The sequence below is a fragment of the Somniosus microcephalus genome, chromosome 6 (genome assembly GCF_052327205.1).
Source record: "Somniosus microcephalus isolate GS21.2 chromosome 6, FLI_Smic_1.0, whole genome shotgun sequence".
Classification (NCBI taxonomy): Eukaryota; Metazoa; Chordata; class Chondrichthyes; order Squaliformes; family Somniosidae; genus Somniosus; species Somniosus microcephalus.
Genome location: NC_140992.1, coordinates 7,675,407 through 7,819,585, shown reverse-complemented (window position 1 = coordinate 7,819,585; position 144,179 = coordinate 7,675,407). Strand labels below are relative to the sequence as shown.

The following is a 144,179-nucleotide window of genomic DNA, read 5'->3' as shown; positions in this document are numbered from 1 at the left end:
CCTGGGCCCGCTCCGCTACCCACAGGGCCATGACCGATCCGAACCTAGGCTCATGTCCAAATTCCTGCCCGCTGCCCGTAACCCTTAATTCCCTTTACTTCTAGGAAACTGTCTATTTCTGTTTTAAATTTATGTAATGATGTAGCTTCTACAGCTTTTTGGGGCAGCATATTCCATGGACCTACCACCCTCTGAGTGAAGTAGTTCCTGCTCATCTCAGTTTTGAAAGAGCAGCCCCTTATTCTAAGACTATGCCCCCTAGTTCTAGTTTCACCCATCATCGGGAACATCCTCCCCGCATCCACCCGATCCAACCCCTTCACAATCTTATATGTTTCAATAAGATCGCCTCTCATTCTTCTGAACTCCAATGAGTAGAGTCCCAATCTACTCAAGTTATAATAATTGAATTCAATGCCAAATCATTCACAGAAAGCGAAATAAAGAGGGGAGGAAAAGATGGGATTAAGACAGAGATGAAAGAGACAGAAGAAAAAAGTTTTAAAAATATTATTTAATTTTGTTTATTTTTAAAATTCTCCAACAATAATTCAAAACTGAAGGAATAACACACCACACTTGCAAAAGTTAATTTTCAGTGCCACAGAGGCTGCTTGGCTGTGATTAGGATGTATCAAACCATTTTTAAAAATTACTTATACTAGAATGGACATGCCCAAACTTTTTCTGGTGCGATTAGTGGGTATCTATCATGCAAGTACAGCAACTTGACACATTCCACGTATTACAGTGCATGGTGTCCTGGCAAAATGCTGGAATAGCTAAGCTTCTGGAGGAGCAGGGCAACGCGGACAGCAAATTCCTTTTTTTAACGTTAACTGCGCATGCGCAGTAACCGGAAGTTGCTGTCCAATTTATAATTTACGGTGATATCCTCACCGTTCTTTTACCGCAGAATTTATTTCAGCACATAAGAGAATGAAATTTGGCAGAACTATTAATAGAAGTCTTTATCTCCCACAGTGTTGCTAGCTTACCAATGGAATTCCAAAAAGACCAATTGTCCTTGCCACTGCAATCGACTCCGAGGATCCACCGCCTGTAACAATAGCCGGGACAACGGGAAGACCTTTGCAATCTGTAGCAGAAAAACTGTCTTCCATTCCATTAACAAGCACCAAGGCGGCTTTTGTTGCGGCCGTGGATGAAGAACAGTCATCAAGAATCGTGTAACCTATTGTAATATTTGGAAGCAATGTTTGGCTTCTATTTATTTCTTCTATGGCAAAGATCATAGTCTGCAGAAGGCGGAAAGATCTGAAATCGAAACTGTAGTGTACACAACTGCAAGTTAGTCTCAAATATTAACATCAAATTTTGGCCATTATTACATTACTGGAAATATATTTAACTCTTTTTTCCCTCGAATTAAGCATGAATAAGTGTTTCATTTGACCGTTTTTGCTTTTAATATTCCTAAACTCTGCCGTTATCAAGGTCATATTTTCAGTATTAACTTGAATTCAAAATCCTAGCTAATTTAAGCAGCATGTTCCACGTTTAAATTGTACTTTAATGGGTAACTCAATGCTTAATTCATAAAATAGATAGCCTATATTGCGTTAGTTTACTCTAGCTGATCAGAATTTATAAGAAATCGAAATTTCTTCACTCAGAGGGTGGTGAATGTTTGAAATTCTCTACACCAGATGGCAGTGGCGGCTCAGCCGTTGAGTATACTCAAGACAGAGATCGCTAGATGTTTGAATATTAAGGGAATCAAGGTATATGGAGATAGTGTAGGAAAGTGGAGATGAGGCAGAAGATCAGCTATGATCTTATTGAATGGCGGAGCAGGCTCGAGGGCCAAATGGCCGACTCCTGCTCCTACTTCTTATGTTCTTAATTCAGAGCGTCAATCATATCTGACTGATACACAAAGGAAAACGAAACAGGCCAATTTTGCCTTTGTGGAAGTGTAGCCTACAATTTCAGCCAAGTCACCAATTATCGTTTCTCCCTATAACATTAAATCCTGATCTATTTTTTAAAATTTGAATTCTGGCCTTTTCCCCTGCCTGCCCAAATCACAATTGATTCTCAATGTTAGATTACCTTTAAAATAACCTCTGTCTTAAAATTGTTATGTTATAGCAGCACTTCTCCGTTTCTCGCTTTTTCGATGCAAAGATTCAATTGCCAGTTGCTGATAGCAGCCCTTGTCTATGTGCATTTTCTGTTTGCTAGTCCCTAGTTGCTAATCTTTGATTCCAATCCACTTTCATTCCCTATCCCAACCCCCTTCCACTCTTATTTTAGTTTAGTATTTATTTTCTCAATTGCACGCTGTATATCGACCTACAACTAAGAGCTTATTATTTACATTCCAACATATAGCTATTCAATGTTTAAAGGTCATCACATCAGTGCTGGCGCGATCTCATAAATGTTCCCTGCAAAATTAAATTGTGCCATTCTTTACGTTCCATTAAAACATGAAACACACAGTTGCTCATTGAGGCTAGTTTCTCTTCATTTAAGGGATTAATTCCTCCCTGTGCTGGCGGTATCTGATTTTCGAATTCCGTTGTACTTCGCGATCTGTTAAAATGCTTAGTTCTCAGATCTAAACAGCCCGCTGCCGAAAATGTAGAACTGATTTTTTCTCTCCACAGACCATCACTGACGTGTGATAGATAGGCACATAGGCACACACGCACACACACATATATAGACACGCAGCTATAAGTGTTGATATTGTTTAATGCGGATTGGATGCTATAAAGCTCTGTGATTATCCCTCACTTACCCGGACTTGCTTCGAGTGAACTATAGCTCACTAAAATGCGTTCGTGCTGAGATCAGCAAAGTTAGCACAAAGGGGGAACCCAACCTGGATTGCACTAGATCTGAATCTTCTGCAGTGTGGTCACAAAATCAAGACAAGTAAACCCTAACAAATAACTACTTTGATCTCAGAGGTTCATAAAATAAATGGTACTAAACATACCAAAAGCAGCCGCCCCCAACTCGAACCGGCTCTGAAAGGCTGTGCTTTCTCGCAGCGCCGTTAACTTGCAACTGGTTGTGACATGTCAGAAAAGGCGGTGGTTTACAAAAGAGTTCAACTAACCTTTTGCATTTTGTTTGCTCTGGCGAATGTTTAAAGTGATGATTACTCTCAAATCTCTGGGAGTGAACGTTAAACATTCCGCCAAGGATGATGTCTCCGGCTTTACTTATAGTTGGTAATTTAAACTTTCCTTGAAGCTGACAGATGGGTTCATCGATCGCTGTTACAGCGGCAGTAAATATACACCAAAGTAAAACGTGATGCATTGCAATAGTTATTAGCTGCCAATTGCCGTTAAATTCTTGGCCACAAGAAACTATTTTTCAATTTGAGAATGTAGCTGCGCATTTATAAGGTGGCAAGGTTACAGCTAAGAATGCTGGGTAATGACGCCTTAGGTGAAACGGAAGAAATATAAAAAAATACGTCTATTAAATCCCAACAGGAAACCAATTGTGAAAATATTATTTTCCCTTCTGCCTAAGGAAATCTAAATAACACTTCCTGTCACTAGAATAGGCTCAATACTCTCCTTTGCACAGAGACATCCAATATCCCCAAGGCCTGAGTTTCGTTGAGTACAATGGAAACATTCAATCTGAACATATAATTAGAGTTTTTTTCTTTCCAGGTGCACATGTCATCATCCTTTATGAATTAGTGTGTCCTCCAAAGAATTTAATACCAATTAAAGCGTGGAACATCGTTGCAATCTTTACATTATTAAGTGGACACAATTTATACATAAATTATCATGCTGATAAGATTCAAAGTACGGAGATGCAGAAACAATAAATATGTATTTAAAGATATTTAGTTTTCTACACAAAATTATCTGGAGTAGGTGAACGTGCACCTGAATAATTAAGATACATTTATTTTCAAAATTTTACCGAAATTCCGCCATCTTTCTAATCAAACATGAGCGTTTTCCTCAGTGATACAGAAAGAGAGATAGAACGAGAGACTGACAGACAGGGAGAGTTCGTTAATTCGAATTAGAAGTGCCCATTGATTTAGATTAGAACGGAAAAGGCGACAGCACATTTGTTTAGAATGATTTGCAGTACAACTATTTGTTTTGGGTTTATTTGTGTAGACTTCCAATCCACAATCGACCCTGCAAATCCTCCTCACTAACATCTGGAGACTTGTGCCAAAATTGGGAGATGTCCCACAGACTAGTCAAGAAAAAGTCTGACATGGTCATACTCACAGAATCATGCCTTTCAGCCAATGTTCCAGACAACTCCATCACATCCCAGAGTATGTCCTGTCCCACCGGCAGGACAGACCAATCAGGGGTGGCGGCACAGTGGTACACAGTCTGGAGGGAGTGGCCCTGGGAGTCATCAACATTGACTCCGGACCCCGTGAAGTCTCATGACTTCAGGCCAAGCGTGGGCGAGGAAACAGCCTGCTGATTACCACCTACTGTCCTTCCTCAGCTGCTGAATCACTACTCCTCCATGTTGAACACAACTTGGAAGAAACAATGAGGGAAGCAAGGGCACAGAATGTACTCTGGGTGGGGGACTTCAATGTCCATCACCAAGAGTGGCTCGGTAGCACCACTATTGACCAAGTTGGCCGAGTCCTGAAGGATATTGCTGCCAGACTACGACTGTGGCAGGTGGTGAGAGAACCAACACGAGGGAAAAACGTACTCTACCTCGTCCTCACCAATCTAGCTGTCGCAGATGCATCTGTCCTTGACAGCATTGGTAGCAGTGACCACCACACAATCCTTGTGGAGACGAAATCCCATCTTCACACTGAGGACACCCTCCATTGTGTGGTGTGGCAGTACCACCGTGCTAAGTAGTATAGATTCAGAACAGATCTTGTAGCTCAAAACCGGGCATCCATGAGGCACTGTTGACCATCAACAGAAGCATGTGTTGCACGACAATCTGTAACCCCATGGCTCGCCATATCCCTCACTCTACCATTACCACCAAGCCAGGGGACCAAACCTGGTTCAACGAGGAGTGCAGAAGAGCATGCCATGCGCAGCAGCAGGTGTACCTAAAAATGAGGTGGCAGCCAGGGAAAGCTGCAGCACAGGACTTCGTGCATGGTAAACAGCGGAAGCAGCAGGCTATAGATACAGCTAAGTAATCCCACAATCAACGGATAAAATCAAAGCTCTGCCACATCCAGTCGTGAATGGTGGTGGACAATTCAACAATTAACAGGAGGAGCAGGCGGCTCCATGAATATTCCCACTCTCAATGATGACGGAGCCCAGCAGGTGAGAGCAAAAGACAAGGCTGAAGCATTTGCAACCATCTTCAGCCAGAACTGCCGAGTGGATGATCCACATCGGTCTCCCCCTGAGGTCCCCACCATCACAGAAGCCAGTCTTCAGCCAATTTGATTCACTCCACGTGATATCAAGAAATGGCTGAGCGAACTGGTTACAGCAAAGTCTATGCACCCTGACAACATCCCGGCTGCGATGCTGAAGACTTGTGCTCCAGAACCAGCTGCGCCTCTAGCCAAGCTGTTCCATTACAGCTACAACACTGGCATCTGTCTGACAATGTGGAGAACGGACATGAAGTCAATGGGAAACATGGGGAAAAATCTCCACTGGCTGGAGTCATACCTAGCCCAAAGGACAATGGTTGTAGTTGTTGGAATTCAATTACCTCAGCCTCAGGACATATCTGCAGGCGTTCCTCAAGGCAGCATCCTAGGCCCAGCCATCTACAGCTGCGACATCAATGACCTTCCCTCCATCATAAGGTCAGAAATGGGGATGTTCGCTGATGACTTCAATGTGTTCAGTGCCATTCGAATCTTCTCAGTCAATAAAGCAGTACATGCCCGCATACAGCAAGACCTGGCGACATCCAGTCTTGGGCTGAAAAGTGGCAAGTAACATTCGCACCAAAAAACTGCAGGCAATGTCTGTCTCCAACAATGGTGTGGAGATGCCGGTGTTGGACTGGGGTGGACAAATGTAAGAAGTCACACAACACCAGGTTATAGTCCAACAGTTTTATTTGAAATCACAAGCTTTCGGAGCGCTTCTCCTTCGTCAGGTGAAGTGGAGAGATGCATAAAGACACAGCTTATATAGTCAGAGAATAATGCCAGATGATTACAGGTAATCTTTCTAACTGCCATTTACCACACCTCGGCAGAGAGATAATCACAGCAATCAAAGGTGTGGATGGTGTCCAAACAGGTCAGTCAGGAAAACATTACATCAAAGAACAATGAGGTGGGGTCACAAGGGGTCAAATGTGGCAGATGCTGGGGTCTGTATGAAAAACAAAAAACAGACAAAAAAACATTTTTTTTGCTGGAAATCACAGCAGGTCCGGCTGCATCTGTGTAGCGACAACCGCCAACGATGACTCCAGTCTGGATGACCCTACATCAGGTGGGGTTACATGTAGCATGATATGTACCCAAGATCCCGGTTAAGGCCGTCCTCATGAGTGCAGAACTTGGCTATCAGTTTCTGCTCTATGATTTTGCATTGTCGTGTGTCTCAAAGGCCGCCTTGGACAATGCTTACCCGAAAATCGGAGGCTGAATGTCCTTGACTGCTGAAGTGTTCCTCAACTGGAAGGGAACTCTCCTGCCTGGTGATTGTTGCATGGTGTCCGTTCATCCGTTGTCACAGTGTCTGCATGGTCTCGCCGATGTACCATGCTCCAGGGCATCCTTTCCTGCAAGATATGAGGTAGACAACGTTGGCCGAGTCAAATGCTTAAGATAAAAAATCACGGGATTGGGGGTAATATACTGGCATGGATAGAGGATTGGCTATCTAACAGAAAGCAGAGATTTGGGATAAATGGTTCATTCTCGGACTGGCAATCAGTAACTAGTGGTGTTCCACAGGGGTCAGTGCTGGGTCCCCAACTCTTTACAATCTATATTAACGATTTGGAGGAGGGGACCGGGTGTAACATATCAAAGTTTGCAGCTGATACTAAGATGGGAGGGAAAGTAGTGAGTGAGGAGGACATAAAAAACCTGCAAGGGGACATAGACAGGCTAAGTAAGTGGGCAGAGATTTGGCAGATGGAATACAATACTGGAAAGTGTGAGGTTATGCACTTTGGCAGGAAAAATCGTAGAGCAAGTTATTATCTTAATGGCAAGAAACTGGAAAGTACTGAAGTACAAAGGGATCTGGGGGTCCTGGTGCACGAAACTCAAAAGGTTAGTATGCAGGTGCAGCAAGTGATTAAGAAGGCCAATGGAATGTTGGCTTTCATTGCCAGGGGGATAGAATATAAAAATAGGGAGGTGTTGCTTCAGTTGTACAAGGTATTGGTGAGACCACACCTGGAATACTGCACACAGTTTTGGTGTCCATACTTAAGAAAAGACATACTTGCTCTCGAGTCAGTACAAAGAAGGTTCACTCGGTTAATCCCGGGGATGAGGGGATGGACATATGAGGAGAGGTTGAGTAGATTGGGACTCTACTCATTGGAGTTCAGAAGAATGAGAGGCGATCTTATTGAAACATATAAGATTGTGAAGGGGTTGGATCGGGTGGATGCGGGGAGGATGTTCTCGATGATGGGTGAAACTAGAACTCGGGGGCATAGTCTTAGAATAAGGGGCTGCTCTTTCAAAACTGAAATGAGGAGGAACTACTTCACTCAGAGGGTGGTAGGTCCATGGAATATGTTGCCCCAAAAAGCTGTAGAAGCTACATCATTACATAAATTTAAAGCAGAAATAGACAGTTTCCTAGAAGTAAAGGGAATAAAGGGTTATGGGGAACGGGCAGGAATTTGGACATGAGTCTAGGTTCGGATCGGTCATGGCCCTGTGGGTAGCAGAGCGGGCCCAGGGGCCATGTAGCCTGATCCTGCTCCTATTTCGTGTGTCTAATTCTGTTAGATTCAGGAGATGGTTCAGTGATAGTAGATTGGCAGTTAGGATCAGATCAGCCATGATCTTATTGAATGGCGGAGCAGGCTCGAGGGGCCGATTGGCCTACTCCTGCTCCTATTTCTTATTTTCTTATGTTCTTAAATGAGTATGTACCATGTACCTGGTGGGTGGTGTCGTTGTGTGTGACGATGGTATCTGTGTTGATGATCTGGCATGTCTTGCAGAGTTTGCCGTGGCAGGGTTTTGTGGTGTTCTGGTCGCTGTTCTCCTGAAAGCTGGGTAATTTGCTATGAACGATGGTCTGTTTGAGGTTAGGCGGCTGTTTGAAGGTGAGTAGTGGAGCCGTGGGGATGGCCTTAATGAGGTGTTCGTCATCATCGATGACATGTTGAAGGCTGCGAAGAACATGGCATGGTTTCTCCGCTCCGGGGAAGTACAGGATGACGAAGGGTACTCTGTTGGTTGTGTCCCGTGTTTGTCTTCTGAGGAGGTCTATGCGAATTTTTGCTGTGGCCCATCGGAACTGTCGATTGATGATTCGAGCATCATATCCTGTTCTTACGAGGGCATCTTTCAACATCTGTAGGTGTCCATCGCGTTCCTCCTCGTCTGAGCAGATCCTGTGTATTCGCAGGGCTTGTCCATAGGGGATGGCTTCTTTTACGTGGTTAGGGTGGAAGCTGGAGAAGTGGAGCATCCTGAGGTTGTCCGTGGGCTTGGGGTAGAGTGAAGTGCTGAGGTGTCCGTCTTTGATGGAGATTCGTGTGTCCAAGAATGAAACTGATTCTGAGGAGTAGTCCATGGTGAGTTTGATGGTGGGATGGAACATGTTGATGTTATCGTGTAGTCTTTTCAGTGATTCTTCACCGTGGGTCCATAGGAAGAAAATGTTGTCGATGTATCTGGTGTATAGCATTGGTTGGACGTCCTGTGCAGTGAAGAAGTCTTGCTCGAACTTGTGCATGAAGATGTTGGCGTACTGGGATGCAAATTTATTCCCCATGGCAGTTCCATGTGTTTGGGTAAAGAACTGGTTGTCGAAGGTGAAGACATTGAGGTCAAGGATGAAGCAGATGAGTTGTAGGATGGCGTCTGGAGATTGGCTGTTGTTGCTGTTGGGTACTGAGGCTGTTGCAGCAATGCCATCATCGTGGGGGATACTGGTGTAGAGTGCCGAGACGTCCATCGTGGCGAGGAGTGTTCCTGGTTCAACTGGTCCGTGGGTGCTGAGTTTCTGGACGAAGTCTGTAGTGTCGCAACAGAAGCTGGGGGTTCCCTGTACGATGGGTTTCAGGATGCCCTCGACGTGTCCAAAGAGGTTCTCACACAGGGTTCCATTGCCTGATACGATAGGAAGTCCGGGTGTGTTGGCTTTGTGTATCTTTGGGAGGCAGTAGAAGTCTCCCACGCGGGGAGTACCTGGGATGAGAGCACGTAGGATGCTTTGAAGGTCTGGATTGAAGGTCTTGTTCAGTCTGTTGAGTTGGCGGGTGTGTTCTTTGGTCAGATCTGCGGGTAACTGTCTGTAGTGTTCCTGGTTGTCCAGTTGTCGGTATGCTTCTTTGCAATAGTCCGTTCTGTTCTGTATGATGATGGCTCCTCCTTTGTCTGCTGGTTTGATGATGATGTTGCGGTTGGTCTTGAGAGCGTGGATGGCGTTGCGTTGTGCTCGGGTGACATTCTGGACTGTCTTGTGAGTGCGGCTGATTAATCTGGCGTTGATGCATCTCCTGACAGCTTGAGCATACATGTCAAGCTTAGGGTAGCGACCCTCCGGAGGGGTCCAGTTTGACTCTTTCTTCTTCGGCTGCTGCATTGCGGATCCCTCTGTCTGCTGTTCCGGATCATTGGTTGTCTCATTGGGTTCGCTGCTGACATCTTGGGATTTGTGGAAGAATTCCCAGAGCCTTATTCTCCTGATGAATTCCTCTGTGTCTGCTGCGAGACCGATGGGGTTCATTTTGGTGGTGGGACAGAAATTGAGCCCTCGGCGGCGAACTTCAATTTCATCTGGTTGAAGGGTGTGTTCGGACAAGTTGATGATGGACTTCCCTGTGGTTTCAACCGTGGTACCAAGGGAGGCTTGGTTGCTGCTGGTGGTGATGCCGAGTTTCTCAAGCTTCCTTTTCTTGGTGTGCATGTAGGCAGTGTAGTTCCGTTGCCTCATCTGTTTGACAGTGTCTCGTAGCTGGTCTGCTGTGTCCTGAGCACAGGCTGAGAACATGGACTCTATCGCGGTTTTGAGGTTGTGGCGTCTGCTGTAGAGCTGGTGTACCAGATGGTTGAGGAGTGTGTGAGAGCTACGACGGCAGAGTCTCTCAGCGTAGTCTGTGTTGTAGGTCGACTTGAGTGGGTGCGTGATCTGTAGTCCTTTCAGGATCTTGGCTGCTCTCTTGCATCTCTGTAGAAACGTCATGTCTATGTCGATATGCGCGATCTTCTTGGGGATCCTCTCCACTTTGAGCCAGCAGTTTGTGGTGTCGATAGTAGCCATGGTGTCGAGATGCCGGTGTTGGAATGGGGTGGACAAATGTAAGAAGTCGCACAACACCAGGTTATAGTCCAACAGTTTTATTTGAAATCACAAGCTTTCGGAGCGCTGCTCCTTCATCAGGTGAAGTGGAGAGATGCCTATAGACACAGATTATATAGTCAGAGAATAATGCCAGATGATCACAGGTAATCTTTCTAACTGCCATTTATCACACCTTGGCAGAGAGATAATCACAGCAATCAAAGGTGTGGATGGTGTCCAAACAGGTCAGTCAGGAAAACATTACATCAAAGAACAATGAGGTGGGGTCACAAGGGGGCAAATGTTGCAGATGCTGGGGTCTGTATGAAAAACAAAAAACAGACAAAAAACATTTTTTTTGCTGGAAATCACAGCAGGTCTGGCCGCATCTGTGTAGAGACAACCAGCCAATGACGACTCGAGTCTGGATGACCCTACATCAGGCGGGGTTACATGTAGCGTGACATGAACCCAAGATCCCGGTTGAGGCCGTCCTCATGAGTGCGGAACTTGGCTATCAGTTTCTACTCTACGATTTTGCGTTGTTGTGTGTCTTGAAGGCCGCCTTGGAGAATGCTTACCCGAAGATCGGAGGCTGAATGTCCTTCGCTGCTGAAGTGTTCCCCGACTGGGAGGGAACACTCCTGCCTGGCGATTGTTGCACGGTGTCCGTTCATCCATTGTCGCAGTGTCTGCATGGTCTCGCCGATGTACCATGCTCCAGGGCATCCTTTCCTGCAAAGAGTCAAAGACGGACACCTCAGCACTTCACTCTACCGCAAGCCCACGGACAACCTCAGGATGCTCCACGTCTCCAGCTTCCACTCTAACCACGTTAAAGAACCCATCCCTTATGGAAAATCCCTGCGAATACACAGGATCTGCTCAGACGAGGAGGAATGCGATGGACACCTACAGACGCTGAAAGACACCCTCATAAGAACAGGATATGACACCCGACTCGTTGATCGACAGTTCCGATGGGCCACAGCAAAAAATCGCACAGACCTCCTCAGAAGACAAACACGGGACACAACCAACCGAGTACCCTTCGTCATCCAGTACTTCCCCGGAGATGAGAAACTATGCCATGTTCTTCACAGCCTTCAACAAGTCATCGATGACGATGAACACCTCACTAAGGCCTTTCCCACGCCTCCACTACTTGCCTTCAAACAGCCGCCTAACCTCAAACAAACCATCGTTCGCAGCAAATTACCCAGCTTTCCAGAGAACAGCGACCACGACACCACAAAACCCTGCCACGGCAACCTCTGCAAGACATGCCAGGTCATCAATACAGATACCATCATCACACATGAGGACACCACCCACCAGGTACATGGTACATACTCATGTGACTCGGCCAACGTTGTCTACCTCATACGTTGCAGGAAAGGATGCCCCGGAGCATGGTACATCGGCGAGACCATGCAGACACTGCAACAACGGATGAACGGACACTGCACAACAATCGCCAGGCAGGAGTGTTCCCTCCCAGTCGGGGAACACTTCAGCAGTCAAGGACATTCAGCCTCCGATCTTCGGGTAAGCATTCTCCAAGGCGGCCTTCGAGACACACGACAATGCAAAATCGTAGAGCAGCAACTGATAGCCAAGTTCCGCACTCATGTGGACGACCTCAACCGAGCTTGGTTTCATGTCATGCTACATGTAACCCCACCTGACGTAGGGTCATCCAGACTCGAGTCGTCGTTGGCTGGTTGTCTCTACACAGATGCGGCCGGACCTGCTGTGATTTCCAGCAAAAAAAATGCTTTTTTTGTCTGTTTTTTGTTTTTCATAAAGACCCCAGCATCTGCAACTTTTGCCCCCTTGTGACCCCACCTCATTGTTCTTTGATGTAATGTTTTCCTGACTGACCTGTTTGGACACCATCCACACCTTTGATTGCTGTGATTATCTCTCTGCCGAGGTGTGATAAATAGCAGTTAGAAAGATTACCTGTAATCGCCTGGCATTATTCGCTGACTATATAAGCTGTGTCTTTATGCATCTCTCCGCTTCACCTGACGAAGGAGCAGCGCTCCGAAAGCTTGTGATTTCAAATAAAACTGCTGGACTATAACCTGGTGTTGTGTGACTTCTTACATTTGTCTCCAAAACGCAAGATTCTAACCATTGCCCCTTGACATTCACCGACATTACCATCACTGAATCCCCTACCATCAAAATTCTGGGGGCGACCATTACCCAGAAACTTAACTGGAGCATCCACATAAATAATGTGGCTACAAGAGCAGGTCAGACGCTGGGTAATCTGCTGCGATTGTCTCACCTCCTGACTTCCCAAAGCCTTTCCACCATCTACAAGGCACAAGTCAGGAGTGTGACGGAATAGACTCCACTTGCCTGGATGAGTGCAGCTCCAAAAACATTTAAGAAGCTTGACACCAACCAGGGCAAAGCAGCCCGCTTGATTGGCACCCCATCCACCACCTAAAACATTCACTCCTTCCACCAGCTGCGTACCGTGGCTGCAGTGTGTACCATCTACAAGATGCGCTGCAGCAACTCACCAAGGCTTCTTCGGCAGCACCTCCCAAACCCGCGACCTCTTCCATCTAGGAGGGCAAGGGCAGCAGGTGCATGGGAACATTATCACCAGCATGTTCTTCTCCAAGTTACACATCATCCTGAGTTGAAATATATCGCTGTTCCTTCATCATCACTTGGTCAAATTCCTGAATCTCCCTCCCTAACAGCACTGTGGAAGTACCTTCACCACATGGGCTGCAGCGCTTTAAGAAGGCAGGTCACCACCACCTTCTCTGGGGCAATTAGGGATGGGCAATAAATGCTGGCTTGTCAGCGATGCTCAAATCCCAGGAATGATTAAAAAAAATCATCACAAATGTTGCATAGAGGCTACACACAATACCTGTAGTAAGGTGTTAGAACATAAGAACATAAGAACATAAGAAATAAGAGCAGGAGTAGGCAATACAGCGCCTCGAGCCTGCTCCGCCATTCAATAAGATCATGGCTGATAATCGACCTCAACTCCACTTTCCCGCCTGATCCCCATATCCCTTGATTCCCCTAGAGTCCAAAAATCTATCAATCTCAGCCTTGAATATACTCAAAGACGCAGCATCCACAGCCCTCTGGGACAGATAATTCCAAAGCTTTACAACCCTCTGAGTGAAGAAATTCCACCTCATCTCGGTCTTAAATGGCCTACCCCTTATTCTGAGATAATGCCTTCTATTCTAGACATTTCAGCCAGGGGGAACAACCTCTCAGCATATACCATATCAATCCCCTTCAGAATCTTGTCTGGTTCAATGACATCACCTCTCATTCTTCTAAATTCCAGAGAGTATAGGCCCATTTTACACAATCTCTCATCATAGGGCAGCCCTCTTTCCCAGGAATCAATCTGGTGAAGCTTCGGTGCACTGCCTCCAGGGCAGGTATACCCTCCCTTAGATAAGGAGACCAAAACTGTGCACAGTACTCCAGGTGTGGTCTCACCAAGGCCCTGTACAATTGTAGCAAGACTTCCTTACTCTTATACTCCAACCCCCTTACAATAAAGGCCAACATGCCATTTGCCTTCCTAATTGCTTTCTGTACCTGCATGCTAGCTTTCTGTGTTTCTTGCACGAGGACACCAAAATCTCTCTGAACACCAACATTTGAAAGTTTCTCACCATTTTAAAATATATTCTGTTTTTCTATTCCTCCTACCAAAGTGAATAACCTCACATTTCCCTACATTATACTCCATCTGCCAACTTACTGCCCACTCACTCAGTCTATCTATATCCCTTTGCAGACTCTTTGTGTTCTCCTCACAACTTACAGTCCCACCTAGCTTTGTATCCTCAGCAAACTTGGATACATTACACTCGGTCCCTTGATCTAGGTCATTAATTTAGATTTTAAATAGCTGAGGCCCAGCACTGATCCTTGCGGCACCCCACTACTTACAGCCTGCCAACTGGAAAATGACCTGTTTATCCCTACTCTCTGTTTTCTGTCCGTTAACCAATCCTCTATCCATGCTACTATCTTACACCAACCCCATGAGCCCTAATCTTGTGTAATAACCTTTTATGTGCCACCTTATCGAATGCCTTTATGAAATCCAGATAGACTACATCCACTGGTTCCCCTTTATCTACCCTGTTAGTTACATCCTCAAAAAGCTCTAATAATTTGTCAAACACGATTTCCCTTTCATAAAACCATGTCAACTCAGCAAAATCAAGTTATGATTTTCTAAGTGCCCTGATACCACTTCCTTTTCATTCTGTTTAGCCTCATTGTTTGCCAATAATCTTTTTAATTGCCTTTTTATTACCTCGTCGTGTTCCCACGTGCTTTCTATATCTATTCTGTTTACTCCTGTTCACCTTGCCGTGGCTTCTATTCCTTGCCATCCTGTCAGCTCTCGCTTTCATTGCGATTTAAACTGATTCTTTTTAAGTTCCCCATCTTCCACAGCCCTTGGTTCCTGTTTTCTATTCTTTACTTACACATCCTTTACTAATTATCGTACCATTTTGTCGATTAAATATGAATAACTCCCTTCACAGAATCCAGTTAATGTAGATTCAAGCTCCTGTTTAACACAACCAGTACGATTTCAAAACGCACATCGTTATATTATACATTTCCAGATGCAATTACTCCTGGTCCATTAACATTTGAATTATTTTGCTGTATCGAATAGGTAGAGTTGTTTTTGTGACGTGGGATATCATTTTGCTGGTCCCACATACGTTTAGTGTTATGATGATCAACATCAGCGTTTGTACTTGGCAAACCAATAGTTAACATTACTTACCAACCTAAGACATTTCTTACTTTAAAATAACCTGCTCTCATTACCTTTTAAGTTTCTATTGAAGTCTTTTACAATGTTCTTGAATCACTTTGTGTCCCACTGTGACAATAACTCTTCAACTCAACCCTATTAATTCCGTGACCAATTTAGTGCTTGGGGCCAGGGTGTTATCCATCCCATCTGGTTCAGGGGCGTCTTCCTCGTCTCATGCATACGGGACTCCCAATCTTCCCAAGGAGCCTGCTTTGGGGTTCTTTCTCTATTACCACTGATATTATGCTTTTGAGAGGCTACATCTCGGTTTATCACTGATTCCAAACCTAACCCGTTTGAGCTCCTCTGCTTCCTCGTGGAAGTCCTGCGCGCACGCGTTGGACCTCTGAAACCCTTGGAGGAAATGCCGGTTTCCCGCGCATGCGCTGTGCATGCTGAAATCCAGCACTTCCAATGGGCCCACGCGTGAGTACCCCGTCCGTACTCACGCGTTGGGACTGGAATTACTGGGCCATTATTTCTAACGTTTCTAATAATTTCTTATCTCTGGTCCTCTCAACATTGTTTGAGTCCGTCACCCTTAATTCTGTCGCCTTTTGATACGAGTCCACGTTTGTACTGCTTGAAAACGATACTGATTTCTTATCTGTGGTTCTTTCTCACTTGGATTTGGCCCCTATTTGAGGTGACCTGTCTCCCCTATGTTTTCCTTCCATTGTTCCCTGCAATGGGTTATGACCTCAAATTCCCAGCATCTATGTGATATTCCATGGTCACGAGCCAAGAATCATTCACACACACTGTCAAAAACTTGTTCCCTTTTTAAAAAGAACCGAAACATGCCGAAGACACTTATCCTATTATTCCCTCACAGCAATCCTATTTCTTTAACTTTGGTTGTGGGCGTTTTAGTTTCTTTCCCCTTTTCCTAACCCCTTTTGTTACACATCATGTGTTCAACCCAAGGTTTTTATTAGCTGCTTTTTACGCCAAAGACTTCTTAGGCAATGCCACACCTGGAGGTAAGGCAGCCTGCAGCAGTACAAAAGCACCCTCGTCTGTCAAGGCCACTGCCTGCTGTAGCAATCGAACTTTACTTCATAACTGAGTTGGGTCTTCTATTCCTCATGTTTTGGCAATTGGCCGAGTTGGCACAATTCTGAAAGGGGTCAGATCCTGATTTGCTTCTTTATCTTTGTATTCATATAATACTTGACTCTCCCTGTTTGTCGTCCCTCCTGTGTGCAAGTGTTTGGTAAATATGGGGGCCATCTTAACAGGTCTGTGTACCCCCGTACTATCTCCTGTTTTAGATTGGGTTTAATTGTCGACACTCCCTACATTTCTACTGATACAGAAGTATCTCCCTGCTCGGCATTAGAGACCTCCCCCTTCAGTGGTCTTCTGGTCTGTGGGGGCGCTGTTGGGAGGACTGGATCATCTTCATCATCATCACTGCTGGACTTCTCCTAAATGCCGACAGACAAGGCTGCCACACTAGCTTTTAATTATTTAATCTTTCTCTTGTCCTCTGCTCCTCTCAGTCTCTCCTCTCTCCATTACCTTACTATCTCTTTATGCTTGCTTTCCTGCGACAAATTCCATAGTTTTCGATATGCTATTTTGGTATTCTTCAGTTTTCCCTGCATCTTAGCTATTGTTTCTGAAGAACTCTTTCAGCTGGAAACATAAATCGTGCATCTGGAACTGTTGGTTGGCGGCTAATGTCCATTCTGCCTGTACAGCACCCAATTCGTTTTTCAATCTCTCTACTTCTGCCTGTAGAGTCTGGGCCTGGAGTTTGGTTAGCAGAGAGCTTAGGTTACCATTTCTGGGTTCCAGCTGCTGGTGTCCTTTTTCCCTCTCCCTTTCATCTCTCTGATAGTTGTTAACCCTTATGTCGCCACGTTGTGTGCAAACACGAGCTGCATAGTGAAACAACTGTCTGCTTTTATAATATTCTGACCGCACCCTCCATGAGGGTACTCCGTTATTATCATTTTTAAAGTTGTACTCTGTTTGGCCCTCTCCTTCTTGGACTCGGCCTTTATCACACTTCATCGTAAGGTCACTGTAGCGGCCACTGCTGCTGTCCTCAAAAGGTCCTTCCCAAGTGTACTTTTGGACATAAACTTCTGCCCACAACATCCACGATAATATTCCTTTTTAATCGTCTATTTGTGCAGCTGTTCCTTCTTCTACCCTCTCCTTCTTGGACACGGCCTTTATTGGAGGTGATCAGTGTCCAATTTCCTTACAACAACCCCCCCCCCCTTTCTATGATGCCTATACGAGATTGAGGACTATATGCTTAGTACAGTGGTCCTTCAGCCACTGTCACGTAAAAACACCATGTAACTTTTTATCTGCTATACCCCACTATCAAATTGAATATTACTCACACGTATTCATTCTTTTACCCTCAGTCCTGCTGTGCCGCATTGGTTTGTTGTTGGTGAAAGTTATCTACCAACTGCCCCAGAGCACATTCACGATTGAATTCTTAATGGTTGAGGTTCGACTTCAGTCCCCTCTCGGCGCCCCCGGTTTTCAAACAGCAACAGGAGTAGGTCCTTCACTCGGCTCGCCAATGTTGTCTTAAAACAAACTTCTGCTTCTTCACTTGAGAAGTAACGAGTTCAGCCTTCTGGCTATAAACATTTTATTCTTTAATTTCAACATGAAAAACAACTTACAAGTCACTGGTAGACCGCACAAACCGAGGATTTGGTCTTCCTGTGCTTCTTGAACAAAGTAAAAAGCTTACATTTATACATTGTTATCTTATCAAGCTGGAACTGGCATTGTCTAATATGGTAGTCTTTGGCGACTGCATAGTCCAGAGGCAATTAAAATCATTAGTGGCTTGTTTACAGCCACTTAACAATGCTTTTTTCCCAGCTTTTTGATTTTGACAGGTCGCCCACTGGTTTCCCACCGTGCCTAGTCCTCGTCGGTAATGAGGCGTGAGTTCACTTTCCATCGTTTCAGCTGATGAGTTGACAGCTTCAAATGTCAAGTCAAAGCTCCCAGCTGATTCAGATATCTTCCCTTAAACACTAGCTTCTCTAAACTGCATTTCCACTACTGATTCAGAATGCTGCAAGTCTTTATACAAGTCTCCATCCAGTCTGACCTCATTACATCTCTCACTATTGACAGATTGCTTCTGTCATCTCTACTTCACCTGTCATCTATTCCATGAGCAATGGTGCCCTTTATACTCTCTCACCTTAGTCCTGGTACTGGGCCTTCTGCATAGTGATAGCATCCCCGCCACTGGGCCAGAAGACGTAGGGTTTCGAACCCCACTCCAGACAGTCCTGGCAAGTGGAGTCGGAGCTCCAGCTCTAAATTCTGGGTTGACATCCAGCGGGATACTTGCGTCCATGGGTGTGGGTGCCCCCCCCCCTCGTATGGGTTGTGGGAGCCCGTAAAACCCTCCCGCCATAGGACTAACCACCCTAATGGCTGGTACGAAGATGGTTATGGTCACAGAAGGAGCGTTAATCGTGGCCAGAAATCCTTCCACCACTTCATACAGTTCCCCAAAGGGAACAGTGTGAAGACACGTACGACGATGACCTTAGTCCTCAGAATCCCACCGCAATCAGCCCGGACACCAGCATCACCAGGCACACCAGCAGCAGCAACAAGAGCACTAACCTTCTCTGCAAACAACCGATGCTACACAGGACACAGAGCAACAGCAACCAAGTACACCGCTGCCGCAAATTCCGGGACAATGGGTTTTGAGAAAGATTTTAGAGAAACGTTTAGGAGTGCAGCTTCAGGAAGCAGGCCTAACTCTCTGTCACTAATAGTGGGAGAAGCAATGAGGGATGCACAGGAGATCAGAGCTCAAGATTGAATGCAGAGAGAGGGAAATATTTCTGAAAGAGGTGCAAAGATAGGGGCTTCCCGACTCCACCTCCATCAATTCTTCAGTGTATCTGGGGCAGGTGGAGGTGTAAAGCAAATGCACGAATAACTGATCCCTGACTCCCAGCGGATTGGCACCAAGCCATTTCAGCAGCAGAAACTCCGCCTTACATTAGCCATGCAAATAGGAGAAACTTGCCATCCTGCTTCCCGTCATTTACACTGCATGGAAGCTAGATGCTAGGGCCACATGGTAGGCCCCAGCATTCAGCAGTCAGAGTGGAGGGAATACCAGAATAATACTGAATGTGGTGGGGAGCACTGTTTAAGGGAACACTTCCATTCATTGTCCCACAATTAAACTTGAAACTCAGACTTTTGAAACTTGCACAGGCAACAGACTCGCTGAATTTTCGCTGGCTTGTCAGCGGTGATTTCCCCGAATCTGGCGTCTTTCACTGCACGATGTTCTCTACAGTGGACCTGTGACATCTGTGAGAAGGGAAAGCAAAAGTGAGGCTCTTCAAGCAATCAGAGTAAAGTATCCACATTGAGATATGCAGAGTCCAAACCAGGAAGTATAAAGCAGGAAATATAAATTAGATTTAAATGATGTACAGAAAGCGAAATAAAGATTGGGAAATACAGTTGGGATTAAATACAAATTAAATGAAAAAATAATTTAAAGCAAACCTCCAACACTAATTTTCTTCTGAGAGAATAAGATTTCACACTTGTAACATTATTTTTTAAGGGCCAGAGAGGTTTTTCAACTGTAATTATCAAGTATCACGCCGTTAGAAACTCACCTCCTCCTGACTGCACCAGCCCTAACTTTTTCAGCCGTTTTTACTGCGGGATTAGTGGGTTCACATCGTTGCAGCAATTACACTTCAAAAATACTTAATTGTCCGTAAAGCGCTTTGGGACGCCCGGAGGTCATGAAGAGCGCTATAGAAATGCAAGTCTTTCAAGTCTTTCTTTCAATGCTGAGACCATTGGCGAGGACTGCAACAGCACGTCCTCTGGAGGAGCAGTTTATATCTGACAACAACTTCTGGATTTCCATGTTTACCTGCAAGTGTGCGGACTTCAGAAGTTGATTTCAGATTTCCTCCATTATAACATAGGATTACTTAAAATATACAGCACAGAAACAGGCCATTCGGCCCGAACAGTCAATGCTGGCATGTATGCTCCACTCGTGCCTCCTCCCAACCTTCCTTATCTAACTCTATCAGCATAACCCTCTTTTCCCTTCAGCCTCATATGCTTATCTAGCCTCCCGTTAAATGGGTCTATACTATTCACCTCAACTACTCCCTGTGATAACGAGTTCCACCAACTCACCACTCTCTGGGTAAATAAGTTTATACTGGATTTTAAAGACCTCTATTAGGTCACCCCCTCGGTCAGCACTTTTCATAGAAACATAGAAGAAGATAGGAGCAGGAGTAGGCCATTTGGTCCCTCGAGCCTGCTCCGCCATTCAATGAGATCATGGCTGATCATTCAAATTCAGTACCCTGTTCCTGCCTTCTCTCCATATCCCTTGATCCCTTTAGCCTTAAGAAATATATCCAACTCCTTCTTGAATATATTTAATGAATTGGCCTCAACTGCCTTCTTTGGTAGAGAATTCCACAGGTTCACCACTCTCTGGGTGAAGAAATTCTTCCTCATCTCTATCGTAAATGGCTTTCCCCTTATCCTTAGACTGTGACCCCTGGTTCTGGACTCCCCGACCATCGGGAACATCCTTCCAGCATCTAGCCTGACTAGTCCTGTCAGAATTTTGTAAGTTTCGACGAGATCCCTCTCATTTTTCTAAACTCCAGCGAGTACAAGCCCAATCGACCCAATCTCTCCTCATACGTCATTCCTGCCATCCCAGGTATCAGCCTAGTGAATCTTCGCTGCACTCCTTCCATGGAAAGAACATCCTTCCTCAGAAAAGGCGACCAAAACTGCTCACAATACTCAAGATGTGGCCTCACGAAGGCCCTGTGCAACTGCAGCAAGACAGCCTTGTTCCTGTACTCGAATCCTCTCGCTACGAAGGCCAACATAACATTTGCCTTCTTAACCGCCTGCTGCACCTGCATGCTTACCTTCAGCGACTGGTGCACAACGATGCCCAGGTCTCGTTGCACTTCCCCTTCTCCCAATCTATTGCCATTTAGATAAAAATCTGCCTTCCAGTTTTTGAAAGCAAAGTGGATAACCTCGCATTATCCACGTTATATTGCATCTACCATGCTTTTGCCCAATCACCCAACCTGTCCGAATCATACTGGAGTTTCTCGGCATCCTCCTCACAGCACACACGCCCACCCAGCTTTGTGTCGTCTGCAAACTTGGAGATATTACATCTAGTTCCCTCGTCCAAATCATTAATATATATTGTGAATAGCTGGGGTCCAAGGACCGATCCCTGCGGTACGCCACTAGTCACTGCCTGCCACTCGGAAAAAGCCATTTATTCCAACTCTTTGCTTTCTGTCTGCCAACCAGTTCTCTATCCAAGTCAGTACCTTGCCCCCAATCCCATGTGCCTTAACTTTACACGCTAATCTCTTATGCGGGAACTTATCGAGAGCCTTTTGAAAATCCAAATACACCACATTCACTGGTTCTTCCTTATCTATTTTACCAGTTACATCCTCAAAAAATTCCAGTAGATTAGTCAAGCAGAATTTACCTTTTGTAAAGCCATGTTGACTTTGTCCTATCCGGTCACTTTTTTCCAACTGCTCTGCTATTACATCTTTTATAATGGACTCTAGCATTTTCCCCACTACCGATGTCAGGCTTACTGGTCTGTAATTCCCCGTTTTTTCTCTACCACCCTTTTTGAACCGTGGGGTAACATAAGCTACCCGCCAATCCATGGCTACTCTTCCAGAGTCTATCGAATTTTGGAAGATGACCAGCAATGCATTTACTATTTCTAGGGCCACTTCCTTAAGTACCCTAGGATGTAGATTAGCAGGCCCTGGGGATTTATCGGCCCTCAATCCCATCAATTTCCCTTACACCATTTCCCTACAAATACTGATTTCTATCAGTTCCTCCCTCTCAGTATACCCTATGGTCCCCGATATCTTTGGGAGGTTATTTGTGTCCTCCTTAGTGAAGACAGAACCAAAGTATGTATTTAATTGGTCTGCCATTTCTTTGTTCCCCATTATAAATTCCCCTGATTCTGACTGCAAGGACCCTACGCTTGACTTCACCAATCTTTTACTCTTCACATATCTATAAAAGTTTTTACAGTCAGTTTTTATGTTCCCTGCAAGCTTACTCTAATACTCTATTTTCCCCTTCTTAATTAATCCCTTTGTCCTCCTTTGTTGGATCCTAAACTGCTCCCAATCCTCAGGTTTACTGCTTTTTATGGCCAATTTATATGTCCTCTCCTTTGATCTTATGCTATCCCTAATTTCCCTTGTTAGCCACGGTTGAGTCACCTTTTTTGTTTTATTTTTATGCCAAACTGGGATGAACAAATTCTGTAGTTCATCCATGCGATCTTTGAATGTTTGCCATTGCCCATCCACCGTCAACCCTTTGAGTTTTTTTTTATTAATTGATGGGATGTGGGCGTCGCTGGCTGGCTAGGCCTGCATTTAGTGCCCTTCCCTAATTGCCCTTGAGAAGATGGTGGTGAGCCGCCTTCTTGAACCGCTGCCGTCCATATGGTGTAGGTACACCCACAATGCTGTTAGGCTTATTGTTTTTCGTAGCGGTTGTTTACAACTGAGTGGCTTGCTAGGCCATTTCTGAGGGCATTAACAGTCAACCACATTGCTGTGGGTCTGGAGTCACATGTAGGCCAGACCAGGTAAGGACGGCAGATTTCCTTCCACTAAAGGACATTAGTGAACCAGATGGGTTTTTGCAACAATCAACAATGGTATCATGGTTGCCATTACTAAGACTAGCATTTAATTCCAGAATTAAATTGAATTGAATTTAAATTCCACCAGCTGCCGTGGTGGGATTTGAACCCATATACCTCAGAGCATTTGACTGAGCTCTCTGGCCTTATCTAGTCTAGTGACATAACCACTGCGCCACCATGACATTCCCCAATCAATCCTACCCAAGTCGCACCTCATACCATCGTAGTCTCCTTTATTTAAATTCAGGACCCTTGTCTCTGAGTCAACTATTTCACTCTCCATCTTAATGAAGAATTCTATCATATTATGATCGCTCTGACCCAAGGGGCCTTGCACAACAAGATTGCTAATTAATCCTTTCTCATTACATAATAACCAGTCTAAGATGGCCTGATCTCTAGTTAGTTCCTTGACATATTGATCCAGGAAACCATCCCGTATACACTCCAGGAATTCCTCCTCCACAGTATTGTTACTAATTTGGCTAGCCCAATCTATATGTAGACTAAAGTCACCCATGATAACTGCTGTGCCCTTATTGCACGCTTCTCTAATTTCCCATTTAATGCCATCCCCGACCTCTGCATTACTTTTTGGAGGTCTATATACCACTCCCACTAACGTTTTCTGCCCCTTGGTATTTCTCAGTTCTACCCATACAGATTCCACATCATCAGAGATAATATCCTTCCTTTCAATTGTGTTAATCCCCTCTTTAACCAGCAATGCTACCCCACCTCCTTTCCCTTTCTGCCTATCTTTCCTGAATATTGAATACCCCTGGAAGTTGAGTTCCCAGCCTTGGCCACCCTGGAGCCATGTTTCTGTAATCCCAATCATTTCGTAATTGTTTACCTGTATTTGCGCAGCTAATTCATCCACCTTATTACGAATGTTCCTCGCATGAAGAAACAAAGCCTTCAGGCTTGTTTTTTTAATGCTCTTAGATCTTTTAGAATTATAATTTACTGTGGCCATGTTTGATTTAACCCTTGATATCTCTGCCTGTCACTTTTGTTTTTCGACTTCCTGTCTTTTGCTGTTATCCTTGTTTCCCTTTCCTCTGTTTCCCTGCTCAGGTTCCCAACCCCCTGCCAGTTTTAGTTTAAACCCTCCCCCAGAACACTAGCAAACACTCCCCCTAGGACATCAGTCCTGGCCCTGCCCAGGTACAAGCCATCCAGTTTGAACTGGTCCCATCTCCCCCAGAACCGGTTCCAATGTCCCAGGAATTTGAATCCCTCCCCCTGGCACCATTCCTCTAGCCACGTATTCACCTGAAATATCCTTCTATTTCTGCTCTGACTAGCACGTGGCACTGGTAGCAATCCTGAGATTACTACCTTTGAGGTCCTGTTTTTTAATTTACCTCCTAACTCCCTATATTCCACTGTTAGGACCTCATCCCGCTTTTTACCTGTATCGTTTGTACCTATATGCACCACGACAACTGGCTGTTCACCCTACCCCTTCAGAATGCCCTGCAGCCGCTCTGAGACATCCTTGACCCTTGCACCAGAGAGGCAAGATACCATCCTGGAGTCTCGTTTGCGGCCACAGAAACGCTTATCTATTCCCCTTACAATAGAATCCCCTATTACTATAGCTCTCGCCCTCTTTTTCCTCCCGTCCTGTGCAGCAGGAAGTTGGCTGCTGCTGCCTTCCCCTGGTAAGCCATCCCCCCATCAGTATCCAAAGTGGTATAACTGTTTGTGAGGGGTATGGCCACCGGGGACCCCTGCACTACCTGCCTGTGCCTAGTACTCTGCCTGTTGGTCACCTGTTCCCTTTCTGCCTGTGCCACCTTTATTTGCGTTGTGGCCAACTGATTAAATGTGCTATTCACGACGTCCTCAGCATCGCGAATGGTCCAGTATGTATCCAATCACTGCTCCAGCACCGCAATACGGTCTGCCAGTGGCTGCAGCTGGACACACTTCCTGCACACGTAGTTGTCAGGGACACAGGAAGTGTCCCTGAGTTCCCACATAGCGCAGGAGGAGCATACCATGGCATCGGGCTGTCCTGCTATGACTTACCCTTTAATTAATTGAAATTAAATTAAATCAAATCAATCCCACCAATCCCAACAAGAGAAAGAAGACCCGGACTGTTCATCCATTTTTGTAGGTATACCCTTGCATTTCAGGTATCAACCTCGTAAATTTATCTGCACCCTCGCCCGTGCCTCTTAATGCTTTTAAAATATGGCGACTAGGACTGTATAAAGTACTCCAAGTGAGGTCTAAAGAAGGTTCAAAACAGGTTTAGCAGAACTTCAGTATTTTTCAATTCTATCCCCCTAGAAATAAACCCTATTGCTCGGTTTGCGTTTTTATGACCTTATTAACCTGTGTCGCTACGTTTAATGATTTGCGTATTTGTACTCCCAACTCCCTTTGCTCCTCTACCCCATTTACATTCTTACTTCCCCACTGATAATGGTGAGCACTGATAGCCTCACCATTATTCTCATCGCAAATTCCGGGCTCATATGTTTTTTGTGTCTTTGCAAGCCTTACACGCCAGAAGCAGAAATGAGCAAAATGTAAGGGCATCAGCCATGCGTTTTCAAATTAAAAGAGGGCAAACCAAGCACAGTGCGCAACGATGAGCATTTCTCTCCAACGAAGAGAGCATAATCAGAATGGTCATTCTCGCAAATTATAATGGAAAAGTGCACAGCATATTGGGCTGTATCCATGCAAGTCATTCGCTATTTATTCATCCATACAAAGCTGAAAATTGGACCCAGTTTTTACTTTTCAAATAACTAGTCCACAAGTAGAGAAAATATATAAGGCAGAGACTGTATAAATCAAACCACATAGTAAGTAGACACATAGGAGGTGAGGTGCTGGGAGCCCAAGATGTAAAGGTCAGAAGCTGATTGCTTGTCGTTATGGAGCTTCACGCTTTCTTGTTTTCTTCCTCCTTTTCCTAAAGACACAAGCATACCAATGACACCTGCCATTCTTTCCCTCATCACGGTTTCACTTTTCAAGTGTGGGCCCAGACAATATTGGGCTGATTCCGTGACCAGATGCTTTCAGTGTGGTAGGGTGCTGGCTGGGAAATTGCGCCTGCAATGCCGGATATTCCATTCAGTTAAATTAATAGGAGGTGAATCAAGCATGTGCTTTCATGGTCAGTGCTCCCTTCCGTGACCCATCCAGCAAATTCCAATCAGGTTTTATGGTCCTAAAACAGTCGGACCGTTGTACTGAAATAGGTGCGGCACAGCAGGCGCCATTGGTCTCCGCTCATAGTACGGGTGAGGTCAGATAATTTACATTTACTTGGTGGGTGCCTACGCCAGTGTGGATGTAACACAGGCATTCGCTGAGGGGGAAGGCAAGGATGAGGCGCCAAATAGCCATTTAATGGGTTCGCTAGCACCCCGCTCAGAGATGCAGGTAAACAAACGTTTAGCCTCCTTTGTAGGAGGAAATTCTAGGCTATATATTCCAGCAGATTCCCCTGGTAAGCAATTAACGGAAAGTACAACTCGTTTTCTACCCTCGACTCCAGGACATATGACGGTAATTTTAGCATACCCCATGCGACCTGGCTGACTTCAGATCATTTCAAACGTCCTCCGGATTAACCCATAAACCTTCCTTATCTGTCTGGCAATCATTCCACACGAGTGAATGTGCCTGACGTCTGAGCTACGGGGTATGCGTGACAACCTGTTTCAGGTTACATAGAAACATAGAAGATAGGAGCAAGATTAGGCCATTCGGCCCTTCGAGCCTGCTCCGCCATTCAACGAGATCATGGCTGATCATTCAAATTCAGTACCCTGTCCCTGCCTTCTCCCCATATCCCTTGATCCCTTTAGCCTTAAGAAACATATCCAACTCCTTCTTGAATATATTTAATGAACTGGCCTCCACCGCCCTCTGTGGCAGAAAGTTCTACAGGTTCACCTTTCTCTGGCTGAAGAAATTCCTCCTCATTTCAGCCCTAAATGGCTTACCCCTTATCCTTAGACTTTTACCCCTGGTCCTGGACTCCCCGCCCATCAGAAACATCCTTCCTGCATCTAGTCTGTCCAGGCCTGACAGAATTTTATAGGTTTCGATGAGATCCCCTCTCAATCTTCTAAACTCCAGTGAGTATAAGCCCAATCGACACAATCTCTCATCATACATCATTCCTGCCATCCCAGGTATCAGCCTGGTGAATCTTTGCTGCACTCCCTCCATGGCAAGAACGTCCTTCCTCAGATAAGGCGACCAAAACTGCACACAATACTCAAGGTGCGATATCACCAAGGCCCTGTACAACTTATTTTTTTTATTATTCATTGATGGGATGTGGGCGTCGCTGGCTAGGCCTGCATTTAGTGCCCATCCCTAACTGCCCTTGAGAAGATGGTGGTGAGCCGCCTTCTTGAACCGCTGCAGTCCATATGGTGTAGTTACACCCACAAAGCTGTTAGGTAGGGAGTTCCAGGATTTTGGTCCAGCGACAGTGAAGGAACGGCGATACAGGTCCAAGTCAGAATGGTGTGTGGCTTGGAGGGGAACTTGTAGGTGGTGATGTTCCCATGCGTCTGCTGCCCTTGTCCTTCTAAGTGGTAGAGGTCGCGGGTTTGGAAGGTGCTGTTGAAGAAGCTTTGGCGAGTTGCTGCAGTGCATCTTGTAGATGGTACACACTGCAGCCACAGTGCGCCGGTGGTGGAGGGAGTGAATGTTGAAGGTGGTGGATGGAGTGCCAATCAAGCGGGCTGCTTTATCCTGAATGGTGTCGAGCTTCTTGAGTGTTGTTGGAGCTGCAGCAAGACATCCTTGTTCCTGTACTTGAACCCTCTTGCTATGAAGGCCAACATACCATTTGCCTTCTTAACCACCTGCTGCACCTGCATGCTTACCTTCAGCGACTGGTGCACAAGAACACTCAGGTCTCTTTGCACTTCCCCTTCTCCCAATCTATTGCCATTGAAAAAATAACCTGCCTTCCTGTTTTTGACACCAAAGTGGATAACCTCACATTTATCCACATTATAGTGCATTTGCCATGTTTCTGCCCAATCACCCAACCTGTCCAAATCGTACTGGAGTTTGACGACATCCTCCTCACAGCATACCCTCCCACCCAGCTTTGTGTCGTCTGCAAATTTGGAGATACTACATCCAATTCCCTCGTCCAGATCATTAATGTATATTGTGAGCAGCTGGGGTCCTAGGACCGATCCTTGCGGTACCCCACTAATCATTGCCTGCCACACGGAAAAAGAGCCGTTTATTCCAACTCTTTGCTTTCTGTCCGCCAACCAGTTCTCTATCCGAGTCAATACCTTGCCCCCAATCCCATGTGCCTTAATTTTACACGCTAATCTCTTATGTGGGACCTTATTGAAAGTCTTCTGAAAGTCCAAATACGCCACATCCACTAGTTCTCCCTTAACTATTTTACCAGTTACTTCCTCAAAAAACTCCAATAGATTAGTCAAGCATGATTTACCTTTTGTAAATCCATGTTGACTTTGTCCGATCCTGTCACTGCTTTCCAAGTGCTCTGCTATTACATCTTTTACAATGGACTCCATCATTCTCCCCACTACCAATGTCAGGCTTACCGGCCTATCATTTCCCACTTTTTCTCTACCACCTTTTTTGAATAGTGGGGTAACATTAGCTACCCTCCAATCCATGGGTACTGTTCCAGAGTCTATCGAGTTCTGGAAGATGACCAGCAATGCATCTACTATTACTAGGGCCACTTCCTTAAGTACCCTAGGATGTAGATTATCAGGCCCTGGGGATTTATCGGCCTTCCGTCCCATCAATTTTCCAAACACCATTTCCCTACAAATACTGATTTCTTTCAGTTCCACCCTTTCATCAGACCCTATGTTCCCCAGCATCTCTGGGAGGTTATTTGTGTCCTCCTTTGTGAAGACAGAACCAAAATATGTATTTAGTTGGTCCGCCATTTCTTTGTTCCCCATTATAAATGGGGAACCCATGGAATGAGAGTACATCTATAATTGCAATCACGATTGTATGAATAAAGGTAGAGGATTGTAATGAGCAGTATATTGTAGGGGTTTAAAACGTGCAGGTAACACCTGGACTGAGGGAGATAATGGCCCTGAAATTAGGATCGGGAGCTTGCCGCGCGTGCAAGCCTTCGATGTGCACTCACCCTGCGTGCTGGTATCTGAAGTCCGGGCCTGCTTGCATTTCCTGTCACTGGCCCGGTTCAGATGTTGGCACGATGTGCTTACCTGATCCAGTGGCGTAGTTAGTGTGATGTGCCGGCTGGGATCAGGTGAGCACTTTGCAGCCAATCAGGGTATGGGAAACTCATTCATGAGTTTGAGAGTAAGAACTGTCAAACTCATGAAAAGTATGGGCTGTGAAAACACTACTTAAACTTTAAATAAAATTTTAAAAGACATCCCACTGATTATATTAACTATAAATAAGTTTTAAAAAATGTTTTAAACAATTAATCAAATTTTTGAAAAAAATAATTTTTTAAAAAATAGGGTCAAAAACTAAACTTACCTTACTGTAGATTCTTTAAAAATAATAAACCTGTGAAAAAAAAATTTCTAAATTGTACTAAAAGCCCACTTACCTGTAAAACTAAGGACTTACGTCTGGTTTTTCCAGGCGTAAAAACCGGAGGCCTTTACATTCGGGCAACTCTGAAAAAAAAAAGGAATTTCACTGCGCACGCGCTGCCTGTGCAGTCGCACGCGTTCTGCCTCTTAACCCCTTGGGTCAGAGGACAGGAAATGCCGGTTTTCAGCGCATGCGCTGTGCATGCTGAAAACCGGCAATTCCTCCGGGCACACGCGTGAGTACCCGGTCTGTACTCACCCGTTGGGACAGGAATTACTGGGCCAATGAGTAACTATAACAGTGATCAAAATGGAGCAATTAACATGGATTCGTAGAGGACAGAATAGATACTAAAACCAAAGAAAACTTGTTCATAATTGTTTTCATCTAGGTTCTTTGATGTCTCTGTTGTTAAGCGCACTTTCGAGCACAACTGAGACATATAGACAGAAAAGATTAGGGGGGAGAAATTCATTATAGCCCAGGAATGGGTGCAAACTTTAGTAAAGTTTGAGAATAAGCACCAGGCATTAATGATTCAGACTGCACGCAAAATTCAGTCTCATTGCCCAAAGTTTGGAGTGCTAAATCAAGCATTAATGGCCTAGCTCAGTGGAAGTTAAATTCGAAGCACTGACCATTATCAGGTGCAGTCTAATCACAAGTCATCATCACCACAGGCACTTTCCAGTTCTTAAAGGGGAGCTTCATTGATGCTGCACAAACTCATTCTCAGCTGCCTCAGCAAGGATAGGCAGGCCATGTAGAAGGAGCCAGATGACTCAAGAAGCTTCACTGATGGCACATCCATGCCCCGGGGAGAGAGCCCGCAGATTCAGCAATGAGGCATTCGAGCCATTGGTCTTCGCTGTGGAAAGACAGAGGGCGGTGCTGTACCCAGCAAGTGGCAGGACGTCCACACTGCAAGTTTTCAGCACCATGTGGATGGAGTTGGCGCAGCACATCTCGGGCAGCTCTGTGGTCCCCAGGACCCACACAAAGTGCAGGAAGAAATTTAACGACCTCACTCGGGTGGTCAGGGTGAGTCAATGCCTCAACAAATGTTACATACGCACCCACCAACAATCTCTACCTACCAACACTTACAGCCACATCTCACATCTTGCACATAATGACAGCTATTCAGCTATGGCAGGCAAATCACCCAAACACGTTGCTCCACACTCACTCACACACTTTCCTTTCTCATGCAGACCAAGGTGCTGCAGAACAGGAGGAAGCAGGAGCGCACAGTCGGGGGACAAACTGACACCCAACCACTGTCTGAGCGAGAGACTCGAGTGCTGCTGACTTTTGGACGCCAGGAGGTGGGTGCCTTGGCCACCAGCGAAGTTGACCCCCTTGGGGACAACGGTATCTTCACCTCTACTCCTTCTTCTCACATCCTACTTTCCCCTTTCCAGCTAATCATGCTGTCTCCATGCATTTCTCCCTTCCTGCCCCCCTGCCTTCACCTTAACCCGTCTCTTGTGCCTTTTTGCTTTCAGATAATCAGAAAGCAACTGAGGTGCCTGTCCCTGGGGGCACTGTTGAGAGCTAGGCGGGAGAAGAGGAGGAGGAAGAAGACACCGCATCACTGCATGTCTCACCTGCAGGCACCTGCTTAGATACTGGCACTATGCATTCTTTAGAGGCTAGTATAGTAGCGGGATCTGAAGACTCCCAGAGAGACCGTGGCTCCCCTGACCCGATGCTGTGTGTGATAGGAGATCTGGCAGCTTCCATTGCAGCACCGGCTGAAGTAAAATTCCCCTCCTTTCTGCCTCCAATGGGAGGCACTAATGGGGCGCAAAGGCCTTTTTGCCCGGCCGCGGCACTGACCTGCTCCCGGAGATCATGACGTCATCGCCGGGAGCATCGCCCCAATAGCGCCCCGGCAGAAAAATCCCCCATCGCCCCCTGCAGCAGCGCTAGGCGATGGCAGCGAGCATGGCGGCCGGCCGCTAGCGGGGCGGAAGATAAAGATGAGGTGGCCTGCCGCCTTGAAAAAAATGTCAGATTTTTAAAAAACATTTTTTTGTGCCTTCGGAAGTGGGGTCCATGGCACGATCGGTCAGCCCGGCATTCTGCTTCCCGTTGGTACAGGTACGTTAAAAAAAAACTGTAGAGTTTGCAGCGTGTGTTTGTTCCCTTTAATTCAGGGAAGAGCCCCTGCCTGCAGCATCATTATGCGTCCCCAGTGCGTGGCGCTGCTGAGCCGTGCACTCTGGTTCATGAACTTGCCCCCTCCTGCACGCCAAGAAGGAAGTGGAGCTTGATTTAACGCTCCACTTCCCTCTTGGAGCAAAAAATGGGAATTTCAGAGAGGCTAGAAAAGGTTAGCGCCAACTTTTCTGATTTAGCGCCCCAAACGGGGCTCGAGGGGAATTTCTAGCTCTGCGCAAATGCTTTAGTCCATCCAGGTAGTCTGGGACGTTGCAACAACAAAAGAGAACATTTATTATAACGTTAGCTATATCTCAGTTTAGCACATGAGTTGCGAACTAATTATGTCCTACAATAGAAAAGGCAGACAAGCTTGCTGCTGTTTTTCTGTTATGTTGCTGTTCAATAAAGTTATTTGGCAGTTGAAGCCGAAGATAAATTTCAGTGTAGTGTTATTTTGTCAACTTACAAAGACAAGAAAGTGCCCGTGAAGACAATGTATGGAACCCATTGCTGGAATGATCCCACAGCCGCTACCGGGCCTGCAGTGCAGTCTTGGTTAGATGTCAAGGAATGTAAAAACACTTTCTGAGACACAGTGGCTTTGGGATCACCTATGCGAGCAGATTACATAAGAACATAAGAACATAAGAAGTAGGAGTAGGCCATACGGCCCCTCGGGCCTGCTCCGCCATTCAATAGGATCATGGCTGATCCGAATCTAGACTCACGTCCACTTCCCTGCCCTCTCCCCGTAACCCCTAATTCCCTTATCTGCTAGGAAACTGTCTATCTCCATTTTAAATTTATTTAATGTTGCAGCTTCCACAGCTCTCTGGGGTAGCAAATTCCATAAATTTACTACCCTCTGAGTGAAGAAGTTTCTCCTCATCTCAGTTTTGAAAGAGCAGCCCCTTTTTCTAAGATTATGCCCCCTAGTTCTAGTTTCACCCATCAGTGGAAACATCCTCACCGCATCCACCCGATCAAGCCCCCTCACAATCTTATATGTTTCGATAAGATCGCCTCTCATTCTTCTGAACTCCAATGAGTAAAGTCCCAAACTACTCAACCTTTCCTCATACGGCAACCCCGCCATCTCTGGAATCAACCGAGTGAACCTTCTCTGGACCGCCTCGAGAGCAAGTATATCTTTTCTTAAATGTGGAAACCAAAACTGCACGCAATATTCCAGGTGTGGCCTCACCAATACCCTGTATAACTGCAGCAAGACTTCCCTGTTTTTATACTCCATCCCCCTTGCAATAAAAGCCAAGATTCCATTGGCCTTCCTGATCACCTGCTGCACCTGCATACTAACTTTTTGTGTTTCTTGCACCAGGACCCCCAGATCCCTTTGTACTGTACCAATCAAACTAAACAATTTCTGGAGTGAAAATGTTCAGTAAGTCCCAAAAGCCGTTGTCCTGAGGACAGAAGATATAGTCCATTGAAGAATGCGATTAAATGAAAATGCCAAAGTGTGGACCCATCAAATGTAGGAGGTGATAGTTCTTTTTCAGGCATTTGTTAATATAGAAAAATGCCCGATGGAGGTAGAAGATTTGAAGAATGCTGACTTGCACTGGGCTACCGACTGCCAGTGCTAAAAGATCTACCATCTGGACCGTTTAAATGAGTTGACCCAAATTACAAACGTAAAATTTATTAATCTGCATATTATTTAATAATTAGCATGTTTGATTTCGCAGATGAAGCATACATGTAACATATCCCAACTGATAGTCATTGTACATTGTTCATGAATTGTATTTACCATTTTTAGTAATTATTTCCGTCCTAAAGGAATATGAGTAAATACTGTTAACCTTAATTGCATAATAACCAACTATGTCAAGTTTAAACAGCTGCTAAGATTACACTATTCATGCAAAGCGCATGGTATTTAATAAACAAACGTTTATTTGGTAGCTCAATAGTAAAAAATAATGTCAGTGCTTAAAGAATCTGTCCTCATCTATTTTGCTTCTTTAATAACAATACCTATATTAGTATAACGAGTGCTATACTCTAAACTTGAACCGTTTATAATTTAATCAGAATGATTATTTTCAGCTTTCACAAACACATACTGAAAACCCACCCACACCACCGCTAACAGTGAACTTGGCTACAGTCTCTTTGAAGCTTCTTTCCCCATCAAAAATTTCTTTGTGTTATTTTCTGGTTTCAGCAATAGCACGTAACACTTTGGAACAAAAATACAAAGGAGCAATCCAAAGTTAGAAATCAAAATAGCAAAAACTTCTGAGGCGACCGTGTATTTTCCCGGAGAGCTGACATAAGCCGGGATAAAAGCTGTCCAAACTGCACAAAATGTAAGCATGCTAAATGTTATAAATTTCGCTTCATTGAAATTGTCAGGCAGTTTTCTCGCTAAAAACGCAAGCATAAAGCAGATACAAGAAAGAGTGCCAATATAAACAGCAACTAAATAAAATGCTGTTACAGACCCCACATCACATTCTAAAATAATCCTCTCTTTATAGTATTTGGTGTTTTTCATGGGAAATGGGGGTGAAATAATCAGCCACAGAGCACTTATCAACCCTTGAATGAATGTGAGGACAAAAACGCTTAAACGCTGCTGTGTGGCACCAAACCATTTCATCATGCCGTGGTTTGGAACGCTTGTCTTGAACACCATCAGCACAATGATTGTTTTGACCAAAATACAGGAAATACAGAGAACAAAGGAAATACCAAATGTGGTGCGGCGCAGCATGCATGACCACGGCGATGGCTCCCCGATAAATGTAAGGGAACACAAAAAGCAAAGTGCTATTGCAAAAAGCAGGAGGAAGCTTAGTCCAGAATTGTTTGCCTTCACGATAGGAGTGTCTTTATATTGGAAGAAAACGATTGCTATTGCTATAGCTGTGCAAACTCCAACCAACGCAAATGTCGCTAATACAGTTCCCAAGATTTCGGTATAAGACAGAAACTCAATTCCTTTTGGTATGCATGTATCTCTGGACGGATTGGACCAGTATTCCACGGAACATTTGATGCAGTCAATCGAATCTACGAGAAACCAATTCAAATGCTAAGTTGAAAATGGAATGATTTGAAATATATGCAACAAAGTATCCTTTATGATCAAACGCACCTGTGGTATTACTAACTTCCCCATCAGAACACGGCGTACAATCAAAACAACAAATCGGCTGGCCTTTCCGAACAATCTTTCTTGTACCAAGTGGACAACTTTCAGCACAAACTGCACGAGGAACCTGGCAATTAGGGAAGTAAAAACAACATGTTATAGCGTTGATATATTTAAAGAAAATTGTATTCGGATCTTGCATTTAATTATATATAGGAAAATGTTGATATAAACTAAACACACTGTTATGTAAGAGCCTGGATCCTGTTTAACATTTACAGCCGGACGAAAAAAAGACTAACTAGAATACAAGTGGGTAGAAGTTATGCTGCAGCTATACAAAACCCTGGTTAGACCACACCTGGGGTACTGTGAGCAGCTCTGGGCACCGCACCTTCGGACGGATATATTGGCCTTGGAGGGAGGGCAGTGCAGGTTGACCAGGCTCATACCTGGACTACAAGGGTTAAGGTACGAGGAGAGATTACACAAACTAGGGTTGTATTCCCTAGAATTTAGAAGGTTAAGGGGTGATCTGATCGAAGTTTTCCGGATGTTAAGGGGAACAGATAGGGTAGATAGAGAGACACTATTTCCGCTGGTTGGGGATTCTAGGACTAGAGGCATAGTCTAAATATTTGAGCCAGACCTTTCAGGAGTGAAATTAGGAAACACTTCCACACACAAAGGGTGGTAGGCGTTTGTAACTCTCTTCCTCAAATGGCAATTGATGCTAGATCAGTTGTTAATTTTAAATCTGAGATTGATAGCTCTTTGTTAACCAAAGTTATTGAGGGATAAGAGCCAAAGGTGGATATATGGAATTAGGTCACAGATCAGTCATGATCTCATTGAATGGTGGAACACGCTCTAGGGGTCGAATGGCCTCCTCGTGCCCCTATGTTCCTAGACAATAGCAGATTAACCGCAAATTTTACATTGAACGGAATAGAAAAGCAAATCAGGCATGATGGCCGATCGTATCCGTTTTACACTATCGCTGAAAGTTAAAATTACCCAGTGCCAGTTACGAAGGCCCGGTTGAGTTTTGACTGAAACCATCTCTCTCAGCATGGGGGAGGGAACCAAACATCAACAACAACAACTTGCATTTATATATCACCTTTAACATAGTAAACCGTTCCAAGCGGCTTCACAGGAGCGATTATCAAACAAAATTTGACACCGAGCCACATAAGGTGATATTAGGACAGGTGACCAACAGCTTGGACAAAGAGGTAGGTTTCAAGGAACGTCTTAAAGGAGGAAAGAGAGGTAGATAGGCGGAGAGGTTGTGATAGGGAATTGCAGAGCTTAGGGCCTAAGCAGCTGAAGGCACGGCCGCCATTGGTTCATGCACAAGAGGCCAGAATTGGGGGAGCACAGGAGATCTCGGAGGGTTGTAGTGCTGGAGGAGCTTACGTTTTTCGGAAGGGACGAGACCATGGAGGGATTTGAAACTTAGAGTGAGAATTTTAAAACTGAGGCATTACCAAACCAGGAGCCAAAGTAGGCCAGCAAGCACAGGGGTGATGTGTGAATGGGACTTGGTACGAGCTAAGATATGGGCAGCAGTCCTTTAGGTGATCTCAAGTTTATGGAGGGTGGAAGATGTAAGGCTGGCCAGGAGAGCATTAGAATAGTCAAGACTAGAGGTAATAAAGGCATGAATGAGGGTTTCAGCAGCAGATGAGTTGAGACAGAGGCCATGTCGGCCGATAATATGGAGGTCGAAGTATGCGGTCTTGGTGTTGGAGCACATATGTGGTCGGCAGCTCATCTCGGGATCAAAAATGACAACAAGGTTGGGAAAAGTAGGGTTCAATCTATGACGTTTCTGAACTCTCTGGCTCGATTTATTTACAGCTGAGCCTGGGCTTTCTGGAGAGCAGTGCTTTGTTCAAAATTGGAAAGTTGAAAAAGACCATTATCTATATTATTTGCCCAGCATCATGGAGTAATCGTGAAAATACAGCAGCTTTATATTCTCTTCAAAACATATTTCTATATTTCAACAGAATTACAGAAGCAAAACGAAAACATCACTTACATATTAGATCATTACAACGGAGCTAATGATGATGGGTGATAATCTCTTTACAAAACAATTTAGAAGGACAACTGTTCTCAAATTAGGATCTACATAGCACCAACTATCTATGCTTTTTTGGAATACTGACTAGTAAATTGTTTTAATTCTTGTCAGCTTTATTCTGTAATGTTTTACTGGAAGATACAAACATTGTAATAGATATAATACAATGCATGATTAGCGACGATAAAGGTACTCATCTTTTTTCTGGTATCATTAAAGACTATTAATCATTAGTGAAGATCTGGATTATATATATCAGTGTTGCAATAATTTAAGTTATTCCATACATTTATGAAAGCATTGCTAAGTAGCTACCTTGTACCCTGTTCCAGGCTTTCCAATGTTTGCATTCTATTGGCTTTGGGGGATTTTCCAAGAAGGGTAGATCATGGCTTTGAAACATAAATATGTTCCAAGGGAGTTTATATTTTCGGTAGAAATAACGACCAGGCAAAATCTTCATGAGCTTATTTATGATCATTTTATACATAGTAATTTCCACCCATCACCCCACATCCACCCCCACCAGAGATGAAAATGTAACAGGATAAAGACAATAAGTCCATTGGCCTGATATTGCTGTAATGCTACGATTGTAATATTAAATTATAGACACAAGTTGAGATGCACTTTCAGTAATTAACGGGAGGGCTATAATGGAGATGTTGTTAAAATTAGAAGGTTTTGAAAGGGAAAGTAGTTAATGGCCCAGAAATTCGCGTCCCAACGCGTGGGTACGCATGGGGTACTCACGCGTAGGCCCAAGGAAAGTGACAGTTTCGTGCAGGCACTGTACTTGCGCGGGAAATCGGCACTTCCGTTCCCCTGAAAGAAGGGGTTGACAGATGGAACGCGTGCACTGGAGAGGCAGCGCGTGCGCATTGAACTTACATTTTTTTTGCAGGTTTTTCCGGGAGGCTAAGTTACACTTTTAAAAAGAAGGCGCAAGGCCTGCTTTTAATAAAGTAATAAGTGAATTAATTAAAATTAAAACATTTTTTCCACAGGTTTATTATTTTTAAATACTTTAAAGAAAGGTAAGTTTATTTTTAGCCCAGTTAGAAAATGTAATGAATTTTTTCAAAAATTGAAATTATTGTTTAAAATTCATGTAATTTATAGTTTATTTTAAAAATGTGATTTAAAAAAAAAAATATTTGTAGTTTTAGTGATGTTTTGGGGCTTATAGTATTTATAGGTTTGACAGCTCTTCCTGTCAAACTTATGAATGAAGTATTCCCTGCTACCATTGGCTCTCCATGGCCCACGTGATCCCAGGGAACGCATCGAACTAACTGCGCCCCTGGGATACGCAGGCACTGCGCGCCGGCAGTGGGAGGAGGCCCCGGATCGGAATCCCACGCGGGCCCACAACTCAACGGCCGGCACGCTAGGTAAGTGCAGGTCAGGGGTTTGCACCCGCGGGAAGCCCCCGACCCGAATTTCTTTGCCAATATTTCCACTGATTATCGAATCAGTAACAAAGAGGAGAAACTGAGAGGAAGGAGGGTGAAGTTAGAAGAGATTTATTTTCACACAGGTAGTATTTGGAACATGGATACTCTGCTGCAAATGACTATTCAGACCCAAGTATAGCAACATTTAAAAAGCTACTGTACCAGTGTTTGGAAAGGACGATTATGACAGGATCACAGGGGACAGGGATATAGGACAGATTAACCGGACGAAGGGGCTCCTGTATGGTAAATTTCTATAAAATTCCACAAGTAGCTCTGGACCTTTTCAGAAACAAACGGCAAAACAAATGCAGTTAAATACAAGTAATTCTGGCCTTAAGGTTCAATGTGAGGACAATTGAGGTAATTGTAGGTCAGCACACCTCTTTATTGCCCTTTTATCCAGTTACCGTTTGTGTAAAATAAGCTTGGTCTGCAAAACTGTTCTTAATTCGACTGTAGAAGATATGCTTGATGTAAAGAGTCCATTGCTGCACCTTTGAGTTAAAAGCTTAGTTTGGAAGGAGACGAGAATGCAGTACAGGTTAATCGTTTTTTGCAGGCATTATATGACAAATACGCCCAGTGTTACTTGCAGAATAGAAGTTTCTTATTGTCCTTATAAGCATACCTGATGTTGGCCTCCGCGCCATACTATAGCTCTTCGATTTAACACAACCTCTTGCCCGGGAGGTGCAGATCCATCGTAATAGCCAATTGTCTGAATTTGTGCATCCCCATTGGAATTCATTTGCCAGTTTACTAAATCGTATGTACCGACTGGGTCCCCATTCTCATCAAAATAAACATTGTCACCGCTCTTCGTTCTGAAATGTACTGATTGCATGTAATGTAATACCTGTTGCAGAAGAGAAAGAAAAATCGGAATTCAATCCGGAGACGTGTGAGTTAATGCATTTGGGGGGGGGGGGGCTGAAAAGGCAAGGGAATGCACAATAAATGGTAGGATACTGAGAGGTGTAGAGGAATAAAGGGACCTTGGAGTGCATGTCCACGGATCCCTGAAGGTAGCAAGACAGGTAGATAAGGTGGTTAAGAAGGCACACGGGATACTTCCCTTTAATAGCCGAGGCATAGAATGTAAGAGCAGGGAGGTTATGCTTGAACTGTACAAAACACTTGATGGGCCACAGCTAGAGTACTGCGCACAGTTCTGGTCACCACCTTGCAGGAAAGATGTGATTGCACTAGAGAGGGTACAGAGGAGATTTACAAGGATTTTGCTAGAACTGGAGAAAATTAGTTATCAGAAACGATTGGACAGGCTGGGGTTGTTTTCTTTGGAACAGAGGAGGCTGAGGGGAGACTTGATTGAGGTGTATAAAAATATGAGGGGCCCAAATAGAGTGGATAGGAAGGACTTATTTCCCCTAGCAGAGAGGTCACTAACTAGGGGACATACATTTAAAGTAATTGGTAGAAGGATTAGAAGGGAGTTGAGGAGAATATTTAAACCCAGAAGGTGGTGGGGTCTGGAACTCACTGCCTGAAAGGGTGGTAGAGGCAGAAACCCTCATCGCATTTCAAAAAGTGCTTGGATATGCACTTGATGTGCCGTAACCTACAGGGCTACAGACCAAGAGCTGGAAAGTGGGATTAGCCGGGATAGCTCTTTTTCGGCCACCACAGATACGATGGGTCGAATGGCCTGCTTCTGTACCGTAAATTTCTATGATTCTCCGATGCTATGATTAGGCTGCGCACATGCAAACAGACAGAGATATCGATATATAAATCTTAAAACATTTGTTGTGGTATCTTTAGTGATGTCATAAATTATGTAATCAAAAATAATTGCAAACATGAATTCCGAATTATTTAATTTATCTGTTCAAAGTGCGCTGTGCGGTCAAGTAAATGCATCTCTTCTGAATGGAATTGATGAGCCTATAATATTTCTTACCTGCCACGGTTCGAAATTGGAAACGTGGGCGCAAGTGTTATTTTCAAATGGTCCTTTACCATTTTCACATGCAAACATATTGTGAAGCGCGTGGGCTAAAGCATACACTGCTTTATACACATTGTAGGTAGAGCCGTCTATCTGTAGATCAGAATATGCATTCTTTAGTTCTTCTAAATTTTCATTTCCTGTACATCGCCGCAATTCCGCCGAACTGTTTGCATGACTTGCTACGTTTCTCGGCTTCAAACTACACCGGAATGCCGTTTCCCAAAACTCTTTCACTAACAGATTATCAGGAAGCAGGAAGGGATTAACGTTAAGCAGAAAGTCCCGCAGTCCTGGTATTTCTGACCGACGGATCGCCGACCCTATAGTTCCAACTAGAACTTTAACGTTCTCTTCCGGAGCAAGTATTTCTGAGGTAACCCACGCTTCGCTTCCTATCCATTGAATGCCAGTGACGTTTTGATGTAAAAGTTCCTTTAACAAAATACGCATTTCTCGCGTGGCAGAAAAGGCGACTATAACTTTTGTGGTTGATTTCTTAATGACCTCTACAATTTTCATTACTTTCTCCCTGGAGTCAGTCCTGTAAAAAGATTCGGAGAAGGCAACGCAGACTCCCATCTTCTCGACGCTTTCTGTGAATGCTTGCATTCCAAAATTTCCGTAATCGTTGTTGATTCTAATGGTTCCAATCCAAGTCCATCCAAACTTCTTCACAATTTGAGCTAAAAACTTGGACTGATGATAGTCACTTGGTATCGTTCTATAAAACGTTGGGTATTCTTGCTTATTACTGAGACACGCACAGGTGGAAAAGTAACTGACCTGCAGTAGAGTTAAAAAGAAAAAGAAAGACTTGCATTTATATAGCGCCTTTCACGACCACCAGACATCCCAAAGCGCTTTACAGACAAAGAAATACTTTTGAAGTGCCGTCACCTTTGTAAAGTAGGAAACAGGGCAGGCAATTTGCGCACAGCAAGCTCCGACAAACAGCAATATGATAATGACCAAATAATAATCTGCTTTTGTTATGTTGATTGAGGGATAAGTATTGGCCAGCACACTGGGTAGAACGCCCCTGCTCTTCTTCGAAATAGTGCCGCGGGGTCTTTTACGTCCAATCATTTAGACAGACATTACATTACAAGAACTACAGCGATACTTTCAACAGAATTTACAGACGATTTAAATCGTCACCTGTGAACGTTCCAAAAAAATGCTCCATCACAGATATTAAGGTCATCTGCAAGTATGTACATTTGGTCATTTGGTAGGGTGGCCACGCGCCCCGTTGCCAGGTGCTGAAACTTAAAATGTAACTAGAGGGAGCCGAAATTGGATTCCATTCAGATCTTTCCTCGTTCCCTTTGGAAACGGGCTTCGCCGGGAATGGAACAACAACAACAACAACTTGCATTTACATAGCGCCTTTACCTTAGTAAAATGTCCCAAGGCCCTTCACAGGAGCGATATAAAGCAAAATGTGAAACCGAGTCTCATAGGGAGAAATTAGGGCAGATGACCAAAAGCTTGGTCAAAGAGGAAGATTTTCAGGAGCGTCTTATAGGAGGAGTGAGAGGTGGGGGATCTTAGCAGCCGAAGGCACGGTCACCAATGGTGGACCGAATAAAATTAGGGATGCTCAAGAGGCCAGAATTAGAGGAGCGCAGATATCTCGGAGGGTTGTAGGGCTGGAGGACGTTACAGAGATAGGGAGGGACAAGGCCATGGAAGGATTTGAAAACAAGGATTCGAATTTTGAAATCGAGGCGCTGCTTTACCAAACTCCAATGTAGGTCAGCGAGCACAGGGGTGATGGGTGAACGGGACTTGGTGCGAGTTAAGACACGGGAAGCCGAGTCATTGTGCGGGATAAGGAAAATACTACTAATGTCCATCAGGCCACGCCAAAAATAGTGAAAATATCACACACTACCGTATCTCTCATGCCCTTCAATGGTTCTCTGAGTCAAATATTAGAAACCAATGTCGGAAATAACGTCTAACATCTTAATCTTAGCCTAAAAGCCCTCCCTTTCTCTCTGCGACTTTAACATAAATATTAAGGCATCAATTAACAGAACGGGAGAGCTATTCCTTAAGCATTCATGCTGATATTCATGTAAGCCATGTGTCCTAAAATCATGCAGTGAGTTAGCACAGTAAAGTCTCGCTATATTATTGACCTTTGTTGCAACTGACTTGATCCAGTCTATTATTATTCCATTGCTTGCAGAATCAAACATGTAATTTGTAATAAGCATAAAACACAACTTCAGAAGATTATACTCAACCGCACCAATTGAACCTCTGAGTTTCCTTTAACAGACATTGTCGGATTATGCCTCGGTGACACTGTCAACTTTCGGTCAGCTTATATTGAATTTAACGTGGAAATTGCGGTTGGAGGCTTGCCGTGGGTGAACGACTCCAAACCGCAAGAAAAGTACGCACCTACCTGATGCAGCCCGACCTTCGAAGAGTCACGCTCATGGGCCTATAGGCATATGCCTGCGTAAAGACCCACGTATACCAGGGCGCATGCGGTTCACACGCCTCCCTGGGAACCTGTGGGCCAGCCCAACTAATAATAAACGGGGATTCTCATTATACTTATAGGGATTCCATTTACCTACAGAAGCCCAACAAGCGTAATAGAAATCTCCTAAAAAAAAGCATTATCACGCCACTGAAATAAAAATAAATCATCACTTGTTCAAAATTAATTCAAATACAATGTAATTAAGCATTTAAAGAAAAAAATATTTTTTTGAAAAATAAATTAAAACATTTTTAAAGGGGCCAGAAATAACCTAAACTACTGTTAAAGGTTTTTGAATGTTGAAATAATTTTTAAAAATTTATTTTAATATTTGTTTAAACCCTTACGCTGGTTAAAGAAGGCCATATGCCTGCTTTTACCAGGTGTAAGGATTTCGTGGGCATTCACTGGGCTGTAGTTGGGGAAATAGCCCAACCCATCACCAGCGAATGTCCATTTCCGGGGGATGCGGAGACTCTCTCAAGCTGAAACTTGACAGATCGCAAGTTCCGGGTTTTTGCGCGTGCAGAAAGCAGGAACTTGTGGGGCACTTATGACCACTGTGCGTACAATGTCATAGGCCCTGGAAAATCCGAGCCATGTTGTACTTAGAGAATATACTTAAACATTATGTAGTCCTTAAAAACCATCCTTACCAATGGGATTCTGAAAGGACCAATTAATCTTGTTACTGCTATGGACTCTGAAGATGATCCGCCACCAATTAGAGCTGGAATAATGCCACTTCCTCCACACTTGTCGTCAATAGATTGAGCTTTGCCGTTGATAAGAGTCAAGGCTGCTTTTGTCGCAATGGCGGGCGAAGAACAATCATCGTAAATTCGGTAGCCTAGCGAAACATTGGGAAGCAGGCTGGGATTCTGGTTTATTTCTTCGATGGCAAAAACCATAGTCTGCACAAGGCGAAAAGCTCTGAAATCAAATCTGGGACACGCAAATAACTTCAGATTGAGAAATACCTTCCTCACATCATTTATTTCGAGTATACCATTATGATTTCTTTAAGAAAGTGCCAATATATATAGATATATACATAAAAATTAAGTACATATTTCTTGAAAATAGATAGTTTTGCAGTATAATATGAGAAATATGGAATTCCACAAAAATAAATAAGCACCCTGACCTAGATTCTAATAATGACTTCTATTTGCGGCCAAACTGCACAATTTTTAGTAAACACATTCAGCAACTGAACTGGACAATAGATGTTTGAAGTGATATTTGCTCATAACACCCGGAACTGACCTTTCGCACTCTGTTTCTCCTGGTGCATTTGTAAACGGATGGACGCTTACCAGCCTGTCGGAGTGCACGTTAAACATTCCGCCTAAGGTGACTTCGCCCTCCTCAGTTGCGTCGCTCAGGCTGAACTTTCCGAAAAGTTTACATATCGGCTGGTAGTTTGACCAAACAGGAAACGCAAACAGCAAACCCCAAAACAAAACGTTCATTGTGACACTTATGTCTAACGGTTGCTATTTAATCTGTTCCTATATACTGTCAACTGGGGATGATATATATCACTGACAACACAGCTGGGTGGGTAATGTCAGGTTAGATTCATTTGAAATAGTCATTAAAGATCAGCGTATATATTTAAACTCCCAAAAGAAATGAAACCGCTCTCTGCCTGCGGAAACAAAATAATTTCCTCAGCCCACGCGAATCTGTTTGTAACTCTCTCTTGGCCTAAAGCCATTCCTGATCCCAAATGCTTTTTTAACGACGTAGAAATGATTCATTGACGTCGTGTGGCGCTAGCGTCTTCTTTAAAGAATCTTAAACTAGACTGATACTATTTACAATGGCTTTTTCACTCATTTTGAACGCTGTAAGAATAGGTTTATTGTGGGGATGACTGAAAGCGGCTCCCGTAGGACGTTTGCTTGTATTACACAGTCGTGGCATCGTTAATCAGGACAGGGCCAGCCGAGGTTCAATAAAACCTTTTCTATTTTGTATAATTACAGCAGGCAGTTAAAAGAAAAAACGCCGCTTCCCATTCACAGAATATCTGACCGTCTCAAAGTTATCGTTAAATAAAGATATATTTCGGTCAAAACTTCTAACATTCAATCAAAGGTCAAAAGAAAAATATTTAGCCAGCAAAAAGAACAATGTCAAATATGTGCGCCTATACGTAGTAATGTCACAAAGATTAACTAATTAAAATAAAACACACTGTAACCTCTCCTAATTGTGATGATTGTTGCTTGATCAACAAATCATTAACTAAGTGGTGCAACTTACCAAAAGACAGGTATCACACTTACCGCAATGTCTTCTTATTGGCGTTGGCTATGCATATCCTTTGAAAAGAAGTGGTCATAAATTATTGCAAAGTCGATAGTCTGACAGTTGATTAATAGTTGGCAGTACAACTGGTTGTGGGTAGGGGCATTGATTTATAATAAATTAATTCATCGCAGATCAATAAAATTACAGAGAACGCAGCCACGGTTTAGAAAAACAGAATCATTGAATCAGCCAATCATGTAAAGTGCAGCACAGTAGGAGTCCAGGCGTCCCCTTGCGCCTGCGCGGGTGCTGACACTAAAACCATTCGCATCCTCCTTCCTCACACCTGTACATTTTACCTATTCAAATATACATCTAGTTTTATTTTAAATAATATTAAAGTCTCTGACTAAATAGAGACCTTTGGTAAATTACTCAATGTTCAAATAATGTTCCTGTATTATGTTCCCTTTCGAAAAAGAAACTGTTAGACTCCCCACCATGCACCCACCCCCCGCCCCCTCCCCACCCCTCTATTGCAGCATAAACATTCTAGTTTTCGGGCCGTTTCCGTGAGTATAACCTGGTATCTTTCGGAGGTACCCTCGCTGTACTGTTCCCAGCATACTAATGCCCTCCTATAATAGAATACCCCAAAAATACAGTAAAAATATAAATGTATGCTTTTTTATTGGTTCCTGGGATGTGAGCGTCGCTGGCAAGGCCAACAAATTGCCCCTGAGAAGGTGGTGGTGAGCTGCCTTCTTGAACTGCTGCAGTCCGTGTGGTGAAGGTACTCCCACAGTGCTGTTGGGGAGGGAGTTCAAGGATTTTGACCCAGCGATGATGAAGGAACGGCGATATATTTCCACGTCAGGGTGGTGTGTGACTTGGAGGGGAACTTGGAGGTGGTGGTGTTCCCATGCGCCTGCTGCCCTTGTCCTTCTAGATAGTAGAGGTCGCGGGTTTGGGAGGTGCTGTCAAAGAAAACTTGGCGAGTTGCTGTAGTGCATCTTGTAGATGGTACTCACTGCAGCCATGGTGCGCTGGTCGTGGATGCACTGACTGTTTAAGGTGGTGGATGGGGTGCCAATTAAGCGGGCTGCTTTGTCGTGGATGGTGTCTGGCTTCTTGAGTGTTGTTGGAGCTGCACTCATCCAGGCAAGTAGAGCACATACCTTCACACTCCTGACCCGTGCCTTGTAGATGGCGGAAACATGATTGCATAGGATTACATAGGATATACGGCACAGAAACAGGCCATTCGGGCCGACCAGTCCATGCCAGCGTTTATGCTCCACACGAGCCTCCTCTCATCTTTACTCATTCCTATTCCTGAGGTCTTCCTTCGCTTGTGTGCCAGCTTCTCCCGCAAGAATACTGGCAGTTTGTCCTGTTACCACTGAAAATGTCTGCAACATTAAGGAGAATAAATTTGTCTGCGGGGGCTGGAGATTGGTGGTGCAGCGCTAACCTTCTATGCAACACACTCCTGGTGGCGTTAGTGGAGACCTCCCAGGCGAAGTTCACGTCCTGAAGTGGCGTTTGAGCTTTGCACAGCCTCTGGGAGCTCGCAAGGAAATATGGGCATTTAAAAGGGCTATGAATTGAAGGGGCAATGCACTCAGAAGAAATATAAATTAAAATGTCCTTACTGCCTTTCAAAAAAAAAATAACATTAAAAAGTGCCAAATGTGATATAAAACCACGTAGAATTACACAGGTTATGCGGCACAGACAGGCCATTCGACCCAACCAGTCCATGCCGGTGTTTACACTCCACTCCAGCCTCCTCCCGTCTTTCCTCATCCAAATCTATCAGCGTAACCCTCTATTCCCTTCTCCCTCATATGCGTGTCCAGCCTCCCCTTAAATGCATCTATACTATTTGCTTCAACCACCCCCTATGGTAGTGAGTTCCACATTCTCACGACTCTTTGGCTAAAGAAGTTTCTTCTGAATTCCCTGTTGGCTATCTTGGTGACTATCTTATATTGATGGCCTCTAGTTATGCTCTTCCCCACAAGTGGAAACATTCTCTCTGTGTCCACTCTATCAAATTGTTTCATAATTTTAAAGACCTCTATTAGGTCACCTTCATCCTTCTTACTTCAAGAGAAAAGAGACCCAGCCTGTTCATCCTTTCCTGATCAGTACACCCTCGCATTTCTGGTATCATCCTTGCAAATCTTCTCTGCACCCTCTCCAATGCCTCTATATATGTTAAATAATATGGCGACCAGAACTGTACGCAGTACTCTAAGTGTGGTCTAACCAAGGTTCGATACAGGTATAGCATAACTTCCCTGCTTTTCAATTCTATCCCGCTAGAAATAAATCCTAGTGCTTGGTTTGCTTTCTAATGGCCTTGCTAACCTGCATCACAACTTTTAGTTATTTGTGTTTTGTACTCCGAAGTCCCTTTGTTCCTCTACCCCACGTAGACTCTCACCCTCCAAGTGATAAGTGACCTCCCTATTCTTCCTACCAAAGTGAAATGCCTCACTTTTATCTCTGTTGTACTTCATTTGCCAATTATATGTCCATTCTGCAAGTATATTGATGTCCTACTGTAACTTGTTGCAGTCCTCCTCAGTATTGACTTGAAAGGACATTTACTAGTCCTAGTTCCTTTGTGGCTATCCCGGATCAGGTTTATTTCTCAAATGTTCACTTTCAACTAAAGTTTGAGGTAGCCGAATCCTAAAGCCGAATCCTAAAGCTGAATCTAAAGGTCCGGGCTATCTTTCCCTAAAGGAAAGGAACAACCCGAGAATGTTACTGTCTTCCAGATAGCACGTTTAATAAGTTTAGCTAGACCATAATGTCCAGGATATTATGAGGGTCTGGTGAACTCCCCTCAGAAATGTAACTCTGCACCAAAGTGTTATTGATACAGAAGGCTTATGTGAAACAATTCTAAAAATATATAGAGATTTATTATAAGAACTGACCTGCAATTTACAGTTGGGGAATCAGTCAATCACATCGTTAACAGTTCTAAAAAGGAAAAAAATACGCTCTTATTATTAACAGAGAATCTTACTTTTAAATCTTAACTTCGCTACAGTATCACAGTTCTTAACGTTTTCTATACGGGATATCCATCAATAACAAAATACCTTTGATCCCCGAGGTACAAAGAGTGGAAGACCACAGAGCCGCCTCTGAAGTTGAGAATTACCTTGCCCGATTAAAGCAACTCTGCTATCTGATTTGAGAGTTCAATATTTATAACCTTTTTCAGTTGTATTTCCTTTATGGTTTCTGCTGATGCAAGTTAATTATCACTACTCATCTTTCTGCTGACCTCTGCAATTCTTTACCACCACATCAGCTTGTAATATTCCAGAATCTACCGCATCTCCAGGTGTTCTGGATTCACCATATAAAAAGGTGTGAAAGGCAGGTGTGCCTTATTTTGTGCGTCATCTTTATCAGAGCAGATGTTCCTTATCTTATCTGCCATCTTTACGAAGTTTAATTTATATCATATATCCAGGATTAACCATTGTGTTGTTCCCAAAAGGTCAGCTGCTCGGAGCCATCCCATTCTTCTGTTTCAATATGGTTATTTATTCAGGGTCAACAACTTGTCCTGTTTCAATAGCCAGAATTCTTTCATAGCTATTTCATAGTTAGGTTTCTAAATTTCCAAACATAGATTGCCATGTTTTAAAGAATTTATATGGTAGGGTTCCATATAAGGTACTCTTCAGGGTCAACCACTGCCTTATATCAACAAGGCCAGAATTCTTTCATTAGAAAGTGTATTTTTCTAAAAAGGCTATATAGTATATTCTTTCACATACTACAGCCCCCCCCCCCCCCCGCAATTTGGTGTCATCCACAAATTTAGAAATTGTGTTTTTGATTCCTAAGTCTAAATAATTAAAGTAAATTGTGGACAGCAGTGGTCCCAGCACTGATCATTGAGGAACACCACTACCAACCTTCTGCCCCTGTAAATAGCTACCCTTTACTCCTACACTCTGCTTTCTGTCCTGAAGTCAGCCAGCAATCCATTCTGCTACTTGTCCCTTGATTCTGCATTCTCTGACCTTGTTCATCAGTCTATTATGGGGTACCTTATTGAAGGCCTTTTGAAAATCCAGATGAATGACATCTGCTGCATTATCCTTGTCTACGCTCTCTGTTACCTCTTCAAAACATTCAATAAGGTTGGTCAAGCAAGAAATCCATGTTGACTATTCATTATTATATTTTAGGTTTCTAGATGTTCTTCTATTTTCTCCTTTAGTAGGGATTCCATTATTTTTCCTACTGATGTTAAGCTGACTGGTCAATAATTTCCTGGACTTGTTCTATCCCCTTCCTAAATATCGGTATTACATTAGCTATCCACCAGTCCGCTGGCATTATACCTTTTTCTAATGAATGATTAAATATGCATAGTAACGCCTCCGCTAAATCTTTCCTAGATTATTTTAAAACACGTGGATGCAATCCATCCGGACCAGAGGTTTTATCCTCTTTGAGTTTGCTTAATTTATTTAATATATCCCCTTTATTATTTTAAATGCACTTATATCATTACTAATCTCATCATCCAATGTCATGCCTACTTGTTCTATCTCCCTGGCAAATACTGAAGGAAAATATTTTGTTAATATTTCTGCCATCTCTCTATCGTTACCTGTGGTATTATCCTGACTATCCCTTAATGGCTCCATTCCCATCCAACCTTCCTTTTTTTATTGATGGGCCTGTAAAATATTTTACTATTTTGGAGGGTCGAAGGGGTAACCACAGTGGGATGGAGTGAAATCAGGGGAATAGATGGGGGGACAGGGGGAGTCGATGATTGTGGGGCAAGTCGGTGATCGCGGTGGGGAAAGCTGGTGATCATGGAGAGGAAAGCTGGTGATCACATGGGGAAAAGTCGATGATCACAGTGGGGAGCTGGTGTTCGCTGGGGGAGTTGGGGATCACGAAGTGGAGTCGGTGATCATGAGGGGGGAGTCGGTGATCGTGAGGGGTGAGTCAGTGATCACGAGGAGGGAGTTGGTGATCACGAGGAGGGAGTCGGTGATCGCGAGGAGGGAGTTGGTGATTGTGAGGGGGAAGTCGGTGATCGCGAGGAGGGAGTGAATGATCATGAGGAAGGAGTTGGTGATCGCGAGGAGGGAGTCGGTGATCACGAGGAGGGAGTTGGTGATCTCAATTGTAGTGTATGTGCCTTTAAGAGCCCCATGTGTACTGTAATGCCGGTAATGGCCACTCGGCTATATAAGCCTGAGTATTGTGTTGTATCCGTTAGTTCCCCTCCAGACTTTGTTTAGTAAACACCTATCAAACCAACTCCTGTCTTCAGTGTCTCTATCAACACACAGACACAACAGTGGCGACGAAGTGGAAACGGACTTACCTACAATTCGGCAGGACCTCAAGGACATCGATTCCTCTGGCGTCCAGAAGAATCAAGAAGTGAAAGAAGCTGTTGCTTCACCAGCTGGTCAAGCTGGTGGCAGGTACTGCGGTAATCCTTCCTGGGCGTCAGGCTGGGGCTCCAGCGGCTGGCTCTACAGCTGGGCCAAGCAGCGAAAGCGGAGGCAAGCAGTAACAGACGGGGAGGGAGCACTCGGGAGCTGGCCGGCGCTGCAAGCAGGTCGGCGTTCAGACCTAGAGAGAGAGTCCAGTGGGAACGAGTCTCCAACTGTAAATAAATAAATAAATAAATAAGAACGGAAACCGCAGGAAACAGCGTTGTCATCGGCAGCAGCGGCGGGAAAGCGCGGGAAGCGCCATATCTTTTCTAAGATGCCTAATTCTGGCAATATTGATGCTTTTGATAACAAGATAGAGGATTGGACCACATATGTGGAAAGAGTGGAGGTATATTGCACCGCAAATGGAATAGAAGTTGAATAAAAAGCTTCAGTACTTCTAAATCTAATGGGCACAAAGACATACAAGCTGTTACGAAACTTAATCACTCCAGCCGAACCGATGGACAAAAATTTACCTTGTTGACTGACCATCAACCCCTCATCTCCATATTCAACCCTAAAAAGGGTATCCCCATTATGACAGCACAAAGGCGACAGAGGTGGTCCCTTTTTCTAGGGGCACACCAATAGGACAGAATACAAAGGAACAAAACAGCATGGGAATGCTGACGGTTTATCGCGCCTACCGTTGCCAATGGTAGAAGAGGCACCTACAGTGGACCCAGTGGAGATCTTCCACTCGACCACAGTGGAATGTCTACCAGTAACAAATTCTGCCATTGAAAAGGAAAGGAGAAATTACCCAACTCTCTCACGAGTCTACGACTTAATGGTGAAGGGATGGCCAGCACATGGTGAACCACTGTTGCCAGCATTCTCGCAAAGAAGAGAACAGCTGTCAGTGTGCCGAGGAACCTTGATGTGTGGATCCAGTGTGGTGATCCCATCCAAACTCCAGGGTAAAGTGCTAAAGGAGCTTCACGAGTGGCATCTGGGTGGAGTGAAAATGAAGAACCTAGCCAGAGCGTTTGTATGGTGGCCAGGTATCGATGGAGACATCGAAGAAATGACCAAGAGCTGCCTAGGATGCCAGAAGGTCCAAAACGCTCCACCCCAAGCCCCTCTACATCCATGGGAGTGGCCCTCATCTCCCTGGCAAAGGGTACACATCGACTTTGCTGGTCCATTTATGGACTCAATATTCTTAATCGTGGTTGATGCACACTCCAAGTGGCCAGAGGTAATAAAGATGTCCTCCACCACCACGGAAAAAACCATCACAGTATTAAGGACCATATTTGCCAGGAATGGCCTGCCGGAACAGATCTGTTCTGATAATGGACCGCAATTTGTGTCCGAAGAATTCAGGAAGTTCTTAAAAAACAATGTGGTTAAGCAATACACGTCCGCTCCATACCATCCCGCCACCAATGGATTGGCTGAAAGGTTTGTCCAGACCTTCAAGAAGGCCATGAAGGCCATGGGTAATGAAGACATAAAACTTCAGCACAAGGTGGATAACTTCTTGTTCACATACAGGAATGCAACACATATGGTTACAAACCAAACTCCCGCCATGATGTTCTTCAATAGAAGCCTAAGATGCCTGCTGGATTTGATCAAGCCCAACATCAGAAGGGACGTGGAGAACCGGCAATTTCAAGGCATGAATGAAAGGCCAACTAGAACCTTCCAGATAGGTCAACAAGTTTTGGCCCGGGACAACCGTACCGAGAAATGGCAGCCTGGAACTATCTGTACACGACTAGGACCGCTGATGTATACCGTGGACATCGGAGAAAGCATAATAAGGTGCCATGCTGACCAAATCATTGAGTCATCCAAAAAGGGACAACCAACACCACAACTCTATACGCCTAACGATGAAGTAGAGATACCCATATCTACCTCCGATCCAGTGATACTGGAACCCGATGAGCCCGACACTGGCATTCAAGCCAAATCAGCCTTGCCAAAAGAACCTACTACACCACCAGAAACTACTACACCACTGAGGCGTTATCCGGACCGAGTCAGGAAGCCTCCAGAGAGACTGACTTATAATTAATTAACTGCAGCAATGTATAGATAATTTTTCTTTTAACATGTAATTAATAACTACTTAAAATATTATGTACTGGTTAGCTAAAAGGGGAGGAATTGTAGTGTATGTGCCTTTAAGAGCCCCATGTGTACTGTAATGCCAGTAATGGCCACTCGGCTATATAAGCCTGAGTATTGTGTTGTATCCATTAGTTCCCCTCCAGACTTTCTTTAGTAAACACCTATCAAACCAACTCCTGTCTTCAGTGTCTCTATCAACACACAGACACAACATCAAGGAGGGAGTCAGTGATCATGACGGGGGAGTCGGTGATCGTGAGGGGGGAGTCGGTGATCGTGAGCAGGGAGTCGGTGATCACGAGGAGGGAGTCGGTGATCACGAGGAGGGAGCTGGTGATCGTGAGGAGGGAGTCGGTGATCACAAGTAGGGAGTCGGTGATCGCAAGGAGAGAGTCGGTGATCGCAAGGGGTGAGTCGGTGATCATGAGGGGGGAGTCAGTGATCACAAGGAGGGAGTTGGTGATCGTGAGGAGGGAGTCAGTGATCAGAAGGAGGGAGTTGGTGATCGTGAGGAGGGAGTCAGTGATCACAAGGAGACAGTCGGTGATTGTAAGGAGGGAGTCAGTGATCGCGAGGGGGGAGTCAGTGAAATATAGACTATAAAATGGGACTTTGTAAAATGAACAATCATATGAAATTGGAGTTGTAACACCCTAAATGTGTTTCTACATGGCCTGAACAGAACAATATTTCAGATCTCCACGTCATCAATAGGCAAACTGAAATTAGAAAAGGTATTAGGACTGGATGGTACTTTCGGAGAGCATGAAGTGGCACTGAATGTGTTCTGCGATGTTCATGTTCAGATTTTTCCATGAACGGTATATTATTATTGATAAAATCAAAGAATTATACAGCAGACAAGCAGGTCATTCAGCCCATCGTACCTGTGCCGGGCCTTTGAAAGAACTATCCAAGTAGTCCCACTCCAATGCTTTTACCCCGTTGCCCTGTTGTTTTTCCCTTTTTCAAGTATTGATCCAATTCCCTTTCGAAGGTTCCCAAATCTGCTTCCACCTCCATTCCAGGTAGTGCATTCCAGATCATAACAACTCACTGCATATTTATTTTCACCTTGATTATTTGCACGAACACCGTTGCGGCCTTCTGCGCATGCGTGCGGTGTACTGGAGCCGCACATGTGCACCGATCCTCTTCTGTACATGCGCACTGTATACCGGAGTTGCCACCTGCATTTTGGGCCATGCATTCCTCGGCCCCGTGCAGAGATGGGCAGGGGATCCATTGGTGGTCGGGGGGTGGGGGAAGGTCAAGGATCGAAGGAGGGAGAGAGAGAGGGAATCGGACGGGGAAAGAGGAGATCGGAGGGAGGATAGAGCAAATTGGAAGGGGGAGAGAGCAGATCGGAGGGGGGACAGAGGAGATTGGAGGGGGAGAGAGAAGATTGGAGGGGGAGAGAGAGTGGAGGGGAGAGTGAGGAGATCGGAGGGAGGAGAGTGAGAGGAGGGGGTGAGAGAGGTTCGAAAGGTGGGAAGAGAGAAGATCAGAGTGGGAGAAGAGCTCGGAGGGGGGAGAGGAGGTCAGGAACCCGGGGAAAGATAAGGTCAGGAGCTCAGTGGGGTGTAAAGAGCATGGAGAGCACAGTGGGGATGGGGCAAGAACGTAATCCAGGTCAAAAGTGGTAGTGGTGAGAGCGAGAACGTGATCCAGATGATAAGACTGATCATGTTCTTCCAACCCCACCCCTTTTACACCCGCAACACGTTCTCCCTCTCCTCCCCCTTGACCTGGTTGATTTCTCAGGAAGCACGGCAAGTGATATCATTGAACTGGAGGAAATCCAGATGTCATGACTCTGTCACTCTTCACTTCATACCCAATAAATCTGTTAACAATCCATGACCAACACAATGTTCCATCTATGGCGGAGGGAGGTCAGGAATTTGTTGCGGGGAGAAGGTCAGGAATTTGGGCAGTGGGTGCGGGGTGAAGTTCAGTAAATTGGGCAGGGGAGAAGGGCAGGAACCCGGGGGGGTGGATGGTAGGAGAGAAGATCAGGAACTCGGGGGAGGGGGCGGAGAGGAGGTCAAGAACTCGGGGTGGGGGGTAGGGTCAGGAACTTGTTGTGGAGGGAAAAGGTACAAACTCGGGTTTGGGGGAAGGTTATGAACTTGTGGGGGACAGGAATTTGTTTGTGGGGAGAAGGTCTTAACCCATTAGGGTGAGCTGTGTTTGTTCTCTGTGAGCTTTGTCTGGAGCCTGGCAGTCAGAATGAATGGCTCGAATTACACATTGCAAACTACTTGATTACTTAGGCAGGCAGGATCTAATTACACGTTCCAGACAAACAACTGGGTGAGCCTTGCCCTCCAAGGGGAAGAATCAGAAATATGGTCTTGTCCTCCAAGGGGACCAATCAGGAATCTGGTGTTGCAAATAGATGCGACCAATCATATCCCATCTGGTTATTTTGCCAGTTACTTTAAAATTATGTCCTTTGGTTACTGACCATCCTTGCATAGAAACATAGAAACATAGAAGATAGGAGCAGGAGTAAGCCATTCGGCCCATCGAGCCTGTTCCACCATTTAATGAGATCATGGCAGATCATCCAAATTCAGTACCCTGTCCCTGCTTTCTCCCCATATCCCTTGATCTGTGTAGCCTTAAGAAATATATCTAACTCCTTCTTGAATATATTTAATAAGTTGGCCTCAACTGCCTTCTGTGGTAGATAATTCCACAGGTTCACCACGCTCTGGGTGAAGAAATTCCTCCTCATTTCTGTCCTAAATGGCTTACACTTTATCCTTAGACTGCGGGCTGCTTTCTATCATGTTGTTCTCCATGCCAGAAGCCATTTCCTGCGTAGGGGCAGAGAAACGGCTTGTTATCTGTCATTGACGGATGGCCCTTGCAGTTTTAACATTGTGGATCTCCCTCCCGCCTTGGTGCTGCTGCTGATCATCCTCTTCCTCCTCCTCTTCCTCCTCCTCTTCCTCCTCCTTCGGTGGTGCTCCAAGGCCTGGTGGCATTGGCTGGGTCCTGAGGATTGCCAGGTTATAAAGAATGCAGCACACAACTATGAAGAGGGAGACTCGCTCAGGCGAGTACAGCAGGGCTCATGCTGAGTGGTCCAGACAGTGGAAGCGTTGCTTGAGCATGCTGATCGTCTGCTCATTGATGTTCCTGGTGGCGAGATGGCTCTCATTGTACCGCAGCTCAGCAGGGGTGTTGGGGTTAAGGAGCGGTGTCATCAGCCAGGTGCAGAGTGGGTAACCCTTCTCCCCGTGGAGCCAACCACTTGGCTGATGCGGTGCCTGGAAAAGCTCTGGCACACCAGTCTGGTGCAGCGTGAAAGCATTGTGACTACTGCCAGGATAGCGGGCATTGACAGCGAGTATCAGCTGTCTGTGGGCACAGACCAACTGGACGTTTAAGGAGTGGAACCCCTTGCAGTTTCGGAAAATCTCTCCATTCTCATGTGGTGCCCGCAATGCCACATGCGTGCAGTCAATGGTGCCCTGCACCATGGAGAAGCCCACTATCCTCGCAAAGCCCAATACACATTCATGCTGTTTTGCCCGGGTCATCGAGAAAGAGATGTATTAGTGTCTCCTTTTATAGAGGGCATTTGTGACCTGACGGATAAAGCAATGGACAGCGAACTGGGAGATATTGGCGATGTCCCCAGTAGCTGCTTGAAAGGAGCCGGTGGCATAAAAATTTAGAGCCACTGTGACCTTCAATGCCACCGAGAGAGACGTCCTGGTCCTCAATAGAGGCTGCAGATCTGGCTGCAGCAGCTGGCAGTGCTCAGTGACCACCTCCTTGCTGAAATGCAGCCTGCGCAAACACTGCTCCTCAGACAAGTGAATTTAAGAGAATTGTTCCAGGAATACCCTGGGAGCGTAAGGTCTCCTGTGCAGAGGCCTGTTGGCCCTCCTCCCTCTGGCCATGATTGCCACTCTCTCTCTGCATCTCTGTTGCCTCTAACCCCCCCCCCCACGCGCCCACCCCAGCCCCTCACCAACTTGGAATCATTCCAGTCTTCCTGTTGTTGCTAGCGGCAGGCCGAAAGGAGGGGGCACGACTCAATATCTGGTCCGGGGCACCACCGAGGCATTGCACGCTCGACTGACATCATGATTTGCGGGCGCAGGAGCTCGGGGTGGTAGACCTTTGCGCCGCCACAAAAATTCATCAAATTCACGAGCGGCGCAAGCAGCGCTGCGCCCAGGTGCTAGTTGTTTTGCACCCCATTAGTGCCCTATTAGGGAGGCGCAAAGCAGCCAAATTCTCCCCATAAATTTCTCCCCCAAAAGGTCCAATCAACGGTGACCGCCAGCACATGCGCAATTGCAGGTTGCATAATGTTGTTCGTTGTATTATTTGAATCTCTCTTAGAGTTTGCAGTAATTATTGTTTCACCTAAAATAAGGCCTGAACAAAATCAGAAATGAATTGACACAGGTCTCTCAATAAACGAAATAAATGAATGCTGCATTCATGAAAATATAAAAGTCTGCAGGGACCCCTGGAGAGAAGGAGTTAATCCACTCTTATTATTTGTTACATGCGATATTTCAGTGTCAGCATTTAAAGTTTTTGCTTGACAGAGTTCAGTATAGTACTTAATTGGGTTCCTTTAATTAAGGAGAATGCTCAGTTTGGCGCACAGTGACAGAAAGTGCACGTACTCCTAGTTTTTTGATAAAAGCTATACGACTTTGACAATTCAGCCGGTTCCATGTGACAGCCTATTTAAAGATCACTTCTCTGTGGCTAGTGCTTGGCACCTGAAATAAAATTGTAAGTTACCATTAACGTCCCCAAAACATAACGTCAAAAATAACGTGAATTAGGACCATATTTTCCAAGTCATTATTTATTCCATTACTGGGTAGGTATTACAGTCATTAGCCCGGTAGTAAGAAAGTCTACTGCCTTGGTACGACAATGCTCTTTCCGCAATTTTAAACAAGCCCTTATCTACTTCAAACAAATGAGATAATTCTATCCACAAAATAAGAGGCAGAGGCACGGCATGCCAATGCGTTGAGAGTACTTGCAGTAAGATTGCTAACAGTAGTTTCTGGGTGTGTGTGCACGTGCAAATGAAGTATAGAATTATGCAAGGCCACGGGGGATAATTTTTACATTACGCGAGGGTGTGAAGCCAACGCTATCAAATTTGCTGCCCATTATGCATCACGCCTGAATTTCCTTGAGTTGATGTCAATTGAAATAATAATTAGGAGGGATGTAAAAGGAGCTGCTCACCTATTTAACACCATAACACAAAGTCAAGATCTCCTCCAGTGTGAGTCCGCCCTGATCATGGTGGATGAACTTCCTACTCTGCAGCTACCAGACTCACGCAGGTAGTTTATAGTACAACTGCAGACTGCGACATACACAGAGGAATGATTCAATTATCAATTGGCGTGTTCCATTTTGGTTAATATGTCCCTATACGTACAATAAATCAGTGTTGCTTATTAGGAACACAACGGGAAAATTGTTATACTGAAAACGTAAATGTTTTATTTTCGACTTCATTTAATATGTAAGTCTTTATATAAATCCTTTATAAATGTAAGTCTTTCTTTCTTAAGTCGATGTGAAAACAGCAGTTCATTTTTCCCTTAAAGTCGCAATATTTACTCTAGGCTTTGGAAAAAGCACAATAGATTTTTTGTATTTACGTGCTTTTTTATTGAAGGAAATATTCACATCATGGTGTGTGTGAGGCGTCTCCTTCTCAAATGTGTGAACACACATGTGAAACAAGGATTGAACAATCAACCATGAACTCACCATCAATTCAACCTCAATTATTTTACCCTGAGTAGGCTGGGACCATAAAACGGAGAACGTTAACATAGTGGTAATGTCACTGAGCTAGTAATCCAGATGCCTGGACTAATGATCGAGAGACGTGAGTTCAAATCCCACCACGGCAGCTGGGGAATTTAAATTCAGTTAATTAAATAAATCTGGAATCTGGTAGTATCAGTAATGGTAACCAGGAAACTATCAGGTTGTCATAAAAACCCATCTGGTTCACTAAAGTCCTTTAGGGAAAAACATCTGTCGCCCTTACCTGGCCTGGCTTATATGTGACTCCAGAGCCACAGAAATGTGGTTGACTCTTAACTGCCCTCTGAAGTGGCCTAGCGAGCGACTCAGTTGTAACAAACCATCTACGAAACAAAATAATTAAAATGAAACTGGACGGCGCACTTGGCATTGAACTCAGCACCGGCTATGGACACGGTAAATGGCAAACACAGCCCAGTCCACCCTGCAAAGTCCTCCTCACCAACATCTAGGGACTTGTGCCAAAATTGGGAGCAATGTCTCACAGACTAGTAAAGCAACAGCCTGACATAATCATACTCACAGAATTATGCCTATCAGCCAATGTCCCAAATTCCTCCATCACCATCCCTGGGTATGTCCTATCCCACTGGCAGGACAAACCTAACAGGGGTGGCAGTACAGTGGTATACAGTCGGGAAGGAATGGCCCTGGGAGTCCTCAAAATTGACTCCAGAGCCCCTGAAGTCTCATGGCTTCAGGTCAAGCATGGGCAAGGAAACTTTCCTCCCTCAGCAGATGAATCAGTACTCCTCCATGTTGAACATCATTTGGAGGAAGCACTGAGAGTAGCAAGGGCACAGAATGTACTCTGGGTGGGGGACTGCAATGTCCATCACCTAGAGTGGCTCGGTAGCACCACTACTGACAAAGCTGGCCGAGTCCTGAAGGATATAACTGCCAGTCTGGGCCTGCAACAGGTGGTGAGAGGACCAACATGAGGGAAAAACATACTTGAACTCGTCCTCACCAATCTACCTGTCGCAGATGCATCTGTCCATGGCAGTATTGGTACCAATGACAACTGTATAGTCATTGTTGAGATGAAGTCCCGTTCTCACACTGAGGACACCCTCCATCATGTTGTGTGGCATTACCACCGTGCTAAATGGTTTGGATTCAGAACAGATGGAGCAGCTCAAAACTGGGCATCCATGAGGTGCTGTGGGCCATCAGCAGCAGCAGAATTGCACTCCATCACAATCTGTAACCTCATGGCCCGGCATATCCCTCACTCTACCATCACCATCAAGCCAGGGGACCAACCCTGGTTCAATAAGGAGTGTAGAAGAGCAGCCAGGAGCAGCACCAGGCGTACCTAAAAATGAGGTGTCAACCTGGGGAAACTGCAACACGGGAGTACATGCATTCTAAAACGTGGAAGCAGCATGCTATAGACAGGGCTAAGCGATCCCACAATAAATGGATCAGATCAAAGCTCTGCAGTCCTGCCACATCCAGTCATGAATGATGGTGGACCATTAAACAACTAAGGGGAGGAGGAGGCTCCATGAACACCCCTCTCCTCAATGATGGTGGAGCCCAGCACGTGAGGGCAAAAGACAAGGCTGAAGCGTTTGCAACCAATTTCAACCAGAAGTGCCGAGTGGATGATCCAAATCGGCCTACTCCTGAGGTCCCCACCATTACAGAAGCCTGTCTTCAGTCAATTCAATTCACTCAACGTGATATCAAGAAACGGATGAGCGCACTGCATACAGCAAAGGCTATGGGCTCTGGCACCATCCTGGCTATCGGCCTGAAGACTTGTGCTCCAGAACTAGCCACACCACTAGCAAAGCTGTTCCATTACAGCTACAACACTGGCATCTATCTGACAATGTGGAAAACTGCCCAAGTATGTCCTGCCCACAAAAAGCAGGACAAATCCAATCCAGCCAATTACTGCCCATCAGGCTACTCTCAATCATCACCAAGTGATGGAAGGTGTCATCGACAGTGCTATCAAGTGGACTTTCCACCATCTACAAGGCACAAGTAAGGAGTGTGATGGAATACTCTCCACTTGCCTGGATGAGTGCAGCTCCAAAAACACTCAAGAAACTCTATTTGATTGGCACCCCTCCACTACCTTAAACATTCACTCCCTCCACCACTGGTGCACTGTGGCTGCAGTGTATACCATCTACAAGATACACTGCAGCAGATCGCCAAGGCTTCTTTGGCAGCACCTCCCAAACCCACGACCTGTTCCAGCCAAAAGGACAAGGGCAGCAGGCACATGTAACACCACAACCTTCAAGCCCCCCTCCAAGTCACACACCATCCTAACTTAGAAGCATATCGCCGATCCTTCATCGTCGCTGGGTCAAAATCCTGGAAATCCCTCCCTAACAGCACCATGGGAGCACCTTCACCACATGGACTGCAGCAGTTCAAGATGGTGGCTCACCACCACCGCCTCAAGGGCATCTAGGGATGGGCAATAAATGCTGGCCTTGCCAGTGATGGCTAGATCCCATAAGCGGAAATAAACTTACTCGCCAATAATCTGCTCACTGATGCACAGTTTGGGTTCTGCCAAGACCACTCAGCTCCAGACCTCATTACAGCCTTGGTCCAAAAATGGACAAAGGAGCTGAATTCCACAGGAGAAGTGAGAGTGACTGTCCTTAACATCAAGGCAGCATTTGACCGAGTGTGGCATAAAGGAGCCGAAGTAAAACTGAAGTAAATGGGAATCGGGGGCAAAATCTACACTGGCTGGAGTCATACCTAGCACAAAGGAAGATGGTTGTAGTGATTGAAGGTCACAGCCACAGGACATCGTTGCAGGAGTTCCTCAGGGCAGTGTCCTAGTCCCAACCATCTCCAGCTGCTTCATCAATGACCTTCCCTCTAACATAAGGTCAGAAGTGGTGACGTGCACTGATGACTGCACATTGTTCAGTGCCAATCACAACTCCTCAGATAATGAAGCAGTCCATGCCCGCATGCAACAAGACTGGAACGATGTTCAGTCTTGGGTGGATAAGTGGCAGGTAACATTCGTGCCACAGAAGTGCCAGGCAATGACTATCTCCAACATGTAAGAGACTAACCATGCCCCTTGACATTCAATGGCATTACCATCGCCGAATCCACCGCCATCAACATCCTAAAAATTACCATTGACCAGAAACTTCACTGGACCAGCCACAGAAATACTGTGGCAACAAGAGCAGGTCAGAAGCTAGCTATTCTGCGGAGACTAGCTCACCTCCTGACTTCCCAAAGCCTTTCCACCATCTACAAGGAACAAGTAAGGAGTGTGATGGAATACTCCCCACTTGCCTGGATGAGTGCAGCTCCAACAACACTCAAGAAGCTCGACACCATCCAGGAAAAAGCAGCCCACTTGATTGGCACCCCATCCACCACCTTAAACAGTCATTCCCTCCACCAATGGCGCACCGTGGTGGCAGTGTGTACCATCTACAAGATACACTGCAGCAGCTCGCCAAGGCTTCTTCGGCAGCACCTCCCAAATCCACGACCTCTACCACCTAGAAGGACAAGGGCAGCAGACGCATGGGAACACCACCACCTCCAAGTTCCCCTCCAAGTTAAACTCCATCCTGACTTGGAAGTGTATCACCGATCCTTCATCATCGCTGGGTCAAAATCTTGGAACTCCCGATATAACAGCACAGTGGGAGTACCTTCACCAGACGGACTGCAGCAGTTCAAGAAGGCAGCTCACCACCACCTTCTCAAGGACAATTAGGGATAGGCAATAAATGCTGGCCTTGCCAGCGATGCCCTCATCCCATAAAACGAAAAAAGAATCAAGTTTTAAAACCTGCGAACAGCAAAGACTAACATCCGCTCCCTCGTCACAAAGAACTGAACCTGATATCTTCGAAATCTGCGACACACTGCAAGTTTTTGTTGTTGTTTGTGTTTATAATGGAATTACCTCACCAAAAGCATTCCATGCTGCAAGTGCCCTAGACACAAAAGGCATCGAGGGGTATGGGGGGAGAGCGGGAATGTTATTGAGAAAAAGGATAAGCCATGATCATTTTGAATGGAGGAGCAGGCTCGAGGGGCCGAATGACCTACTCCTGCTCCTGTCTTCTATGTTTCTATGTTTCTATGATCCGGTCGTACCAAACGATGTGACGGTGGCCTGCAGTGTCACGCTTCACTTGGCTCCATGGGGAGAAGGTCAGGAGCTCTGTTTGGTGGCCGGGGGGAGGGGGGCACAGGGGACCGGAAGGAGGGAGAGGAGAGCTGATCGAAGGGGGGAGAGAGAGGAGAGGGGTTGAAAGAGGAGGAAGGAGAAGGAATCGAAGGGTGGACAGAGGGGATGGAAGAGGGGGAGAGAGGGGATCGAATGGGGGAGAGAAGAGGTGATGAGAGAAGAGAGGGACTTGAAGGCAGAGAGATAAGAGGGGATTTAAGGGGGGCAAGAAACGATTGAGAACGGGGAAAAGATGGGATGAGAGAGGAGAAGTGATCGAATGGGAGGGGAGAGGGAATTGAAGGTGAAGGAGGAGTGAGGATCAAAGAGGGGGAGGAGAGGAGCTCGGAGGCAGGAGTGGAGCTCAAGAGCTGGAGTGGGGGCGAGAGCATGGAGAAAACTGTGGGGATGGGGGATGAACCTGATCCAGGTCTAAAGTGGTGGATGGGAGCGAGAACATGATCCTGACGGGAAGATGGAATATGTTCTCCCCCTCTGTTCGATGTGGTTCACGTTCTTCCAACCCGAACCCCTTTAAACAAGCAGCAGGGGCGCGGCAAGTGACATCATTGGACTAGATGAGATGCGGAAGTCATGACACTGTCATTATTCCCTTCAATACCCAACAAATCTGTTAACAATCCGTGACTCACACACAATTCCCCATCTATGGGGGGAATGGTGGGCGTGGGGGGAGGAAGGTCAGGAACTTGTTTGCGGGTGAAGGTTGTAAACTTGCTCGGGGTGTTCAGGAACTTTTTTTTATTTGTCTTTCATGGGATGTGGGCGCTGCTGGCAAGGCCAACATTATTGCCCATCTCTAATTACCCTTGTGAAGGTGGTGGTGAGCCACCATCTTGAACCGCTGAAGTGCGTGTGATGAAGGCGCTCCCACACTGCAGTTAGGTGGGGTGTTCCAGGATTTTGACCCATCAACAATGAGCGATCGGCGATATACTTCTAAGTCAGGATGGTGTGTGACTTGGAGGGGAACTTGGAGGTGGTGGTGTTCCGATGCGCCTGCTGCCCTTGTCCTTCCAGGCGGTCGAGGTTTTAGGAGGTGCTGCCGAAGAAGCCGTGGTGAGTTGCTGCAGTGCATCTTGTAGATGGTACACACTGCAGCCACAGTACACCGGTGATGGAGGGAGTGAATGGTTAAGGTGGTGGATGGGGTGCCAATCAAGTGGGCTGCTTTGTCTTGGAAGGTTTCGAGCTTCTTGAGTGTTGTTGGAGCTGCACTCATCCAGGCAAGTGGAGAGTATTCCATCACATTCCTTACTTGTGCCTTGTAGATGGTGGAAAGGCTTTAGGGAGTCAGGAGGTGAGACACTCGCTGCAGAATACCCAGCCTCTGACCTGCTCTTGTTGCCACCGTATTTATGTGGCTGGTTCAGTTTAGTCTCTGGTCAATGGTGACCCCCAGGATGTTGATGGTGGGGGATGCGGCGATGGTAATGTCATTGAATGTCAAATGGAGGTGATTAGACTCTCGCATGATGGAGATAGTCATTGCCTAGCACTTCTTGGCACGAATGTTACCTGCCACTTCTCAGCCCAAGCCTGAACGTCGTTCGGGTCTTGTTGCAAGCGGGCATGGACGGAATCATTATCTGAGGACTTGTGAATGGCGCTGAACACTGTGCAGTCATCAGCGAACATCCCCATTTCTGACCTTATGTTGGAGGGAAGGTCATTGATCAAGCAGTTGAAGATGGTTGGGCCTAGGTCACTGCCCGGAGGAACTCCTGCAGCGATGTCCTGGGGCTGTGATGAATGACCTTCAACCACCACAACCATCTTCCTTTGTGCTAGATATGACTCCAACCAGTGGAGAATTTACCTCCGATTCCCATTGACTTCAGTTTTACTAGGGCTCCTTGATGCCACACTCGGTCCAAAGCTGCATTGATGTCAAGGGTAGTCACTCTCACCTCACCTCTAGAATTCAGCTCCTTTGTCCTTGTTTGGATCAAGGCTCTAATGAGGTCGGGAGCCGATTGGTCTTGGGGGAACCCAAATTGTGCTTCAATGAGTAGATTATTGGTGAGCAGGTGCCACTTGATAGCACTGTCGATGACAGCTTCCATCACTTTGCTGATGATTGAGAGTTGACTGATGGGGTGGTAATTGGTTGGATTGGATTTGTCATGCTATTTGTAGGCAGGACATACCTGGGCAGCTTTCCACACTGTCAGATAGTTGCCAGTGTTGTAGCTGTTCTGGAACAGCTTGATTGAGGCACGGCTAGTTCTGGAGGACAAGTCTTCTGCACGATAGCCGGGATGTTGTCAGGGCCCACAGTCTTTGCCGTATCCAGTGCACTCAGCCATTTGTTGATGTAACGTGGAATGAATCGAATTGGCTGAAGACTAGCTTCTGTGATGGTGGGGACCTCAAGTGTAGGCCGATATGAATCATCCACTCCACACTTCTGGCTGAAGATGGTTGCAAATGCTTGAGCCTTGTCTTTTCTACTCACGTGCTGGGCTCCACCATCACTGAGGGTGGCGATATTCATGGAGTCTCCTATACCCGTTGGTTGTTTAATGGTCCACCACCATTCACAATTGGATGTGGCACTTTGATCTGATCCGTTGATTGTAGCATTGATTGTTTGGGGGGGGGGTGCGGGTAGTCCTACCCTGCGAGGGTGAGCCCTGTCTATTCTCTGAATGCAGTGCTGTGAAAATGTGTCCTGTGCTTGGCAGTCAGAATAAATGGCTCAAATGACACATTGCAAATTACTTGATTACTCAGGCAGGCAGGATCTAATTACACATTCCAGACAAACTGCTGGGTGTGGCTTGTCCTGCAAGGGGACCAAGCAGAAATCTGTCTTGTCATCCAAGTGGATCAATCAGATCTTTGGTGTTGCAAATACATACGACCATTTAAATTAGTGAGGATGGCAATCAAGCTTCATTTTCACTGGTTCAAAATCCAGAACTTTCTACCTACAGCACCTGAGTATGTTCACCACACGAACTGCAGTGGTTCAAGAAGAAGGCCCCCACCTCCCTCTTAGGGGCATCTAGGGATGGACAATATATTCTGGCTTTGCGAGCGGTGCCTAATTCCCCAGAACAAATGAAATAAACTACATGTGTTTTACTCTGCAATACTTAAAATGAACGCTGAGATGCACTGTGGGTTTTACCCTTTTCACTTTTAATGCTGCCGATTGCAGTCTATTTGCAAGGTGGGAGCTTTTCAAAGCTATGTTGGTGCCCGGGCCAAGAGCTCCTTAGCCCCCCACAAATTATTTTACTGTTAGGGTAGAGTCAGCCGAAGCATCTATTTTCTCTTAATAAATTCGTGTCTCCACGGGTGAGTACGCACGGGGTATTCACCCGTAGGCTCAATGGAAGTGCCGGTTTCCTGCATGCACTGCACATGCACGGGAAACCGGCACTTCCGTTCCCCTGAAAGGAGGGGTTCAGAGGTCGAACGCGTGCGCAGGAGATGCTGTGCATGCGCATCGAAATTCAGTTTTTATTACAGGTTTCTCCGGGAGGGTAAGTCTCCAGAAGTTAGACATGTAAAAAGCAGTCATAAGGCCTGCTTTTTACAAGGAAAGTGGTGAATTAATAAAAATTAAAACATTTTTTCCACAGGTTTGATATCGGCCCAGAAATTCGGGTCTCCACGGGTGAGTACGTACGACTCACCCGTAGGCCCGATGGAAGTGCCAGTTCCCTGCATGCGCGGGAAACCGGCACTTCCATTCCTCTGAACAAAGGGGTTCAGAGGTCGAATGTGTGCGCGGAGGAGGCTGCAAGTGCGCATCAAACTTAGTTTTTTTTTACAGGTTTCTCTGGGTACGTAAGCCTGCAGAATTTAGAAATGTAAAAAGCCGGCGTAAGGCCTGCTTTTTACAAAGTAAGTGGTGAATTAATTAAAATTGAAACATTTTTTCTACAGGTTTATTATTTTTAAATACTTTAAAGCAAGATAAGTTTATTTTTAGCCCCGTTAGAATAAAAAATTATTTTTTTCAAAAATTTAAATTATTGTTTAAAACAGTTATTTCTAATAATTTATAGTTTGTTTAAAAAATGTGATTTAAAAAAAAAAATATTTGAAGGTTTAGTGCTATTTTGGGGCTGTAGTATTTATAAATCTTGAAAGCACTTCCTGTCAGACTTAGGAATGAAGCATTCCCTGCTACGATTGGCTCCCCATGGCCCACGTAATCCCAGGGGATGCATCGAACTAACTGCACCCCTGGGATATGCAAGCACTGCGTGCCGGCAGCTGGACCAGGCCCCGGATCGGAATTCCACGTGGGCCCACAGCTCAACAGCCGGCGCGCAAGGTAAGTGCAGATCGGGGGCTTGCACCCGCGGGAAGCCCCCGACCCGAATTTCTGGGCCATTATTTTTAAATACTTTAAAGAAAGGTTAGTTTATTTTGAGCCCCGTTAGAAAGTACAATTACTTTTTTCAAAAATTTAAATTATTGTTTAATATAGTTATTTCGTGTAATTTATAGTTTATTTTAAAAATGTGATTTAAAAAAAAATTATTTGAAGATCTAGTGCTGTTTTGGGGCCCGTAGTATTTCTAAGTTTGACAGCACTTCCTGTCAGACTTATGAATGGAGCATTCCCTGCTCCAATTGGCTCCCCATGGCCCACGTGATCCCAGGGGATGCATCGAACTAACTGCGCCCCTGGGATACGCAAGCACTGCGCGCCGGCAGCTGGACCAGGCCCCGGATCGGAATTCCACGGGGGCCCACAGCTCAACGGTCAGCGCGCAAGGTATGTGCAGGTCGGGGGCTTGCACCCGTGGGAAATCCCCGACCCGAATTTCTGGGCCATTATTAAACAGGTTGAATATGAAGTTGAGAAATTGCTCAGCGATCGAACTAACTTCTTCGGGCATTTTAAGCACAGATTCACTCCAGATGGGAGATATACCCGCGTGATGACAATCCCAAATGGTATGAAATGGTTTCTTTGATTGAGACGCTTGACTTTAGTGCACTGTGGATTAGGATTACAGACTAATTCCAGAGTCTCGCTGTAATGTTTACGTTCTGTTTGTGGAAGTATTAATGTAGCTTTAGCTGTCGATAATATATAATTTCCCACGATCTATTTATTTTTAGATAACCATTCGAGGTATTATACAAGCCCCAACCAAATAATTTTGAGCAAGGACTTATTTTGAATGGAGAGTTCGGCAGGTGGTGCCAACACTGATCTGCATCGACAATGCATATTGATGTAGAAGTCACTGATAGGTCAAATTAAACACAACTCAACTCTATATGTGCTGATGAGTAATTAATCTAATTTCACATTTCTGACCATAGGTTCCATTGGCATATGGAACTCGGTTAATTCAGCTTCTGAAAGCTGTTCATGTTTAGTTCATTCCATATAGGAGAGAAATGTGGCATAACATTGGATAGAGTGAGAGAGAGTCATAGATTTCACTTAGCAACAGCTGGTGTTTGGTTACGATGGCATTGGATATTTTCATATAGTTTAGATTAGAAATGTTATGTTAGGATAAGAAAGAGACTAGAGCACCACAGCAAGGCCACGAGGTTTTTACATGCTTCTAACGTTTTTGATGTATGTTAAAGAACATGTAGATGGACAGCATAAAACTAAAAGGAAAAGCATAAAAAATGCAAAAGATTTTTTTGCATGGCGAATGGCAAGATACAAAGAACAGCAAAAGGTCACAATACAGATAGTACGAGCTACAAAAGGGGAGTACAAAAGGAAATTTGAAAGGGATAACAAAACCACCACGATTATTTTTACAATTATATTAGGGAAAAGATGGTAGTCATGAGCAATGCTGGCCCCTTAAAATCTAAAAGCGGTGATATTATCAATGATAATAAGTAAACGGCAGAAATGTTGAATAATTACTTTCTGTGAATATTTACAGTAGAGGAAGAGGATAGCATGCCAGAAATTCGAAGGACACTAAATCAGGGACAGGGACTCAATAAAATTAATGTAAGTAAAATAACAGTAATGGTGAAAATAATGGCACTAAAGCGTGACCAATCCCCAGGACCAACTGGCTTCCATCCTAGGGTTTTAAATGAAGTTGGTGAGTAAATTGCAGATGCGCTAACTATAATCTTCCAAAGTTCTCTCGATTCAGGAACCGCTCATTTAGTTTGGAAAATTGTGCATGTCACTCCACTATTTAAAAATGGTGAGAGAGGGAAACCAGGTAATTATAGACCAGTTAGCCTAACATCTGTTGTTGGGAAATTGCTAGAGTCTATAATTAAGGATAAAGTGACTGAAGACCTCACACATGTTCAGTTGATCAGAGAGAGCCAGCATGGATTTGTGAAAGGTAGGACATGCCTGACAAAACTGAATCAATTTTTTGAAGAGCTGACTAAAGTAGTGGACAGGGGAATGTCTATGGATACTATTTATATGGAATTCCAGAAGGCATTTGATAACGTCCCACATAAGAGACTGTTAACTAAGGTAGCAGTCCACATAATTGAGGGCAAATTATTGACCTGGTTAGGAAATTCGCTGAGGAGCAGGAGACATGCATTAGGGATAAAGGGTACGTATTCAAATAGGCAGAGTATGACTAGAAGTGTCCCGCAGGGATCTGTTTTGGGCCTCCACTATTCACAGTATTTATTAACGACTTAGATGATGGCATAGAAAGTCATATATCCAGATTTGCCGATGACACAAAGATAGGTGGAATTGTAGGTAGTGTAGATGGAACCATAAATTACAAAGGAATATCGACAGATTAAGTGAATGGGCAAAACTGTGGCAAATTGATTTCAATGTATGCAAATGTGAGGTCATCCACTTTGGACCTAAAAGGATAGAACAGTTTACTTTCTAAATGCTGAAAGGCTAAATACAGTTTAGGTCCAAAGAGACTTGGGGATCTAGGTACATAGATCATTAAAATGTCATGAAAAGATACAGAAAAAGATGAAAAAGGCTATTCGGACGCTAGACTTTATATCTAGTGGATTAGAATACAAGGGGGTAGAATTTATGCTGCTGCTATACAAATCACTGGTTAGACCACACCTGGAAGAGTATGAGCAGTTCTGGGCACCATACTTTAAGAAGGATATATTGGCCATGGAAGGAGTGCAACGTAGGTGTACCAGAATAATACCCGGAATTAAAGGGTTAAGTTACGAGGAGCGATTACACAAATTAAGGTTGTAATCCCTAGAATTTAGAATGTTAAGGGGTGATCTGATCGAAGTTTCAAGATATTAAGGGGAACAGATAGGGTAGATAGAGAGACACTATTTCCGCTGGTTGGAGATTCTCGGACTAGGGGGCATAATCTAAAAATGAGAGTCAGACTTGTCAGGAGTGAAATTAGGAAACACTTCAACACACAAAGTGTGATAGAAGTTTGAAACTCTTCTACAAACGGCAATAAATGCTAGATCAGCTATTGATTTTAAATTGGAGATTGATAGCGTTCTGTTAACCAAAGATATTAAGAAACATAGGCTGGTATATGGAGTTAGGTCGCAGACCAGCCATGATCTCATGGAATGGCGGAGCAGACTAAAGGGGCTGAATCGCCCACTCCTGTTCCTAAGTTCCTATGTTCCTATATGGGCTTTAATTTTTCTAACAATTCTATCACGTGGTACATGGTCAAAAATCTTTTGGCAGTCCATATACACAACATCAATCGCACTATCCTCATCAGCACGCTCTGTTACTTCATCAAACACCTCAAATTAGTTAAACCCGATTTACCTTTAACAAATCCGTGCTGATATTCATTTATTACCCCATACTTTTCCAAATGCCAATTAATTTTGTCCCGGATTATTGGCTCTAAAACTTTCTCCACCACTGACGTTAGGTTCATTGCCTTCTAATTGCTAGGTTGTTATCTCTCCCATTTTCCCCCAGGGGTGCAACATTTGAAAGCATCCAGTCCTGTAGCACCACACCTACATCTAAGTAGCATTGGAAGATTGTGGCCAGAGCCTTCACAAATTCCACGCATAATTTCCTCAGTAAACTAGGGTACATCCCATCTGGACCAGGTGACTTTTCAACTTTGAGGATTGCCAACCTTTAAAGCTTCTCCTCTGTATCTATTTTCATCCTATCCAGTATCATTACTGCCTCCTTCTTTACCGTGACATTGGTAGCTGCCTTTTCTTTAGTGAAGCCACATGCAAAGTATTCATTTAGTACCTCAGCCATGCCCACTGACTCCACAAGAATATCTCCTTTTTGGTCCATAATCGGCTTCACCCTTCCTTTGACTAACCTTTTACCATTTGTTTGTTTATAAAAGACTTTTGTGGGCCCTTTTATGTTGCCCGCTAATCTATTTCTATTCTCTCTCTTTGCCACTCGCATTCCCCTTTTTAGATCTCCTCTGTAATTTCTATACACAGCTTGTTCTTGACTGTATTATGGCGCTTACCTTTGTCAGAAGCTTCCTTTTTCTACCTTATTTTAATCTCTATATCTTTAGTTATCCTTGGAGCTGTAGCTTTGAATGTCCTGCCGTTCCCCTCATGGGAATTTGTCTACACTGTACACAAACCATCTCCTCTTTGAAGGCCTCCCATTGTTTAATTACTGACTTGCCTACCAATTTTTGATTCCAATCCACGTGAACCAGATCCCGTTTTACCTCAATTTAGTTAGCCCGCCTCCAGTTAAGTAATTTTATGCTTGATTGTCCCTTGCCCTTTTCCATAACTATTGTAAACCTGATGATATTATGATCACTGTTCCCCAAATGCTCCACCACTGAAACTATCAGTACAACTTTCTTACTAATAAAACTAAGATTGGAGATATTCAGTTGTAATTGCTAATATCAGATGACAGTGTTCCTTCCAGAGTGACAGCCTAATCAGCTTTCTATTGCATCATCTAACTGCTTCATAAATTAGTCCATTTTCCTGGTCTCAACCACTCTCCGTTGACAATGTGATTCTGATGTTGATTGTGTTCTGTTTAAAAGAAAAACCTCCTGCCTTCTATTATAAACTTGCCCTTTGAAACCACCAGCATCCACTCACCTGTCCTGGTGATTTGAATTCAGCAGAAAATAAAATTAGACGGTTTGTGTAAGGGCAGCCGATCCACAACACCAATTTCACACCTAGGCCGCAAATTGAAAATCTACACGCATGTGTCTGAAAGATTTGTAGCGGGTTTATTTTCTCTTTCCCATTAAGTGCACCATGTACCCCTAAGAGGTAAGCTCTGAGATGTATTTTTTCGAGATTGAAAAGCACTCCCCTGGCTTCACCTTAGGCATCTTTCTAACACCGAAGATCAGGCAAGTTTTCTACCCTGCAGCACTTGTTTTCAATTATTCACAGGATGTGGGTGTCGCTGGCAAGGCCATTATTTATTGCCCATCCCTAATTGCCCTTGACAAGGTGGTGGTGAGCTGCCGTCTTGAACCACGACTGCAAGGAACGGCTGATCTATTTCCAAGTCAGGATGGTGTGTGACTTGCAGGGGAACTTGGAAGTGATGGTGTTCCTAAGTGACTGATGCCCGTTGCCCTTCTAGGTGTTAGAAGTCGCGGCTTTAGGAGGAGCTTGTAACATGTGGATGCCTCACCATGTAACCAGGACCAGGATGGTATGCTTTACTTGGTGGCGAGCCAGGCCAAGAATCTGGAGCGCTCCAATATATCTATGAACTCATGATTAATACTCAAATAATTCAGCAGTATAAGCCAACGTCCTGATTACTTTGTTTATTATCCCCTTACATTTAGACACGGCAGCCTAGAAATTGGCTCACACCAGCCTGCCAGCGCAAATTGGACCAGGGAACGATCTGTGTCCCATGCACAAGCGATATTGGGCTTCAGACCCCATTTAAATTAGTCTTGGTGAACTGCAGATGCATGCTGGTTTTTCCCACGCAGCTGGCCAGTGAATCGACATTAGATGTTTGGTAGCTGTATGTTACGGTTGTGGTCCCTGGTAAGTGGTGGGCGATGGGGTGAGTGAAGCAATCGAGAAGGTGAAACGATTGGGAAAGGAGGCAGTGATCAGGAAGGAGGGGAAGTCAGGAATTAGTGGATAATGCCGAGGACGGGCGTGGTTCAGAGAGCAGAGGCGTTTGCTGGAGGCATTTGCGAGGAGGACAAGCGGGAGCTGGCAATTATCTGTGGCACTGCACTGGAGCCAGGAAGAGCACTCCTGCACTTCTCCACGCCACATTCAGGTGAGAATCTTTTAACAAACGTACCTTTTTGGCGGCGGCCTCCAGTCGCCCCTTTAAGGGCCACTGATAAGGCCACATGTAAACACATTTTCCTGAACGCAGGTGGCCCGGCACTCGCTGAATTCATGACAGGCCAGTTTTGGTAAGGTGGCAGCACACTGAGTTTAGGACCCCTATATGCATAAGCAAAGGGACCAATGCTTCTGTCAGGTGCGGCCTCATTAATGCCTTGATCAATATGTTGGGCAGCGTGCAAATCCTCCGCCATACCCGATGCTTATTTTCACGCCTGTAATACCGGCGCGGTACCAACCAATTTCCTTTAGCCAGTCTCCCTTAGCTTGGTGTCATGTGCAAATATACCCGAACCCACCCTCAATAAACTCACGGGATCGGGTGCATCACTGGTTTAACACATCGCCCGAATTACTCTCCATTGCGAACGTTGAGGTAAAAAGACCAATCAACGTCGCTCGCCGCCATATGCGCAATTGCAGAAAATTCTGAGTAAGATAAAATGTGAAATATGTTACATTCAAAGTAAAAACCTTAAACGTTAAGGCATCAGATTGCATAAAGCCCTGACCTGTTTTACGGGTAGTATGATGTTCGCTGTATTATTTGATTCTCTCTTAAGGTTAACGGTAATTATGGTTTTACCCTAAATACGTCCTGAACAAAATCAGAAATAAAGGCATAAATGAATGCTGCAGTCATGAAAATATAAAAGTCTGCAGGGAACCCTCGAGAGAAGAAATGAATCCACTCTTCTTAATTGTTACATGCAATATTTTAGTGTCAGCATTTAAAGTGTTTGCTTGACAGTGTTCATCATCGTACTTAATTGGCTTCCTTTAATTAAGGACTATACTCAGCTTGGTGCATAGCGACATAAAGTGCACATAATCCTACTTTTTAGGTAAAAGCTAAACGACTTTGACAATTCAGTCAGTTCCATGTTTTAGCTTAAGTTCAGGTCACTTTTATGTGGCAAGTACATGGCACCTGAATTAAAATGATAAGATACCATTAACGTCCCCATAAACATTACATAAAAAATGAAGTAGATTAGGACTATATTTTCCAAGTCATTCCTTGCTCCATTACAGGCTATGAATTAGTCATTAGTTCGGTAGTAAGAAAGTCTACCACCTTGGTATGACAAGCCTCTTTCCGCAATTTTAACCAATCCGTTATCTACTTCAAAAAAATGAGATAATTCTACCCACAAAATAAGAGGCAGAGGCACGGCATGCCAATGTGTTGAGAGTACTTGCAGTAAGATTGCTGACAGTAATTTCTGGGCGTGTGTATGTGTGCGTGCAAATGAAGTATAGAATTATGCAAGGATTTGGGAAATTTTCAACTTTGGCCGAGGGTGTGAAATGAGCGCTACCAAATTTGCCGCAGTATACACCATGCCCGAATTTCCTTGAGTTGAAGTGAATTGAAATAATAATTAGGAGAGATGTAAAAGGAGCTGCTCACCTGTGTTACACCATCGCACAAAGTCAAGAACTCCCCCAGTGTGAGTCCGCCCTGGTCATGGTGGATTAACTTCCTACTCTGCAGCTACCAGTCTCACACAGGTAGTTTATAGTGCAACTTAAGACTGCGACATACACAGAGGAATGATTGGATTATCAATTGGCAAGTTCCATTTTGGTGAATAGGTCCCTATACGTCCAATAAATCAGTATTGCTTATTATGAACACAACGTGAAATTTGGTATACTGAAAAGGTAAACTTGTTATTTTCGACTGCATTTAATATATCTTTGCGAATACAGCAGTTCACTTCTATTAATTTAGTCAAGTTTTACTCTAGATTTTGGAAAATTACAATAGATTTATTTATTTATGTGCTTTTCTTTGTTGAAGCAACTCTTCATATCATGGTGTGTTTGTCTCCCTCGCAAATGTGTGAACACACATGTGAACAATCAAGCATGAACTCACCATCATATCAACCTCAATTATTTTACCATGAGTAGGCTGGGACCATGAAGCGAGCCTTAAAACCCGGTAACAGCAAAGACTAAGATCAGCTCACTCGTCACAAAGTACTGAACCTGAGATCTTCCAAATCTGCGATTCAGTGCCATACAGGACGGAGCCAGTACCGTGCCATCAAAGTTAAATGCGTGGATCTGGAATACTTAAAGGCGGAAATAAATTAAAATCCTAAAATTACGTTGGAGTCCAATATGTTTATTAATTATATGCTGAGTTTTAATTCCACGCTTTACATTCGATCTTTCCAGCACAATATAGTAGAACAGATGAATCACGTTAAAACATATATTAAGCTTGATAAATGAATCAAATAGTAGGAATTGAGCTCAATGCTACACACAGCGTTCGAAGTACAAAATTATGTGCCAGCAAATATTCATACCACCAAGTCTTATCCTTCTTTAAACCTACTTCTCAATCCCTTTACCCATTAGGTACTTCTTTGTATTTTTCTCTGGATTTATCATGATAATATAACATTTCGGAGCAAAAATGCAAAGCAACAATCCGAAGCAGGAGGCCAGAATCGCAAACACTTCCACCGCTACAGTGTATTTCCCAGGAGAACTCACAGAAGCCGGAATAAAAGTTATCCAAACAGCACAAAAGATAAGCATGCTGAAAGTTATACATTTAGCCTCGTTAAAATTATCCGGCAGCTTGCGGGCGAGAAAAGCGAAGACAAAACATACGCAGGATAACAAACCGATATAACCTGATACAGAATAGAAGGCTGCAGAAGAACCCGCATCGCATTCTAAAATAATAATGTCCCTGTAATACTTTGTGTTTCTCATGGGAAATGGCGGCGCAGTGATCAGCCAAAGGGCACATATTAAACCCTGAACGAATGTTAGAAGGAAAACACTTACACGCTGCTGTTTCTGCCCAAACCATTTCATCCTGTTACTGCTGGGATGCGTTGTCTTAAATGCCATCAGCACCAGGATGGTTTTAACCAAAACGCAGGAAATACACAGCACAAATGTAACACCGAACGCTGTGCGTCGTAACATACAAGACCAGTCGGACGGTTTGCCAATGAATGTAACTGAGCACAAAAAACAGCAAGCTAGTGCTAAAAGAAGGAGGAAGCTCAGCTCGGAATTGTTAGCTTTAACTAGAGGTGTCTCTCGATATCGATAGAATAGAACACAAATATTTATAGACATGCACACTCCAATCAATGCAAGAGCCACCAATACAATTCCCAGGATTTCTGTGAAAGCCAGATATTCTATATTCTTTGGTATGCATTGATCTTTCCGCTCATTGGACCAGTATAGGACAGGACATCTGATGCAGTCTGTGGAGTCTAAGGGAAAAGGAGAACATTATATAGTGAAGAAGCTCAGTTTTAGATATCACTGAGGACACTTGCCGAATCACACATCTTAAAATAAAATCTGTATTCGACTCACCTGTAGTGTTACTAATCTCCCCATCCGCACAGGGAGAGCAGTCAAAGCAACAAACAGGTTGTCCTTTCCTAGCCGTTTTTCTTGTTCCAGGAGAACAACTTGCAGAGCAAACTGCACGGGGGATCTTAAAGGAAGGAAGCGATAGATTATCTACCTTGTGATGCTGATAGATACACTGCACATGCACTTATTGGTAACATCAATATCTGTGTCTTCATCAGTAAAAATGCATGTTTACAATTAAGGTTAAAATTCATATCGTATTCCGAGATCTTCATATGTTTTACTGTCTAAGGTCCTGTCATTTATGAAGACCAGGGGAACTCTCCCTACCCGCTCGCTAACAGTTGTCGCTCAATCATTATCATTACAAACAAATTAAATTGTCATTTAGCTTCATTATTGTTTGCGGGATGTTGCTGAGCGCCAGATATCTGCACAACTACAGGGACTACACTTCAGAAACAATTACTTGGCTGTGCAGCTCTGTGACACGCCATGAGGAGGTGAAAGGTGCCATATTATTGATGCTTTTGGTTTCGTTTTAAGTTGAACAACAATTGGCACATGTCTGCCCAAGCATCTAATCTTTCCCTTTGCAGTCTCCTAAATGCTCTCCAGTATGACATGCCCATTGACTTGGTGTTGTCCTCACATTTTGACAATATCCCAGGGCTTTCGGCAGCTGCACTCTCCAAGCGCAGATTTCCTTGTCCACCAACAATAATGGGGGAATAAAAAGCTAAGGTGTGTTTCAGAGGAAAACCGGGGCCTCTCTGCATATTGGATGACATAGCTAACACTATCTTGTCAATCAAAAAAAAGGACTTCCACTTACTCCTACTCTGTTTTCTATGCTACACCCATTTTGCTACCTTGTTATCAATTCATCTATCTATATATATAAAACAGTATGTCTCTGTCTCTCTGTCTCTCTGTCTGTCTGTCTGTCCGGCTATACAATCAAAAGTTATAGAGCGTACCTCCACATGTGTTCTATCAAAAGAAAGCTCATCATTAGGGGACTCTTGTAGGCGTATTTACTTTTTGGTCGGATAAAAATTGTTCGCACATTATACAAAAAACCTTCAAAATTCCACTCATTATCCACTCATTAGCATTGACTGACGTCAAGGCCGACCAATCCTGTGCTGTCATGATTGACCAGTCCTACAGTTCAGTCACCTGATGGTTGACCAATCGGTGTGTGTGTGTGGGCGGGACAAATCATTTTCATCTCAGAGATCTGTCAGCCATTATACAGCAGCCAGGGCAGCTAAAAACTTTGCTAATCCAGGTCAGTTTCTTTTTTTTTAAATTAAATTAACCAAAAATGTTTTATAAGTACTTTAACTTTCATCTTTGAAGGTATTAAAAGCTAGAAATGTTTAGGTTAAAAAACACTGCAAAACGGGCCTCGGCTTCTCCAACTGCCGACAGCCCAAATCCAGTCCCAGGCTCCCGGCCCACACATCCACCAGCCCCAAAATTGCCCTGCAATGCGGGGCTCCCCTGCTAGTCTGTAATATAACCCGTCTTAATTTCTCTAATTAATCTCTTAGGTGGAATTTTATCAAATGATGCTTTGAATGATTACCTGACCCAAATCACTCCCTGCGACCGGAGGCAATTGTAACCTATCCCGGTGGTTGGGACATTGACAAGAAATGGGTGAAATGCTGGTTCTGAACCACGCCAAATTTTACTCTCCATTGTAGACAAGGTTGCGTAATATTGGGAGGGCAGCAAAAGTGGCAGATCACCCAATCCCGTGGGTTCCCAGTCCTGTGAGTTAGATTAAAATTACAGAGATTATTTTCAACGCATCCTTAAATCTGTCTGCAGAGCTGCACCCGTATGGTACCACGCATGCGCACTCAATCTGGTCCGGCCTGCTCAGTATCATACATGCCGTGTTTGCGCCTGCCCCGCCATACTTCCCTCAGCTCCGTGCGGAGGTCAGGGGAATCGGATGGGAGAGAGAAAGGAGAGAGGGTCGAAGAGGAAGGAGAGGGTTTCGAAGAGGGAGAACAAAGGTGGCCAGGAGCTGGGAGGAGAAGGTCAGGAACTGGGGGAGCGGGGGAGAAAGTGAGGAACTCAGGGGAGAACGTCAGTAACTTATTTTTGGGGCAGAAAAAGGTCAGGAACTTGCTGGGGTGGGGAAGATCAGGAACTCGTGGAGGAAGGACAGGAACTTGTTGGGGTGGTCAGAAACCTTGTTTTGGTGGAGGGGGGAAGTCCTAAACCGCGAGGGTGAGCCCTGTCTGTTCTCCGAAAGCAGTATTGTGAGGTTTGTCTGGAGTCTGGCAGCCAGAACGAATGGATGAAATTATACGTTGCGAAGTACTTGATTACTCAGGCAGCCAGGATCTAATTACTCATTCCAGACAAACTCCTGGTGTGCCATCTCCTCCAAGCAGACCAAACGCAAATCTGTGTTTGTCATCCAAGGGGACCAATCAGAACTTTGTTGCTGCAAATACACACTGCCTTAAACTTACCCCTTCCCCCGTTGTCTAAATCTGGCTAATTTCCTGCCTGAAGTATTGGATTAGTAAAGCCGGATCCGCCCTTTAAAGACGGCTGTAGACTGGGCCTAGCTATCGGTTTTCTGGGGCTATTCCCTATTTTAATGATGAGACACAAACAACTATGAAATACAGTAAAATTACATCTTGTTTCAATTGGCAGACATACCTCCTGCTCTCCGCCACTCCAGACAATGTGCTTCGGATTCAGCACCAGTTCTTTCCCCGGAGGTGCTGACCCATTATAATGTCCAACTATGTTTAGTTCAACAACACCGTTTTCATTCATTTGCCAGTTTACAAAGTCGTACCCGGCTACTGGATTGCCACTATCATCAAAATACACCTTCTCACCAGTTTTCGTTGTGAAATATACGGACTTCATGTAATGGAGCAGCTTTAGAAAATAATGGGACAGATTTCTTTAGCGACTTTACATGTAAACAGAGTTTTTTATACTTTAAGATGATATCGTTCAATCAATATATTCCAAAACGTTATTTCACAGGCGTTTTTTTTATATTGGACAACTTAATTTGCAGTTGAAATGAATGAAATTAAATGGGGTATATGCCCTACCTGCCACGGTTGAAAGTTTGAAACATGAGCACATGTATTATTTATAAATGGTCCTTTGCCATTTTCACACGAAAACATGTTGTGCAGCGCGTGTGCGAAAGTATAGACTGCTTTAAGTACATTGTAGGAACTTCCGTCCATTGTTAGGTCAGTATAGACGTTGTATATTTCATTCAAAGTTTCATTTCCGGTGCATTGAGGTAGCCGAGAAGAGGAACCTACTTGGCTTCTGTTGTTATCTAATATTAGAGTACATCTGAACGTCGTTTCCCAAAACTCCCTTACAAAACTATCCCCGGGAAACATAGAAGGATGGATCCTGAGCAGGAAGTCCCGCAGACCTGGAACTTCTACCACACGCACCGCAGTTCCGATTGCCCCGGTAAGGAACCTCGATCTTTTATCTGGAGCAATAACATCGGCGGTGATCCAACCTTCGCTTCCTAGCCATTGTATTCCAGTGAGGTTTTGCCGTAAAATCTCCTCAAATAAAATGAGCATATCCCCTGATGGCGCAAAAGCCACCACGACCTTTGTGCTTGACGCTTTTATCATTTGTACAATTTTCCTAATCTTTTCTGCAGGATCGGTTCTGTAAAACGATTCGGAGAAGGCAATGCAAATGCTGAAATTCACTGCAGCTTCTATAAACGCTTTCATTCCCGAGTTGCCATAGTCATTGTTGCTGTTAATGGTTCCAATCCAAGTCCATCCAAACCCCTTAACAAGTTGCGCCAAAGCCTTGGATTGATGGTAGTCACTTGGTATTGTTCTATAAAAGGTTGGATATTCGTTCCTATTGCTGAGACATACACACGTGGAAAAGTAACTAACCTGTATTGAATCAAAAAAGAAATAAAATTGAAATAGAACATTGGCATGTGGGTGAAATAATCATATTTCACACTTCCAAATATTCTAAATTCATTGGAATCAGAAAGAGTAACCGCCACCCTAATAGCACATTTAGCGATACAGCGAAATCACCTTTTCCCTTTGATAACTTCAAGGAAACAGCATAAAAGATGTAGGTAAGAATGAACTATATATAGAGTCATAGCCATAGAGCCATAACGACACAGAAGGAGGCCGTTCGGCCCATCGAGACTGCGCCGGCTTTCTGCAGAGCAATCCAGTCAGTGCCATTCCCCCGCTCTATTCCTGTAGCCCTGCAAGTTTATTTCCTTCAAGAGCCTATCCAGTCTCCCCTTGAAAACATTGAATGTCTCCGCTTCCACCACTTCTGTAGGCAGCGAGTTCCAGCTCCTCGCTGCTCGCTGCGTAAAAAAGTTGCCCAAAATCTTAAATCTGTGCTCCCAAGTCCTTGTACCATCAACTGCTGGGAACAGCCTTTCCCCGTCTAGCATATCCAAACCCGTCATAATCTTTTACAGTTCTATCAAATCACCCCTCAACCTCCATTGCTCTAATGAAAACAAATCCAATTTCTCCAAACTGTCCTTGTAGCTAAGAGCCCCCATCCCCGAAACCATTCTGGTAAATCTTCTCTGCACCCTCTCAAGGGCCTTCACATCCTTCCTGAAGTGTGGTGACCAGAACTGGACGCAATACTCCAGTTGTAAACTTGCATTTATTAGAAGAATGAGAGGGGATCTCATTGAAACTTATAAAATTCTAACAGGACTGGACAGACTAGATGCAGGAAGGCTGTTCCCGATGGCGGGGGAGTCCAGAACCAGTGGTCACAGTCTAAGGATAAGGGGTAAGCCATTTAGGACAGTGATTAGCAGGAATTTCTTCACCCAGAGAGTGGTGAACATGTGGAATTCTCTGCCACAGAAGACAGTTGAGGCCAATTCATTAAATATATTCAAGAAGGAGTTAGATATGTTTCTTAAGGCTAAAGGGATCAAGGGATATGTGGAGAAAGCAGGAACAGGGTACTGAGTTTGGATGATCAGCCATGACCGCATTGAATGGTGGAGCAGGCTCGAGGGGCCGAATGGCCGACTCCTACTCCTATCTTCTATGTTTCTATACTGGGACTTTCACGAACTCGGGATATCCTTACTCACATTACAGTCAATGAAGAATCTTTGAACTGTAGTCACTGTTGTAAGGTATTGTAATCCAACAGCCAATTCGTGCACAGCAATGTCCCACAAACAGCAATGTGGTAATGACCAGATAATCTATTTTCGTGATGCTGGTTCAGCCAAATATTTTGGCCTAGACAACGGGGCAAACTCCTCAACTCTTCCTAAACAAGTGTAATGTGCACTTTTAAGTAGACCTCAGAAGGTAGACATCAGTTTATGTCATCGGATATAAGACACCTCCGACAGTGCAGCACTCCCTCAGCTGTCAGCATAGATTTCGTGCTCAAGTTTCTGGAGGGGGAATTGAACTCACATCCTTCTGACTCAGAAGACAGAATGCTATAACTGAGCCATGGTTGACAGCTAAATGTAGAAATAGCAATATATATCTAGCAATTAGTTATTTTGTTCCATTTATATGAGAGTAACCGCAATAAAAAGCGAATCTCACCATTGGTATTTTAAAAGGACCGATTGTTCTTGCCACTGCTATAGACTCTGAGGATCCCTCGCAACCAATAATAGCAGGGACATTTAGGGACCCGTTACAGACACGAGCCACATATGTCTCTTCCTGCCCATTAACCAGAGCCAGAGCGACTTTTGTTGCAATCTTGGGAGACGCGCAATCATCGTGAATCCTGTAGCCCAGTGTAATGTTCGGGAGAAGTGTCTCGTCCTTGTTTATTTCCTCTATTGCAAAAATCATGGTCTGCAACGAGCGAAACACCCTTAAATCAAAACTGAGGAACAAACACTGTTAATGATTAAGAGAAGGTACTTCAGTTTTCCTCTCCACGTCTTAAGACCTTGATAGATTGCAATAAAAATAACTTTAAAGTAGGCAAAGACTTTTTAAAGACAGTTAGTTGGTATGGGCTGTACAAATGACTCCATAGAAAGCAGTAATTTGCTAAAACTGTTGTAGAACAATGTATCGTATAATTTTACTTTGTTTTACGAAAACAATGTTGGCAAAAAATATACTTTTTGTTTCAGGTAGTTCTCTAGTTACTATTAAAACGTCTTGTAACAGCTTCGCACCAGTTAATTTCATAGATCAATGAAAAGATCACATTTGCGCTTTGAACAGACAAATTTCATATTCTCTGCTACATGTTTAATGTCAAATAAAACATATAGTGTGGCCAATATTTGCATTCACAAATAATCATAGCAAGCTTAATGAACAAATCTCATGTAGAAAACTGATCAAATCCGAGTTCCACCTGGCGTACTCCCCCAACGAGCCGAGCAGCGCACCGTTGTGCGTTTGTGAACCCGGAATCACGTGGGGCGGTGGTTCTCTTTACTTCCCGATTCTTAGCCTGTGAGCTACAGCTGAGCGTTTTAGTGCGAAGTGACAAGAGGAGGGATTCACTCACATAGGATAAGGTTGGAAATGAAACCTTCACAAATATAATTGCTGTGAAATAAGTCGATCCCTTTTCAGCAACTAATGCTGCAGGAGTCGGTAGATTTTGATTATGTTATCCAATTTAGAGAGCATTAGGTTGTTACAAATTTCATTTGGGCATGTCCATGAAACGTGCGTGCACACTTATGACAGTAGAACATTGTCAGCAAAAAGCTGCTAATATCAACAAAGTTATCGATCTAGTGAAAAACGGGAGCATTAGGGTAAATGAAAATAAATGGGAGAAGAAAAATTTGCAGCCACTTCAAAGTGAAATTGCTTCAAGAGAAACATAATCAACATGTTTAAGCTTTTCACTTTTAATTCCTTTAACAGCAGGAATTTGGCTGTAATTTTACAACAATTGTATTCCTCATTTAAATATGATCTACCTGTCTTTTTTAATCGGTGTCTACTACAGTGAAACCGTGAAAACGTAGGTGAGCCAATATGCAACACCCTTGCCATTTTTGGCATTTTGCAAATTAAAATTAAATGCAACAAATTCTGCAGAAAAAAATGAAGACATGACTCTGTGTGTAGCAAAATCAAAAATGTACTTAGTAGTGCTGTAAAGGACAAATCTACCTCATCATTAGTACAAGCCTCAGCACTGTGTAATCTAGTGTTACAAATCGTTGACAAGAACTTTTCTTATTACAATTTTCTTATCCGGTCCCCTTATGCTGTGCAAGAGGCTTCCTGCCCCTGTTTGCACAAGATTTTAGAATTTAAATCGTAATTACTGCAGTGTAGGTGGGCAATTATCCCAACATTTCGCCAGTACGTTGATTGCTCTCAAGAGGTGAAAGATGTAACGAAGCCTCTGTGTAGTCGTAAATGGACAGATCGCAAGTTTGGGATTTTGTGCATAGCAATCCTGAACTTGCGGTCAGTTTCAAAGACGTTATGACGGTGTACGCTGAGAGTTCACCGTCAAACCGACCGCAAGTTCAGAGCCCGTATGAATTATGTGATTACACGATGATTACAACGATGGCGATGAAGGTGATGACTAAGGGTAAAAGCAAAATATTACTTGGTTATTCACTGACCACAGATAAACCGACATAAAGGATCTGCTGGGGTATTGCAACAAAACGTAATCATGAAAGTTAATGATGTTGTTTATACTTCACGACCATACACCTTAAATGTTAGTTACACTGTTTTAGGATACATAGGATTTCATAGGGTATACAGCACAGAAAGAGGCTATTAGACCCAAGCAGTCCATACCAGTGTTTATGCTCCATTCGAGCCTCCTCCCATCTTTCTCCATCTAACTCTGTCAGCATAACCCTTGATTCTCTTCTCCCTCATGTGCGTATCCAGCCTCCCCTTAAATCCATCTTTACTATTTGCCTCAACTACTTCCTGTGGTAGCGAGTTCCACATTCTCACCATTCTCTGGGTGAAGAAGTTTCTTCTGAATTCCCTATTTGAATTCTTCGTGACTATCTTATATTAATGATGATCTCTAGTATTGCTCTTCCCCACAGGTGGAAACATTCTCTGTATCTACTCTATGGAAACCTTTCATAATTTTAAATATATCAATTAGGTCATCCCTCAGCCTTCTATTTTCAATAAAATCATAAAACCTTACAACATAGTCGGCGGCCATTCGCCCAGGCATGGTTCTGCCAGTTCTTGCAAAGAGCTATCCAATTTAAATCCTACACCTCAGCTTTTCCCCCCATAAACCTGCGAATTAGTCCTCTTCAAATGCATTTTGAAAGTTTCTATTCATATTTAGAGACTACAGAAGATATAGAAAATATTCAGTGATAGTAATAATGTTACAGGACGAATGTTTCATACATTTACACAGATTACACAGTGCAGTAACATGCCATTAGGACCAATAGGTCCATGCCAGTCTTTAAGCTACACATCCGTCTCCTCACAACCCTCCCCATCTATCCTATCAGAATATCCTTCTATTCCTTTCTCCCTCATGTACTTACCTAGCTTCACCTGAAATGCATCTATTCTATCATCTCAACTATTAGTTGTGGAGGCGAGTTCCAAATTCGAACCACTCTCTGGGTAAAGAGATTTGTCCTGGATTACCAATTGGATTTATTAGTGACTGTCTTATAGTAATGGCCGCTCATTTTCATCCTTTTTGTGGAGTTCCAGCTGCTTGGTAGAGTCCAAAGCCTGCGATCAGATAAATGTTTAATGATTTCACAATTTACAGTGGTTTTAAATTGCCACCCTGAATGCAATATAAAAGAAACATATTTAGCAAAATGCCACTCGGAATGGAATAAATGTGTGAGCATAATATCAAACAGGGTTGTTAGGTAAACTTGGTCGAAACTCTGAACGGTCACACCAGAACTGAACTAACCTTCTACATCTGGTTTCTTCTGGTGGTTTTGTAAATACATTGATCTCCTCAAACCTGTTTGAGTGCACGGCAAACAACCCTCCAAGCACAATGTCCCCATCCTTAGATATATTGGGTATATAGAATCTTTCCAGGAGTTTGCAGGTTCGCTCATCTGACTCCCAGGCAAAGAACACCATCAGCAGCATTCCCAGCATAAGCTGAAACATCGCAGAACTGAGGACATCTATTACGGATTACCTTGCAAAATGTTAACAATTCTGATTATGCTCTTTATATAGTCTGTGAACCTGAATTGCTGGAGCATTGGAGTTCAGACGCCAAAATACAAATAGGAAACTATTGTGTCTGCCTTCGGGAAATTAGTCAATATCCTAAGCGAATACAAATGCCTCTGTGACTAGGAAATGCTCCTTCGCATCTCATGTGTCAGTTTCTAAGCGATCAGTGAATCATTGATTTTGCAATTAAGCCGGAAGCCAAAAATGAGAGACAGAAAAACAAGAATTAATGAGGAAATTATGCGGGAGATACAGGACGAGTCCATGAGTTCAGCAAGGCCGATGTAAATAAAAATGCTTCCAAATAGATGGACAAGAAATATAAAATATTAGGAGGTAAAATACAAAGCTGGCAGGGTTAAGAATGAGTTCGAACGTTGAGGAAGGACAAGAAATAAGTCAAAAAAGCACTCCCATGTGCCAAGTGAAAAAGAGAAAGGAATACAGCAGCAAATGCAAAACAGGATTCCCAAATATTCTTCCGTTACTATAAAAACAATGATTGAGAGACAAAAACGACATTTATGATGCGCTAAACTTCATTTTAAGTGAATAATTGAGCACTGGTAAGGTTTGAAAAAGGGTAAATGTAATTTCCTGGACAATTACACTCGCAGAGTAAAGAAGTGGGGGTGAAATGTGAACTCAGATTAGTCAGTTTTTCACGTTAGATTACAGAGGATAAACGGCACAGAAACAGGCCATTCGGCCCACCCAGTCCATGCCGGTGTTTATGCTCCACTTGAGCCTCCTCCCGTCTTTCCTCATCTAAATCTATCAGCATAACCCTCTATTCCCTTCTCCCTCATATGCTTGTCCAGCCTCCCCTTAAATGCATCGATACTATTCGCTTCAAGCATTCCCATCGGTAGCAAGTTCCACATTCTCACCACTCTTTGGGTAAAGATGTTTCAGCTGAATTCCCTGTTAGATTTCTTGGTGACTATCTTATATTGATGGTCTCAAGTTATGCTCCACCCCACAAGTGGAAACATTCTCTCTGTATCCACTCTGTCAAAACCTTTCATAATTTTAAATACCTCTATTAGGTCACCCCTCAGCCTTCTTTTTTCAAGATAAAAGAGACCCAGCCTGTTCATCATTTCCTGATATGCATTCCCTCGCATTTCTGGAATCATTATCGTAAATCTTTCCTGCAACCTCTCCAGTGCCTCAGTATTCTTTTTAAAATATGGCGACAAGAACTGCACACATTACTCCAAGTGTAGTCTAACCAAGGTTCGATACAGGTTTAGCAAAACCACCCTACTTGTCAATTCTCTACCTCAAGAAATAAACCCTAGTGCTGGGTTTGCAATTTTAACGGCCTTGCTAACCTGTGGCGCAACTTTTAGTGATTTCTGTATTTGTACTCCGAGATCCCTTTGTTCCACTACCCCACCTAGACTCGCACCCTCCAAGTGTTAAGTGACCTCCCTATTCTTCCTACCAAAATGGCAAGGGAGGCGGCTTGTGCATTTACACTAACAATGCCTGGTGCACTAACATGGACATAATCGATAGATCCTGTTTGGCTGATTTGGAATTCCTCATGGTAAGGTGCAGGCCCTTCTACCTGCCTCGGGAATTCACGGCTGTTATCATCACTGCGGTCTACATCCCACCACACGCTAATGCCAAACTAGCACTGAAGGACCTCTACAGGGCCATCAGTGAACAACAAACTGCGCACCCAGATGGAGCTTTTATCGTCGCGGGGGACTTCAATCACATAAACCTAAAATCTGTATGACCGAAATTCCACCAGAATGTTTCCTGCCCCACAAGAGGGGAGAACACACTGGATCAAGTCTACACGAGCATTGTAGATGCTTATAAGGCCATTCCCTGCCCCCACCTTGGGAAGTCTGACCACCTCTCCCTGTTTCTAGCCCCGGCATACAAACCACTCATCAAAAGAGTGAGAACATCAGTGAGATCAGTGAAAGTATGGCCAGAGGGGGCAGTCTTGGAGCTTCAGGATTGCTTCGAATGCACTGATTGGGGCATGTTTGCCCATAATGACATCGAGGATTATGCATCCACAGTGCTATTCTACATTAACAGTTGCGTCGAGGTCGTCACGACCCATAAAAATATCAGGACATACCCCAACCAGAAACCCTGGATGAATGGAGAGGTCCACTCGCTGTTGAAAGCACGTGACGCAGCATTTAAATCTGGCGACGCGGCGGCTTACAGTGCAGCTAGGACCAACCTAAGAAAGGGTATCAGGACTGCCAAAAGGAAACAGACACTGCGGATAGAGGATTATTTCCACAACAACTCAGACCCCCGGCGCATGTAGCAAGGCATCCAGTCCATCACTGACTAAAAGAGCAAAAACACTAGCCCCCCAGTTAGCGATGCCTCCCTTCTGGAGGAGCTTAACAACTACTACGCTCGCTTCGACAGGGACAACAGGGAGCTGGCTACCAAAGCCTTGCCACCCCCAGAAGACCAGGTGCTCACTCTGTCGACCTCCGACGTAAGGGGTGTTCTACGCGGAGTGAACACACGAAAGGCTGCTGGAACGGATAGCATCCCTGGACGGGTACTCAAGGAATGTGCTGGTCAGCTGGCTGATGTCTTCACCGCCATCTTCAATCTGTCATTGGCCCAGGCAGTAGTCCCTACATGCTTCAAGACCGCTACCATTATTCCTGTGCCAAAGCAAACGGCTGTGACATGCCTGAACGACTATCGACCTGTCGCACTCACACCCATCATAATGAAGTGTTTCGAGAGACTGGTCCTGGCTCACATCAAAGCCAGTGTTCCCGCCTCTCTTGATCAACACCAGTTTACCTATCGTGCAAACAGATCAATGGAGGATGCAATCACAACTGCTCTACACGCTGCACTGCATCACTTAGATGGTAAAGAGACCTACATCAGAATGCTGTTCATAGACTACAGCTCAGCATTCAACACTATCGTCCCCAACAAGCTGGCCACCAAACTCCACACTCTTGGCCTGAACACTTCCCTCTGCAACTGGACCCTGGACTTCCTAAGAAACAGACCCCAGTCTGTCAAATTAGGTAACCACACCTCCCCCCGCCCTGACCCTGAACACGGGGGCCCCAAAAGGATGTGTGCTGAGCCCCCTCTTCTACTCCCTCTTCACCCACGACTGTGTGGCTGTTCATGGTTCCAACACCATCATCAAGTTTGTGGATCATACCACGGTAGTAGGCCAGATCACCAACAACGATGAGTCAGCCTACAGGGAGGAGGTCCTGCATCTCGTGAAGTGGTGCACCGATAACAACCTGGCCCTTAACATCAAGAAAACCAAATAAATCATTGTGGACTTCAGGAAGTCTAAAGGCGGAAGTCACACCCCCATCCACATCCATGGGGCTGTGGTGGAAAGGGTGGACAGCTTTAAGTTCCTCGGAGTCCACATCATGGAAGACCTCTTCTGGTCCCTCAATACCTCCTCTCTGGTGAAGAAGGCCCAGCAGCGCCTATATTTCCTAAGGAGGCTAAAGGGATGTAACCTGTCACCCCTGATCCTCTCTAACTTTTACCGCTGCACAATAGAGAGCATCCTGACGAACTGTATCACAGTATGGTATGGCAGCTGTAGCTACTATGACCGGAAAGCCCTGCAGCGGGTAGTCAAAACTGCCCAACGCATTACCGGCACCCGAATACCGACCATAGAGCACATATACCAGAAACGCTGTTTACGGAGGTCACGGACCATCATCAAAGACCCTACCCACCCCAGCCACAGTCTGTTCACCCTCCTGCCATCTGGGAGACGCTACAAATGCATTCACACCCGAACGAGCAGATTTAGGAACAGCTTCTTTCCCAGGGCTGTCATCCTACTGAACTCCACAAATAAACTCTAAAGCCTGCACATCTGCCAATGCATTTAATTATGGTTATGTTTATGTTAATGTATTACAAGCCAAATGAATGTTGAATGTTTAAATGTTTTAATCTAATTGTACACTCTCGGGATCCGCAAGCCTACATTTCGCTGTACTGCACTTGTGCACTAACAATGATAATAAAGTTGATTATTATTATTATTATTACGTAGTATCTCACATTTTTCTGTGTTGAACTTCATTTGCCCATTCTTTGCCCATTCTGCAAGTTTATTAAAGTACTCCTGTAATTTGTTGCAGTCCTCCTCAGAATTGACTACCCCCACCCCGATTTGGCATCATCTGCTAAAACCATTGTTCCGTGTTTGAGCCAATGCTGATCTTTAGTAACTTAATTTGAGTAGAAAAATATTGCATATATTGAAAGCAAGAAAAAGGTCGCATCAATTTGCATCACTAGATTTCTGATTGGCCCCCTTGGAGAAAAAGACACACCCAGCAGTTTATCTGGAATGTGTAATTAGATCCAGCCTGCCGACGTAATCAGGAACTTTGCAATGTGTAATACAAGCCATTCATTGTGACTGCCAGGCTCCAGGCAGAGCTCACAGAGAACAAACAGGGCTCCCTCTCTCGCGTGTTAGGACCTTCGCACCCGCAAAAAATGTCCCTGCACCCCCAGCCAGTTCCTAACCTTGACACACCCCGCAAGTTTTTGACCGTTTCCATCCCCAAGTTCCTGAACATCCCCACCCCCAAAAGTTCCTGAACTCCCCTTACCCACCGGGTTCCTGACTTCCCCCCTCCCCATAGATGGGGCATTGTGTGTGGATCACGGATTGTTAACAGGCTTATTGGGTATGAAGTGAATCTCTACAGTGTCATTGCTTCAGGGTTTCGTCCATTCCAATGATGTCACTTGCCACGCACGTACCGAGCTCTCCACTAAATCAGCCGGGTTTAGGGGGAGGAGAGGAAGAACGTGGTATGGGTGTAAAGGAGGTGTGGTTGGAAGAACGTGATCCGCCTTCACATCTGGACCACGTTCTCGCTCTCAATCTCTAAATTTTGGACCTGGATCAAGTTCTTCTCCCTTCCCCACTATATTCTCTGTGCTCGTTATCTCCCCCCACACCGCACCCCACCGAATTCCTGACCTATTCCACTCCGAGCTCCTTTCCTCTCTCCCCTTCGAGCCTCTCTCCCCTTTCGATGCTCCCTCCCCTGTGATCCTCTCCCCCCTGTGCTCCTGTTTCTCCCCTTAGATCTCCTCTCCCGCCACCGATCTCCTCTCTCTGTACAATCTCCTCTCTCCTCTTTGATCTCCACTCCGATCTCCTCTCGCTCCCTCTCCAATCGCCTCTCTCTCTCCCCACTGATGACCTCTCTCTCTCTCTGATTTCCTCTCATTCTGCCCCCTCCGATTCCCTCTCGGTGCACAGTGCTGGCCACTGTTGGGTTCTGCTCATGCACGAATACCGGTCTACCGTGAGCATCCACAGAAGGCCGCACAGGTGTTCATCCAAATAATCAGAGCTTTGAAAGAAAGGAGACACATATACTCAGTGGGTGCGATAGCACCTGGGAACAAGGCAATTCAAACGTTCCGTTTGCCTGTGGTTTACCATGTTTAAACAATGTGAGGCAGCCAGAAAGAAAACAAAGATCTGGGATACTGGGCTATATCGCCAATGAAACAGTTAGCCCTGCCCAAAAAACCTTCACTGCTCTATGGAGAACAATCCCAGCTTATCAGCTGTCTCTCCACATAATTGAACCTGCATCCCTGGGATCATTCCTGTAAATCTGCTCCACACACTCTCTAAGAATTTGGCATCCTTCCTTAAGTGTGGTGCCAGAATTCACCACAATAGTCCATCTGGGGCTAAAAAGTAGGTTACAAAGTAGCATAACTTCCTTGCTTTAAGGCTGGAATGTTCTGGGGTCCGTGCAGACAGAAATGGAGGCGGGTCAGGTGGGAGATTTGAAAAAAGAGGGGGCGGGTTGTAAATGCCCCATCATCCAGATACCCACGCGCCTTTCCCTGGGGCATCTTTGCTGGTGTGGCATTGACCTGCCCGGCAGAAGCCGGCGATCTAATTGAAATCATTATAACCTTGTTTACCTACACTAAAGAGTCTGTTCCCCCTACATTTCAAATCTCCCTGCATGATAACAGGAACCACGCTGCTCGGGAAACACGTCTGTCAACCTGAGGCGGGAGTTGAGTGGCCAGTGCTCCAGCTGATTAGTTGACAGCATGAACTGCACTATAAAAACTCCCACCTGACAGCTGATCACATTCCTCAGGGGGAAACTGTTGTTCACCGCATTTCCAGCGCAGATGCTGCAGACTGCAATTCTTTCCAGCAAAGTCTCCATCCAATGTCACCTCATTGGAAAAACCTCTCTCACCATTGATACAGAGCTTCTGTCATCTCTACTTCACCTGCCATGTATTCTGTCAACATGGGCGCCGTATATATTGTCTCACCTTGATCCTCCGTACTGGAACACAATGAGCCCCAAAACCAGCTGCACCAGACACACCAGCAGCGCAAACAACAACACCAACAAACTCCTCCGCAATCACCTGTTCCTGCAAAGGATAGAGGACATTAGCACCGGAACACATTGCTGCCGAAACACTAGGGAAGGATGCATCATGGCCAGATCTACTTCACTTCACGCTGTACAACGTGGCAGCCATAGGATGCACAAGTTTGACACCACCCCACAGCAACACCATAAAGTATCCGTGCAATGACAAAGCCATTCCTTTTACACTCATCACCATTGCTGCAGGTACCGTTATAGTTCACCATTCACTGCAACCCACTAAGCCACTTCAAAAAGTGCACACAAATCTGTCCAAGACCGGAAAGTGGGGAAAATAAAGATTTTTTATGTTTGAGAGCACATTAACGGAAACTTTACATAAACATTACATAAAACACCCTATTGGAAACCCTTGTGAATCTACTCGTATGTCATCTTGATCTTACACATGCATCTATCAGGTGCCAGCCTTGTGGCTTCAGCAGAGGTACAGGCAGCCTGCTCACTTCCCTGCTGACAGGGAGCTGGAGAGCACCTTGCTGCACATCAGTGGGGCCATGAGGACGCACGTCCAGGCTGACATCCCTCCTAGAGAGGATTCTATGACCCTCTGCCGTCTTTTCTCCATACCTAGATATCTATCCTCCATAGATAGCCATCTATTTCCAAAGAGACCACGTGCTCCTGTGACTGGCGCATTTGCTGCTCTACGTAGATGGCCAACCTATCCATGGAGGAGCCTACAGTCGCCATTGCCTGCGACACGGTGGTGCTCATGTTGGAGATGGACTCCTCTATTCTCTAGCCATTTGCAGACATAACGCTTGCAAAACCTGCCAGAGCCCCCTGCACTTCTTCCTGCACCTCCAGGATCACCCTCTTTCTGGATCGTGCCGAGGCTGGACGCCTGCATGCAGCTGAGCAGAGCTAGGAGCGTCCTGCACACTCTGGCGAAGACTCTCCATTGCTGACCCTGTCTCCACCATCTGCTCTTGCTCACTTGTATGTTGTGAGGAACCAGGTGACAACACTAGTCTATCTCGTATAGCAACCACCCAGGTGTGTGCATCTGCACTGGTGCTGGGTGCGCTTATGTCTGGTGGCAGTCCACCCTCAGAGGCTGGATGCTCCTCTGAGAAGTCGTGTTCCTGTTGCTCCTGGATAGTGGGAGGGTGCCTCTTGATGGACCAGTGGGACAGTAAAGAGATGAGTTAGATATGTCAGATAAGGAATGGCTACCATTATGCACATGATGACCATTTACTAGAAGCTGACATCAGTTCCCATATGAGTGACAGATGTATGCCAAGTAGCTGAATGATGTGTAATCGTGTCACCAGCTTGCTGAGATGTCTCTCTCCATCTCACACCTCCAACTGCTTGGTGACTCCAGATATTTCAAAAGGAGCCTCCTCTGCTGTTGTAAGCTTTGCAAATGATGGAGAGCCACTGCTGGTTCTCCCGCTCTCCCTCTTTGTAGTTTCTCTTTTACTGCAAGGAGGGGAAGAAGAGAAGGTTGAGTGAGAGTGATGGAGTGAATGCAAGGAATGGATGGGTTAGTTCTTCAGAGGGAGATTATGATGGAGTGGGGTGCCAAAGACAAGTGGCCTCCTTGTGTGTAGTTAGTTGGTATGATTGCACTAGGATGAGGGTGAATGTGTGGGATGGCTAGTGACATGGGGGTGTAATAATGTAACTAGAGAGAGAGGGATTGGTGTGAGTAAGGATGTGCAGTAGTAGTATTGGGAAGGCAGAGTGATGTGGCTGTGCTGAGAAGCACAGCAGGATGGGGTTTAGTGTGGCTTTTTACTCACGTTTCATGTTCTAATGAGATCACTGAAATGCTTGCAGCACTGCACCCTGGTCCTCCTGACCACATGCTCGCTGGTGACCTCCTCTGCAATCTCCAACTAGGCTGTTATGTTCCCCATATGGAGCATATAGAGGGAGTGATCGAAGAACCTGTGTGCAGCCATCTGCCTCTGTGCACTCATTGTCAAGGTGTTGGAAGCACTCCAATGCTGTAGTGCACTGACAGCACTATGTTGCAATAACCTTCAAATGTAATGTGACCATGGCCCCTTTAATGATCTCGGCTGAAAACGCACCGTGACTGACATCACCAGACCCGCACTATTTAATTGGACCGGGCTACGAGCGGGTCGGGTTTAATAGACCCTATTAACGTAAAGTCGTTCTGTGGAGTGAGATGGAGCCAGCTACAGGGTCGTGAACCGCCATGGCCACTGGCCGCACAGGGCCTGCCCAGGTAGGGAAAACTCCGACCTCATGCCTCTATATATAAAGCCAACGATCCCTTATGCCTTTTTTACAGCATTTTCAAATTGTCCCGCCACTATCACAGATTTGAGAATGTACAACCGCCAGGTCTCCCTGTTCCTCCACCGCTGTAAACTTGTACCATTTTGTTTATATTGCCTCTCCCCGCTTTTCCTTCAAAAATCAAACATTTCATACCTCTCTGCATTAAATGTCACCTGCCATGTTTCTGCACATTTCACCAGTCTGTCTATGTGATCCTAAAGTCCTCACTGTTTACTGCAATTCCAAGTTTCCTACTCTCTGCAAAGTTTGAAATTATTTCCGATATACCCAAGTACAGGTCACTGATATATATCAAGCAGAGCTCTGGTCCCAAAGCTCACCATTGATGGACACCACTGTAAACTTCCCTCCAGTCCGAAGAACAACCGTTCACCGTTACTCTCTGCTTTCTGGCCCTTAGCTAAATTCATAATCCACACAGCCACAGAACCTTTAATCCCATGGGCTTTCATTTCGCTAAGACATTTATTTCGTGGTATATTATCAAATGCATTTGAAAGTCCATATACACATCACCAACTGGGCTGCACTCATCAGCTCTGTCCATTAATTCATCAAAGAACTCAGTCAAGTTAGTCAACCATAATAATTCTCTTTAACAAATCCATGCTGGCTTTCTTTCATTAAACCATATTTTTCCAAGTGCCAGTTAAATTTGTGTCGGATTATTGAATCTACATTGTTCCCCAACACTGTTATCATGCTGACTGGCCTGTATTTGCTGGGTTTATCACTCTCCTCTGTTTTGAACAGGGCTGTAACATCGGCAATCTGCCAGTCAAAGGAGGATTTGGAGATTGTAGACAATTTCCACCCTTACTTCCCTCAACAACATAGGGTGCATCCCATCAGGACCGGGTAACTTTTCTATTTTAAGTGCTGCCAACCTTTAAAATGCCTCCTCTAACAATTTTTATCGTATTCAATTTCTTTGCTACCTCCTCCTTTACTCTGACATGGTCGGTATCTTCTTATTTAGTGATGACATAGGCAATGTATTCATTTATTACCTCAGCCATGCTCCCAGCCACCATAAGAAGACTTAGTTTTTGGTACCTAATCGGCCCCACCCATCCTTTGAATACCCTTTTATGATTTACATGTTTATAAATTACTTTTGGGTTCCCTTTAATGTTAACCGCTATTCTATTCTCATACGCTCTATTTGTCCCTCTTATTTCTTTTTTCAACTTTCCTCTGTGTTTTCTGTATTCAGCTTGGTTCTCTAATGTATCATAAGCCTCCTTTTCAGTTTCATGTTAATCTCTATATCTTCAGTCATTCAGGGAGCCCTAGCTTTGGAGGCCCTTCCTTTCCCTCCCGTGCGAAAGTATCTAGACTGTACCAGAATTATCTTCTCACTGAAGGTTTCCCATTGCTTGACAATCTTTGATTAGAATCCAACTGGGTCAGAACCCCTTTGTAACCCACTGAAATTAGCCTTCCTCCATTTCACATTTGATTTTTGCTTTGTCATTCCTATAAGTACTCTAAAAGTAATGATATTGTGTTCACTGTTTCCCAAATATTTCCTCACTGAATCTTGCTCCACTTGCCCCAATTCATTCCCCAGAACTAAATCCAGCACGGCCGCCTTCCTCGTTGAGCTCGAAACATAGTGATCAAGAAAGTTCGCTTCAACACATTCTTATTGTTTACTTCACTGTCACTTCTCTTTAAAGAATGCCAACCTTGAAGAGGTTCTGCCACCTCTCTTCGATATGGGTTCAATGAACGGTCATCGGCCTGAAATTTAACCTTACCTTTCTCACATGAGCGATGTTGCCTGACCTGCTGAGTGTTTATAGTATTTCCTGTTGTCAGGAAAATAGCATGATGCAAAGCAACAGTAAGGCAAATGGGAACTCAAACGGTACATGAACAGCATACAATTAATCAAAATGAAATTGAAACAGGGTTGCGGAAAGTAGTTTGTTAACGGGTGTGGAGCCTAAAAAACCGGATCCATGTGGGGCCAGATGGCCATAACCAGTGTTATAGGGATCGAATTCAAACCCGCTTCTGGGTTCGATGATGTCTGCTGGGTAGGTGATAAAGTTACTGCATTTGGCTTCAGTGCACCTGTCTTAAGCATGGAAATCGTCCTGAGTTCCCACTCCTGATGGTTACCCAGTGACCCATGCTGGAATTATGCATCTTAATTTCATTGGAGGGCACCGTTCATGCCTGTTAATAGTTAAATCACCTGCCCATGCTCATTTGGCTGAGGTAGGAAGGGACGCAATGTAACTTTGTTAATTTCCATTGTATCTTACTCTGAATTTAAATTCAGAGTGATCAGTTGCAAAGCATTTTGACACTATCTGCACAACTGCACTCGACCCGGTCATGCATGCGCAGTACCAAACGATATGACGGCTGCCTGCACTGCCAAGCTTCACTCGGCTCCCTGGGGCGAGGTCAGGGGCTCTGATTGGTGTCTGGGGGTGGGGGGGACAGGGGACCGAAAGTGGGGGAGAGGAGAGCAGATCGAAGGGTATAGAGAGAGAGGAGAGGGGATCGAAAGGAGGGAGGCAGGAGAGGCAATCGAAGGGAGGAGAGTGGGGATCGAAGAGGGGAGAGAGGGGATCGAAGGGGAGAGGAGGGATTGAAGGCGGGAGGAGAGCGGATCGAAGGGGAGGAGAGGGGATGAGAGATGAGTGGGAAGCGAAGGGGGAGCGAGGAGAGGGGATCTAAAACGGGAGAGAAGAGTGGGGTTCATAGCGGGGAGAAGAGGTGATGAGAGAAGAAAGGGAATTGAATGCAAACAGGTAAGGGGGATCAAAGGGAGGGAAAGAGACGATTGGAGCAGGCAGAAGAGGGGATAAGAGAGGAGAGGTGATCGAACGGGAGGAGAAAAAGGATCGAAGGCGAAGGAGGAGTGAGGATAAAAGGGAATAGGAGAGGAGCTCGGAGGGGGAAGAGGAGGTCAAGAGCTGGGGCTGGGAGAAGAGCATGGAGAGAAGAGTGGTGATTGGGGAAGATCCAGGTCTAAAGTGGGGGATCAGAGCGAGAACGTGATCCAGATGGGAAGACAGATCGCGTTCTTCCCGTCTGTTAGATGTGGTTCATGTTCTTCCAAATCCACCGACATTATACCCCCACCAGTGATATCATCGGGCTGAATGAAATCCGGAAGTCATGACATTGTCTCTATTCACTTCAATCACAACAAACCTGTTAACAATCCGTAACTCACACAGAATGCCCCATCTATGGGGAGGAGCGGTGGGGGGAGAAGGTCAGGAACTTGTTTGGGGGGAAGTTCGGGTTCTTGTTCGGGGGTCCCTGAACGTATTTTTATTCGTTTTTTATGGGATGTGGGCGCTGCTGGCAAGGGCATTTGTTGGCCATCCCTAGTGGCCCTTGAAAAGGTGGTGGTGAGCCACCTTCTTGAACCACTGCAGTGTGTGTGGTGAAGGTACTCCAACAGTGCTGTAAGGTAGGGAGATACAGGATTTTGGCCCAACAACGATGAAGGATAGGCGGTATACTTCTAAGTCAGGATGGTGTGTGACTTGGAGGGGAACATGGAGGTGGTGGTGTTCACATGTGCCTGCCGCCCTTGTCCTTCTCAGTGGAAGTGGTCGCGGGTTCAGGAGGTACTGCCAAAGATGTTTGGTGAGTTGCTGCAGTGCATCTTGTAGGTGGTACACACTGCAGCCACGGTATGCTGGTGGTGGAGGGAGTGCATGTTTAAGGTGGTTGATGGGGTGCCAATCAAGCGGGCTGCTTTGTCTACGATGGTGTCGAGCTTCTTGAGTGTTGTTGGAGCTGCACTCATCCAGGCAAGTGGAGAGTATTCCATCACACTCCTTACTTGTGCCTTGTAGATGGTCGAAAGGATTTGGAGAGTCAGGAGGTGAGACACTCGCCACAGAATACCTACACTCTGACCTTCTCTTTTTGCCACAGTATTTATGAGGCTGCTCCAGTTAAGTTTCTGGTCAATGATAACCCCCAGGATGTTGATGGTGTTGGATTCGGTGATGGTAATGCCATTGAATGTCAAGGGGCGGTAGTTAGACTCACGCTTGTTGGAGATAGTCATTGTCTGGCATTCTCAGCCCAAGCCTGAGCGTCGTTCTGGTCTTGTTGCATACAACCATGCACTGCTTCATTATCTGAGGAGTTGTGAATGGCACTGAACTCTGTGCAGTCATCAGCGAACATCGCCATTTCTCACCTTATGTGGAGGGAAGGTCATTGATGAAGCAGCTGAAGATGATTGAGCCTAGGTGCCCTGAGGAACACATGCAGCGATGTCCTGGGGCTGTGCTGATCAGCCATCTTCCTTTGTGCTACGTATGACTTCAGCCAATGGAGAGTTTTCCACCCGATTGCCATTGACTTCAGTTTTATTAGGGCTCCTTCGTGCCACACTCGGTCAAATGCTGCCTTCATGTCGTGCAGTCACTCTCATTTCTCCTCTGGAATTCAGCTCCTTTTTCCATGTTTGGAACAAGGCTGTCATGAGGTCTGGAGCCGAGTGGTCTTGGCCAAACACAAACTGGGCATCAGTGAGCAGGATATTGGTCAGTAAGTGTTGCTTGAGCGCACTCTCGATAACACCTTCCATCACTTTGCTGATGATTGAGAGGATAGTGATGGGGCGGTAATTGGCCAGATTTGATTTGACCTGCTTTTTGTGGACAGGACATACCTGGTCAGTTTTCCACATTGTCGCATAGATGGTAGTGTTGTACCTGTACTGGAACAAGCTGGCTAGAGGCACGGCTAGGTCTGGAGCACAAGCCTTCAGCACGATAGCCGGGATGTTGTCAGGACCCATAGCCTTTGCTGCATCCAGCACACACAGCCGTTTCTTGATATCACGTGGATTCAAACGAATTGGCTGAAGACTGGCTTCTGTGAAGGTGAGGACCTCAGGAGGAGGCTGATATGAATCATCCACTCGGCACTTCTGGCTGAAGATAATTGCAAACGTTTCAGCCTTGACTTTTGCACTCTAGTGTTGGGCTTCACCATCATTGAGAATGGCGACATTCATGGAGCCTCCTCCTCCCGTTAGTTGTTTAATGGTCCACCAACATTTACGACTGGAGGTGGCAGGACTGAAGAGCTTTGATCTGATCCGTTGATAGCGGGATCACTTAGCCCAGTCTATAGGAAGCTGTTTTCGCTTCTTAGCATGCATGTAGTCCTGTGTTGCAGCTTCCCCAAGTTGGCACCTCATTTTTAGGTAGGCCTGATGCTACTCCTGGCATGTTCTTCTACACTATTATTGAACCAGGGTTGGTCACCTGGCCTGATGGTAGTTGAAGAGTGAGGCATATGCCGGTCATGAGGTTACAGATTGTGGTGGAAAAAATTCTGCTGCTGCTGATGGCCGACACCACCTCATGGATGCCCAGTATTGAGCTGCTAGATCTGTTCTGAATCTATTCCATTTAGCACAGTGATAGTGCCACACAACATGGTGAAGGGTGTCCTCAGTGTGAAGACGGGATTTCGTCTCCACAATGACTGTGTGGTTGTCACTGCTACCAACACTGTCATGGGCAGATGCATCTGCGACAGGTAGTTTGGTGAGGACGAGGTCAATTTGATTTTCCCCTGTGTTGGTTCTCTCACCACCTGTCGCAGGCTCAGACTTGCAGCTATTTCCTTCAGGACTCAGCCAGCGCAGTCAGTAGTGGTGCTACCGAGTCACTCTTGGAGAAGGAAATTGAAGTCCCCCACCCAAAATACATTTGGTTCCATTGCGAATCTCAGTGCTTCTTCCAAGTGCTGTTCAACATGGAGGACTACTGATTCATCAGCTGAGGGAGGGTGGTAGGTGGTAATCAGCAGGAGGTTTCCTTGCCCATGCTTGCACTGAAGCCATGAGACTTCATGGGGTCCGGAGTCAATGTTGAGGACTCCCAGGGCCACTTTGAGGATATAACGAGCAGGGTGGATAAAGGTGAGCCTGCAGATGTGGTGTATTTGGATTTCCAGAAGGCATTCGATAAGGTGCCATGTAACAGGTTACTACATAAGATAAGTGCTCACGGAGTTGGTGGTAATATATTAGCATGGATAGAGAATTGGCTAACCAACAGAAAGCAGAGAGTAGGGATAAATGGGTCATTTTCTGGTTGGCAAACGGTAACAAGTGGGGTGCCACAGGGGTCGGTGGTGGGGCCTCAACTATTTACAATCGACATTAATGACTTGGATGAAGGGACTGAATGTAACGTAGCCAAGTTTGCAGATGATACAAAGATGGATGGGAAAGCAAGTTGTGCAGAGGACTCAAATAATCTGCAAAGGGATATAGACAGGCTAAGCAAGTGGGCAAATATTTGGCAGCCGGAATATAATGTGGGAAAGTGCGAGGTTATCCACTTTGGCAGGAAAAAAAAAAAAGCAATTTATTATTTAAATGGAGAGATATCACAAAATGCTACAGTTCAGACAGAACTGGGGGTCCTTGTGCATGAAACACAACAAATTAGCATGCAGGTACAGCAAGTAATCAAAAAGGCAAATGGAATGTTGGCCTTTATTGCAAGCGGGTTGGAGTATAAAAGCAGGGAAGTCCTGCTACAACTGTAGAGGGTAGTGGTGAAACCACACCTTGATTAATGCGTAGTGTTGGTCTCCTTATTTAAGGAAGGATATACGTGCATTGGAGGCAGTTCAGAGACGATTCATTGGGTTAATTCCAGAGATGAGGGGTTTGACTTATGAACAAAGGTGGAGCAGGTTGGGTCTATACTCATTGGAATTTAGAAGAATGAGAGGTGATAATATTGAAACATAAAAGATACTGAGGGGGCTCGACAAGGTGAATGCAGAGAGGATGTTTCCCCTCGTGGGGAAATCTAGATCTCGGCTGCATAGTTTCATAATAAAGGGTCGCCCTTTTAGAACTGAGATGAGGAGGAATTTCTTCTCCCAGAGGGACGTAAGTGTGGTGATTATTCTTTATGTTTAGTAAGAAGCATTGTGATTGGTTGTTTGTTTCCTGCCTTGGGATATATGCTGTAATCTCATTGGTAGTTGATGTCATGTGATTTGTGGTGGCCATTTTAAATTCAGTTCTTTCCAGCCTTTAGTTGGGACTGGGTGTTGAAAGATGTGCTACAGGATTTTTAAGTTAATAAAGCCTAGATTAGAAAGGCAAATCTATTCTTTATTTCAATTTATTAACTTTATGTCAGAATGGAGCGATATCTTCAACCAGAACGATTCAATGCTGACCCTAATTCTGCAGGAGTGGATGATAAATGGAAACACTGGTATTGTACATTTAAAAACTTTTTGGGCGTGTTGGATCAAGAGTCTCTAAATAAGCTGAATATGCTGATCAACTACATTGCTCCGGATGTGTATAAGTATATTTTGGACTGTAAAACTTACGAATTGGCTATTTCTACATTGGATAAGATTTTTGTTAAACCAAAGAATGAGGTATTTGCACATCACCTTCTATCTGCCCATAGGCAGCAGGTGGGAGAATCTTTGGATACTTATTTACAAGCACTTCGGTGCCTTAGTGTTAACTGTAATTATAAGGCCGTGACGGCTGAAGGATATAAGGAAGAATCGGTACGGGATGCTTTTATTAATGGATTACTGTCTAGATCAATTCGTCAGCGGTTGTTAGAAAATAAGACTTTGGATCTTAAGAGTGCTTTTGAGCAAGCTTCTACATTGGATGTGGCTCAGAGAAGTTCGGGTTCTTATGCTCTTTTTAATCGGCCTGTGTCTGTGGTTTCGGCAGTTCCGGATGAAAAGGAATTATGTGGGCTTAATAGGGGTGGTTTACTAGATTCTGAAACAGTTTCTACTTCAGCGGCTGTTGCCTCTAGGATTCAGAAGTGTAATTTTTGTGGGAACGTCCGGCACCCTCGTCTGAAGTGTCCTGCTCGGGAGGCTGTGTGTAGTAAATGCGGCAAGAGAGGTCATTACGCACATGTGTGTAAATCATCAGGTTCAATTACCTCCTCTGTGACTATTCAGCCTTTAGATAGGGCGTTTATTGCATCAATTTCTGTTGCATTTGCTCATGGCCTAAACAAAGCTATAGTTACGGCCCAAGTTAATGGGTTGGAAGTGAAGGCCCTTATAGATACGGGCAGTACCGAGAGTTTTATAAGTCTTCAGTTTGCAAAGGAGAAGCATTTGAAAATTTCACCTGTTTCCTATCAGGTGTGTATGGCTCAGCCGACTCTCACTTCACAAGTAGCTGGTTGTTGCCTTGTGAAATTGATTCTTCTAGGTAATACGTATACTGATATACGCCTATCTGTTTTGCCTAATCTCTGTGTGGATATTTTGATTGGTCATGATGTGCTTCAGTTACACGAGTCTCTCAGTCTTTCATTTGGAGGGACTAAGCCACCTTTATCTATTTGTGGATTAACCTCTTTATCCATTTCTCCATTATCACTTTTTTCCAATTTGATGCTGGATTGTAAGCCAATTGCTACCAAGTCAAGAAGGTATAGCAGTCAGGATAGAGAATTTATTAATTCTGAAGTTCAACGTCTCTTATTGGAAGGAATCATTGAACCTAGTTGTTCACCTTGGCGGGCACAGGTTGTTGTCACGACTAACGAGAGACATAAGAAACGAATGGTGATAGACTATACCCAAACTATTAATAGGTATACTCAATTAGATGCGTACCCTTTGCCTAAGATTGATGAGCTTATCAATAAAGTATCTCAGTATAAGGTTTTTAGCACTATTGACCTAAAGAGTGTCACAGAGTCATAGAGTCATAGAGTTTTACAGCACAGAAAGAGGCCCTTCGGCCCATCGTGTCTGCGCCACCCATCCATCCCTGTCCAGTCTAATCCCATTTTCCAGCATTTGGTCCATAGCCTTGTATGCAATGGCATTTCAAGTGCTCATCCAAATGCTTCTTGAATGTTGTGAGGGTTCCTGCCTCTACCACCCCTTTAGGCATTGAGTTCCACATTCCGACCACCCTCTGGGTGAAAAAGTTCCTCCTCAAATCCCCTCTAAATCTCCTGCCCCTTACCCTGAATCTATGCCCCCTTGTTATTGACCCCCCTACTAAGGGGAAAAGTTCCTCTTTGTCTACCCTATCTATGCCCCTCATCATTTTTTACACCTCAATCAGGTCCCCCCTCAGCCTTCTTTGCTCCAAGGAAAACAACCCCAGCCTGTTTAGTCTTTCTTCATAACTGAGGCGCTCCATCCCAGGTAACATCCTGATGAATCTTCTCTGCACCCTCTCCAAAGCAATCACATCCTTCCTATAGTGAGGTGACCAGAACTGCACACAGTACTCCAGCTGTGGCCTCACCAGCGTTTTGTACAGCTCCATCATAACCTCCCTGCTCTTATATTCTATGCCTCGGCTAATGAAGGCAAGTATCCCATATGCCTTTTTAACCACCTTATCTACCTGTTCCGCTGCCTTCAGGGATCTATGTACATGTACACCAAGGTCCCTCTGACCCTCTGTACTTCCTCGGGTCCTACCACTCATTGTGTATTCCCTTGCCTTATTTGTCCGTACAAAATGCATCACCTCGCACTTTTCAGGGTTAAATTCCATTTGTCACTTTTCCGCCCATCTGACCAACCCGTTTATATCATCCTGTAGCCTGAGGCTTTCCTCCTCGCAATTTACCACCCCACCAATTTTCGTGTCATCTGCGAACTTACTGATCATACCTTTTACATTCTCATCCAAATCATTTATGTAGATCACAAACAACAAGGGACCCAGCACCGATCCCTGAGGTACCCCACTGGACACAGGCTTCCAGTCACAAAAGCAACCTTCGACCATCACCCTCTGCCTCCTGCCACTCAGCCAGTTTAGGATCCAACGCGCCAAGGCACCCTGGATCCCATGGGCTCTTACCTTCTTGACCAGTCTCCTATGCGGGACTTTGTCAAAAGCTTTACTGAAGTCCATGTAAACCACATCCACAGCATTTCCCTCATCCACCCCCCTAGTTACCCCCTCAAAAAATTCAATCTGCTTATCATCAGATTCCTATTGTTAAGAAGGATCAACCATATACGGCCTTTGAGGCTGGTGGAAAGCTGTATCAGTTTTGCCGAATGCCATTTGGTGTTACTAATGGTGTTGCTTGTTTTCAACGGGCAATGGATGCTTTTATAAGTGATAACTCTCTCTCTGACACCTTTTCATACTTAGATGACATCACGGTGTGTGGCAAATCAAGGGTGGAGCATGATTCTAATTTAGAAAGATTCCTTCAAGCTGTGGAAAAAGTTGGTTTAACTTTCAATAAAGAGAAGTGTACCTTTTCGACCACTGAGGTAAATCTACTGGGGTACATTATCTCGGGAAACAAGATTAAACCAGACTCAGAACGTCTGCGACCATTGATTGATTTACCTTGTCCTACTAATTCTAAGGCTTTGCAACGAGTTGTTGGACTGTTTTCTTACTATTCTAATTGGATTGCAAATTTTTCACAGAAGATCCGGCCTCTTATTCGGGTTACGACATATCCTCTATCATGGGAGGCCAGGACGTGTTTTGATAATTTTAAAAAGGATATCCTTGTAGCAGTTGTGCATTCTATTGATGAGCAGTTTCCTTTTGTGATTGAGACGGAGGCTTCTGATTTTGCAATTGGGGCTACTCTGAACCAAAATGGAAGACCTGTGGCCTTTTTCTCACGTACCTTGAACAATAGTGAAAAAAGGCATTCTTCAATAGAGAAAGAGGCATATGCAATAGTAGAAGCACTGCGTAAATGGAGACATTATTTATCGGGATGAGATTTTACGTTGGTAACTGATCAAAAGTCTGTGTCCTTTATGTTTGATGTCAAACATTTTGGAAAGATTAAGAATGATAAAATAATGAGGTGGAGGATTGAGTTGGCATGTTACCATTTTGATATAGTTTATCGTCCGGGGAAGGATAATGTTGCTGCTGATGCGCTGTCGAGGGCTTATTGTTCTGTGATTCACGGAGATACGCTTATTAATCTTCACAATGCCTTATGCCATCCTGGGGTTACGAGGATGATACACTTCGCACGCAGTAAGAATTTGCCCTTTTCAGTTGAAGACGTCAAGCGGATGACTTCATCATGTTCTATCTGTGCTCGGTGTAAACCGAATTTCTTTAAGCCTCAACGAGCTCATCTTATAAAGGCTACTTCTCCTTTTGAGCATTGATTTTAAGGGGCCTCTTCCTTCAACTACTCAAAACCGATATATATTTACTGTTGTGGATGAGTTTTCAAGGTTCCTTTTTGCTTTTCCTTGCGCAGATGTATCAGCTGCTACAGTTATCAAATGTCTGACTCAACTTTTTGTCATCTTTGGGATGCCTGTGTATATCCATTCGGATCAGGGAAGTTCTTTTATGTCTTCCCAGTTGAAGGAATACCTTCAGAGTCGGGGAATTTCTACTAGCAGAACTACCCCGTATAATCCCCAGGGTAATGGACAGTGCGAACGATACAATGGGGTGATCTGGAAGGCAGTTATGTTGGCTTTGACATCCCGGAACCTTAAGAATACACAGTGGGAAATGGTACTGCCTGATGCCCTGCATTCCATTAGATCATTGCTTTCAACGGCTACTAATGTGACCCCCCATGAAAGGCTCTTTAACTATCCGCGGAGATCTGCTACAGGATATTCGGTACCTCCATGGCTTACTATGCAGGGACCTGTGCTGCTTCGATGCCATGTTAGATTGTCAAAATATGATCCTTTAGTGGAGGAGGTGGAGCTGTTGGAGGCAAATTCCCAATATGCTCATATTCGATTCCAAGATGGGAAAGAAAGTACCGTTTCAATTAAAGACTTGGCTCCTTGTGGTGGCCAGCCCTCTTCTGAGGATATTAACAATAGTCATGATTCAGATAATGTGGATGCTGTTACAGATACTACGAATATTTCCAATCCGACTGCAGATAATTATACTTCTATTAGTCAGCCCTCGATGGATGTTCATGACCGTCCCAGTTTACCTCCTGATGGGATTTCTAATCCGGAAACTGTTGAAAATCGGGATATGGATAGCCTTCCTGCAGAAGATACTTCTGTGTCTCCTGGTGTGGGAGGGCAAGGAATTTCACCAAGGTTCAGAAGGTCGACACGAACAAGATATCCTGTCGCCCGATTGAAAATGGACTTTTAAATTGATAGTAATGTTTTAAAATTGTTGAAATATTATATTATATTGTTTTAGTTGAGAGATACTTAATACTTATGTGCAATGTTACTATTTGTTGTTGCTCACTTAGTATTGTGTCATGTTGAATAGTTTTATTTTGTCTGTGCATAGTTTTAGTTGTAAATAATTAATTATAAATTGTAAAGGTTATTTAGGTTGGAGTATATTTTAAAAGGAGGGGTGAATGTGGTGATTATTCTTTATGTTTAGTAAGAAGTATTGTGATTGGTTGTTTGTTTCCTGCCTTGGGATATATGCTGTAATCTCATTGGTAGTTGATGTCATGTGATTTGTGGTGGCCATCTTAAATTCAGTTCTTTCCAGCCTTTAGTTGCGACTGGGTGTTGAAAGATGTGCTACAGGATTTTTAAGTTAATAAAGCCTAGATTAGAAAGGCAAATCTATTCTTTATTTCGGTAAGTCTGTGGAATTTCTGCCCCAGAGAGCCGTGGAGACTGGGCCGTTAATTACATTTAAGGTGAAGATAGACAGAGTTTTGCAAGATAAACGAGTGAATGGTTAAGGGGAGCGGGCGGGGAATTGGTTTTGAGCCCAAGATCAGCAATTATCTTACTGAATGCTGGAACAGGATCGAGGGGCTAAGTGACCTATTCCTGCTCCTATTTCTTATGTTCTTATGTTCACTCCTGCATGAATGTATACCACTGTGCCGCCACCCCTGGTGGGTCTGTCCTGTCGGTGGGACATTCCAGACCCAGGGATGGTGATGGAGGAGTTTGGGACATTGCCTGAAAGTTATGATTCTGTGAGTATGATTATGTCAGGCTGTTGCTTGACTAGTCTGTGGGACACCTCTCCCAATTTTGGCACAAGTCCCCAGGTGTTGGTGATGAGGACTTTGCACAGTTGACTGGGCTGGGTGTGCCTATGGATATTATTTATATGGACTTCCAGAAGTCATTTGATAAATCCCCATACAGGAGATTGTTAACTTAAGTAGAAGACCACGGAACTGATGGCCAATTATTGACCTGGTTAGGAAATTAGCTGAAAGGCAGGAGGCACGCATTAGGGATAAGGAGTACATACCCAATTAGGCAGTAGGTGACTAGTTGTGTCCTGCAGAGATCTGTGTTGGGGCCTCAAATAGTGGAGGTCCAAAGAGACTTGGGGATCTAGTTACATAGATCATTAAAATGTCATGAAAAGATACAGAAAATAATCAAAACGGCTAATCGGATGCTAGCCTTTATATCTAGAGGACTAGAATACAAGGGGTTAGAAGTTAACCCTGGTTAGACCACACCTGGAGTATTGTGAGCATTTCTGGGCACCATACTTTAAGAAGGATATATTAGCCATGGAGGGAGTGCAACGTAGGTTTACCAGAATGATACCTGGACTTCAAGGGTTAAGTTACGAGGAGCGATTACACCAATTAAGTTCTAATCACTAGAATTTAGAAGGTTAAGGGGTGATCTGATCGAAGTTTTCAAGCTATTAAGGGGAACAGATAGGATAGATAGAGAGAAACTATTTCCGCAGGTTGGAGATTCTAGGACTAGGGGGCATAGTTTAAAAATTAGAGCCTGACCTGTCAGGACTGAAATTAGGAAACATTTCTACCCACAAAGGATGGTACAGGTTTGGAACTCTCTTCCACAAACGGCAATTGATGCTAAATCAGTTGTTAATTTTAAATCAGAGGTTGATAGCTTGCTGTTAACCAAAGATATTAAGGGATAAGGGCCATAGGCGGGTATATGGAGTTATGTCACAGACCATAGATACATAGAAGATAGCAGCAAGCGTAGGCCATTCGGCCCCTCGAGCCTGCACCGCCATTCAATGAGATCATGGCTGATCATCCAAATTCAGTACCCTGTTCCTGCTTTCTCCCCATGTCCCTTGATCCCTTTAGCCTTAAGAAATATATCCAACTCCTTCTTGAATATATTTAATGAATTGGCTTCCACTGCCTTCTGTGGTAGAGAATTCCACAGGTTCACCACTCTCTGGGTGAAGAAATTCCTCCTCATCTCTGTCCTAAATGGCTTACCACTTATCCTTAGACTGTGACCCCTGGTTCTGGACTCCCCGAACATCGGGAGCATCCTTCCTGCATCTAGGCTGTCTAGTCCTGTTAGAATTTTATAGGTTTCAGTGAGATCCCCTCTCATTCTTCTAAACTCCAGCGAGTATAAGCCCAATCGACCCAATCTCTCCTCATACGTCATTCCTGCCATCCCAGGTATCAGCCTGGTGAACCTTCGCTGCACTCCTTCCATGGCAAGAACATCCTTCCTCAGATAAGGCGACCAAAACTGCACACAATACTCAAGGTGTGGTCTCACCAAGGCCCTGTACAACTGCAGCCATGATCTCATCGAACGGCGGAACAGACTCGAGGGGCTAAATAGCCTACTCCTGTTCATAAGTTCCTATGTTCCTATATGGGCTTTAAGTTTGCTAACAATTCTATTAAGTGGTATATGGTCAAACTCCATTTGGAAGTCGATATAGACAACATCAATCTCACTACCATGATCAGCCCTCTCCGTTACTTCATCAAAGACCTCAAGTTAGTTCAAACCGATTTGCCTTTAACAAATCTGTGCTGACAATCATGTATTACCCCATATTATTACAAATGCCAATTTGTAAATTTTTCCCCACCACTGACGTTAGGCTGATTGCCTTCCAATTACTAGGTTGTTACCTCTCCCATTTTTCAATCAGGGGTGCAACATTTGAAACCATCCAGTCCACTGGCACAACACTTACATCTAAAGAGCAATGGAAGATTGTGGCCAGAGCCTCTACAAATTCCACCCTTAATTTCCTCAGTAAACTAGGGGGTAACCCATCTGGACCGGGTGACTTTGCTACTTTGAGAACTGCCAACTTTTAAAGATCCTCTTCTGTATCCCTTTCCATCCTATCCAGTACCATTACTGCCTCTGCCTTTACAGTGACATTAGTAGCTGCCTCTACTTTAGTGAACTCAGATGCAAAGTATTCATTTAGTACCTCAGCCATGCCCTCTGCCTTCAAAAGAATATCTCCTTTTTGGGCCATAATCGGCTCCACTTTACCTTGGACTAACCTTTTACCATTTGTATGTTTATAAAAGACTTTTGTGGGCCCTTTCATGTTACCCACTGTTCTATTTCCATTCTCTCACTTTGCCGCTCGCATTCCCCTTTTTAGATCTCCTCTGTAATTTCTGTTCACAGCTTGGTTCTCTACTGTATTATGGTGCTTACCTTTGTCAGAAGCTTCTTTTTTCTACCACATTTTAATCCCTATATCTTTAGTTATCCTTGGGGCTGTAGCTTTGAATGTCCTGCCTTTCCCCTCGTGAGAATGTGTCTACTCTGTACCCAAACCATCTCCTCTTTGAAGGCCTCCCATTGTTCAATTACTGATATGTCTACCAATTTCTGATTCCAATCCACCTGAGCCAGATCCCTTTTTACCTCAATGAAGTTAGCCCTCCTCCAGTTAAATATTTTATGCTTGATTGTTCCTTGTCGTTTTCCATAACTATTCTGAACCTGATGATATTATGATCACTGTTTCCCAATTGCTCCACCACTAAATCTATCAGTACAACTTTCTTACTAATATAAACTAAGAGTGGAGATATTCAGAACATCACAAGACAGTGTTCCTGAAGACAGCTGTTCTGAACATTTCACATTATCCTTCCAGAGTGACCACCTAATCAGTTTCCTATTACAGCATCTAACTGCTCCATAAATTAGTCCATTTTCCTGGTCTCAACCACCCTCCATCGACAATGTGGTTCTGATGTTGATTGTGGTCTGTTTAAAAGAAAAACGTCCTGCCTTCTATCATAAACTTGCTCCTTAAAACCACAAGCATCTACTCGCCTGTCCTGCTGATTTGAAATCAGCAGAAAGGAAAATCGGATGGTTCCTATACGGGTGGGCGATCCACAACACCAATTTCACACCTAGGTCACAAATTGAAAATCTACACGCATGTGTCTGTAAGATTTGTATCGGGTTTATTTTCTCTTTCCCAGTAGGTGTACCATGTACCTCTATGAGGTAAACTCCGAGATGTATTTTTTCGAGATTGAAAAGCCCTCTCCTGGCTTCATCTTAGGCATCTTTCTAACACAGAAGATCAGGCATGTTTTACACCCTGTATTCATTTATTCAAGGGATGTGGGTGTCCCTGGCAAGGCCATCATTTATTGCCCATCCCTAATTGCCCTTGATAATGTGGTGGCGAGCCACCTTCTTGAACCCCAGCTGGAAGGAACGGCTGATCTATTTCCAAGTCAGGATGGTGTGTGACTTGCAGGCTAACTTAAGCGAATGCTACCCTTGTCCTCCAAGGAGCTAGAAGTTGCGGGTTTGGGAAGCGCGTCTACCATGTGGATGCCTCACCATGTAACCAGGACCAGGATGCCATGCATTACTTGATGGCGAGCCAGATCAGAATTCTGGAGAGCTCCAATATATCCATGAACTCATGATTTATACTCACATAATTTAGCAGTATAAGCCAACGTTCTGATTACTTTGTTTATTATCTCCTTACATTGTTTGGACACGGCAGCCTAGAAATTGGTTCACACAAGCCTGCTAACGCAAATTGGACCAGCGAACAATTGCCATGCCGGAACAGATAGGTGCATGCTGGTTTTTCTCAGGCAGCTGGCCGGTGAAGCAACATTAGATGTTTGGAACAATAGCAAAATACTGCGGATGCTTGAAATCTGAAACAACAGCAGAAAATGCTGGAAACACTCAGCAGACCAGGCAGCATCCGTGGAGAGAGATACAGAGTTAACGTTTCAGGTCTGTCAGAATCATCAACAGCTGCTGCCTGAAATAATGGGGGCAGGGGTTATAGTCTGAAATTGTTAAACTCAGTGTTGAGTCCAGAAAGCTGTAAAGTGCCTAATCGAAAGATGAGGTGCTGTTACTCGAGCTTGATTTGAGCTTTATGTTTATGATATTGCCCTCCCCATTTGCAACATTTAATCTCACCTGCCTCCCACCCTAGCACAGACTGTCCCTTTAGTTCCTTCCTCCCCTTCCCCCTCCCCCTTTCCCTGCCTCTGCACCTGCTTAAAACCTGTTACATCCCTAACCTTTTTCCAGTTTTGACGAAGGGTCACAGACCTGAAACGTTAACTCTGTATCTCTCTCCACGGATGCTGCCTGGCCTGCTGAGTATTTCAAGCATTTTCTGTTGTTATTGTAGATGTTTGGTGGCTATATATTACGGTTGTGATCCGTGGAAGGTGGTGGGGGAAGGGGTGGTTGAAGTGATCGAGATGGGCAACCGGTTGGACAAGGAGGAAATGATCAGGAAGGAGGGGCTATCAGGAATTAGGGGGTAAGTCCGAGGAAGGGCGTGATTCAGAGAGGGGAGGCGTATTTTGGAGGCATTTGGGAAGTCAAGCAGGAGCTGGCAATTATCTGTGGCACTGCACTGGAGCCAGTAGGAGCACTCCTGCACTTCGCAGCGCCACATTCAGGTAAGAATCTTTTAACAAAAGTAACATTTTGGTGACAGCATCCAGTCGCCCCTTTAAGGACCACTGATTAGGCCACATGTAAACACATTCTCCTGATCGCAGGTGTCCTGGCACTCGCTGAATTCCTGGCAGGCTAGTTTTGGTAAGGTGGCTGCACACTGAGTTTAGGACCCCTATATGCATAAGCAAAGGGACCAACCCTTCTTTCAGGTGCCAGCCCTGGATGCCTCACTTAATTCTTTGACCATTAATATGTCAGGCAGCGTGCAAGTCCTCCTCCATACTGGATGCTCTTTTTAACACCTGTAATGCAGGTGCGGCACCAAACAATTCCCTTTAGCCAGTCTCCCTTAGCTTGGTGTCATGTGCAAATATACCCTAACCCACCATCAATAAACTGATGGGATCGGATGCAGAACTGGTTTAACACACCGCCCAAATTACTCTCTACTGTGAAAGTTGAGGTAAAAAGGCCAAGCAAAACACTCGCCACCATATACGCAATTGCAGAAATTTTTTAGTAAGATAAAATGCGAAATATATTGCATTCAAAGCTAAAAACTTAAATGTTAAGGCAGCAGATTACATTAAGCCCTGGCCTGTTTTAAAGGTAGAATGTTGTTCGCTGTATTATTTGATTCTCTTGGAGTTTACAGTAATTATTGTTTCACCTAAAACACGTCCTGAACAAAATCAGAAATAAATTGATGCAGGAATCTCAGTAAACAAAATAAATGAATGCTGCAATCAGGAAAATATAAAAGTCTGCAGGGACCCCCCATAGAAGAAATTAATCTACTCTTCTTAATAGTTGCATGCGATATCTCAGTGTCAGCATTTAAAGTGTTTGCTTGACAGAGTTCAGTATTGTACTTAATTGGCTTCCTTTAATTAAGGACTATACTCAGCTTGGTGCATAGCGACAGAAAGTGCACATAATCCTAGTTTTTGAATAAAAGCTATACACTTTGACAATTCAGTCGGTTCCATGTGACAGCCTAAGTTCAGACCACTTCTACGTGGCAAATATTTGGCACTTGAAATAAAATGATAAGTTACCATTAACGTCTCCAAACATAACATCAAAAATAAAGTAAATTAGGACCATATTTTCCAAGTCATTATTTACTCCATTACAGGGTACGTATTATGGTTATTAGCCCGGCAGTAAGAAAGTCTACCGCCTTGGTATGACAATGCTCTTTCCGCAATTTTAACCAATGCATTATCTACTTCAAACAAATGAGATAATTTTACCCACAAAATAAGAGTCAGAGGCACGGCATGCCAATAATAATTAGGAGGGATGTAAAAGGAGCTGCTCACCCGTTTTACACCATAACTCAAAGTCAAGAACTCCCCCAGTGTGAGTCCGCCCTGATTATGGTGGATGAACTTCCTACTCTGCAGCTGCCAGTCTCACACAGGTAGTTTATAGTACAAATGCAGACTGCGACATACACAGAGATTGGGTTATCAATTGGCAATTCCCGTTTCGGGTAATAGGTCCCTATACGTCATTGGCCCAAAAACTCGGGTCCCCAAGGGTGAGTACACACTGGGTACTCACCCGTAGGCCCAATGGAAGTGCCGGTTTCCTGCATGCACTGCACATGCGCGGGAAACCAGCAATTCCGTTCCCCTAAAAGAAGGGGTTCAGAGGTCGAACGCGTGCACAGGAGGGGCTGCGCATGCGCATCGAACTTAGGTTTATTGTAGGTTTTCCCGGGAGGGTAAGTCTCCAAGAGTTACACTTTTAAAAAGCAGGCGTAAGGTGTGAATTAATTCAAATGAAAACATTTTTTCCACAGGTTTATTATTTTTAAATACTTTAAAGCAAGGTAAGTTTATTTTTAGCCCTGTTAGAAAATAAAATTATTTTTTTGAAAAATTTAAATTATTGTTTAAGATAGTTATTTCATGTAATTTATAGTTTATTTAAAAAATGTGATTTTTCAACAAAAAATTTTGAAGATTTAATGATGTTTTGGAGCCCGTAGTATTTATAAGTTTTGAAAGCCCTTCCTGTCAAACTTATGAATGGGCATTCCCTGCTTCGATTTGCTCCCGATGGCCCACATGATCCCAGTGGACGCATCGAACTAACTGTGCCCCTGGGATACACAAGCACTGTGCGCCACCAGTTGGAACAGGCCCAGGATCCGAATTCCATGGGGGCCCACAGCTCAACGGCCGGCGCACAAGGTAAGTGCTGGTCGGAGACATACACCCAGGGAAGCCACTGACCCGAATATCTGGGCCATTATGTTTGACTGCATTTATTCTGTCTTTGCGAAAACATCAGTTCACCTTTCCATTATTGTCATCCACATTTATGCTAGAATTTGGAAAAGTGCAATAGAGTTTTTGTATTTTTGTGCTTTTCTTTATGGAAGCAACTGTGTGAGGCGTCTCTCTCTCAAATGTGTGAAAACACATGTGAAACAAGGATTGAACAATCAAGCCTGAACTCACCATCATAAGCATGCAGGTGCAGCAGGCGGTTAAGAAGGCAAATGGTATGTTGGCCTTCATAGCGAGAGGGTTTGAGTACAAGAACAAGGGTGTCTTACTGCAGTTGTACAGGGCCTTGGGGAGACCACATCTTGAATACTGTGAGCAGTTTTGGTCGCCCTATGTGAGGAAGGATATGCTTGCCATGGAAGGAGCTCAGCGAAGATTCACCAGGCTGATACCTGGGATGGCAGGAGTGACACGTGAGGAGATATGGGTCAATTGGGCTTGTACTCGCAGGAGTTTAGAAAAACGAGAGGGGATCTCATTGAAACTTATAAAATTCTGGCAGGACTGGACAGACTAGATGCAGGAAGGATGTTCCCGATGGTCGGGGAATCCAGAACCAGGGGTCACAGTCTAAGGATAAGGACAGTCTAAGGATTTTAGGACAGAAATTAGGAGGAATTTCTTCACCCAGAGAGTGGTGAACATGTGGAATTCTCTACCACAGAAGGCAGTAGAGGCCAATTCATTAAATATATTCAAGAAGGAGTTGGATATATTTCTTAAGGCTAAAGTGGTCAAGGGGTATACGGAGAAAGCAGGGACCGGGTACTGAACTTGGATGATCAGCCATGATCGCATTGAATGGCGGAGCAGGCTAGAGGGGCCAAATTGCCGACTCCCGCTACTATTTTCTATGATTCTATGTTTCTATATCAACCCCAATTATTTTACCCTGAGCAGGCTGGGACCATGAAGCAAGTGTTAAAACCCACTAACAGCACGTCACAAAGTACTGAACCAGAGATCTTCCAAATCTGCGACTCAGTGCCATACAGGGCGGAGCCAGTACCGTGCCATCAATCTTAAATGCATGGATGTGGAATAATTAAATGCGGAAATGAATTAATGTTCAAGGATTACGTTGGAGACCAATATGTTTATTAATTATATGTTGAATTTTAATTCCACACTTTAAAGTCGGTTTCTCCAGCACAATATAGTAGAACAGATGAATCACATTAAAACATAAAATTGAGCTTGATAAATGAATCGATTAGTGGGATCTGAGCTCAAAGCTACACGAAGCCTTTGAAGTGCGAATTATGTGGCAGCAAATATTCATACCACCAAGTCTCATCGTTCTTTAAACCTACTTTTGAATCCCTTTACCCATTAGGTATTTCTTTGTATTTTTCTCTGGATTTATCATGATAATGTAACATTTCGGAGCAAAAATGCAAAGCAACAATCCGAAGCTGGAGGCAAGAATAGCAAACACTTCGACCGCTACACTGTATTTCCCAGGAGAACTCACAGAAGCCGGAATAAAAGTTATCCAAACAGCACAAAAGATAAGCATGCTGAAAGTTATACATTGAGCCTCGTTGAAATTATCCGGCAACTTCCGGGCGAGAAAAGCCGAGACAAAACATACGCAGGATAACAAACCGATATAACCTGATACAGAATAGAATGCTGCAGAAGAACCCGCATCGCATTCTAAAATAATAATGTCTCTGTAATACTTTGTGTTTCTCATGGGAAATGGCGGCGCAGTGATCAGCCAAAGGGCACATATTAAACCCTGAACGAATGTCAGGAGGAAAACACTTACACGCTGCTGTTTCTGTCCAAATCATTTCATCCTGTTACTGCTGGGATGCGTTGCCTTAAATGCCATCAGCACCAGGATGGTTTTAACCAAAACACAGGAAATACACAGCACAAATGTCACACCGAACGCTGTGTGTCGTAACATACAAGACCAGTCGGACGGTTCGCCAATGAATGTAACTGAGCACAAAAAACAGCATGTTAGTGCTAAAAGAAGAAGGAAGCTGAGCTCGGAATTGTTAGCTTTAACTAAAGGTGTCTCTCGATATCGAAAGAATAGAGCACAAATATTTATAGCCCTGCACACTCCAATCAATGCAAGAGTCACCAATACAATTCCCAGGATTTCTGTGAAAGCCAGATATTCTATATTCTTTGGTATGCATTGATCTTTGCGCTCATTGGACCAGTATAGGACAGAACATTTGATGCAGTCTGTAGAATCTAAGGGAAACGGAGAACATTATATAGTGAAGAAGCTCAGTTTTAGATATATCTGAGGACACTTGCCGAGAGACGCATATTGAAATATAATCTGTATTCGACTCACCTGTAGTGTTACTAATCTCCCCATCCTCACCGGGAGTGCAGTCAAAGCAACAAAGAGGTTGTCCTTTCCTAGCGTTTTTTCTTGTTCCAGTAGAACAACTTTCAGTGCAAACTGCACGGGGGATCTAAAAGGAATGAAGCGGTAGATTATCTACCTTGTGATGTTGATCGATACACTGCACATGCACTTATTCGTAACATCAATATCTGTGTCTTCATCGGTGAAATTGCATGTTTACAATTAAGGTCAAAGTTCATATCGTATTCCGAGACCTTTATATGTTTTACTGACTGAAGTCCTGTCATTAATGAAGACCAGGGGAGCTCTCCTTACCCGCTTGTTAACATTTGTCGCTCAATCAATATCATCACAAACAAATTAACTCGTCATTTAGCTTCATTATTGTTTGTTGCAGTGCTCCGAATAACTACAAAACTACAGCGACTATACTTCAAAAACAATTACTTGGCTGTGCCGCTCTGTAACACGCCATGAGGAGGTGAAAGGTTCTATATTATTGACGTTTTTGGTTTCTTTTTTAAGTTGAACTACAATTGGCACATGTCTGCCCGACCCTCTAATCTTTCCCCTTGCAGTCTCCTACATGCTCTCCAGTCTGACATGCCCATTGATTACTGCTGTCCTCAAATTTTGATATTATCCCAGGGCTTTCGGCATCTGCACTCTCCAATCCCAGATTTTCTTGTCCACCAACAAGAAAGGCGGAATAAAGGGCTAACGTGTGTTTCAGAGGAGAACCGAGGCCTGTCTGCATATTGGATTACACGGCTAACTCTATCTTGTCAATCAGAAAAAAAACATCTATTTACTCCTGCTCTGTTTTCTTTCCTCAAGCCATTTTCTTTCATTTTACCAATTCACCTGTAATATGACGCTTCTTAATTTCACTAACTAGTCTCTTATGTGGAATTTTATCAAACGATGATTTGAAAGATTACCAGACCTAAATCACTCCCTGCGACCAGAGGCTATTGTAACCTAGCCCAGCGGCCGGGACATTGACGGAAATGGGGGAAATGCAGCTTTTACAGCACGCAAAATTTCACTCTGCTTTGAAGACAAGGGTGAGTAATATTAGGCGTGGATTATAACCTGCGGTCCAACAAATCCCATGGGTTCCCAGCCTGGTGAGTTAGATTAAAATTACGGAGTGATTCTTTTCAACGTGCCTTTGAATCTGTCTGCGCATGTGCACCCGTATGGTCCCACACATGCGCAATCAATCTGGTCACGCAGAGCGGGAGAGGGGTTCGAAGAGGGAAGGCAGAGGTGGTCAAAAGCTGGGAAAACAAAGTCAGGAACTAGGGCGGGGGGGGGAGAAAGTCAGGAACTTGGGGGAGAAGGTCAGGAACTTGATGTTGGGGCAGGAAAAGTTCAGGAACTTGTTGGGGAGGTGCAGGTCAGGATCTCGGGAAGGAAGGGCAGGAACTTGTTGTGGGGTGGACAGGAACTTTATTTTGGGGGAGGGGGAGAATGTCCTAACCCTCGAGGGTGAGCCCTGTCTGTTCTCTGAAAGCAATGGTGTGCTCTCTGTCTGGTGCCTGGCAGTCAGAATGTATATATCAAGTTACACATTGCAAAGTCCTTGATTACTCAGGCAGCCAGAATCTAATTACACAATCCAGAAAAACTGCTGCGTGTGTCTTGTCCTCCAAGGGGGCCAAGTAGAAATATGGTCTTGTCATCCAAGAGGACCAATCAGAACTTTCGTGTTGCAAATGCAAACTGCCTTAAAATTATCCCACCCCCCTTGTCTAAATCTGGCAAATTTCCTGCTTGAAGTAACGGATTTGTAAATCCGGAATCGGCCTTTAAAAACGGCTGTAGACTGGGCCTCGCTATCGATTTTCAAAATTATAATGATTAGTCAATAACATCTACAAAATACATTAAACAATTACAGCCAGTTTCAATTGGAAGCCATACCTCCTGCTCACCACCGCTCCAGACAATTTGCTTCGGATCCAGCACCAGTTCTTGCCCCGGAGGTGCTGACCCATTATAATGTCCAACTATCTTTTCATCAACAACACGGTTTTCATTCATTTGCCAGTTGACAAAGTCGTACCCGGCTACTGCATTGCCACTATCATCAAAATACACCTTCTCACCAGTTTTCGTTGTGAAATATACGGACTTCATGTAATGGAGCAGCTTTAGAAAATAACGAGACAGATTTCTTATGGAATTTACATGTAAACAGAGTTTTTTATACTTTAAGAAGATACCGATCGATCAATACATTGGGCAGCACGGTGGCATAGTGGTTAGCACTGTTGCCTCACAGCGCCAAGGACCCGGGTTCGAATCCGGCTTCGGGCGACTGTCTGTGTGGAGTTTGCACATTCTCCCCGTGTTTGCGTGGGTTTTCTCCGGGTGCTCCGGTTTCCTCCCACAGTCCAAAGATGTGCGGGTTAGGTTGATTGACCCTTAGTGTTAGGGGGATTAAATACGTGGGGTTACGGGGATAGGGTGGGATATGTGTTGGTGTAGGGGTTACGGGGATCGGGTGGGTAATGTGTCGGTGCAGGCTCGATGGGCTGGAATGGCCTCTATCTGCACTGTGGGGTGTCTGTGATTCTGTGAAAACGTTATTGCACAGGCTTTTTTTTAATATTGAACAACTTATTTTGCAGTTAAAATGAATGCAATTAAATGAGGTTTATTCCCTACCTGCCACGGTTGAAAGTTTGAAACATGAGCACATGTATTATTTATAAATGGTCCTTTGCCATTTTCACACGAAAACATGTTGTGCAGTGCGTGTGCGAAAGTATAGACTGCTTTATATACATTGTAGGAACTTCCGTCCACCGTTGGGTCAGTATAGACGTTGTATACTCCATGCAAACTTTCATTTCCGGTGCATTGAGGGAGCCGAGAAGATGAACCTACTTGGCTTCTGTTGTTATCTAATATTAGAGTACATCTGAACGTCGTTTCCCAAAACTCCCTTACTAAACTATCCCCGGGAAACATAGAAGGATGGACCCTGAGCAGGAAGTCCTGGAACTTCTACCACAAGCACCGCAGTTCCGATTGCCCCGGTGAGGAACCTCGATCTTTTATCTGGAGCAATAATGTCCGCTGTGATCCAACCTTCGCTACCGACCCACTGAATGCCAGTGAGGTTTTGTCGTAAAATCTCCTCAAACAAAACGAGCATATCCCCCGCTGGCGCAAATGCCACCACAACCTTTGTGGTCGACGCTTTTATCACTTGTACAATTTTCGTAATCTTTACTACAGGATCGGTTCTGTAAAACGATTCGGAGAAGGCAATGCAAATGCCGAAATTCAGTGCAGCTTCTATAAACGCTTTCATTCCCGAGTTGCCATAGTCATTGTTGCTGTTAATGGTTCCAATCCAAGTCCATCCAAACCCCTTAACAAGTTGCGCCAAAGCCTTGGATTGATGGTAGTCACTTGGTATTGTTCTATAAAAGGTTGGATATTCGTTCCTATTGCTGAGACATACACACGTGGAAAAGTAACTAACCTGTATTGAATCAAAAAGTAATAACATTGAAATAGATCATTGGCACGTGGGTGAAATAATCATATTTCACACTTCCAAATATTCTAAATTCATTGGAATCAGAAAGAGTAACTGCCACTCTAATAGCACATTTAGCCGTACAGTGAAATCACCTTTTGCTTTGATAAATTCAAGGAAACAGCATAAAAGGTATAGGTAAGAAAGAACTATATGTAAAGTCATAGCCATAGAGTCATAACGACACAGAAGTAGGCCGTTCGGCCCAGCGACACCGCGGCGGCTCTCTGCAGAGCAATCCAATCAGTGCCATTCCCCCGCTCTATCCCTGTAGCCCTGCAAGTTTATTTCCCTCAAGTGCCTATCCAGTGTCCCCTTGAAAACATTGAGTGTCTCTGCTTCCACCAATTCGGTAGGCAGCGAGGTCCAGGTCCTCACTACTCACTGCACAAAAAAGTTGCCCAAAAACTTAAATCTGTGTCCCCAAGTCCTTGTATCATTAACTAGTGGCAACAGCCTTTCCCCGTCTAGCCTATCCAAACCTGTAATAATCTTGTACACTTCTATCAAATCACCCCTCAACCTCCATTGCTCTAAAGAAAACAAATCCAACTTCTCCAATCTGTCCTTGTAGCTAAGAGCCCCCATCCCTAGAACCATCCTGGTAAATCTCCTCTGCACCCTCTCAAGCGCCTTCACATCCTTCTGAAAGTGTGGTGACCAGAACTGGACGCAATACTCAAGTTGTAAACATGCATTTATTAGAAGAATGAGAGGTGATCTCATTGAAACTTATAAAATTCTAACAGGACTAGACAGACTAGATACAGGAAGGCTGTTCCCGATGGCGGGGGAGTCCAGAACCAGGGGTCACAGTCTAATGATAAGGGGTAAGCCATTTAGGACTGAGATTAGGAGGAATTTCTTCACCCAGAGAGTAGTGAACCTGTGGAATTCTCTACCACAGAAGACATATGAGGCCAATTCATTAAATATATTCAAGAAGGAGTTAGATATGTTTCTTAAGGCTAAGGGGATCAAGGGATATGGGGAGAAGGCAGGGACAGGGTACTGAATTTGGATGATCAGCCATGATCGCATTGAATGGCAGAGCAGGCTCGAGGGGCCGAATGGCCTACTCCTGCTCCTATCTTCTATGTTTCTATGTTTCCATACTGGGACTTTCACGAACTCGGGATATCCTAACCCACTTTACAGTCAATGAAGAATTTTTGAACTGTAGTCACTGTTGTAACGTGTTGTAATCCAACAGCCAATTCGTGCACAGCAATGTCCCACAAACAGCAATGTGGTAATGACCAGATAATCTATTTTCTTGATGCTGGTTCAGCCAAATATTTTGGCCAAGACAACGGGGCGAAACCCTCAACTCTTCTTAAACTAGTGTAATGTGCACCTTTAAGTAGACCTCAGAGGGTAGACATCAGTTTATGTCATCGGATATACGTCACCTCCGACAGTGCAGCACTCCCTCAGCTGTCAGCATAGATTTCGTGCTCAAGTTTCTGGAGGGGGAATTGAACACACATCCTTCTGACTCAGAAGACAGAATGCTATAACTGAGCCACGGTTGACAGCTAAATGTAGAAATAGCAATATATATGTAGCAATTAATTATTTTGTTCCATTTATATGAGAGTAACCGCAATAAAAAGCGAATCTCACCATTGGTATTTTAAAAGGACCGATTGTTCTTGCCACTGCTATAGACGCTGAGGATCCCTCGCAAACAATAATACCAGGGACATTTAGGGACCCGTTACAGACATGACCCACATAAGTCTCTTCCTGCCCATTAACCAGGGCCAGAGCGACTTTTGTTGTAATCTTGGGAGACGCGCAGTCATCGTGAATCCTGTAGCCCAGTGTAATGTTCGGGAGAAGTGTCTCATCCTTGTTTATTTCCTCTATTGCAAAAATCATGGTCTGCACCAAGCGAAACACCCATGAATCAAAACTGACGAGCAAACACAGTTAATGATTAAGAGAAAGTAATTCAGTTTTCCTTTACACGTCTTAAGATCTTGATAGATTGCAACAAAAATAACTTTAAAGTAGGCAAAGACGTTTTAAAGACAGTTAGTTGGTATGGGCTGTACAAATGACTCCATGGAAAGCAGTAATTTGCTAAAACTGTTGTAGAACAATGTATCGTATAATTTTACTTTGTTTTACGAAATCAATGTTGGCAAAAAGTATACTTTTTGTTTCAGGTAGTTCTCCAGTTACTTTTAAAAGTCTTGTAACATCATCGTACCAGTTAATATCATAGATCAATGAAAAGATCACATTTCCGCTTTGAACAGACAAATTACATATTCTCTGCTACATGTTCAATGTCAAATAAAACATATAGTGTGGCCAATATTTACATTCACAAATAATCATAGCAAGCTTAATGAATAAATCTCATGTAGAAAACTGATCAAATCCGTGTTCCACCTGGCGTACTCCCCCACCGAGCCCAGCAGCGCACCGTCGTGCGTTTGTGAACCCGGGATCACGTGGGGCGGTGGTTCTATTTACTTTCCGATTCTTAGCCTGTGAGCTACAGCTGAGCGTTTTAGTGCGAAGTGACAGGAGGAGGGATTCACTCACATAGGATAAGATTGGAAATGAAACATTCACAAATATAATTGCTGTGAAATAAGTCGATCCCTTTTCAGCAACTAATGCTGCAGGAGTCGGTAGATTTTGGTTATATTGTCCAATTTAGAGAGCATTAAGATGTTATAAAATACATTTGGACATGTCCATGAAACGTGTGTGCACATTTATGACAGTAGAACATTGTCAGCAATAAGCTGCAAATATCAACAAAGTTGTCGATCTAGTGAAAAAATGGAGCGTTAGTGTAAATGAAAATAAATGGGAGAAGAAAAATTTGCAGCCACTTCAAAGTGAAATTGCTTCCAGAAAAACATAACCAACATGTTTAAGCTTTCCACGTTTAATTCTTTTAAGAGCAGGAATTCGGCTGTAATTTTGCAACAATTGTATTCCGCATTTAAATATGTTCTACCTGTCTTTTTAATCGATGTCTACTCCTGGCGATAAAGTGAAAACGCAGCTGAGCCAATATGCAATACCCTTGCCATTTTGGGCATTTTGCAAATTAAAATTAAATGGAACATATTTTGCAGAAAAAAATGAAGACATGTCTCTGTTACTAAAGCTTACACTGTTAACTAATTTTGTGGGAAGATTGGTTCTGTTCTATGTGTAGCAAAATCAAAAATGCATTTAGCAACGCATTTATGATTTTGCTGTATAGGACAAATCTTCCTCATTATTATTACAAGCCTCAGCATTCTGTAATCTAGTGTTACAAATCGTTCACAAGAACTTTCCTTATTACAATTTCTCATCCGGTCCCCTCATGCTGTGCAAGAGGCTTCCTGCCCCTGTTTGCACAAGATTTTAAAACTTAAAGCGTAATAACTGCAGAGTAGGTGGGCAATTATCCCAACTTTTTGCCAGCACGGTGATTGCTATCAAGAGGTGAAAGATGCAACGAAGCCTCTGTGTAGTCGTAACTGGACAGATCGCAAGTTTGGGATTTAGTGCATAGCAATCCTGAACTTGCGGTCAGTTTCAAAGGCGGTATGATGGTGTACGCTGAGAGTTCACCGTCAAACCGACCACAAATTCAGAGCCCGTGTGAATTAAGTGATTACACAATGATTACAACGATGGCGATGAAGATGATGACTATGGGTAACAGCAAAATATTACTTGGTTGTTCACTGACCACAGATAAACCGACATACAGGGTCTGCTGGGGTATTGCAAAAACACGTAATCATGAAAGTTATTGATGTTGTTTATATTTCAAGACCATAAACCTTAAATCTTAGTTACACTGTTTTACATAGAATTTCATAGAGTATACAGCACAGAAACAGGCTATTCGGCCCAAGCAGCCCATACCAGTGTTCATGCGCCATTCGAGCCTCCTCCCATCTTTGCGCATCTAACTCTGTCAGCATAACCCTCTATTCCCTTCTCCCTCAGATGCTTATCTAGCCTCCCCTTAACTGCATCTTTACTATTCACCTCAACCACTCCCCGTGGTAGCGAGTTCCACATTCTCACCACTATGTGGGTGAAGAAGTTTCTTCTGATTTCCCTATTTGATTTCTTCGTGACTATCGTATATTGATGATCTCTAGTATTGCTCTTCCCCACAGGTGGAAACATTCTCTGTATCTACTCTATTGAAACCTTTCATAATTTTAAAGATATCAATTAGGTCATCCCTCAGCCTTCTTTTTTCAACAAAATCATAAAACCTTACAGCATAGTCGGCGGCTATTTGGCCAGACGTGCTTCTGCCAGTTCTTCCAAAGATCTATCCAATTTAATCCCTACACCTCAGCTTTTCCCCCCATAAACCTGCAAATAAGTCCTCTTCAAATGGATTTTGAAAGTTTCTATTCATATTTAGAAACTATAGAAGATATAGAAAATATTCAGTGAGAGTAATAATGTTACAGGGTGAATGGTTCATTTACTTACATAGATTACACAGTGCAGTGACATGCCATTAGGCCCAACCAGTCCATGTCCGTCTTTAAGCTTCAACCCCGTCTCCTCACAACCCTCTCCATCTATCCTATGAGAATATCCTTCTATTCCTTTCTCCCTCATGTACTTATCAAGCTTCACCTGAAATGCATCTATTCTATCATCTCAACTATTAGTTGTGGAGGCGAGTTCCAAATTCTAACCACTCTCTGGGTAAAGAGATTTGTCCTGGATTACCAATTGGATTTATTAGTGACTGTCTTATAGTAATGGCCGCTCACTTTCATCCTTTTTGTGCGGTTCCAGCTGCTTGGTAGAGACCAAAGCCTGCGATCAGATAAATGTTTAATGATTTCACAATTTACACTGGTTGTAAATTGCCACCCTGAATACAATATAAAAGAAACATATTTAGCAAAATGCCACTCGGAATGGAATAAATGTGTGAGCATAATATCAAACAGGGTTGTTAGGTAAACTTGGTGGAAACTCCGAACGGTCACACCAGAACTGAACTAACCTTCTACATCTGGTTTCTTCTGGTGGCTTTTTAAATACATTGATCTCCTCAAACCTGTTCGAGTGCACGCCAAACAACCCTCCAAGCACAATGTCCCCATCCTTAGATATATTGGGTATATAGAATCTTTCCAGGAGTTTGCAGGTTCGCTCATCTGACTCCCAGGCAAAGGTCACCATCAGCAGCATCCCCAGCATAAGCTGAAACATCGCAGAATTGAGGATCTCTATTACTGATTTCCTTGCAAAATGCTAACAATTCTGATTTTGCTCTTTATATAGGCTGTGAACCTGAATTGCTGGAGCATTGGATTTCAGACGCCAAAATACAAATAGGAAACTATTGTGTCTGCCTTCGGGAAATTAGTCAATGTCCTAAGCGAATACAAATCCCTTTGTGACTAAGAAATGCTCCATCGCATCTCATGTGTCAGTTTCTAAGCGATCAGTGAATCATTCATTTTGCAATTAAGCCGGAAGCCAAAAATGAGAGACAGAAAAACAAGAATTAATGAGGAAATTATGCGGGAGATACAGGACGAGTCCATGAGTTCAGCAAGGCCGATGTAAATGAAAATGCTTCCAAATGGATGGACAAGAATCATAAAATATTAGGAGGTAAAATACAAAGCTGGCAGGGTTAAGAATGAGTTCGAACGTTGAGGAAGGACAAGAAATATGTCAAAAAAGCACTCCCGTGTGCCAAGTGAAAAAGAGAAAGGAATACAGCAGCAAATGCAAAACATGATTCCCAAATATTCTTCCGTTACTATAAAAACAATGAATGAGAGAGACAAAAAAGACATTTCTGCGCTAAACTTCATTTTAAGTGAATAATTGAGCACTGGCAAGGTTTGAAAAAGGGTAAATGCAATTTCCTGGACAGTTACACTCGGAGAGTAAAGAAGTGGGGGAGAAATGTGGACTCAGATTAGTCAGTTTTTCACGTTAGATTACAGAGGATAAACGGCACAGAAACAGGCCATTCGGCCCAACCAGTCCATGCCGGTGTTTATGCTCCACTCGAGCCTCCTCCCGTCTTTCCTCATCTAAATCTATCAGCATAACCCTCTATTCCCTTCTCCCTCATATGCTTATCTAACCTCCCCTTAAATGCATCTATACTATTCGCTTCAAGCACTCCCATCGGTAGCAAGTTCCACATTCTCACCACTCTTTGGGTAAAGATGTTTCAGCTGAATTCCCTGTTAGATTTCTTGGTGACTATCTTATATTGATGGTCTCAAGTTATGCTCCACCCCACAAGTGGAAACATTCTCTCTGTATCCAGTCTATCAGAACCTTTCATAATTTTATAGACCTCTATTAGGTGACCCCTCAGCCTTCTTTTTTCAAGATAAAAGAGACCCAGCCTGTTCATCATTTCCTGATATGTATACCCTCGCATTTCTGGTATCATCATCGTAAAACTTTCCTGCAACCTCTCCAGTGCCTCTGTATCCTTTTTAAAATATGGCGACAAGAGCTGCACACATTACTCCAAGTGTGGTCTAACCAAGGTTCGACACAGGTTTAGCATAACCACCCTACTTTTCAATTCTCTACCTCAAGAAATAAATGTAAGAAATCACACAACACCAGGTTATAGTCCAACAGCTTTATTTGAAATCACAAGCTTGTGATTTCAAACAAAGCTGTTGCACTATAACCTGGTGTTGTGTGACTTCTTATATTTGTCCACCCCAGTCCAACTCCGGCATCTCCACATCAAGAAATAAAGCCGAGTGCTTGGTTTACCTTTTTATGGCCTTGCTAATCTATGGCGCAACTTTTAGTGATTTGTGTATTTGTACTCCGAGATCCCTTTGTTCCTCTACCCCACCCAGACTCGCACCATCCAAGTGATAAGTGACCTCTCTATTCTTCCTACCAAAATGTAGTATCTCACATTTTTCTGTTTTGAACTTCATTTGCCCATTCTTTCCTCATTCTGCAAGTTTATTAAAGTACTCCTGTAATTTGTTGCAGTCCTCCTCAGAATTGACTACCCCCACCCCAATTTGGCATCTTCTGCTAAAAGCATTGTTCCGTGTTTGCGCCAATGCTGATCTTTAGTAACTTAATTTGAGTAGAAAAATATTGCATATATTGAAAGCAAGAAAAAGGTCGCATCAATTTTCATCACTAGATTTCTGATTGGCCCGCTTGGAGAACAAGACACACCCAGCAGTTTATCTGGAATGTGTAATTAGATCCAGCCTGCCGACATAATCAGGAACTTTGCAATGTGTAATACAAGCCATTCATTGTGACTGCCAGGCTCCAGGCAGAGCTCACAGAGAACAAACAGGGCTCCCTCTCTCGCGTGTTAGGACCTTCCCACCCCCAAAAACTGTCCCTGCCCCCCCAGCCAGTTCCTAACCTTGTCACACCCCACGAGTTTTTGACCTTTTTCTTCCAGAAGTTCCTGAACATCCCCACCCCCAAAAGTTCCTGAACTCCCCTTACCCACCGGGTTCCTGACTTCCCCCCTTCCCATAGATGGGGCATTGTGTGTGGATCACGGATTGTGTTGTGTCTCAAGGGGTTTTATACCCTTACCTATATAACAATTAAGAAGGACTCCGGGGTGGAGAGTTTAGGTAATGGCCATTTTATTTACAATGTGCTTCTTCACTCAATGTTCTACATTTCCCATAATGCATTGCAAATCACCATTATGGTATCCCATGTGGGACAATTCTAATACACATTCAAAATACACAACATATTTCCTCCCCCTTAAAATACAATGTCCACAAAACAGAATAACTGATAATGACTATAACTTTGGAAGAGAGGGTAGACTGCCACTACATTCCGCTAACCCTGGGGATTATTCTGCCCCATGCACACAGGTTAGCACTAACTGTAACTAAGGCGCTCTGGAGGCTGCCTTTCTCTTTGGGGGTAACGCCTAGTCTCAGGAGCAGGCTCTGGCTGGCTCTCCCGTGACCCTGCAGGCATGGCTTCTTCCCTCGATGGCACAAGAGTGGATGGTGCCACCGTCTCAGGGTCGGACGACCAGTCCCTGCTGGAGCCCCCAGCAGGTCATTGATCCTCTGTTTCTTGGGTTACCTGTGGCGACTGTCTTTGCAGTAACTGGTCTAATTGCCGTCTCCATGTTCGGTCGTCTCCGGTGCGGACTCGGTATGAAACGGGGCCCGTCGTTCAAATGACTGTAGCTGGGACCCACCACTCCGGGGTGGTGTAGTTACGTGCGAGGACTTTGCCCCCCACCATATAGTGTCATTCTTTGGACCTCTGAGCTCGTCTGTTGACTTGATCCTGCTGATTGGCGTGCACCACTGCTTCTGTGGACGTTGGCTTCAGCAGGTCAAGGTGTGTCCGTAGCTGCCTTCCCATGAGTAGGTAAGCAGGAGATGCTCCAGTCGTAGCATGAGGCATGTTTCGGTATTTCAGCAAGAAAGCATTCAGGTGCTGCTTTAGAGGAGCATCACTTCTTGCCGCTTTCAACACGCGTTTCAGCGTTCTGACAAATCTCCCCGCCAATTCATTCATGGATGGATGACAAGGCATGGAGAACGTGTGCTGGATTCCATTGCTCTTGAGGAACTCCTCCTTCTCCTGGGATGTGAACTGTGTTCCATTGTTGGTTACGATCTGCTCCGGCAGACCAAATCGCCTGAACATCTCTCTCAGAGTCTCGATGGTTTTCTCCGTAGTAGTAGTGGATATTACTGCAACCTCCGGCCATTTGGAATGGGATTCCACCACGACCAGGAACATCGCTCCTTCCACTGGTCCCGTGAAGTCCAGATGGATCCGTTGCCATGGTGTCGCCGGCCATTCCCATGGATGCAGTGGCGCTGCTCTTGGCATATCCCTGGTTGTCTCACATGATGGGCATGATTTCGCTTCAACTTCAATTTCATGATCCAGACCGGGCCACCAGAAGTAGCTTTGTGCCAGCTCCTTCATCCGGGCAATACCACAATGTACTGAGTGCAGCTCATTGAGGACATGTTTCCACAGCTTTGGTGGTATGATCACTCAAATGCCCCAAAGGAGGCATCCTGATGTGACAGACAACTCCTTCCCTCTTGACAGGTAAGGTAGGAGCTCAGGTTGTGCGTCAGACACCCGTGATCTGTATCCTCGCATCACCCGATCCAGCACCTTGGATAGCGTAGGGTCCACTCTGGTCTCTTTCTTGACCTGCCGTGCCATGACAGGGGCATTGCTCACCATGTCAAAGTACAAAATCTTCTGCTCACAGCCTTCAGAGGGCACAGGCAGTGAAAGTCTTGACAATCCATCTGCATTGCCATGTGCTGCTGACCTCCAGTATTTTATGTTGTAATTGTGAGCGCTTAACATCAGCGCCCAGCGCTGCATCCTGCATGCTGCCAGGTAGGGTATTCCTGTGTGTGGAACAAAGATCGATGTCAGAGGACGATGATCCATCAGCAAGGTGAATTTCCTTCTGAACAAGTGGTGATGGAACATTTTGATTCCAAAGATGATGCCCAAAGCCCTTTTTTTGATCTGCGGGTATTTCACCTCCGCCTTGCTGAGGGACCTTGATGCGAATGCAATCAGCTTCTCTTCACCTGAGGGAAGGATGTGGGACACGACTGCGCCAACGCCATAAGGCGATGTGTCCCAAGCCAGCTGAATCTGCAACAATGGGTCAAAGTGCGTCAACACTCTGGGGTCAGTCAAAGCTGCTTTGGCTTTCTTGAATGCAGCTGCACACTCCTTTGTCCACGCCCAGGCCTTGCCCTGACACAGCAACTCATGTAATGGCTTCAACAGTGATGCCAGCTGTGGAATAAACTTTCCGTAATAGTTCAGGAGACCTAAGAATGACCGCAGCTGGCCGACATTCGTAGGTGCAGGAGCGTCGGCAATGGCTTTCACTTTCGACGGTGCTGTGTGTAGGCCATCCACGTCGATGACATGGCCTAGGTGCTCCATTGATGGCGTGAAAAATACGCATTTGTCCTTGCGAACGCGTAAGCCATATTCTTCAAGTCTTCCCAGTGTCTTCGTCAAGTTCTGCAGATGCTCATTGTCATCCTTTCCTGTGACAAGGATATCGTCGAGATAACATTGTACCCCTGGAATGACGCTTAAGATCTGGTCCATAGCCCGCTGAAACAAGGCTGGTGCTGACCTTATACCAAAGGGTAGGCGGCAGTACCTGTAGAGGCCCTTGTGGGTGGTGATGGTGAGGTACTTCTGTGAGTCCTCTTCTACATGCATCTGCAAGTAGGCTTGGCATAGATCAATCTTGCTAAACTTCTGACCGCCTGCTAGGCCCGTGAAAAGATCTTCAATGATGGGGAGGGGGTACTGTTCAGCTGAGAGCACAGGATTCACTGTTACTTTGAAATTTCCACATAAGCAAACCGCACCATCACTCTTCATCACTGGTACCACTGGCGTGGCCCACTCCCTGTGTGAAACCGGCACCAGGACCCCTATCTTGACCAGACGCTCCAAAACAGCCTCCACCTTTGGTCGGAGGGTGTAGGGAATGTTCCTGGCCTTCAGGAATCGTGGCTGGCTGTCAGGCTTCACCTTGAGTTTGACCGTAATCCCCTTCATACTCCCCAATTCTCCGTCAAAGACAGCCGCATGCTTTGTCAACACTGCCGCTAGCCCCACCAATTCGATTGACACCGCATTCACTTTTTTCCAATCCAGGTGAATTTTCTCCCACCATGGCCTGCCCATCAGGGATGGATAGTCACCCTTGACCATGTAAGCTGGCAGCATCACGGTTTGTCCATTAAGCTCCACCTTGACCTCCGTCTTACCCAGCATTGGGACTGTTTCCCCAGTGTAGGTCTTTAAGATGAGCTTGGCCAGCGTCAGTGATAGGTGGTTCCGTTTTTCTTTGAATAGCTTCACTGAAATCAAGGAGACAGCGGCCCCCGTATCCAGCTCCATTTTGACCGGTATTCCCTCTAGCAGTGGAGTGACTCCATAGCCTGATGAGCCTCCATTCACCGTTAACACATGGAGGTTCAGCTCCCCATCAGATTCTGTGTCACTGTTTTCCTGCTCTTGTTTCACCATGTGTAGGTTTTTCTTTTTAGAACGCCAGTTGGATGTGTTTCCTTGTTTGTTTTTGTGTGTCTCTGTGTAGGATTGTTTGCTTTGCCCTTTACACACACGTTCACTGTGTCCTTTCTTTTCACATTTCCGACAGGCCAGGTCTTTACACCAGCAGTCAGATGGCTGATGGCCTGACCTTCCACATCTGTAACACTCTCTGGCGCCCCTTGTATGCTTATCCAGTGTAGCTGCTACCCTGTGCACTCTTGTTACAGCCCCCAACAGCTGTGCATCTTTAGCTGCTAACTCCATAGGCACAGCGAGTTCCACTGCTGATATAAGCGTCAGCTTGTCAGTCATGAGCAAGCACTTCTGTGTTGCTTCACATCTTAATCCACACACAAACCTCTCACAGACAGTGTCATTTAGAGTTTCACCAAACTCACAATGCTCAGTTAGCAGCTTTAGCACTGCAACATATTCGGCTATGGACTCACCCTCCCCTTGGTTTCGTTTGTGAAACCTGAACCTCTCGGCAATCAGCAGCGGCTTGGGTGCGAAATGTGTTTCCAAAACTTCCACAATCTGATCATATGTCTTCGTGCCAGGCTTATCCGGGTGCATCAAACTCCGTAACAAGCCAAATGTTTTTGCTGCGATCACACTGAGGAACGTCGCCACTTTCAGGTCAACTTTAATGCCATTTGCAGTCACGAAAAATCCAAAACGCTCTGTATAAGCACTCCATTGCTCCGCCGTTTCATCAAATGGCCCAAACGCTCCGGTTAGCATAGCCATCTTGTTATCTTTTTTTTTTATCTTTACACTCCTTTTCCTCCACTTTTTTTTTAAATTTTTACACTCCTTTTCCTCCACTTCGTTTCACTGTATCATTACTCTCCACCTTCTTATTTGTGTAACACACGAACCACCACCTTTATGAGGCAATTGCATCAGCACTAAACTGCGGGCATGCCATTAAGAAAAGACAGGAACTTCTTACTTTAAACATCGACGATTCCAGTGAAAAGTGATGCGCATTACATCGTCCTCGTCACCAGTTTTGTTGTGTATCAAGGGGTTTTATACCCTTACCTATATAACAATTAAGAAGGACTCCGGGGTGCAGAGTTTAGTTAAAGGCCATTTTATTTACAATGTGCTTCTTCACTCAATGCGCTACATTTCCCATAGTGCATTGCAAATCACCACTACCGTATCCCATGTGGGACAATTCTAATACACATTCAAAATACACAACATATTTTTAACAGGTTTATTGGAATTGAAGTGAATCGCTACAGTGTCATGGCTTCAGGACTTCGTCCATTCCAATGATGTCACTTGCCACACACGTACCAAGCTCTCCACTAAATCATCCAGGTCTAGGGGGAGGAGAGGAAGAACGTGGTATGGGTGTAAAGGAGGTGGTGTTGGAAGAACGTGATCCGCCTTCACATCTGGACCACGTTCTCACTCTCAATCTCTTAATTTTGGACCTGGACCAAGTTCTTCTCCCTTCTCCACTATATTCTCTGTGCTCTTTACGCACCCCCCACCCCATACCGCACCCCACCGAATTCCTGACATATTCCGCTCCGAGCTCCTTTCCTCTCTCCCCTTCGAGCCTCTCTCCCCTTTCGATGCTCCCTCCCCTGTGACCCACTCCCCCCTGTGATCCTCTTTCTCCTCTTAGATCTCCTCTCTCCTCTCCGATCTCCACTCTCCCTCCAATCTCTTCTCGCTCCCTCTCCAATCGCCTCTCTCTCTCCCCTCCGATGACCTCTCTCTCTCTCTGATTTCCTCTGATTCTGTCCCCTCCGATTCCCTCTCGGTGCACAGTGCTGGCCACTGTTGGGTTCTGCTCATGCGCGAATACCGGTCTACTGTGTGCATTCACAGAAGGCCGCACAGGTGTTCATCCAAATAATCAGAGCTTTAAAAGAAAGGAGACACATATACTCAGTGGGTGCAAAAGTACCTGAGAATAAAGCAATTCAAACATTCATTTTGCCTGTGGTGTACCATGTTTAAACAATGTGAGGCAGCCAGAAAGAAAACAAAGATCTGGGATACTGGGCTATATCGCCAATGAAACAGTTAGCCCCCACCCGAAAAGCCTTCACTGCTCTATGGAGAACAATCCCAGCTTATGAGTTGTCTCACCACATAATTGAACCCGCATCCCTGGGATCATTCCAGTAAGTCTGCTCTACACACTCTCTAAGACTTTGGCATCCTTCCTTAAGTGTGGTGCCAGAATTCACCACAATAGTCCATCTGGGGCTAAAACGTAGGTTACAAAGTAGCATAACTTCCTTGCTTTAAGGCTGGAATTTTCTAGGGTCCGTGCAGACAGAAATGGAGGTGGGTCAGGTGGGAGATTTGAAAAAAGAGGGGGCGGATCGTGAACGCCCCATCATCCAGATACCCACGCGCCTTTCCCTTGGGCATGTTTGCTGGTGTGGCATTGACCTGCCCGGCAGAGGCCGGCGATCTAATTGAAATCATTATAACCTTGTTTACCTACACTAAAGAGTCTGTTTCCCCCTACATTTCAAATCTCCCTGCATGACGACAGGAACCACGCTGCTCGGGGAACACATCTGTCAACCTGAGGTGGGAGTTGAGTGGCCAGTGCTCCAGCTGATTAGTTGACAGCATGAACTACACTATAAAAACTCCCACCTGACAGCTGATCACATTCCTCAGGGGGAAGCTGTTGCTCTCTGCATTCCCAGTGCAGATTCTGCAGGCTGCAAGCCTTTCCAGCAAAGTCTCCATCCAATGTCACCTCATTGGAAAAACCTCTCTCACCAGCAGCACCAGGTACACCAGCAGCGCAAGCAACAACACCACTGAACTCCTCCGCAATCACCTGATTCTGCAAACGATAGAGGACCTTACCACCAGAACACATTGCAGCCGAGACACTAGGGAAGGATTCATCATGGCCAGATTTACTTCACTACTCTAAAAGTAATGATATTGTGATCACTGTTTCCCAAATATTCCCCTACTGAATCTTGCCCCACTTGCCCCAATTCATTCCCCAGAACTAGATCCAGCACTGCCTCCTTCCTCATTGAGTTCGAAACATAGTGATCAAGAAAGTTCGCTTCAACACATTCTTATTGTTTATGTCACTGTCACTTCTCTTTAAAGAATGCCAACCTTGAAGAGGTTCTGCCACCTCTCTTCGATATGTGTTCAATGAACGGTCATCGGCCTGAAATTTAACCTTACCTTTCTCACTCGAGCGATGTTGCCTGACCAGCTGAGTGTTTATAGTATTTTCTGTTGTCAGGAAAATAGCATCATGCAAAGCAACAGTAAGGCAAATGGGAACTCAAACGGTACATGAACAGCATACAATGAATCAAAATGAAACTGAAACAGGATTGCGGAAAGTGGTTTGTTAACGGGTGTGGAGCCTGAAAAACCGGATCCATGTGGGGCCATACGGTCATAACCAGTGTTATAGGGATCTATTTCAAACCCGCTTCCGGTTTCGATGAAGTCTGCTGGGGAGGTGATGAAGTTACTCCATTTGGCTTCAGTGCACCTGCCGTAAGCATGGAAATCGACTTGAGTTCCCACTCCTGATGGTTACCCAGTGACCCATGCTGGAATTATGCATCTTAATTTCATTGGAGGGCACCGTTCATGCCTGTTAATAGTTAAATCGCCTTCACATGCTCATTTGGCTGAGGTAGGAAGAGACGCAATGTAACTTAGTTAATTTCCATTGTATCTTACTCTGAATTTAAATTCAGACTGATCAGTTGCAACGCATTTTGACACTATCTGCACAACTGCACTCGACCCGGTCATGCATGTGCAGTACCAAACGATATGACGGCGGCCTCCACTGCCAAGCTTCACTCGGCTCCCTGGGGAGAGGTCAGGGGCTCTGATTGGTGTCCGGGGGTGGGGGGGACAGGGGACCGAAAGTGGGGGGGAGGAGAGCAGATCGAAGGGGAGGGAGAGAGAGGAGAGGGGATCGAAAGGAGGGAGGCAGGAGAGGGAATCGAAGGGAGGAGAGTGGGGATCGAAGAGGGGAGAGAGGGGATCGAAGGGGAGAGGACGGATCGAAGGGGGGAGGAGATGGGATCGAAGGGGAGGAGAAGGGATGAGAGATGAGTGGGAATCGAAGGGGGAGCGAGGAGAGGGGGTTTAAAACGGGAGAGAAGAGTGGGGGTCATAGCGGGAAGAAGAGTTGATGAGAGAAGAGAGGGAATTGAATGCAAAGAGATAAGAGGGGATCAAAGGGGGGGCAACAGATGATTGGAGCAGGCAGAAGAGGGGATAAGAGAGGAGAGGTGATCGAACGGGAGGAGAGAAAGGATCGAAGGCGAATCAGGAGTGAGGATTAAAGGGGATAGGAGAGGAGCTTGGAGGGGGAAGAGGAGGTCAAAAGCTGGGGGTGGGAGAAGAGCATGGAGAGAAGAGTGGTGATTGGGGAAGGACCTAGTCTAAAGTGGGGGATGAGAGCGAGAACGTGATCCAGATGGGAAGACGGATCGCATTCTCCCCCGTCTGTTAGATGTGGTTCATGTTCTTCCAACTCCACTGACATTATACCCCCACCAGTGAGTTCCTCGGGCTGAATGAAATCCGGAAGTCATGACATTGTCTCTATTCACTTCAATCACAGCAAACCTGTTAACAATCCGTAACTCACACAGAATGCCCCATCTATGGGGAGGAGCGGTGGGGGGAGAAGGTCAGGGACTTGTTTAGGGGGAAGTTCAGGTTCTTTTTTGGTGTCCGGGAATGTTTTTTATTCGTTTTTTATGGGATGCGGGCGCCGCTGGCAAGGGCATTTGTTGGCCATTCCTAGTGGCCCTTGAGAAGGTGGTGGTGAGCCACCTTCTTGAACCACTGCAGTGTGTGTGGTGAAGGTACTCCCACAGTGCTGTAAGGTAGGGAGATACAGGATTTTGGCCCAGCAACGACGAAGGATAGGCGATATACTTCTAAGTCAGGATGGTGTGTGACTTGGAGGGGAACGTGGACGTGGTGGTGTTCACATGTATCTGCTGCCCTTGTCCTTCTAGGTGGAAGTGGTCGCAGGTTCAGGAGGTGCTGCCAAAGAAGTTTGGTGAGTTGCTGCAGTGCATCTTGTAGATGGTAAACACTGGAGCTATGGTACGCCGGTGGTGGAGGGAGTGAATGTTTAATGTGGTGGATGGGGTGACAATCAAGCGGGCTGCTTTGTCCTGGATGGTGTCGAGCTTCTTGACTGTTGTTGGAGCTGCACTCATCCAGGCAAGTGGAGAGCATTCCATCACACTCCTTACTTGTGCCTTGCAGATGGTGGAAAGGCTTTGGGGAGTCAGGAGGTGAGACACTCACTGCAGAATGCCCAGCCTCTGACCTGCTGTTCTTGCCGCATTATTTAAGTGGCTGGTCCAGTCAAGTTTCTGGGTAATCGTGACCTCCAGGATGTCGATGGTGGGGGAGTCAGAATTTGTAATGCCATTGAATATCAAGGGGCAGTGGTTAGACTCTCACTTGTTGGAGGCAGTCATTGCCTGGCACTTCTGTTACGTGAATGTTACCTGCCACTTATCAGCCCAAGCCTGAACATCATCCAGGTCTTGTTGCATGTGGGCATGGAATGCTTCATTACCTGAGTGCTTGTGAATGGCACTGAACCCTGTGAAGTCAGCCGCAGACATCCCAATTTCTTATGTTGGGGGGAAGATCATTGGTGAAACAGCTGAAGACGCTTGGGCCAAGGACACTGACCTGAGGAACTCCAGCAATGATGTCCTGGGGTTGTGATGATTGACCTTCAACCGCCACAACCATCTTCCTTTATGCTAGTTATGACTCCACCCGGTGCAGAGCTTTCCCTCCGATTCCCATTGACTTCAGTTTTACTAAAGCTCCTTGATGCCACACTCGGTCAAATGCTGCCTTGAAGTCTAGGGCAGTCATGCTCACCAAACCTCCGGAATTTAGCTCCTTTGTCCATGTTTGGACCAAGGCTGTAATGAGGTCGGGAGCTGAATGTTCTTGGCGGAACCCAAACTCTGCATCAGTGAGCAAATTATTGGTAAGTAAGTGTCTGGCAAGTAAGACTGTCTGTGTGGAGTTTGCACATTCTCCCCGTGTTTGCGTGGGTTTTCCCCGGGTGCTCCAGTTTCCTCCCACAGTCCAAAGATGTGCGGGTTAGGATGATTGGCTATGATACATTGACCCTTAGTGTTAGGGGGATTAAATACGTGAGGTTACGGGGATAGGGTGGGATATGTGTTGGTGTAGGGGTTACAGGGATCGGGTGGGATATGTGTCGGTGCAGGCTCGATGGGCCGAAATGGCCTCTATCTGCACTGTGGGGTTTCTGTGATCTGTGATAAGTGCTGCTGGTAGCACTGCCGATGACACCTTCCATCACTTTGCTGATGATTGAGAGTAGACTGATGGGGTGGCAATTGGCCAGATTGGATTTGTCCTGTTTTTTGTGGACAGGACATAACTGGGCAGTTTTCCACATTGTCGGATTGATGCCAGTGTTGCAGCTGTACTGGAACAGCTTGGCTAGAGTTGCAGCTAGTTTTGGAGCACAAGTCTTCAGCACAGTCGCCGGGATGTTGTTGGGGCCCACAGCCTTTGCTATATCCAATGCGTTTCGCCGTTTCTTGATATCACATGGAGTGAATTAATTTGGGTGATGACTGGCTTCTGTGATGGTGGGGAACTCAGGAGGAGGCCGATATGGATCTTCCACTCGGCACTTCTGGCTGCAGATGATTGCAAATGCTTCAGTCTTGTCTTTTGCACTCACATGCCGGGCTCCACCAGCTTTGAGATTGGTGATATTCATGGAGCCTCCTTCTCCCGTTAGTTATTTAATGGTTCACCACCATTCACGATTGGATGTGGCAGAACTGCAGAGCTTTGATCTGATCCGTTGATTGTTGGATCGATTGTTTGTGGGGGAGTGGGGTGATCCCTGTCTGTTCACTGAAAGTAGTGCTGTGAGGTGTGTCCTGAGCTTGGCAGTCAGAATAAATGTCTCAAATTACACCATGCAAAGCACAAAAATATTCAGGCAGCCAGGATCTAATTACACATTCCAGACAAACTGCTGGGTGTGGCTTGTCCACCAAGGGGACCAAGCAGAACTCTGGTCTTGTCTTCCAAGGGGATCAATCAGAAATTTGGTGCTGCAAGTACACATAACCACTTAAATTAGTGAGGATTGCAATCAAGCTTCATTATCACTGGGTCAAAATCCTGGAAAATGCTACCGAACAGCAGCTGAGTACTTCACCACGCGAATTGCTGTAGTTCAAGAATAAAGCCCCCACCTCCCTCTTAGGGACATCTAGGGATGGACAATATATTCTGGCTTTGCGAGCGGTGCACAAATCCCCAGAACAAATTTAATAAACTACAGGTTTCTTACACTGCAATATTGAAAATGGACGCTGAAATGCAGTGGGTTATACCCAAGTCACTTTTAATGCTGCCAATTGCACTCTATTTGCAAGGAGAGGGCTTTTCAAAGATATGTTGGTGCCCGGGCCAAGAGCTTCATAGCCCCCCACAAACTACTTTAGTGTTAGGTGAGGCTGAGCTGAAGCATCTATTATCTCTTAATATTAAACAGATTTTATATGAAGTTGATAAATCGCTCAGCGATCACATTAACTGCTTCGAGAATATTATGCACAGGTTCACTTCAGACTCGGGTAATACCCACGTGATGACAATCCCAAATGGTATGACATCTTTTCTTTGATTGAGTCACTTGACTTTAGTGCACTCTGGAACAGGATTAGAGCCTAACTCGAGAGTGTTGCTGCAATGTGCAAGTGAGTATAGGAATAGGAGGATAGTGCAGATAAATGCGTGGCTAAGGAGTTGGTGTAGGAGGGAGGGTTTTAGTTTCCTGGATCACTGGGCCTGCTTCTGGGAAAGGTGGGACTTGTACAAGTCGGACGGGTTGCACCTGAACCAGAACGGGACAAATATCCTTGCGGGGAGGTTTGCTAGCACTGTTGCGGGGGGGATTTAAACTAACTTGGCAGGGGGTTGGGATACAGAGGGGAGCTGAAATAAGGGGTGATGTGCTGCCAATTATAGAGAAAAAAACAAGTCAGCTTGGTAGACAGGGCAAATATATAAGGGCAAGGCTGGATGGCATCTATTTTAATGCAAGGAGTCTTGCAAAGAAGGTGGATGAACTGAAGGTGTTGATAAACACATGGCAGTATGATATTGTTGTTATCAAGGAGACATGGTTGAGGGAGGGGCAAGACTGGCAGCTCAATATTCCGGGGTACAGAATCTTCAGGCGAGACAGAGGGGGAGGTAAAAGAGGAGGGGGTGTCGCAATATTAATTAAGGAGTCAATTACTGCAGTAAGGAGGGATGATATATTAGCAGGTTCCTCTAATGAGGCCATATGGGTGGAGCTTAAAAACAAAAAGGAGGCAAGCACTTTGCTGGGAGTGTACTATAGGCCTCCAAACAGTCAGGGGGAGATAGAGGAACAGATATGTAGGCAAATCTCAGAGAAATGTGCAAATAATAGGGTAATAATAATGGGGGATTTCAACTTCCCCAATATTAACTGGGATAGTCAAAGTGTGAAAGGCTCAGAGGGTGTAGAATTCTTAAAGTGCATCCAGGAGAGCTTTTTGAGCCAGCATGTAGAAAGTCCTACAAGAGAGGGGGCGGTACTGGACCTAATTCTAGGGAATGTGGCCGGCCAAGTGGAAAAAGTGCTAGTAGGTGAGCACTTTGGTGACAGTGACCATAATATGGTGAGATTTAAGGTGGTCATGGAAAAGGACAGGGATGGGCTGGAAATAAAGGTTCTAAATTGGGGGAAGGCCGATTTTAATAGGATAAGGCAGGATCTGGCCAAAATGTACTGGGATCAGCTGCTTGTAGGAAAATCTGCATCGGAGCAATGGGAGGCTTTCAGAAGGGAGATTGAGATCATACAATGGCAACATGTTCCCGTAAAGGTCAAGGGTGGTTCCAAAAACCACAGGGAACCTTGGATGTCAGGGGATATACGAGAATGGATTAGGAAAAAAAGGAGGGCTTTTGACAGATACAAAAGGCTAAAGACGGAGGAAGCCCTAGAGGAGTACAAAAGGTGCAGGGGGATACTTAAAAAAGAAATTAGGAGATCAAGGAGGGGCCATGAAATAACACTGGTGAGCAAAATAAAGGAAAATCCTAAGATGTTTTATAAGTATATTAAGGGTAAGAGGATAACTAGGGAAAAAATAGGGCCCATTAGGGACAAAAGTGGCAATCTGTGTGTGGAGCCGGAAGATGTAGGAGGGGTTCTAAATGAATTTTTTGCATCTGTTTTCACTATGGAGGAGGACGATGTAGACATAGAAATAGGGCGGGGGGACTGTGATATGCTCGAACATATTAACATCGAGAGGGAGGAGGTATTGGCGGTTTTAGCAGGCCTAAAAATGGATAAATCCCCAGGCCCGGACGAAATGTATCCCAGGCTGCTGTGTGAGGCAAAGGAAGAGATTGCGGGGGCTCTAACACATATATTCATGACCTCTCTGGACACAGGGGATGTGCCAGAGGACTGGAGAATCGCTAATGTAGTACCATTATTCAAGAAGGGAAGTAGGGAAAAACCGGGGAACTACAGGCCAGTGAGCCTAACATCAGTGGTCGGAAAATTATTGGAAAAAATCCTGAGGGACAAAATTAGTCTCCACTTGGAGAGACAAGGATTAATCAGGGATAGTCAACATGGCTTTGTCAAGGGAAGATCATGTCTGAATAATTTGATTGAATTTTTTGAGGGGGTGACTAGGTGTGTGGATGAGGGTAACGCAGTGGATGTGGTATACATGGATTTCAGTAAGGCCTTCGATAAAGTCCCGCACAGGAGACTGGTCAAGAAGGTAAGAGCCCATGGAATCCAGGGTGCCTTGGCACATTGGATACAAAACTGGCTTAGTGGCAGAAGGCAGAGGGTGATGGTCGAAGGTTGTTTTTGTGACTGGAAGCCTGTGGCCAGTGGGGTACCACAGGGATCGGTGCTGGGTCCCTTGCTGTTTGTGGTCTACATTAATGACTTGGATATGAATGTAAAAGGTATGATCAGTAAGTTCGTGGATGATACAAAAATTGGTAGGGTGGTAAATAGCGAGGAGGGTAGCCTCAGTCTGCAGGACGATATAGATGGGTTGGTCAGATGGGCGGAACAGTGGCAAATGGAATTTAACCTGGAAAAGTGCGAGGTGGTGCACTTTGGGGGGACTAACAAGGCAAGGGAATACACAATGAATGGTAAGACCCTAGGCAAGACAGAGGGGCAGAGGGATCTGGGTGTGCAAGTACACAGATCCCTGAAGGTGGTGGAACAGGTGGATAAGGTGGTAAAAAAAGCATGTGGGATACTTGCCTTCATTAGCCGAGGCATAGAATATAAGAGCAAGGAGGTTGTGATGGAGCTGTATAAAACACTGGTTAGGCCACAGCTGGAATACTGTGTGCAGTTCTGGTCGCCACACTACAGGAAGGATGTGATCGCTTTGGAGAGGGTGCAGAGGAGATTCACCAGGATGTTACCAGGGCTGGAGCGCTTCAGCTATGAAGAAAGACTGGGCAGATTGGGTTTGTTTTCCTTGGAGCAGAGGAGGCTGAGGGGGGACATGATTGAGGTGTACAAAATTATGAGGGGCATAGATAGGATGGATACTGAGGAGCTTTTTCCCTTAGTAGAAGGGTCAATAACTAGGGGGCATAGATTTAAGGTAAAGGGCGGGAGGTTTAGAGGGGATTTGAGAAAGAACTTTTTCACCCAGAGGGTGGTTGGAGTCTGGAACTCACTGCCTGAAAGGGTTCTGGAGGCAGGAACCCTCACAACATTTAAGAAGCATTTGGATGAGCACTTGAAATGCCATAACATACAAGGCTACGGACCAAATGCTGGAATATGGGATTAGATTAGACAGGGCTTGATGGCCGGCACGGACACGATGGGCCGAAGGGCCTCTATCCGTGCTGTATAACTCTATGACTCTATGACTCTAATGTTCATGTTCTATATGTGGAATTATTAATATAGCTTTAGCTGTCGATAATATCTAATTTCACATGATCACTTTATTTTAGATAACCATCTCAGGTGTTATACAATCTGCAACCAAATATTTTTGAGCAAGGACTTCTTTCGAAAGGAGGGTTGGGCAAGTCGTGCATATTGATGACGCAGTCTGTGATATGTCAAGCTAAACATAACTCAAATCTTTATGTGCTGATGAATAATTAAGTTAATTTCCCTAATCAGACCATAAATTCTGTTGGCTTCTGAAAGGTGTTCATGTTTAGTTAATTCGATATAGAGAAAAATGTGGTTGATAACATTGGAGAGAGGGAGGGAGTGTCATGGATTTCACTTTGCAACAGCTGGTGTTTGGTAATGTTGATCTTGGATAGTTTCATATAGTTTAGATTGGAAATGCTATGTTAGGGTAAGAAAGAGACTAGAGTACCACAGCAAGCCCATTAAGTTTTTACGTGCTTCTAACGTTTTTGATGAATGTTAAAGAACATATAGAGGGACAGCATAAAACTAAAAGAAAAAGGATACAAAAATGCAAGAAATAGCACAGATCATGGCGAATGGCAAGATACAAAGAACAACAAAAGTCACAAAACAGAGAGAAAGAGCTACAAAAAGGGAGTACAAAAAGGAATTCGAAATCTGAAGGAAACTAAATCAATAAAATTAATGTAAGCAAAATAACAGTAATGAAGAAAATGATAGCACTAAAGAGTGACAAATGCCCCGGCCCAGATAGTTTCCATCCCAGGGTTTTAAAGGAAGTTGGTGCGCACATTGCAGATGCCCGAACTATAATCTTCCAAAGTTCGCTTGATTCAGGTACTTTCTTTTAGTTTGGAAAATGGTGACTGTCACTCCGCTATTTAAAAATGGTGAGAGAGGGAATTATAGACTGGTTAGCCTCTCATCTTTTTAGAAATTCGTTTATGGCCTGTGGGCGTCGCTGGCAGGACCAGAATTTACTGTCCATCCCTAATTGCACTTGAGAAGTTGGTGGTGAGCTGTCTTCTTGAACCGCTGCAGTCCGTGTGGGGAAGGTAGTCCCAGAGTGCTGTTAGGTATGGAGTTCCAGGACTCTGACCCAGCGATGATGAAGGATTGGCAATATGATTCTAAGTCAGGGTGGTGTGTGACGTGGATGTGATCTTGGAGGTAGTGGTGTTCCCATGATTCTGCGGCCCTTGACCTTCTAGGTGGAAGAGGTCGCAGGTATGGGAGGGGCTGCTGAAAAAGTCTTGGTGAGTTGCTGCAGTGCATCTTGTAGATGGTACACCCTGCAGCCATGGTATGCCGGTGGTGGAGGGAGTGAATGTTTAATGTGGCAGATGGGGTGCCAATCAAGCGGGCTGCTTTGTCTTCGATGGTGTCGAGCTTCTTGAGTGTTGTTGGAGCTGCACTCATCCAGGCAAGTGGAGAGTATTCCATCACACTCCTTACTTGTGCCTTGTAGATGGCAGAACGGCTTTGGGGAGACAGGAGGTGAGACACTCGCCACAGAATACCTAGCCTCTGGCCTGCTCTTTTTGCCACAGTATTTATGAGGCTGCTCCAGTTAGGTTTCTGGTCAATGGTAACCCCCAGGATGTTGATGGTGTTGGATTCGGTGAGGGTAATGCCATTGAATGTCAAGGGGTGGTAGTTAGACTCACACTTGTTGGAGATAGTCATTGTCTGGCATTTTCAGCCTAAGCCTGAGCGTCATTCTGGTCTTGTTGCATACGACCATGCATTGCTTCATTATCTGAGGAGTTGCGAATGACACTGAAAACTGTGCAGCCATCAGCGAACGTCACCA

General features: G+C 44.7%; 3 protein-coding genes and 1 pseudogene across 3 annotated transcripts in view; all 4 read right to left on the bottom strand.

The window, feature by feature from the left end:
• LOC147115424 (extracellular calcium-sensing receptor-like) overlaps window positions 1-1,271 on the bottom strand; it is a 9,491-nt gene extending 8,220 nt beyond the window's left edge. Inside the window, exon 1 of the mRNA XM_085989416.1 lies at window positions 999-1,271. Within this exon, the coding sequence (XP_085845542.1) occupies window positions 999-1,256 (258 nt within the window). The 5' untranslated portion in view covers window positions 1,257-1,271. The remainder of the gene's footprint in view (window positions 1-998) is intronic.
• Window positions 1,272-33,896: 32,625 nt separating this feature from the next.
• On the bottom strand, window positions 33,897-43,848 carry LOC147115423 (extracellular calcium-sensing receptor-like). Its single transcript, XM_085989415.1, has 5 exons — window positions 43,579-43,848; window positions 40,369-41,202; window positions 39,076-39,303; window positions 34,896-35,019; window positions 33,897-34,810 (listed from the first exon to the last, which is right to left on the bottom strand). Exons 1-5 carry the CDS (start codon window positions 43,831-43,833, stop codon window positions 33,897-33,899), a joined length of 2,355 nt encoding a protein of 784 aa, XP_085845541.1. The 5' UTR covers window positions 43,834-43,848.
• A 31,401-nt stretch (window positions 43,849-75,249) lies between these two features.
• LOC147115422 (extracellular calcium-sensing receptor-like) lies at window positions 75,250-85,614 on the bottom strand. Its single transcript, XM_085989414.1, has 6 exons — window positions 85,394-85,614; window positions 82,069-82,360; window positions 79,558-80,391; window positions 79,148-79,375; window positions 76,451-76,574; window positions 75,250-76,344 (listed from the first exon to the last, which is right to left on the bottom strand). Exons 1-6 carry the CDS (start codon window positions 85,600-85,602, stop codon window positions 75,437-75,439), a joined length of 2,595 nt encoding a protein of 864 aa, XP_085845540.1. The 5' UTR covers window positions 85,603-85,614; the 3' UTR covers window positions 75,250-75,436.
• A 29,988-nt stretch (window positions 85,615-115,602) lies between these two features.
• On the bottom strand, window positions 115,603-125,490 carry LOC147115421 (extracellular calcium-sensing receptor-like; annotated as a pseudogene).
• Window positions 125,491-144,179: the final 18,689 nt, after the last annotated feature.

Excerpts from the sequence above, each read along its gene's own strand:
- LOC147115423 (XM_085989415.1), bottom strand. The coding sequence starts at position 43,833 with ATGGTTTTTGCCATCGAAGAAATAAACCAGAATCCCAGCCTGCTTCCC. Across the intron at positions 35,020-39,075 it reads GGCGCGGAGGCCAACATCAG|GTTCCTCGTGCAGTTTGTGC; the intron begins GTATGCTTATAA and ends CCTAATTGCCAG. Across the intron at positions 34,811-34,895 it reads GGAAGTTAGTAATACCACAG|ATTCGATTGACTGCATCAAA; the intron begins GTGCGTTTGATC and ends GGTTTCTCGTAG.
- LOC147115422 (XM_085989414.1), bottom strand. The coding sequence starts at position 85,602 with ATGTTTCAGCTTATGCTGGGAATGCTGCTGATGGTGTTCTTTGCCTGG. Across the intron at positions 79,376-79,557 it reads CAAACTTTCAACCGTGGCAG|CTGCTCCATTACATGAAGTC; the intron begins GTAGGGCATATA and ends TATTTTCTAAAG. Across the intron at positions 76,575-79,147 it reads GGAGTGGCGGAGAGCAGGAG|ATCCCCCGTGCAGTTTGCTC; the intron begins GTATGTCTGCCA and ends CCTTCCTTTAAG.